At 42.1% G+C, this 144,179-nt stretch overlaps 2 protein-coding genes across 5 annotated transcripts; both read right to left on the reverse strand.

Annotated features, from left to right (window-relative positions):
- Nucleotides 1–34,887: 34,887 nt before the first annotated feature.
- BBOX1 (gamma-butyrobetaine hydroxylase 1) lies at nt 34,888–94,650 on the reverse strand. Of its 4 annotated transcripts, none has more exons than XM_026018609.2 (8): nt 94,429–94,650; nt 86,433–86,686; nt 85,081–85,195; nt 68,646–68,844; nt 49,629–49,734; nt 43,955–44,151; nt 37,022–37,188; nt 34,888–35,398 (listed from the first exon to the last, which is right to left on the reverse strand). In XM_026018609.2, exons 2-8 carry the CDS (start codon nt 86,649–86,651, stop codon nt 35,238–35,240), a joined length of 1,164 nt encoding a protein of 387 aa, XP_025874394.2. In that variant the 5' UTR covers nt 86,652–86,686; nt 94,429–94,650; the 3' UTR covers nt 34,888–35,237. The 4 variants fall into 4 exon arrangements, with proteins under 4 accessions (XP_025874394.2, XP_072581468.1, XP_072581469.1 ...); XM_072725367.1 differs by having other exon boundaries at nt 86,433–86,689; XM_072725368.1 differs by lacking the exon at nt 94,429–94,650 and adding an exon at nt 90,699–92,305.
- Nucleotides 94,651–129,386: 34,736 nt separating this feature from the next.
- On the reverse strand, nt 129,387–130,469 carry FIBIN (fin bud initiation factor homolog). Its single transcript, XM_026018607.2, has one exon. The coding sequence runs from the start codon at nt 130,131–130,133 to the stop codon at nt 129,498–129,500; it is 636 nt and encodes a 211-aa protein (XP_025874392.1). The 5' UTR covers nt 130,134–130,469; the 3' UTR covers nt 129,387–129,497.
- Nucleotides 130,470–144,179: the final 13,710 nt, after the last annotated feature.

A 144,179-nucleotide genomic window follows, 5' to 3' on the forward strand; every position in this document is an offset into this window, starting at 1 on the left:
CACCTTTAACAATCTTGCCTTGACAAAAGCTTTGGAGCCAGTCACAGGTGGACTCAAACACTGTGTTCATCTCTTATTAGCTGTGTGACCTTGGCAAATGATTTCTCCTCTCTGAACCTTGTGTTCACGTGCAAAACGGTATTAATGATACTTTTCTCCATAGGTTGCTATGAAAAACAACAAAGAGAGGGTGCCTGGCACAGTTCTTCGCACACGGCAGGTGCTTTGTAGGTAGTATTCCAGCCCCTGAGCTGTGTCGTCTGCTCCGTCCCACGGGGCCGTTATTTTTTGTTATAATAACATGTGTGTGGCGGTGGGGGCTGGACGCTGGACCCTGAATTTGTTTTGATCCCAGAAAGCACCTAGATGTTGTTGCAATTTTTCTTTTCGTTCAAGAAAAAAAAAATCAGTTTGTTCCCTTGTGTGTTTTTTTTTCCCTAGAAGTGTGGGACTCAGCTTAAATTCTGGGAATAGAGAGTTCACAGGTTAACTGGGTTCTGCTTGAGAAGTTTTGCTGTGTCTCCTCATTGGGCAGGTTGTTCCACATCTCTTGCTTGGTTGGGCAAGTACTTTACTTACTTTTTACTTAATAGATTAATGACTACATTTTCCTTGGGCCCATAGAGACTTTGCACAGCTTCCGAGACTCTACGTTGAATTTGGATGTAACTGTATGATCTTAGTATAATCTCAACATAATTATTATTGCAGTGCTGGCATTTACTATTTCAACTGTCAGGCAGAGAACAGAGATTGTAGAGGGCTAGATCCAGGCTTACGTCCTAGGCTGTAGGGTGGAGAAAATCACAGCCAAGCCTCTTAAGTGTGCTGTGGAGGGCTCTGCTAGTGCCCCCCGCTCTTGGGTGGCTAGACAGGGCCTCGCGTGGCCAGTCCCCCATAGGTGATTTCTTATGGTTGCCAATGTCTACAATGGGCTGTCCAAATGGTATCCTTTTCTATTTGTGGCTTGACTTGACAAACCATGAGTTCTTCATCTGTAAAATGGGGGTTCTAACAATACTATCTACCTCGTGGGATGCTATAAGGATTCAAATAATATTTATGAAATGTTTACAACAGGATCTATGACATAATAACTAATATATGTAAGCAATTATTATTTGTATTATATATAATGTAACTATTATCTATTAATCGGGATTCATAAATATTTATTTTGTACTTCAGATAATAATCGGATACAAGCATATCTCAAACATATTGAGGGTTTGGTTCCAGACCACCAAATAAAGCAAATGGCGCAATAAAGTGAGTCAACTGAACTTTTTGGTTTCTCAGTGCATATAAAAATTATGTTCATAATATCCTGTAGTTTATCAAGTATGCACAGCGTTTCGTGTTTAAAAAACTATGTCCATACCTTAATTTAAAAAATTATTGCTAAAAAGTGATAAACATCATCTGAGCTTTCAGCGAGTCATAATCACTGATCACGGTTCACAGTAACAACTATAACGGTAATGAAAAAGTTTGAAATATTGCAAGAATTACCAAAATGTGATAGAGAAACACACAGTCAGCGTGCTGTTGGAAAAATGGCCCTGATAGACTTGCTTAGCCCAAGAGCGCTGCACACCCTCAATTTGTAAAAAAAAAAAAAAAAAAAAAAAAAAAAGGCAATAGACTGTCAAATACAAGAGTGAAGGGCAGTAAAATGAGGCATGGCTGTACTGTGCCAGTGTGTTACTCAAATTGTTCTGGCTCCACTGGGAGCTTTTTCAAGTTGACTCCTGTTTGCCTTTGGTGTGCCTCCATTCTTCTGTTTTTTGAGTGTTTCTTTTCTATGCGGTATTTCAAGATTCTCCAGACTCACTTTGTATTTTTCCTGCACCAGTTCTCAGATTGTCCATTTTACCAAGAAAGCCTAGTTTCTTCTACTGAAGAATGGAGTTAGAAATCAAAAAACATTTCTCCAAAAAAGATACACAGATGGCCAACAGACCCACGAGAAGATGTGTCCTCGTCAGGGAAATGCAAATCACAACAACAATGAGGTATCACCTCATGCTTATCAGAACGGCCAAAATCAAGACAAGACAAGAAACAGCAAATGTTGGTGAGGATGTGGAGAAAAAGGAACCCTCCTGTGCTGCTGGTGAGCATGTAAATTGGAACAGCCACTGTGGAAAACAGTATGGAAGTTCCTGAAAAAAATAATAAAAATGAAATATCATATGGCCCAATAATTCCACTACTGGGTATTTACCCAGGGAAAGTGAAAGCACTAACTTAAAAAGATATATGCACCTCTATGTTTATTGGAGCGTTATTTATAATATCCAAAGACATGGAAGCAGCCTAAATTTCCATCAATACAGGAATGTATTAAAAAATGTGGGGTGTGTGCATACATACATACATATATATATTATGTATAAAAGGATATGTATATAATATGTATATTCTATATTTAACAAACCATAAAGAAGGATGAGGTAGTGTTGTTTGAGACTACGTGGGGGACCTAGTAGGTCTTATGCTAAGTGAAATAAATCAGACTGAGGAAGACAAATGCTATATGATCCCACTCAAATGGAATCTTAAAAATGAATAAATAAACAAAAAGCAGAATCAGAACTATATATACAGCGAGCAAACGGATGGTTGGTTGCCAGGGGGAGGGGAGTGGGAGTTTGAGCAAAATGGATAAAGGGGAGAGAGAGAGAGGCAGGCTCTGGTTATGGAATGAGTAAGGCACAGGAATAAAAAGGGGAGCGTAAGGAATACTTACATAATCCGTAAGAGCGACGAGCTGAGGCCGAGGGTAGCATAATGTATGAACCTGTCAAATCACTAAGTTGTACCTGAAACTAGTGTCTGCATGTGGTCAACTAGACTCAAATTAAAAAAAAATGTCCAAAGAGGTAAATGGCTCAAGATAATTGGCTTCCATTTTGTTACAACTTGTGCAAGCCACATTTTGTGTGGCTACATTCACTTTAGTAGAAAATTTGAGAAGGGAGGTATTTAGCAAAAAGGAAGAAGAGGAAGAAACCGAGATCCAGGTGATGAGTGAGCCACTAGGTTTTGACCCAGATCCTTCTGGTGTGACGTTAATGCCTATTAAAGGACACAGAATTGAGGTGGTTAGGGAGGCGCTGTGGGGCAGGCGCAGGATCATAATACCAAGCCAGGGTCAAAGCAAAGAGAGTGTTTGCTAGAGCTGGAGACTGTCCCAGCGGGACCCCTGCTTAGGGGACCCCGCACAGGAAATTGAGCGTGTGTTTACAGACAGCAAGAGGCGTGATGATTCTGCAGGAATGTTCCCGTTTGAATGATTCCTGGCTCGTTCGGTATTGTTTTAAGTCTCTCAGTCTGTTACACTTCCTGCTGCTGTGTGACAAATGCCTCCAAAAACTTAGTGGTTCAAAAGGACAATTATTTCATTATATCACTCTTGGTTTCTGTGGGTCAATGATTTGGGGGAAACCTCTGATGGATGGTTCTGGAGTCTTTCATTCAGTTTTAGTCAGTTGGTAGCTGCCGCTAGAGCAGCAGGTGTCTATGGCATCGGGGGACCAGCCAGACACCTCTCCTGGGTCTCTCTTTGTAGAGCCTCAGGGCCTGTCCCTGTGAACTAGTTTGGGTTTCTCGTGCACGGTGGCCTCAGAAGCGGGGTACTGCTTCCACGGTGACTGAGGGCCCCCGGGCAGGCGCTTCAGTGAGGACGGCAGAGGGAGCCTCCCCGCTTCTGACTTAGTGTTGGAACTTACTCGCACTTTATTCTATTGGTGCTAAGTGAGTCCTTAGACCACTTGGATTCAAGGGAAGGGGGCAGAGACCCACCTGTCAATGGGCGGAGAGCCAAAGTTAGGAGGTCTGTGCGATGCGAGGTACTGTTTTGGTCATCTTTGGGCAAAGGATCCTGCCCTACAATCCTGCTGCCAAGATTTCCAACATTTGAAAATGTGTCACAGGCCCACAAAACCTGGAATCTGCTGCCTGAAAACCGATGGGCCTTTCACGGGTGTTTTTCCATCTCTCTCTCCGTCTATTCTCACACGCTCATGGCTTCTTAGGACTCCTTTGCCACCCATCCACTATCATCCATCTGCTTTTCCGATTCTCCCTTGAGGAGCATAAAGATTTCCTTTAAAAACACTGTTTGCTCTTAGTGTGGCTGAAAGGAAACATGTCAAGTGAAGAAGCGTGTAGAGCGAAAAGACACAGATGAATAATGGGAAACACAAATGGGGAAGAACAGTGACGGGCAGCAGAGTCAGCGGCACCATGTGATGTGTGAGAGGGTGTGGAGAAGGGGCTGAAACACTTTGAAGGGTGGATATCAGGACATTTTAAAGAGTGGGGAAGACTGTACCAGTGCTAAGAGTTGTCATGGGCCTAGCGTTTATGGAATAGTGAGCTTAGAGATTAGGGATGGGGGACATCCTTCACCAAAATTGTGTGCAAAATTATATATAAAATGGGAGAAAAGGGTCCATAGCCCTTTTTTAACTGGAAAGGGGTATGTGGTCAAAGAAGCTTTAAAATACACTAGCAATGAATGTCAGAAGCTCATAAGGGGAAGTACTTAATCAAAGTCCCATGATGATAGGAGCGGGGGTGCTCTGGCCACCTGAGGTCACTTGCCTGGGGCCCGTAACTAAATATCCTGGTGGATATTTGTCTCGTTTTGGTCACACCCTGCCTCCCAGTCCTGGGAGGCACCAGGCTTGCAAGTGTGTGTGTCTGCTTTTATCGCACTGTGCGTTTCACTCATTCTCCTTTGGTTCTTGCTGACGTGTACCCTTTACCCCCATCTTTGACAAATGCCATCGTCTACTCTGTTCCACAACTGGGCTCTTCCTCAGCATACCCGAACCCTACACACACACACACACACACACACACACACGCTACACTACACAATACACCCCCATCCCCTTTCCCCCCATATACACGTTTGATCCTCGTGGTTGTTAGGAATCATATTTCTTCTACGTGCAACCAGATAAACCGGATGTAAGACCTCCAGGAGTGGAGAGGACACAGCAAAACCCAGCGGCTAAGAAATCTACAGTCCCCGGGCAGAGGGATGGGGTTCAGTGGGCTCCGGACAAACCTTGCCAGGCAACAAGAGGAAACTTCCTCTATCTTCATCGAGTCTGTGAAAGGACACTACGTGCATGTGTGCGTGTGTGTGTGTGTGTGTGTATGTAAAATAAAGACGTGGGGGTGATTTCTAGAGCAAACCACTAGATGGAGTTCCTGCCTCAAGAACACTCAGGTCGGGCACTGCACAATCTGCGCATTTTCTCCTCTAGAGGAAAACGTGAATTGGGGGCACAGGGTGAAACCCCAGTCTGTCCAAGAGGCTCTGTAATCTTGTCTCGTTGTGGAACACACTTTCTCTCAAGCTGCCTTCTCCATTTCTTCTCAGGAATTGCCCCAAATATGGGTCACTGGGTGCCCCGTGGTTTATTGCGCTTAGACGGCTATAGGAGGGTTTACTTTCCCAATGCTTCTTTCCCTCTGAACGCCTGAACAGCAAGTTTTGTCTTTTTTGCCTCCCATTTCACAAGCTTTAAGTACTGCCTGTCCTGTGAAGAGCTCTTTGTTCCTCGAAAGGAAACTTTGCAAAAACAGGTAATTCTCCCAATACAGGCTCTGAGTGCAAAAACCGGGCAGTAAATAAACTCAGACAAATCTGGAGCTAGCTTACTTCTCTTTCTGGGGCTTGAGTCGAGTTTTTCTGACTGATCCCGATGACCCCATAGCTTAGGAACTTGGGACAGACCTTATTTTTATTACAAGGATTACTAGAAGCAAGTGTGCATTTATTCTGCAAATAAAACTCCATTAATCTAAACATACAATAGATCGATTTAATGAGCTATGAACTCACAAATATTTGACATTTTTTGCCAACAAAAAGCTTCACACTTGAGATTTATGAGTGAACCGAAAATTCACAGGGTTTGCCTGTTTCCCTTTGGTGTGTGAGAAAGCAAAAACCTTGCACTTGACAAGGAATGATTTGTTTTCTAGCTAAACCAGATGGAGAATTAGGTTATACCAATGCTAGCCCTGGGAAATCCTGATACCAAGTAGCCTCTGAATCCCTCTTGGCTAGGCTGACCAAGATCAAGGAAGCTGAGAGAAAAAGGAGGGCTGAAGACTTTTCTTTCCAGTGTCTTTGATGCTCACTTAGCCCCTCTTCACCTCTGCATTTCTTGGAATCAGTAGCAGGGGCCCCATATGGTTATCACTTTGCCTTCTTGCTTCTACCCCTTGGTCAAGACTGGGAAGAGGGCAACGTTACCCCATCATCCCAAACGACTAGACCAGGTGATTCCTGCAGGATCTCCCAGGATAGCCTAAAGAACTCCGTGTATTTGAAACACAGGAGGAAATCTAACCAGGTCATTGGTTATACAACTGATAGAGGAGCTGCAGAGACTAAGAGGACAGGGAGGTAACCCAAGATTAACACCAGCAAGAAGTCTTTACTACCTCTGGGCCTGAAGGGACACAGGGAGGAGGAGGTGCGACCTGAACCCAGGGGCTAGGGTCACCAGTTAGAGCTTGGCACCCTAGAAGCCCTGACAGCAGGAACTGGAGCCATGGGGAAGATGCATTCCCTCCTTGAGACGCCATCCTGGCGGAGTAACAATACTCTGGCTTTCCCCATCATGGCTTTCCGGTCTTTCAATAAGGTCTTCCATTGTCCAAACTCATCAGAAGCCAGCTGACAGGGACCTTGGGAAATACTTCCTACAGGGACCAGGCCCCTGGCTATAGAACAAAGCAGAGGAAGGGCAAACGGGCTCAGGAAAAGTACAACAGGCCAACATTCATACCAAGTAACACCGAGCCAACATTTTCTTCCAGGAATTAGGATGGACTTCGGAAACTAGTGTCATTGCTTTTGAGTATTGTAGCTGGGAGGTCCTATAGAGCTAGGTGTGGTCTCCTGTTATGTTTATGACTTTTGCTAAAGGGTCGAGAACCAATATGGAAAGAGCAAAGGAGAGAGGGAGAAGGTAATAGAAGGTGTATCTAAGAGAATGAGGGAGAAAGAGAATCTTTGCTGGTCTTAAGGTACAGGGAGCTAAAAGTAGGAAATCAGGGCCTGACAAAGGACTAAATACTTCAAATAAAAGACAAAGCATGGGAGGAAGTAAATAATGCTTGGAGTATCTCTATTATAGGGAAGGGCCTACAATTTTGTAGCATCTAAATCTGGTGACACATTTAAAAGAATTATATAATTTTTTGGATCACTGTTGCCTTCTAACAAATCATTAAATAAAGATATTTTAAATAAGAGCAAAGAGGGAGTATCTTTGGGCACATTTGGGCTGAGTTTTTAATCCATTTAATGCAAAAAATATAGAAGAAAGCTACTATCTACTATTTAGCAGATTTGGCTCTGAGTTTTCTAGGAAACTCAGCACCTGTAGAGAAAGTATTTTTTAACTCAATATCTAATAGTCTACTGAAAAGAGTCAACTTCAGGTGTCAAGTTATTTTTTTTTAAGATTTATTTATTTATTTATTTATTTATTTATTTATTTATTTATTTATTCATGAGAGCTATAGACTGAGAGAGAGAGAGGCAGAGACACAGGCAGAGGGAGAAGCAGACTCCTCGCAGGGAGCCCGATGCGGGACTTGATCCGGACTCCAGGATCACGACCTGAGGCGAAGGCAGATGCTCAACCGCTGAGCCACCCAGGCGTTTCTAGGTGTCAAGTTATTAACCACAAAATGTAATTTTGAAGTTTGCAGGCAATTTTATGTAAAAAAATCAAGATAACATTATGTAAAACAAAGCATTTAGTAGCATACTAGTGACATGGTATTAGACACAGGTATATGTTCCAAAAATATTCTGTTCATTTTTCTGATGTTCATATTGTCAACTTAAAGAAGCTTTTAAAATTGAAAAAAAAAATAAATAAAATAAAATTGTTCAACATTCACAGACGTGCGTCATCTTGACTTTTTAAAATGGTTTAAAAATAGTTTTAAAATGAATCTATTTTATAGATCCAGTGCTACACTAAAACCAGCTTGTCGATCAGTAAATATGCATTAAAATAAATAATCAGACCCACTCTACCTGAAGGCCCCCTGGAGCAGTCAGGCTCAGAGTGGGTTTTGTGGGCTCTGAGCTCCCCAGAAGCCACCTGAGGGAGGACAGAGCCTCTCACCTCCTACTCCCCTTAAATATGTCCTTGTGGACATTTTATCTCTCCAGCAGGAAGGTTTAGGCCCCTAGTGCTCACTGAGACTCTATACTGTACTTCATGTTAATTGTTCACCCCGACAGCAGACTGTTAGTAATTCTTATTAACATTTCAGAAATTACCCATAGAACAAATTAGTAGTTCTCTGGAGGAGAAAATATTATAATATACTCTTTCTTGCTTGGACCATAGGTTATTCCTGCAGATAATATCCTTATGCTTTCCAATTATGTGAGATAACCAGAACTGACAAAGGAGCAAGCAAACAACTCAAGTAAGAAACAAACAAACAAACAAAAAAACAATATTAAAGCAATGAAAATTACAACAAAAAGAGGCAGGGTCAAAGAATCAAATGAAATTAAACCATGATGGGTTCCTAAAATGAATGAACACAAGAAGCAATAGAAATAATAATAAAAACACAGAGTAGACCTGAGGACAATACAATACAAGAGTGAAAATAAAAGGAATAAAAGATTCAAAGACTGGATCAAGCCAAAAAGAGATGAAAGTAAGTTCAGGTTTCAATTTATAAAAACTACATCAGTTGAAGATTGGGTGAGGGCCAATCTTGGAAGGCCACGGCATAGGGCCGTCCGTGCTACGGGGCAAAGGCCGAATGCAGCTTAAATCTCTCAAGAGCAACCTCTGAGGCCTGACTATTTAGGTCACAGATCTGTACAGTAGATGGTTCCTCAGAAGAACAACTTGGTGCAATCTCCTTTGTATAGATTTGCAAACTGGAGCCTCCTTGAAGAAACCAGTATAATTTCAGTGTTGGGGGTGGATGGACGGAGACATAGGGGACCTTTCTTGGCAATACCATCTGATTCGGAGGCCTGTCCCATTAAAGATCCTACCCTCGGCACCTGTCCAAATAATTCTTTTTCTTGCACCTGAAATTTTGAAATGGACACACGTTTGCTTGATTTGCCTGATGCTCAGTTCGCTCGAGTGGGATCCATTCCCCGCACTGACTAGATGGGTTGCGGGGAGTTGGGCCGCACAGCTGAGCTGTGTCCAAGAACAGTGGTTTCCCGTCAAAGACACAGGAAGCCATGCTGGCCTGGGTGAGTCAAGGCTGATGGCGAGGAGGGGAGGGGGAGAGGATTGTCCTGAGAACCCTGGGCTGGGTTTGGTGGAGCAGATGGAGAAAGCTGTGAAAGGGGGGAAAAGGTTGCAGAGGAGACCAGGATCCTGGGCCAGCCCTAGCTGGGTCAGCTCTCAGGTGGTGCTGGGGATGTCTGCACGGCTGCCTCCGGGAAAGGGGCCCAAGCACAGAGCTGGTGGCGGGTCAGGACGTCTACAGTAAGACTGAGCGGCCTGCAGGCCTCCTTGCTTGTGCTAGTTCTGGGGTGAGAGACCGTATGCATTTTCTATTACTGCTGCAAAAAACCACCACACACCGGGTGGCTTAAAACAACACACATTTATGATCTTACAGTTCTGGAGGTCAGAAGGCCGAAATGAATCTTATGGGGGTAAAATCAAGGTGTTGGCAGGGCGAATTCCTTTTGGAGATCCTAGGGGAAAATATATTTGTTGCCTTTTCTAGCTTCCCAGGACTGTTGGCATTTCTTGGTTTCTGGCTCCTTTCTCCATCTTCCAGCAAGGTTGTATCTTCAAATCTCCCCCCAGCAGCTCCTGCCTTCTCCTTTTCTCTTTCCCATGAGTAATTCCTACTCCAGCTTTCCTGCTTTGCTCTTCTAAGGGGCTTGGTGATTACATTGGGCCCACTTGGTGATCCAGGATAATCTCCTCTCAAAATCCTTAATTTATCAGAGCTTATCCCTTTGTCATGCAAGATAACACATTCATAGAGTCAGGGATTAAGATGTGGAACATCTTCAGGGATCAGATTGGAGGACTCCGTATTTAATACAGTAAAATCTACATACAGAAATGTTGGCAGGATGGAAAAAAAAAGAACTTAGTAAACATTACGTCCTCCTTCCTAGCCCCCTGGGCCAGTCTTACACAAAACAAAATGATTCTCTTGGCGTGGACACGTCTGCCATTCCTGCATGAGGGCTCTTCTCCGCCCTGGACTGCCCAAGGCATTCGCTAAGCCATGAAAAGGAGGTCTCCAGAGGTAAACCCCAGGGCCTGAGCCCCAGCCAGGCTGAATTCACATCCCCCCTCCCTCCGCACTCGCTTCTCCACCCTGTCCCCTAACTCAGGAAAGAGCTCCATCAGCCACCCCCTGGCCCAAGCCCTATGAGCAAGCCATGCTTGTCCCTCTTCCTCAGTCTCAGCGACCATCACTCGCCTAACCCCTTTGCTGCCGCATCTAACATCAGGCGATGCTGTATGTTCCCCTCCATTCCCGGCGCAGCTCTCCAAGCAGAGGCCTCACCATGGGCGTCCTACACTATGGTGACGCCCTCTTCCCTAGCCTCCCTCTAACCTGGGAGGGATGCCTCCCATCTCTTCTGACCTTGACCCTAGATCAACTTCCAACACACAAATCCAGCTGATCCTCAGCCACTATGTACCCATCTTGCCATGACAGTTGTTGGAGAGGTTGTTGTGAACACCGCTTGTTAAATACTGAGCCTCATCCCATTGCTCACCCTGTTGCTCTCTTCCTGAAAACCATTCTCTTTTGATTCTCTTTAAAATTTATCACCGTCAAGGGAAACAAAGGCAAAAACGAACTATGGGGGTTGTCAAGACAAAAAGCTTCTGCGCAGCAAAGGAAACGGTCAACAAAACCAAAAGACAGCCTAAGATGGGAGAAGATATTTGCAAATGACACATCAGATAAAGGGCTAGGATCCAAGGTCTACAAAGAACTTACCAAACTCAACACCCAAAGAACAGATAATCCAGGCAAGAAACAGGCAGAAGACATGAGCAGACATTTCTCCAGAGAAGACCTACAGATGGCCAATAGACACATGAGAAAAGGCTCAGCATCACTTGGCATCAGGGGAATACAATCAAAACCACAAGGAGGTGCCACCTCACATGGGTCAGAATTGGCAGAATTATCAAGTCCGGAAATGACAGATGTTGGCCAGGATGCAGAGAAAGAGGAGCCCTCTTACACTGTTTGTGGAAATGCAAGCTGCCGCAGCCACTCCGGAAAGCAGTGTGGAGGTGCCTCAAAAACTTGAGAATAGAGCTGCCCTATGACCCAGCAATTGCACTACTGGGATTGACCCCAAAGGGACAAATGTAGTGATCTGAAGGGGCACCTGCACCCCAATGTTTAGAGCAGCAGTGTCCACAATGGCCAAACTGTGGAGAGAGCCCAGATGCCCATCAGCAGGTGAATGGAGGGAGATGTGGTCTGTATCTACGGTGGGAAACTACTCAGTTCTTTATCGTATGGTCTCACTCACATGTGGGATTTAAGAAACAAAACACAGGAGCATAGGGGAAGGGAGGGAAAAAGAAAACAAGACAAGATCAGAGAGGGAGACAAGCCATAAGAGGCTCTTAATCATAGAAAAAAAAAACCTGCTAGAGGGGGGCGTGGGGAAGAGGGTGATGGGCATTAAGGAGGGCACAGGATGTAATGAGCACTGGGTGTGATACACAACTGATGAACCACTGACCCCTACCTCTGGAACTTAAAATACACTATATGTTAATTGAATTTAGACGTTAAAAATGTAGAAGAAAAAAATTAAAAAAAAATAAAATTTATCGCCTTCAGGATATAGTCCAACTACTTAGCAATGCAAAGAAGGCAGGATAATTTCCTAAAAGAGCAATATTTGTTTGTTATCACCATTTCCACCTAATACCTTTTCCAAACCAGTAACCAAGCTTTGTGATTCCTTGCCTTAGGGATTGTGTTGAGAAAAAAAACTAGAAGCTTGAGTATTTTGTAAAGAGCTAAACCTTTTGAAAACATCAGAGTATGTTAGACGTGATGAAGTCAGAGCAGACAATTGCAAGACATTGCAGGGAAGGGAGAAGTGTGTCGACGGTGGGGATCCAAGCCCTACTCCCCGACATTCCAGCAAGAACGTGGAGAGACCTTGGACAGGAACGCAGAATGGCCCGTCCAGGGAATCCAGGTCCTGGGCATTGGAGCTCTCACCTCAACAAAGATTGTCCTGAGTGATAAAACAGCAAACCTGCAGGGACCATGGAGACTGAAGCAATGGGCTCTTCATGACAACCATTATGGACAGATGACTGATACCCCACTAGATACTCTCTAATGACATGACCTTGGGAGCATGAGACACCCCAAGAATAGCCACGGGCATCCTGTAGTATATTCTCCAGCACAGATCTGATACACAAAGAAGTTACCATTTACCTGTCAGCCCAGGGGACAACAAATTTGATCTGTAGAGGGCCAGACGGCAAATATTTTAGCCCCAAATTGCAACCTGTGCAGTCTGTTGTAGCCACTCAACTCCGCTATTGTAGCACCGAACAGCCAAAGACAATACCTGAATAAATGGGTAGAACAGTAATTCAATAAAACTTTACTTACAAACACAAGTGGTAGATGAGATTTGCCCTGAGGGCCAGAATTGCCAACCTCTTGTCCAGCATATTGCATTACATGTTCACTGAGGTCGAAATCGTATTTTCCGTTGATTCAGCGAAAATTTGTTGGGAATTTACAGCCAACTCAGCTGGCATCAGCATTTAGTAGCAAATAATACAAAATCTGTGCTCTAGTGAAGCTTGGACTCCAGCATGTGGGGAGACAACAAGCAAAATCAACAAAGTCAGAGAGTAATTGGTCTCCGTGACCAGTTGTGCTCTCCAGCCCAGTGTTCAGTACCCAGTACGTACTGGGAACGTGTCTGCTACTGAAGCGTTTCATAGCCGGCCGTCAGCTCCGATCTTCCGAAGTCACCAGAGGCCTAAGCTGCAGAGAACTGCAGGAGAAGGTGGTGTCCTCGATGAGCCCTGAAGCAGCTGGCTCGGCCACTTATCATTTAAGGAAGCTGCCACCAAGAGCTGATGAACAAGCATCTTCGATGTAGGTGTTTCCGCAGGGACGCTGTGCCATCTCCTAGTATGACAGGCCTGAAGGCGATAAATTTTATTTTTTTTTAATTTTTCCTTCTACATTATAACATCTAAATTCAATGAACATATAGTGTATTATAAGTTTTAGAGGTAGTTTAGAGGTTCCTCAGTTGTGTATCACACCCAGTGCTCATTACATCCTGTGCCCTCCTTAATGCCCATCACCCTCTTCCCCACGCCCCCCCCTCTAGCAGGTTTTTTTTTTCTATGATTAAGAGCCTCTTATGGCTTGTCTCCCTCTCTGATCTTGTCTTGTTTTCTTTTTCCCTCCCTTCCCCTATGCTCCTGTGTTTTGTTTCTTAAACCCCGCATGTGAGTGAGACCATACGATAAAGAACTGAGTAGTTTCCCACCGTAGATACAGACCACATCTTCTTCCTCCATTCACCTGCTGATGGGCATCTGGGCTCTCTCCACAGTTTGGCCATTGTGGACACTGCTGCTCTAAACATTGGGGTGCAGGTGCCCCTTCAGATCACTACATTTGTCCCTTTGGGGTAAATACCCAGTAGTGCAATTGCTGGGTCATAGGGCAGCTCTATTCTCAAGTTTTTGAGGCACCTCCACACTGCTTTCCGGAGTGGCTGCGGCAGCTTGCATTTCCACAAACAGTGTAAGAGGGCTCCTCTTTCTCTGCATCCTGGCCAACATCTGTCATTTCCGGACTTGATAATTCTGCCAATTCTGACCCATGTGAGGTGGCACCTCCTTGTGGTTTTGATTGTATTCCCCTGATGCCAAGTGATGCTGAGCCTTTTCTCATGTGTCTATTGGCCATCTGTAGGTCTTCTCTGGAGAAATGTCTGCTCATGTCTTCTGCCTGTTTCTTGCCTGGATTATCTGTTCTTTGGGTGTTGAGTTTGGTAAGTTCTTTGTAGACCTTGGATCCTAGCCCTTTATCTGATGTGTCATTTGCAAATATCTTCTCCCATCTTAGGCTGTCTTTTGGTTTTGTTGACTGTTTCCTTTGCTGTGCAGAAGCTTTTTGTCTTGACAACCCCCCCAATAGTTCGTTTTTGCCTTTGTTTCCCTTGACAGTGATAAATTTTAAAGAGAATCCAAAGAGAATGGTTTTCAGGAAGAGAGCAACAGGGTGAGCAATGGGATGAGGCTCAGTATTTAACAAGCGGTGTTCACAACAACCTCTCCAACAACTGTCATGGCAAGATGGGTACATAGTGGCTGAGGATCAGCTGGATTTGTGTGTTGGAAGTTGATCTAGGGTCAAGGTCAGAAGAGATGGGAGGCATCCCTCCCAGGTTAGAGGGAGGCTAGGGAAGAGGGCGTCACCATAGTGTAGGACGCCCATGGTGAGGCCTCTGCTTGGAGAGCTGCGCCGGGAATGGAGGGGAACATACAGCATCGCCTGATGTTAGATGCGGCAGCAAAGGGGTTAGGCGAGTGATGGTCGCTGAGACTGAGGAAGAGGGACAAGCATGGCTTGCTCATAGGGCTTGGGCCAGGGGGTGGCTGATGGAGCTCTTTCCTGAGTTAGGGGACAGGGTGGAGAAGCGAGTGCGGAGGGAGGGGGGATGTGAATTCAGCTTGGCTGGGGCTCAGGCCCTGGGGTTTACCTCTGGAGACCTCCTTTTCATGGCTTAGCGAATGCCTTGGGCAGTCCAGGGCGGAGAAGAGCCCTCATGCAGGAATGGCAGACGTGTCCACGCCAAGAGAATCATTTTATTTTGTGTAAGACCAGCCCAGGGGGCTAGGAAGGAGGACGTAATGTTTACTAAGTTCATTTTTTTTTTTTTTTGCCATCCTGCCAGCATTTCTGTATGTAGATTTTATTTTATTAAATACGGAGTTCTCCAATCTGATCTCTTTTCTTCTCTTTTAGGTCCAAATAGTTCTATGTAGCCTTTAGGATTACATGAAATCACACACACACACACACACACACACACACACACACACAAAACTCTTTTCCATTCTGATTCTATTAGGAGTTATATTTTCTTTATTTTTTTCCTTCAAAATAAGTTTTGCAAACTTCATCAAACACAACACATACTGGTTTATTCTTTTTTTTTTTTTAAAGATTTTTATTTATTTATTCGCGAGAGACCCAGAGAGACAGAGACATGGGCAGAGAGATAAGTAGGCTCCCTGCGGGGAGCCCGATGTGGGACTCGATCCCTGGACTCGGTATCTCACCCTGGGCCAAAGGCAGACGCTCAACCACTGAGCCACCCAGGCGGCCCCCATACTGGTTTAATTCACTGTGATTTTACAGAGATTTCCCAACAGGGGAGTGCAGACAAGGCCCATGGAAAAATTGACATTTGGCCTGTATTTTGTTCTAACCCCAGATACCATGAATAATCCCTGTCCCATAAGAACAGGATATGACAATAGCATAATGGTTGTTTTTAGGTCATCAAAATATAATCTGCCATAGAAGCAGAGGGCAAAGTTATGAAAAGAGACTATTTAAAATTACTTTCTCCTCCCTCAGTTCCCCTTTCTCCCATCCTGTCCTCCTTTTCCTCCCTCTGTTCCTCCTCTTCCTTATTCTCATGAAAGTAAGCGCCGATGACCATCCAGTAGCCTAAATATCCTTCTCCGCCCAAAACAGAAAATAAGGAGAGGTTAAGGGTTGCATTTATGATGGAAAACTGTTCAAAACTTTTCCAAGTAAAATTCAGTTTTTCATTCAGTCCAATTTCTTTTTCACTTAAGTGGCTGGATCTAACTTAGGATCTCTTCAGAGAGCAAAATAAAACATTGAGAAGTAAAATCCTTTTGGTAATTTAGCAATACTGGGGCCTGCTGTTCTCGTCTTTCCATTACATTCTTAGCCAGTGGATAGATGTGCTGAACATGTAAATGTGCTTTCATAGACAGTTTATTTTTATTTTTTAATTAATCAACATTTTTTTGAGCAGTTTTAGGTTCACAGAAAAATGGAGCTGAAAGCATAGAGAATTTCTGTCGCTCCCTGTACGTATGTGTGAACAACCTCCTATACCACTGGTGGTACATTTGTTAAAATCCATGAACTGATACGGACTCATCATCACCCAAGGTCCATAACAGGGCTCATTCCTGGTGTTGTACCTTCTATGGGCTTGACGAATGTATGATGACCTGTATCCACCACTGGAGTATCACACAAAAAAATTCCGCTGCCCTGAAAATCCTCTTCCAGAAACACCATAGACTCCCCCAGAAATAGTATTTTCCTAGTTGTCTGGACATCTTGAGCCCAGTTAACCTGACACAGAAAAATCAATGATCATGGCAATACTTGCTTTAAACATTTATATGTATTTTAAAGATATTAAGAAAGAAAACTTATTTTTTTAGTTTACTCTTTTTACAATTTTGAATACGCTCGGCTCATTCTTAAACACCTGCGTCTACCTATGCTACCAAACCCTTCCAGCCTGAAGAACTCCTTTTAGTATTTCTCATCTAGATTCACTGGCAATCTGTTCTCTTATTTTACACGAAAGCAGCTTTTTTTTTTTTTTCATTTTCATTCTTGAAGATATGTTCATTGCATATAGAGTTCCAGGTTGATCATTTTCTTTTAGCAATTTAAAGATGTGGTTCTACTGTTTTTTTTTTTTTTTTGTCCCTATAATTCTTGATAAGAAGTTCATGGTTATTTGAATCCTCGTGTCCCTTTATGTAATATGTTTATCTCTGGTTGCTTTCTTTTTTTTTTTTTTTTTTTAAGGCTCCGTGCACCGGGAGCCCGATGTGGGATTTGATCCCGGGTCTCCAGGATCGCGCCCTGGGCCAAAGGCAGGCGCCAAACCGCTGTGCCACCCAGGGATCCCTCTCTGGTTGCTTTCAATGTTTTCTCTTCATCTTTGGTTTCAGCAGCTTGGTTATGATATGCCGAGATGGGATTTTTATTCACACTTTTCCTGTTTAGTGTTTGCTGAGGTTCTTTAACCTTTGGATCAGTATATATATCCTCTACTACATTTAGGAATTTTTCAGTATTCCTTCTTCAAATAGGTTTTTCTTTTCATTCTCTTTTTCTCTTTTGGACCTAACTGACCCATATGCTATCCATTTCCTTGTTCTTCACATTCAAATAATTTCAGATGTGAGTTTATATATCAGGACTCTGTATACTGTTTTAATACTCCAAGGAGTATTGATATTTTTGTCCTAGCAGGCAACTAACTTGGTGAAACTCAAGCTGGAAAGTCTGTTTTAACTGTGGTGGAAGTTTAAATCTCAGATGGATTCTTTCAATTCCAGGTGAATCATTTGAGCCAGTCCAGCACATACAATTCAAAGTTCTTATGCATAATTTTGGGCCCCTCCTTCTTTAAACATCCCCTCCCTCCCATCAGAGATCGCCTGTGGTTTCTCTGGGCTCCACTACTCAGTTCGTCAGGTGAGCAGGATAGAGGGGTTTCTATCAGACGGCTAGTCACCCTACAACACGCTGTGACTACAGCTTGTCTATAGGCCAAGAGTCACTAGGCTAGGCATTAAAATACAGACTTTGCAGTAGAAAGACTGGATTCGTACAGTGACTCTCCACCTTGTTACCTAATGACCTTGAGCAAAATATTTACCGTCCGTTCCTTGACCTGCTAAGGAATAATGGAAAAACATCGTGTGGAATGCTAGGCAGTGACTTTCACATTGGAGGTGCTCAGCAAATGCTAGTTTCTCTCACTTTGGGTGACTCCATATATTTATATTGGATAAATATAATGCAAAATGAAATAACTTTCGATAGAGGGTTAAAGAGATGAGCAATGAAGGACCATCTCCCACAATAGGAGAAGAAATGGGAGAGCTTCCCGAAGCTGAGTTGTTATTGAAAAATTAATTCGTAGTTTTTCATGTTTTCTCTGTAATGTCATTTGTTAAATGTTTTGGAAATATTTTCTTTCAGTCCATCATCTGACTTTTGTCTTTATTTACGTCGATGTTCATAGTATAGAAGTTTCACATTTTGTGAGGTCTGATCTTCCCCTTATTTTCTAGGTTTTATATCTTGTCCACAAAATCTTCCCTACTCCATGATTATAAAATACTCTCTAATAGTTCTTACTATATCTTCATATTTTGTACATTTATTTTAAATCCAAAATCTATCTGAAGGTTTTGTGTGTATGTGTGTGTGTAGAGAGTGAGGTCTTGTGATGCACAGCGTCTGAATTTAATACTTTCAAAATGGATGGCCAATGGTTTTCCAGTATTAAAAAGAACATCTTCCCCTATTGACATAAAATGCCACTTTTGTAATAAATTATAGATGTATTTTTGGACTCCACATCTATTCTTGTGCCAACACCATGGTTCCTGTTACTACAACATAGTTCTCTTTGACATGGGGTGGGGTAGAAGCCCTGTTCTTCTTCCTTTACTCTGTTTTTAATGTTCTTTGCTATTCTTACACATTTTATCTTTTACATAAATTCTATAATAGCTTGTCAGAGTCCATAAATGATCCAGTTGGAGGGTCGCCTGGATGACTCAGTCAATAAGCCTCTGCCTTTGGCTCAGATCATGATCCCAGGCTCCTAGGACCATCCCTGCATCAGGCTCCCTGCTCAGCGGGGCATCTGCTTCTCTTCTCTCTCTCCCTCTGCCCCTCTACCCCTGCCCCTACTCAAGCTCTCTCTCTCTCTCAAATAAATAAGTAAAATCTTTATTTTTTTAATTTTTTTTTAATTTTATTTATTTATTTATTTATGATTGTAACAGAGAGAGAGAGAGAGAGAGAGAGAGAGAGGCAGAGACACAGGCAGAGGGAGAAGCAGGCTCCATGCACCGGGAGCCTGACGTGGGATTCGATCCCGGGTCTCCAGGATCTCGCCCTGGGCCAAAGGCAGGCGCCAAACCGCTGCGCCACCCAGGGATCCCAAGTAAAATCTTTAAAAAGAATAATCCAGTTGGAATTATGGTTCTAATTTCATTTTATTATGAATTAATTAACTAGAACAGAACTGACATATTACAACATTGAGCTTTTACACCCAGGACAAGGGTAACTCTACGTTGTCTATGTCTTTCAAAGGGTGTTGGTAAAGTTAACATTGTTTTTTATTTGGATCTTTCACATCTGTTGCCAGATTCATTTATTCCTGTATATTCTAAGTTTCCTTTTAAATTGCTTCCTCTAGTCAGTATTGCCAATCCTGTTTGGGCAAGATTTTATTGGTCTCAGAGAAACTGATTTGTTTGAATCGTATAAGATTCTTGCACTGAGTAATATGGCAGCACTAATTCGAACTAGGAAAAAAATACTAGATTTAGAATCACAAAAAAAATGGGATTGTGCCCCACTCATATAAACATTGAACATTTTTGTTGCTGTTCTCAGTTCTCATCTGTAAAACGGGAGCAATAATTTTAACTTCTTACAGGGTCCTTAGAAGTATCTAACGAGATAGCATTTGACAATATGCTTTATATTAACGTAGATTTTCAGTAGAATTCTAACTTTTACTAAAATCCTTGGATAAAAGGTAAGACTTCTCATGGATTTGAGGAGCTCTGGGAGATTCCTGTGACTGAACCATCCCTACATGCTATGATACCCCTGTAAGTTAAAGAGAAAAACTTGTCAGAAAACTTTTTCAAAAGCCCGTTAGAACCGCTGCAGAAGTATATTTTTGAGAGCTCCAGGCTGTAGAATAGCTTTCATTTATTGGACCTTCTATGCTTAAGTTATAACACTTAGCACTTTATACATATTATTTAAATCTACAAGGTAAATATGATTGCCTCCATATTAAAGGTTCTTTCCTTTCTCCTTTCAAACTTACTGAAAAGTTGCAAGAATAGTAAAAAGGACTTTAGTAAAATCTTAACTCAGATTCTCTAAACGTTAACATTCTGTATTTATAGAAATGCTTTATTTCTTATATTTACCTGTTCATTCTTCCCCCTCCACATATTTAACCTATAATGTTTATTCTTGTATTATTATTGCTCAAACTTCAGAGAAAGAACAAATTGAAGCTGAAATGCCTTATTGCTCTTGAATACTTGAAGAAGCCTCTCCTATAAAATCACTGGACTATTAGAACCAGTAATATCGATACAATACTAGCATTCAGACCCAGGCCCCACTTAAATTTTGGCCCATTGTCTCAATAAGGTCTTTGTAAACATATCCCTTCCTTTTTCTCTAGGATCTGCTTACATTAAATTGTCACATCCTCTTAATCTCCTTTAATCAAGGAAGAGTTTTCTCATTTTGTTTTCTTTGTCAATCATGACCTTGACATTCTTTACGTACAGGCAAATTGATTTGTAGAACGTTCCTCAGTTGGGTTATCTGATGTTTTCCCATGTTTGGATTGATGTTATACACTTTTTTCCTTTGGCCAGAATAGCATAAGGATGCTGTGTTCTTCCTACAAGGAAGCAGATGGCATCTATTCCAACCCTTGCTTTTGATGTTGACTTTTATCACTAGGTTAAGATGGTGCCTGCAAGCTTCTTCTACATTGAAGTTCACTTGTGGGTATATTGTACTTAAGCACTAATACATAATTATGTTAGAAGTAGTTAATACGTGCTTTATGGGCAGCAACTTTGAGACTATGTAAATATTCTGTTCCTCAACAAATTTTCACCTACTAGTTTCAATATTCATTGAAGATATTTTTAAAAAGATTTTATTTATTTATTCATGAGAGACACAGAGAGAGTCAGAGACACAGGCAGAAAGAGAAGCCGACTCCCTGTGGGGAGCCTGATGCAGGACTCGATCCCGGGACCCCGGGGTCACGCCCTGAGCTGAAGGCAGACGCTCAACCACTGAGCCCCCCAGGAGTCTCTCACTGAACATTTTTATCTGAATTAGTTATTACTATCATGGCAGTTTAATTCCATTATCTCTTCCACATGATTAATGGACATTCTACTGAAAGGTGGAGCTTTCCATTCACCTCCATCTATTTATTTATATCAGTATAGACTCTGAAATTACTTTATATGTAAATCTGTAGCCGTAGTCCCTTATTTGAAGCTCAAATTGTCCCATATATGGTCAGTGGAATCCCTTCAAGCTGGCTTCATTTATTTATAGAATTTCAATTATATTGAGGCTTATTTTTGCCATCCTATTTTACTTAAAAATTTCACTGTATTGTCTTTCTAGTTTGATCTAATCCCACTAATGATGAATTTCCTCATCTGTTCTTAGCTGATCTCATCCTGCTGTTTGTCTCATATATTTCACTCTTGATTTCAACAACTGTGTTTTTCATATCTGTTATTTTCCCTAACTTTAAAAAAAAATCATGTTATTTGAATTCAATTTAAACATATAGAATAACACCCAGTCAGTCCCTAACTTTTTAGATGAATTTTTATTATTGCTTCATATTACTCTTCCTTATCTCCTTAATGATACATTTTCATGTTTATTTTAAATTATCAGCCCCTCTGTTCTGGGTGGATCTTTAGTTGCTGCTTCTCTTTCAAGTGGTCACATCCTTAGGTGAGTTGTTATTTTGTCTTGTGGGATCACATCGCCCTAAAGGTAACAATTGCTCTGGAAATGAGATTACTTAAGGGCCTAGGCCAGGCCCTCATCTCTGTCCACCGCAGTGGGTTTGAGGAGGGGAGAAGAATGAGGCTTTGCACTCCAGTGTCCCTGCAAATCATTCTTGTTGACCTCTGCTCCGCCAGCTAACTTCTCTTTAAACTCTTAGGGAGAAGTAGCAGAGGAAGTAGTGGCTATAGGTTGTAATATTGCCAGTCCTGCGGATTTTGGAGAGAGAAGGGTAGGATGTGGAAGTGGTATCCGTTTTCAATAATTCTTCACCTTGTTAGGGTGGCCTTGGTTTTACCTGGCTGACTCCGGTAGCTCTGGCAATCATTGATTTGGGTGCTTAAGGAACAGGCCATGATTTCCCCAAGGTTAATAAGACTGAGATAGGAGGAGAAGTAAAAGGATTTTCTACAGTTGATCTCACTGTTTTCCAGACCATTCCTGGCCCATGCCGCATTTACCATTTCCTACACAACCCAGTTACGGAGTCATCTTTGCATTTCTTTGATGATTCTGGGAATCCATCTATACCCGCTTATGTCTGTGGTTTTATCAGGTTTGACATTCAGCAAGGAGCCAGCAGCAGCCCCTGCTGGTTTGTACTCAAATAAAACACTTGCAAAAAATTGTTTCTGTATAGTCGAATGGCGATAATTTCTGTAAGTTTTGGGTTTTCAATGCAGATTGTACATGCAGTCGCCTAGGTTTAGTTTCAGGATTTTAGTCTTTCAAAAAAATTGAAGCCATTCATCTATCCATAGTTCATTTCTGTGGATGGTGTAAGATCAGGATGGGGAAATTTCTATTTTTCTAGAAGGATAACCTCTATGTCATCATCAGTAAATAATCCATCCTTTTGCTTGAGAAGTGAACTACCATATTTGTCATACGATAAATTCTTTTACATGGTAGGTTTTATTCCTGGATTCCCTCTTCCCTTTCACTGATCTGTTTGGCTATTCAGTGCCAATACCATAATGAATGGACTAAAGAGGCTCTGTTACCGAGCTCTTGAACCACCAGCGGCTCTGCTGTCGTTACTCTCAGGACGCATTCTACCACCAAGGATGAGACACCTCTCCGGGTCGGCAATGCTGGCTGTGGCTCCCAATCTTAATCGGAAATACTTGCTGAATCCCTTTTTGTGCATGCCAAAACACAGAAAGCAAAATTTGCTAAAAATCAGCAGTCAGCGTGAGGATTGTATGGTTTGGTTGGCTTACTAGATAAGAAAATCATAGTCTTTTCAATTTCTTTTTAAATACCACACTGTTTTTTAACATGAATGTAAAAGGCTGCACAATTGTGGTTGCTGCCAAGGGAAAGCAAAAGGCATCTTACTTAAGTCTTACTTAGGACGTTTTCTACTTGGATCCTGGTTCAGTTTCTTCAGCAGATAACGCCAACGGGGAACAACTCGGTGATGGCTTCAGATGTGGTCTTCAGACTTGAGATAAGGCCTTTCTTTAACTCCTGGGGAAGAAGGTGCATTATTCATCACTACCAGTACTTTCAGTTGTATCCAAGAAAAAAAAATACAGGGCTTTCTGCAGATTGCTAAATGTTAGCTTTTACCAGAGTTTCATTTGAATTCTTGTTGAATCCAATATTTCAAAGACACTGCCTAAAATTTGAAAGCAAACTGTATAGGGGAAAAATAAAAACCACTAAATAAGTTTTCTTTAATGTGCATATTTGTATTCATTGCATCTTTTTTTTTTACCCATCTGGCCCTGCCCCACCAAGAATTAGGTCTTTCTATGCATGACTTGACTCAGAACAACAAGGACTGTAATTTTGCCTCAGCGTATTAAAAAGGAGATACTGTGATTTATGTCTTAGAATGAAACCACATATCTATACACATTGCATCTTCCCTACCGTGCCTTCCCACCACCAGCTGAAGAGTTAGGTCTCTCTGTGTACGATTTAACCCAGAACAATTCTGGTGGTAAGATCTGTAATTTTACATAAACGTATTAAAAGGGAAACCTTATGATTTATGTTTTTAAATATATAATGGACACTATGCAGCTGGGTCAGCACTCTGATATTTCTTGGAGAGAAATCATAGCAGTATCTGGGTTCATCAAGCATCATTGACAGTGATTGTTTCCATATGGCTTTCTGAGAATGTAAAGCTTAGGCCGAACCACTGCTTGCATCATACACAAATAAGCCACAAGCACCCCTTTTGCTCTCATTGTAAATGTTTGCTCATTATATTCATTTCAGCAACTTGAGAACACTTGTAATCAGCATTTTCTTGGGCACATCATAGGATGACCATTAGAAATGCTACTTTCTCCAAAAATAAAAGGAAGGAAAAAATTTCCTTTCTTCTACCAAATGTGAAATTTGAATTATTTTCAAAAGAAAAAAAAATCTATACCCGAAGGTGATAGTTTGCTTGTTTAATCAGCAACTATTCATTGAGTATCTTCTGGCTCCCAAGTATACTGTATATTGTGAATATAACAATGTTCAGGGGGAAGAAAAGACCCCAGATAATTAATTATGCAGAAAACCCTTTGATTACAGGGGTAAATGCTGCCAAGGAACCGTTCAGTTTGTAAGGAGAGTCGGTGATCCCTAATAATCTACAATAGGGTAGGAGACCCTGTCTAGGATATGCCTCTTTTTGCTATGGGTGTACCAAAGGAGAAGAAGGGAAGTCCTGAGTAAGAACAAAGCAAGTGCAGACAACGTGTGGCTATTGAAGGTCTCAGAGGCCTTCTCAGTGAGGACTGGAATGCTTCTTTGGGATCATGTGATTGGAACACTGATTCTGAAAGTGTGGTCTGTGGCCACCTACATCCCTACCTCTGAGATTCCTGTTAAATGTCAAGATTTGTAGACCTAGCCTATAGGAACCAAATGGAGGTGTATTGGGAGTCAGCATTCTAAACAAGCTTCCAGATTTTTTTTTTCTGCCCTCCATCATTTGACAACTTTTGTACTGATTTAGATTCTCATGTTTATGAAATCCTCAAATGACCTTTTTATCCTTTCACTTTTGTCCCTGCATCAATTCTGGGAATGTAAAGTAAAGCCATTGGTCAGACATTTAGAAATAGAAAGTAGCCAACCTAACTCTACATGAAATTGAAATATTCATAGTGTGGAAAAGTGGAAAGAGACCTGAACTGGAAACCCAAACTTGTGTTTGAATTGTTCATGTATTGTTATATATGGTCATGGAAAGTATTTTCTCCTGTCAGTTCTGTTTGCTTGTTCACAAAATGGTCAGCATTCTCCAAACTTTGATCAGTGCAGTACCACCTTCAAAATAGTACTGCTTACAGTATTAGAAATATTATATAGTTACTTAAGGTTAATTTTTTAAGAAGCTTTATGGCATCACCATAAGTGGAAACCAATCATCACTTACTATAAAACATACAACAATTAAAAATTTTAAAAGTCTATCCCTGAAATTCTAAATTAATAGTACATATTGTTAATGATATTGTCATGATACTTTGGGAAACAGTAAATTAAATACTGTTTAAGACTCATTTCTGCATTATGAATCTAAGTGTTTATTAGAATATCATGCAAATGGTTATTTCATTATTTTTGGGAGAAAAGAAGTCCAAACTTAAAAAGCAATTTCTGAAAAGTCAACCATTGGTGATTATCAGGCAAAAAATCTATAGTAGAAGCTGACAAAAAAATGATCTATTTTGGGCAGCCTGGGTGGCTCAGTGGTTTGGCGCCTGCCTTCGGCCCAGGATGTGATCCTGGAGTCCCGGAATCGAGTCCCGCATTGGGCTCCCTACATGGAGCCTGTTTCTTCCTCTGCCTGTGTCTCTGCCTCTCTCTCTCTCTCTCTCTCTGTATGTCTCTCATGGATAAATAAATAAAAATCTTTAAAAAATGATCCTTTTTCCTCAAAAGGAATGGCACTTAGTGTTACTCAAATGTTTAATTAAATGCTTATATCAAGTACACAGTATTTAAGCAAGAAACATCTTTCTTAATAACATCTACTAACGCCATCTGTTTCTTTTTTCAAATCACCAAAACTAGAATGGAATTTGAAAAAAAAAGAAAACATTACAGTTGTAGCAGAAATGAAATTCCAAATCTGCTCGCAGTATACTTATTGTATATTATTTTTTCTCAGCTTTATTGAGATATAATTGACATATCACATTGTGTAAATTTAAGGTACACAATGTCTTGATTTGATGCATTTATATGTTGCAATGTGATCGCTACCATAGTGTTAACTGACACGTCTATAGTGTCTCACAATTCCCATGTCTTTTTGTGGTGGGAATATTTAAGACAGAAGCTCCTAGCCAATTTCAAAGTACTTAGTAGAGTATTGTCATCCATGACCACAGCCCTGTGCATTAGGTCCTCAGAACCTACTCATCTTCTACCTGGACCTTTGCACTCTTTGACCAACATCTCCCCGTTTCCCCATCCACTGACCCTTGGTAGTCACCACTCTACTCTCTATTTCTGAGTTTGTTTGTTTTTTTAGATTCTGTATATAAAATAGATCATACAGTATTGTCTTCCTTTTCTAACTTATTTCACTTAGCATAATGCCCTCAAGGTAAATTCATGCTGCTGTAAATAGCAGGATTTCCTTTCTCATGGTGAAATAATATTCCATTGTATATATACATATATATACCACATAAATGCAATGGGATGTTATATATATTATAGTTTTATACATTATTATATATTATATATTAGCATATACATATATCATCTTTATCTATTCATCCATTGATGGACACTTGTATTGTTTCTGTATTTTAGCTATTATAAGTGATGCTGCAATAACATAGGAGTGTAGACGTATCTTTGATATCCTGCTTTTGTTTTCTTTGCATATACACCCAGGAGTGGAATTACTGAATCATATGCTAGTTCTATTTTTAATTTTTTGAGGAACCTCCACACTGTTTTCCATAGTGGCTACACCAGTTTGCCTTCCCACCAATAGTACAAGAGGGTTCCCTTTATCCCACATCCTTGCCAATACTTATCTCGTCTTTTGGATGATAGCAGTTCTAACAGTGTGAGGTTATATCTCATGGTGGTTTGATTGTATTTCCCTGATAATTAGTGATGAGCATCTTTTCATGTACCCGTCAACCATTTTTGTATGTCTTTTCTGGGAAAATGTCTACTTAGGTCCTCTGCCCTATTTTCAAATGGATTTTTGTTGGTGTATGATTTCTGTGTATATTTTGGACAAGAACACCTTATCAGATATATGAGCCTATATATCTAAATACATTAAGCAGATCCTAACAGCTCTGAAGGAAGAAATGGACAGCAATACAGTAATAGTATGGGACTTCAATACCCTACTTCTAGCAGCGGATAGGTTATCCAGATAGAAAATCAAATCAATTATATTCAAATTGTAGCTGTCCCATATGTCCCCTTGGATATTCTGTTCTTTTCCTTTTTTCAATCTTTTTTCCTTTTGCTTTTCAGTTTGGAAATTTCTACTTTCACACCCTCAGGCTCAGATATTCTTTCCTCAGCTGTGTCCACTTCATTTATGAGCTTGTCAAAGACATTCTTCATTTCTTTTATAGCATTTTTGATTTCTAGCATTTCTTTTTTGATGATTTCTTAGAATTTCCATCTGTTATTGCATGTTTCCTACTTTTCCATTAAAGATCTTAGCATATTAATCATAGGTTTGTTTGTTTGTTTGTTTGTTTTAGAATTACTGGTCTGATAATTCCAACACACCTACCATATCAGACTCTGGTTCTGAGACTTGTTCAATCTCTTCAAATTCTGTTGGCTTTTTAAAAAAAATCCTTTAGTAAGCCTTGTAATTTTTTTGTTGAAAGGTGAACATGGTATGTGAAGTAAATGGAATAGTGCTAAATAGTCCTTTAATAAGGTAGTGATCAGATGTTAGGAGGGAGGGGAAATGCTCTGTAATCCTATGATTAGGTCTCAGTCTTTTGGTGAGTGTGTGCCTGTGGACTGTGAACTTCAGTGCTTCTCAATTTGTTCCCTTCTTTAGGTGGCTCAGGATGGCTGAAGGAGTCTAGAGTTGTATATTTTATATCTTCCGGGCATATTAGGCTCTGATACAGTCCCAGCAGCTTAAGCTCTGGTAAAATAGTTTATCCAGAGGCTGGTCCTTTTTAAGGAGAACAGAATACTCTGGCACATTTCAAAATGGCTCATTTTCCCTCTCCCTAATCCCTAATAGGTATCCCTATCTGATATCCCTAATATCAGAGGATTTTTTCCTTCTGATATTCACTATGAGGACCCGGTAGGGCTCCTGGAGGCAAAACTCACAAAAGCAAGAGGGCGTTCCTATGATTGAGTATCCCTGGTGGTTTTTTTTTCTCTTTGGCTTGTCCACATTGAGCCCTCAGCAGTTTGCCAATTATAATTCAGGTCTTCCTACCCTGGCACTGGTTCCTGTGGAGGTTTCTGCTCTGGTGAGTTGTGATTCTCTGTATTTGCCTTCTGTTTGTACAATATTCAGGGCAGCAGTTTCCCCTATGATCTCACTTGTCTGATAGATCTAAGAAGAGTTGTTGATTTTTCAGTCTGTTCAGCTTTTTTACTTCCTGTGAGGATGGAGCAAGGATTGGAAATGGGAATTTCCTTATCAGAGTGTTTTAAATTGGTGAAGGGACTGATTCTGGTAGAGAGTGGGAAAGCCTCTGAGGCTGAAATTTGGTATGTGCATGTATAAAATGTGTTATGTAGAAGAGAGGGAGAAAGAAATGAGGTCCTATTCTGATAGAAAAAAATTGAGACTTTCTTGGATGATTGAGATCCTGAGGATGTGATCTGATTTCATTGAGGATGTAAAACAAAGTACTCAAAGAAACAACCACCCTAGTTCCCCTCACTTATTTCACAAACATTGAGGCACCAGAGAGACAGAAATGAACATATCTCTGCCTAAAGATTTCATCATATATTGGACACTATTTGCTGGCTAGCTGGCTTCTAGAATCATGGCCTTCTTCAAGGGTATCATGCTGCCTTCCATGTCAGAGTCCTCACTCTTTGTTCTCCCTGCCTGCTCTGCATTCATCTAGACAAGTTTCTCCTATCTAGTGAGGACACTGTGCTATCAGCCAACATACCATCTAACCTTCATCTTTATCTCAAAATTTTAGTTATTCACTCCTCCTCCACACAACCACAAGCACCAGTGATAGAAACCACCTCCCCAGCCACAAGGAAGGTCCTGGATCCTTTAAGTTTGCCATGGAAATCCCAGTTCCTTCTGCCAGTAGTTGGTTGAGGAGAGTGTATTTGACCTAATTGTGTTTGAGAAGGCCTGAAGAGAAGCCTGTCAAAGGGGTTCTCAGAAGGGTTTGTAAGCCTCTAAGAAAGAAATATAAGAAAAGTCTGTTTCTTTCTTTTTCCTTATACAGTCATGTCTGAATGTGAGGCCTGGACCTTCTGTAGCCATTTTCCTAGCTTTACCAGAGGATAAAGTACACACATGAAGGAAGACAGGCAGGATAGCTACAAAGAGGCAGGAATTGGGGTACACAATATGGGGAAGCTTCTGGACTTCATGTTTTGTGAGGTTAAAAAATTTCCTTATTGGAGTGCCTGGGTGGTTCAGTGGTTGAGCTTCTGACCCTTTGATTTCAACTCAGGTTGGGATCTCAGGGTTGTGAGATTGAGCCCTGTGTTGGGCTCCACATTCAGTGGGGAGTCTGCTTGAGATTATCTCTCTCCCTCTTCCTCTGTCCCTCCCCCCACTTGTTCTATAAATAAATAAAGAAAGAAATCCTTAAAAAATTTCTTTATTGTTAGATTTAGAGTTCCTGTTAATTGAGGTCAAAGGATCATCATTGTATATCATTCTTCATCGAACATCTCAAGAGCTACTTCCTGAGGTAAGCCTTCCCTGAGCTCCATTTTTTTCTTATTAGTCCTATCCTCTTATATTCTGCTCCTGTAGCCTCTTGGACTTCCCACCTATAGCATTTGCCATAATTCAAAATGATTTATTTCTGTAATTATTTAATCAATGCCTGATATTCCCACTAAGCCATTAGCTCTAAAGAGAGCTCTTTTGTCTGTCGTGCTCATCACTGCATTACCAGTCCACTGAATAGTGTCTGGTACATACTACTTGCTCATGAATATTGCTAGAATGAATAGATAAATATACAAACCTGTATGAAAAGCTCCCACTGGACCCAAAAGAAAGGGTGCTTAAGCCATACTAGAAGAATAAGGAGATGTTTCATAGGGGAGATGAAATTTAACCTGAATTTTGAAGCGGGAAGAATTTTCTAGGCTTAAAAGACAGTAGGGAAGAGTATTCCAGGCAGCTGTGCAGAGACAGAGAGGTGTGCTCCAAACCATTAAGACCAACTAAATCACATTTTCATTGCAAGAATGTGTCCTCGAAATAATATTTAATATAAAGCGGTATTTTTGTTTATAAAATGTTTCCTGTGTCCTAGTGTAAATTCCTGAATAGTGAAATTACCCTCCGTGTCACTCAATTTCTCCATAGAATTCCTTCTTTCACATAAATTCCCTGTACCAATATTCACTTCCTCACCTTTTAGTGGTTGGCTAGAGGGGGAAATAGAGACCAGCAAAGATATTTTGTGGCATGTCATTCTCGTGACCTGTGGAGTTCTTCCACTTAACTAGCCAAGCAGCTAATATTCTCCAAGTCAAATCAGAGCAATGGAACAGACAGTAAGAATCCCCACTGCCAAATATGGGTAAACTCCAATCCAAGTTACCTCAGATCTATTATGAGTTTGGGGGAAAGTCAAATCTTTAGACCATTATATCCAGGAAACCCAATCATCTTTAGTCGGCACTAGCTGCTGTAGCCCATAATATGTCATGTCCTATATAACACTTGAGAAATTGTTGCAACTGTCTCCAATCCTTCTGTCCCTCCTTTCCAGGACAGAAATAATTTCTGACAGACAAGGAAACAGCCAGGCCATGGGGTGCTGGCTTGGAATGCTGTCTTCTAGCAACAAAATATGGTATGTAAGAGGTCTAGCTGAGTTGGAATGTAAGCCACTGCAGATTCTTTATGTTCAAAGTGTAATTGATTCCACAAACTAGGCCAATATCATTAGCTTATCATCCTACCATGAGGCTTGTGACCTTGGTCACAATCACTAAATGTCTCCAGGAAAACAAGTGATGATTTCATCCACCATCTATGTACTTTCCCAATGGGGCTCTCCAATCCAGGTGTCCATCCTGAACTGTGTGTGTGTGTATATATACGTCCAGCTGCCAAGTGGACTAACTCAGGGGCAATTCCAATTCAGTCTGTTCAAAAGTGGATTTGTCTTCTTGCCCAAAAGCTTGCTTCTGCTATTGTGGTTTCTCTCCTTGTAACTTGGAATTGCTGTTAAAGTACCTATCCCAAGTAGAAACTAAGGAGACGTCTTAAACATCTCCATCCTTCTTTATGTGCCTTGGGTCCTCAGGTTCTCTAGATTTGGTGTCTAAGTATCTCTCCTTTCCTTGTCCCTTCTCATTCAATCGTTCCTAATTTCTCATCTGGCTTCTTGCAGTAAATAGATTCACAACCTCAGAAGTGGAGTTATGGCCTCTAGTCTTGCTCATTCCATCCACGATGTAGTCAAATGCATCTTTAAATAATGAATATCTGATCAAGGCACTTTAATGTTTAAAAACATCTAAATGGCTCCTCATTGCTTCCAAGATAAAAATATCAGCTCTGTAGTACAACATACATTTCGACATTTCTTGACTTGGCCCTGTCTCTGTCTCCAGCTTCATATATGTCTTTTTACCCTAATCGACCCTCTTCCTCTACAACCTCTGTTATTGTAACTAATAATAGTTAACATCTGTTGAATATTACTTTCAGCTAGAAAATATGCTCAATGCTTCACATAAGGAAACTAAGGAGACGTAATATTTTTCAAACGTCTCTGATGAGGCGTATCACCTGAGATCTTTGATAAAAACACAGTTTCTGGTCCTTATCCCAGACCCACTGAATCACAGTCTTTTGAGAATGAGTCTAGGAAGTTGTATTAAAACACAAACATTCACAGAATTAGAACAAACAATTCTAAAATTCGTGTGGAGCCACAAAAGACCCTGCAGAGGCAAAGGAGTCTTGAAAAAGAAAAGCAAAGCTGGAGGAATCACAATTCCAGACTTCAAGTTATATTACAAGGCTGTAGTGGTCAAATCAGTGCGGTACTGGCACAAAAATAGACACATAGATCAATGGAACACAACAGAAGACCCAGAAATAAACCCACAAGTATATGGTCAATTACTCTTGACAAAGCAAGAAAGAATATGCAATGGGAAAAAGCATCTTCAACAAATGGGGTTGGGCAAACTGGACAGCAACATGTGAAAGAAAGAAACTAGACCACTTTCTTACACCATATACAAAAATAAACTCAGAATGGATTAAAGATCTGAATGTGAGACCTAGAATCATAAAGATCCTAGAAGAGAACACAGGTGGTGACTTCTTTGACATCAACCTAGTAACTTCTTTCTAGATATGTCTGATGAGGCAAGAGAAACAAAAGCAAAAACAAACTATTGTGACTTCATCAAGATAAAAGCTTCTGCACAAAGAAGGAAACAATCAACAAAACTAGAAGGCAACCTATGGAATGGGAGAAGATTTTTGCAAATGACATAGCTGATAACGAGCTGGTATCCAGAATCTGTGAAGAACTTCTAAAATTCAACACCCAAAAAACAACCCAATTAAAAATGGGGGAAGACATGAACATTTTTCCAAAGAAGACATCCAGATGGCTAAAAAGACACATGAAAAGATGTTCAACATCACTCATCATCTGGGAAATGCAAATCAACGCCACAATGAGATAGCACCTCACACCTGTCAGAGTAGCTAAAGTCAATAACAAAAGAAATAGCAGGCTCAGCAAGGATGTGGAAAAAAGGAACCCTCACTCACTGTTGCTGGGAATGTAAAGCAGTATAGGCACTGTGGGAAACAGTATGGGGTCCCTCAAAAAGTTAAAATAGAATTACCCTATGATCCTGCAATTGCACTACTGGGTATTGACCCAAAGAATACAAAAACACCAATTTAAAGGGATACATGCACCCCTGTGTTTGTAACAACACTATTTACTATAGCCAAGATATGGAAGCAGCCCAAGTGTACACAACACACACACACAATTGAATATTATTCACAGAGCTGGAGAGTATAATGCTCAGCAAAATAAGTCAGTCAGAAAAAGGCAAATACCATATGACTTCACTTATGTTTGGAGTTTAAGAAAATAAAGCAAAGGAAAATGAGAGACAAATCAAGAAACAGACTCTTAATTATAGAGAACAAACTGGTGGTATGTTAATGGGAATTAAAATAAAAACTTAAAAAGTCAAAAAAAAAAGAAGATTATAGAGAGATAGATAGACAGATGATAGATAGATATCCACACACATGCACACACACATAAACTTAAAAACAACACACACAAGTCAACATGGTGGCTCATCATTTGAGAAGTTTGGGAAAACACTGCTTTTTACATGAACTTTCATTTAATCCTAAAAATTTAATGAGATAAGAACTGTTACTGGTCATTTATAGATAGAAAAGCTGAGGCTTCAGGAAAGATGTTATATGTCTAAATACACAGTTAATTGATTGTCATCATTGTAGTTTGAACCTAGGCATCCAGTCCCAGAATTTATACCACTGCTATTCCTCAGATTTTTCACTTTTAGTCAACACGTGCACTCTGTTCACTCTCAGTTCTCTGTGCCGCTTCTGCCCTCTGACTTGGAAAAAAGTCATGTTCCCTTCTTTGCCTGAAAAACTACGACTGACACCCATTCAACTCAGACTGAAGTTCTGATCAATCTTCCCAGTCTCGTTTTTGCCTTCCTGTGAACCATTCTGCTGACATGGCATCATCCGTATCCTTCTCTGTTCCCCCCACCAGATTACAAGCAGGCACTCCTCAAGTTGTTCTGTGACCTTTGTCTAGCAGAGTATGTGACTTTTACCAGGTATGTGATAAATATCTGCTAAATGAATAAAAGTATAATAAGTCACGTTAGCCTGGCAAGTGCCTAGTGTTTAGATGCTTTAAATGGATGAAGCTAGGGTCCCTCCAGAAAATTATTTTTACGTATTGAATGCTGCCTCTTAGAATCAGGGCACATGTCTATTGAACTCACCTGTTTTCATCCTAGGAGCGCCTTAGGAGGGATGGGATTGAAGACCCAACCCATTCCTTCTGAAGTTCAAAGACATTAGCCGTACATGATATATTACCATCACCTTGATCAAGACCAGATGATGGGAACGGACAATGAAGGGCCAGAAGGCAGTGTTGTCAGGGAAAGGGGAGTCTGGGCAGGCGATGTGGACTCAGTCCCAGACTTTAGAGAATCAGAAGAGTATGCTGACATGGGCTCACAGCCCCTGTGATCTAGCCTCCCATTGCCATGGGCACCCAGGGAGTGTGAAGTAGAAGTAACACACGGATGGACGTAGAGCTTTCACTTGGTCTTAAGGCAACAGGTAGAGCTCCATGGTGGTGACAGTCATTTACACTTTAAAAGTAAGAGGGCTGGTTAGTTAGGTCCCCAAAAGTATCAACTAAAAATCTGTGTATTACCAGGATTTCAGCAAATGGCAATTTGCTTTCAACAGGGATAGAGAAGAGACTGGGCTCCATAGGAGCGAGATTTCCAAGGCTGGCAGTGACATCTGTGTTCTACCACTGGGGACAAGGACTGGCCATAGCAGGCAAGATCAGCAGGCGAAGCTGTCCTGAGGTTAGAGACATCACTTCTGGGTATGAGTGTTGCACGTGCCTTGGTTGTACCTTTTCTAGTTAGTAGTTGAAGGCAAGGAGTGAGAACTGATTCACGGATAGGTGTAAGCTCTCCCGGCAATCCTTAGGGCAAGAGAAACTTAGGGCGCCTAGATTTTTTTTTTTAAATTTGACATGTGTGGGTTTGGTGTCATAATTCAGTTGTTAAAGAAGATGTTGAGATCCCAGGTTGTTGAGGTCTGAAAATTTAGATAAGAGAAATCTATAATAACAGCGACTAAAAACAGATCTTTGGAAATACGAGGCCTTTTTCCAATCATGCTGACGGTCCCATGTCGTCATGAAGATGGAGGCTCTGCAGGCAATGAGCAGAAACATATTTTGAGATGAGTTTTATTGGAAACACAAGCTTTATTTAAAAAGAGCTTTATTTGACCAAGTTTTATTTGACACTAAACTATTTGTAGGCATTCTGGAGACTCATATGCAGGCAAAAGAAATTAGGTCATACGTACAATAGAGCCGGAGAGATTCTCTATCTGGGAAGAGCAGGGCTAAGCCGTCTACAGAGTGGGCTCGCTATATGAGCACAAAGGAAGGGAACCCGTTCAAGAGAGGGGACGTGTTGGATGGGAAAGAAATTAGTATGTAAAGGCCATGGGTCATGGTCGAGGAAGGCCACCTTGCCATATCGGACAAAATATAGTCATTGGAACCTTACTGGGATCACAGACGGGAGAGTCAGTTTCTGTGTTGGACCCCCTGCCTTAGGATCCGAAGCCTGGACATCACTACGTCCCAGTCGGCGTAGGCGCCTTCCAGGTGCCGGGAAATCTCGGTTCCTGCTTCATAGCTGCGTCGGCCGTGCAGTAAGCGCCAGTTGTCAAAAGTAATCACATCACCTAGACAGAAGAATTTGTGTTTTCAACATGAACGATCATGGATTTGAAAGATTTGCAGCGCTATAAAATGGAAAATGCAAAATTACATTGCTACTTCCTTCGTATCAAGAAACAGTAGGTTTGTCTCATTTTTTTTTGTTGTTGTTTCAAGTTTTGATTTAAATTCTAGCTAGTTAACATAGTGTAGTACTAGTTGCATGAGTAGGATTTAGTGACTTATCACTTACATGCAACAGTCGGTGCTCATCGCAACCAGCGACCCCCTAGTCCCCAGCCCAGGTCCAGGCCGCAGCCCCCCACCTCAGCTCCAGCAGCCCTCAGTTTGTTCTGTTAAGAGCCTGTTTCATGATTTGCCTCCCTCTCTTTTTTCCCTTTAGGTTCATCTGTTTTTGTTTCTTAAATTCCAGTATGAGTGAAATCATAAGGTATTTGTCTTTCTCTGACTGAAAATGGCCCATTGACTTTTTCCTGCACATCAGGCCATTGGACTGCAAACCGCTTTAGACCTTTTGACATTCAAAGTACAGGCTTTATAAAGTAGACTCTTTTAGGATTTCTACTTAAGATATTATCTTTGTGTAAGACTTCGAACTGTTTTTCTGGTTGTTATTTAGCTCTTAGAAATGTTTGTTTCCAGTTTAATGGCTTCAAATGATTTTAAGGATCGTGACTTGGTTTGTCTTCTCTGTTCTCAGCATTTTGTGCACCTTATTTGTAAGCCTCATGAAAATCCTGAAAAGAGTGTGGCTCATCTTTTTGTGTGAGAAAACTGAGGCTCCAGGAGGTTGAGGGATTTGCCCAAAGTTACACCATTAAATAGTGGAGCTTGAATTCCAACTTGTATTTATTTATATGGGGGGGGGGCATTTTTCTCACATGGTATTTCAATGTTGTATGTTACTGCTCTTAAAATCAGCCTGTGCTGACTGCATTATCAGTGGATTTGTAGATATTTCTCGTATTACTTTATCATGCCAAAGATCAATTCAAAAAATAATCAGAAGTTAAAAGTATGTTCCACTTGGCCAAAACAGCAGTGGAGAGAAATCCGTTTACTATAGATATGGAAAGCCTCAAGCTTGAGGTCACCTCGCCGAGTAGAGATGGTCCAGAACAAACACAACACTTTGTTTCTTTATTCCAAGTAGTTGGACTACTTCAAATACCCCTTTATTTCAGGTAGCACTATCTTTGCCAGATCAGATAAGCTAAACGAGTAAACATGACTCATGTACTTCATGAGCGGGAATCATGGGGATAATTCTATCTGTTTACTGGGATTGAAAAATTAAGTAGAAGCCTCCATTCATATTGACTGGCGACCAGGACAGAAAATACAAGTCGTCAGGTCTTGACCTCAGACATGAGACTTCATTTGACTTATAGCTTGTCTTTCACGTATTTCTTCTTTAGGTTGGAAGTCAAAAAAATTCAGTGCGCTTAAAGATTCCCTAGGGGGTCTGTTAAGAATAAGTATTTTTAAGTCCGGAGAGGCAACAGAGCAGGGGTGAGGGCTGCTCACAAAGATTCTAAGTGTCCCACATGTGTATTTGAGAAAAACTAAATGGTTAAGGCTGAAAAACATCCATATTTTCAGTTGTTTGAGAAAATGTGTCCACTGACCTGGATTCATCTTGAAAGTAAACTTGAATTCTTTACAGTTCATGAGGTCAACAAACTCCTTCAGAGCTGCATAAAAAGGCTGAACTCTTTGAACGGGTACATCAAATACCGTGTCTCTGGTTGCGTTGTTGAAGTTGATGCGAACCACTTGGCCTTTATCATCTAATCTATTTTTTAAAAGAGAAAAAAGTTAAAAAGCCATGAAGTATTTATTTACATTTCTGAGGATCAGTTTGTCTTGGAAGATGTGTCTGAAATATGGTACTAAAGAATCCAAAAACATGTACAAAAGGTATTAAGGTTATCTATGGTACGATGTAGTCATTTGTTCTTGATTCGTTCATTTAGCAGTTTTCGAAAGATGTTAAATCCAGCGTAGTTAGCGTACAGTGTCATGTTAGGCGGCGTTGTTCAGTGTAGGCATTTGGCAAGTCTGTATACACCACCCAGTGCTCATCAAGGTGAATGTGCTCTTAATCCCCTTTACCTATTTTGCCAATTGTCCCACCCCACGCCCCTCTGGCAACCATCCGTTTGTTCTCTGTAGCTAAGAGTCTGTTTCTTGGTTTGTCTCTTTTTTCTTTGTCTAGTTTCTGAAATTCCACATAGTACAATTACTGCATGGTGGGGTAGCTCTATTTTCAACTTTTTGATGAATCTCCGTACTGTTTTCCACAGAGGCTGCACCAGCTTGTATTCCCACCAACAATGCATAAGGGTGCCTTTGCCACATCCTTGCCAACACTTGCTGTTTCTTGTGTGTTTGATTTTAGCCATTTTGACGGGTGTGAGGTGATAGCTCATTGTGGTGTTGATTTGCATTTCCCTGATGAGTGATGTTAAGCATCTTTTCATGTTGGCCACCCATTTAGCAGGTATTTTTTTTTAAACTTTCTTTCTTTTTTTTTAAATTTTTATTTATTTATGGTAGGCACACAGTGAGAGAGAGAGAGAGACAGAGACACAGGCAGAGGGAGAAGCAGGCCCCATGCACTGGGAGCCCAATGTGGGATTTGATCCCGCGTCTCCAGGATCGCGCCCTGGGCCAAAGGCAGGCGCCAAACCGCTGCGCCACCCAGGGATCCCAGCAGGTATTTTTTGAAATCTTACTTATAAGTACCAGAATGATTCAAATTAATTTAAAATAAATGTTACTGAAACATTCTAATTAAATTTTTTTAATATTCAGGGAAATGAATTTATTCTTCATTTTTTAAAATAGTAGCTTTTATGGAATAAAGTATTTTTATGTTACAAGTTCATGGGTCAACCACCTTATTAGGGTTTTTTTTTATTTATCAGGATTTTTTTTTATTTATTTATCAGGATTTTAAGTATGATTTTACTGAAGAATGATTGAGAATAAAAATCTATTTTCTGAGTTTGAAGTTCACTCTTCTAATTCAATCCTTAGTTTGCAGGTATGGAAACCATGACAGAGAAGAAAAGAATCTAACTTAAGACATGTTCTTTGTGTCTCTCTACCTATGCTGTATATCTTAGTAGGTAGGCTTCTAGAAGATCAATACTCTACCTCATTTAATGTTGTATTCTTAGCACTTAACATAGGCCTGCACATAACAGGCAGTTAATACATTTCATTGGATATGTGACTTTTTTTTTTTTTTTTTGGTACCTTGGGAGGGTACTAACATCTTTTTAGTGCTTTTGAGATAGCATTTTGAGAACTCTCTATCCTTCCTTAGAATATGGATCATGATCATGATAATGTAAGGTAAAATTACTTTTGATATGTAAAAAAAGATACCATTAGTTTTGAATTTAAACTATGCTCAGGGATCCCTGGGTGACGCAGTGGTTTGGTGCCTGCCTTTGGCCCAGGGCGCGATTCTGGAGACCCAGGATCAAATCCCACGTCGGGCTCCCTGCATGGAGCCTGCTTCTCCCTCTGCCTATGTCTCTGCCTCTCTCTCTCTCTCTCTGTATGACTATCATAAATTAAAATAAATAAAAATAAAAAAATAAACTATGCTCATTGTAATAAGCACAGCATGAGCACTGTCTACACACAGAATCAGAAGGAAGGTATATATTTTAAGCTTACTGGGAAGGTACACTTTTAGCCAGTCCTACAGCATCTACCAACTCTATCCTCTCTTTAGAGAGAAGAAAGGAAGGATGGACAAAAACTGAAGGTGGGAGAGGATCATGGCAAAGTGCCTAGAGTTGTCCCTGGGACAGCCCAGGAGGTGGTACTATGAGCCTACCCTGGACAGGAATCCAGACCTGATGGGTCAAACCAAATAGACTATCACATGTGCCAAGGCTTGGTGACACTGATTTGGGGTCTAGATCATATTTTGCTTACCCAGAGTAAACCATTATCAACAAATCAGGGTACAGGAGGAAACGTGATTGCCTGTGATGTATAAATTACGGCTCTCTGGGTCTCTGTGCTTAATATCCAGTCCTCTGAGCCAGAGGCAATTGTAATCCTAAACTCTAAGAACCTGTCATTAGCGGCAACTCTTTGCTTTTTGATAGTGACAGTGAACTACCTATTGAACCCACACTGGGGAAAGGAAGTGAAAGAAAGGAACAGGTTTTCAATAAGGCTCTTGGACTCTTAAAACCAGAATTTAGACATATTGATTAAAAAACAAATATGACTAACTAGGCAGGAAGTGCCCTCCTTCCTTCCCCCATCCTCTCCACCTAGGTAGTGAATACTCTGTGGCCTGCAGACTGCAGCTTAATGAACGAAGGACCAATCAAGGAAAAGTAACCTAAAATGCAAAATTGCATCCCAGTAAGCATTCTGGGTGCAGCTGCAGAATGAAAGGGGGGTCCCAGTGCAGGGTTACAGGCTAAGGAAAGGTAAAAAGCCTCCGAAGACGAGAACAACTTGTTATATGCCAACAGTACGCAAAGGGCAAACATTTACACATAAACCAGCATCCTGGTGACTGCAGATCAGCAAAAGCAAAATGTCATCAGTGATGCCAACAAAAGAACCCAGTGAAAGGACTGTAGGGTCACGTCCTGTGATCAGAGTTGGTGCCGTGACCACTTCTTGGGAGTTACCATAGTCTGCCCCATGGAGAGCTTTGCTATTTGGTGGGACTACTTGTATTTGTGGGGGGTGTGTCACTGCGGTGCTGCCCACCACATCACATTGTCCTGGGATCTGCAGGAAAAGTTTCTTTCACACTTTGGAGGTATGTTGGAGCTTGCAAACTGACCCCGGTCCGCTCCGCGCGTGGGTCTGTAGAAGCTCAAAGCTGAGACTGAAACCTGTCACTGGTAGCTGAGTTGGACTTGGTAGGACTGGGCCAGCCACCAGCCAGGCCCGCGTTGGGGAGTCCGTCTACCGTCTCTCTGATTCCCACTGCGACCGTATGTGGTGGGCAGTGATATTGCTCCCTTTATCCCCGGCAAAGAGACGCTGCTCAGCGAGCCTGAGTCACCAGACCACGACTGCCCCACGGACGAGGAGCAGCATCCGTGGGATTGAGTCTGCCACCGTGCGGGTGCCCTGCTGTCGCTTCATCTCACCACTTAGTACTTTGTCCTGGCTTCTTTATCTGCTTCTCTTTCATTACGCTGCACCGTCTCCGAGCTCTGCCCGCAGCCCCCGAGGTCTGCTTGTACTAGGTAGGACAGCGCATCGCAAAGGAGTGAAGGAAAATTAAGTTAACCCAAACCACAGGTGAGCAAGTCCCTCAATTACTTGAAAGCCCTCTTTGTTTTATGTCCTGTTCTTAAAATACATTTTTACGTGGATTAACCTTAACCACTTGGTATTCTCTGGGGATATCCCCGAGGCCTTGAAAATAGCCAAATTCTGGAATTTTACTACGAAAAGTAACCAACTGTGATTCAGATGGTGAACGTTCAATCAATCTTACTCAATAACTAAGGGTTTGTTTGTTTTGTCTCCACTCACTAGCCTGCCAGAATCTGCGATTATATCCTGCCACAGCCAAATTACAATCTGCGGTGGGTTTTTAAGGTGATTTGTGAGAATTTAAAACGGTCACATTGAAACAGGGAATCCAAGTTATTTCTTCTCTTTCCCACCTTGATGACTGACCTCTCAGAGAATATTATTTTGAACTAGAGTTTATTTTTGATGGCCTCCTTTCTCTCACACCCTTCATCCAATCTGTCAGGAAACTATGCTCTTCCAACCTGCCAACCACATGCCTAGATACTTCTCCACACGGCCCCTGCCACCGTGTGGGCTACTCACGTTCAAGGCCCCCTCCCGTCCAGCCTGCGTCCTACAGTGGCTTCCTGACTCGTCTTCTGGCTCCTGCCCTTGCCCTTCTTCACTAAATTCAGCACAAGCAGCCCAGGTGACCCATTTAAATGTGAGTCAAGTTACATAAATATAAATGCCTCTCTTCTGGTCAAAACCATGCAGCACTCCCTATTTTACTAAGACTGAAAGGCAATATATTTTTAAACAATGGGTAACAAGGCTCGACAGGAACTTACTCCCATCTGACCTCCTTCCTTAACACTCTGCTCCATGCCGGCCTCCCCGCTGTCCCCTCCCTGTGGTCTCAGGGCCGTCTTAGGACATTTGCTCCAGCTGTTCCTGGAAAGTGCTCCTCTTCCGGGCAAACTCCTTCACTCCTTTAGATTTTTGTTCAAATATCACCTACTTAGTAAAGCTTTCCCTCACCACACATTAATGATGCAACCTCCATCTTCTCTAAGTCTTTGGTTTTACAGATTCTCCTAATCCTACCTTACTTCTCCTTTATTCTTTAATATTTAAAAAGCTGCTTTATTGGTTACTGTAATTTACTCATTTGTTTTATTTTTTTATTTTATTTTTATTTTTGGAAAGGATGCCTTTTTTTAAATAATAAATTTATTTTTTATTGGTGTTCAATTTGCCAACATACAGAATAACACCTAGTGCTCATCCCTTCAAGTGCCCCCCTCAGTGCCCGTCACCCATTCACCCCCACCCCCGCCCTCCTCCCCTCCCACCACCCCTAGTTCGTTTCCCAGAGTTAGGAGTCTTCATGTTCTGTCTCCCTTTCTGATATTTCCTACCCATTTCTTCTCACTTCCTTTCTATTCCCTTTCACTATTATTTATATTCCCCAAATGAATGAGAACATATAATGTTTGTCCTTCTCCGATTGACTTATTTCACTCAGCATAATACCCTCCAGTTCACTCATTTGTTTTAAAACCTGTAACTTTCTCTTCCCCTGTTAGACTTTAGGCTACACAAGGGCAGGAATCTTTGTTTTGTCCACAGATGTATCCCAACCACCAAGAAGAGTGGCTGCTTTTTCAACAAATACTTGTTGGATGAGTACATGAAGACCATATGTTTATATGAGAAAGATGAGTTAGTATGTTGGGGACTTGATTATTTGTTAGATGAGTTAATTTTCATATTATTTGGCTGTTTCTACTAAAAGAAGAAAACAAACTCAACTCTAAACTTGGAAATATCCCTAAGACCCAGCAATTGTATTACTAGTCATTTACCCAAAGGATACAAAAATACAGATTTAAAGGGGCACATACACCTCGATGTTTATAGCAGTGTTATCAACAATAGCCAAACCATGGAGAGCCAGATGTCCATTGACTGATGAATGGATAAAGATGTGGCATGTATACGCAATGGCACGTATTACTCAGCCATCAAAAAAAAAATATATATATATATATATATTGCCATTTGCAACGATGTGGATGGAGCTCAGCTGTATTTTGCTAAGTGAAATAAGTCAGAGAAAGACCAATACCATGTGATGTCACTCATATGTGGAATTTAAAAAAGAAAAAAGATGAATATAGGGGAAGGAGGAGGTTAGGGAGAGAGGGAAATAAACCATAAGAGACTCTTAAGGATAGAGAACAAACTGAGGGTTCATGGCGGGAGGTGGGTGGGGGTGGGCCAGATGGGGATGGGTGTTAAGGAGGGCACTTGTGATGAGCGCTGGCTGTTGTAAGTGATGAATCACTGAGTTCTACTTCAGAAACCAATACTGCATGTCTGTTAACCAAGTGAAATTTAAAACATAACAAAATGAAATAAAATAAAAAATTGGAAACACCACAAAATTTATGAACTCATGTCTGATTAAATAAAATTATGTCTGAGCAACACGGGGTAAGATAATTCTCAAATAAAAGGATAGATTTGTGGTCTTTGTAGATACTTGACAAAATCATGATGAAATACTGTTAAACGAAAAAAATAATAAAATGTACGTAGGGAATTATGATTTTTGTTGGCATCAATTTAGGCAGACATTCTTGTTTCATTCTCAGCCCACGTGGTTCCAGTGAGACGTACTTTGGTCCAGAGAGGAACATGTAATCCGGGAATGGCCAATCGGAATTCTCTGACTGCCTGGCCATGGGGATTGCTTCAAGGACGGACTTACGTACAAATCTGGCAGTGGGTCACCTACTTTTGTTAGAGCTCTGGGGGAAATGAGGGCTTTTGTGTATGTGAATACCAGCACTGAGGACAATGAAAATGCAGAGCTTCTGTTGCCATGTCTGAAAAGGAAGCCAACACAGAGGATGGCAAAGCTAAGAGACGAAGAAAAAAGAGACCAGTATCGGATCACACTGTTCATCTATCGGATCGACCTAATTTCAGTTAGATTCTCTCATTTCTGGCTGAAAGGATTCTGACTACTACAATCACACTGATTAAAATTCTGTAGAGCTTGTATATTTAAAAAATCAAGTGTATATAGTCTTAATTATTTCTCTTAATTAGGAAATCTCATAGAATTTGATGAAGATTTTTTTATGGTGAAAATATTCTTTTTTTTTTCCTCTAAAATTGGATTAAATTGTTAATAAAAAGTAAACTCTGGAGTTAATCAGAGCTTTTCTTCTGTTTAAGCTTTAGGTTTAGGGTAATGAAGCTTTTGCAGTTAGCTATTCTGTTGCTATGAGAAAAGTATAAATAGTACTTACTCTATTATCTTGTGTTTGGACTGTACAGAGAAATCACAGTAATCCACTCCAATGTCTGTAAAGTCCACAAAAGTGGAAGACAAAATCTGGAACGCTCGAGGATTTTTTTCCTTGAGCTTTCGGCATACGTTAAACCCATCTACAATTTCCGAATCACCCCCAGTGACTGTTTGTTTTATGCAGTGCAGAAGCTGAACCTGCAAAAAGAAATAGATGTTTTCCAAAATGCTAAACATTTACCTTGTTTGACACTTAAAGATTCAGAAAGTTCTGGAGGCACGAACGTCAACTAACCTCTTACATCTCTTCTGTGTCAGCACAGAAAGGGTTCGGAGAGAAAAAACTGCTTTTAATCAGTGTTCTATTGTTCAAATATTGTTTCAGTTTGAGACATGAACATAGGCATGGAAATGTTCTTTAGTAAACCAAAGACGGATCATAATAGCTGCAACAAGCGAACACTTCATGTTGGAATATTTGCACACTTCGTGTTGGCTTTACAGAGGAGGGGAACCGGGGTGGCTCAGTGGGTTAAGCATCTGCCTTTGGCTCAGGTCATGATCTCAGCATCCTGGGATGGAGCCCCGCACTGGGCTCTCTGCTTAGTGGGGAATCTGCTTCTCCTTCTCCCCATGTGCTCTCTCACTCCTTCTCTCATAAATAAATAATAAATAAATAAATAAATAAAATCTTAAAAAAAAAACTAGGCAAAGGAGGATGGATAAGATTTTGGACATAGAGAGAGAGCAAATCAAGTGCATTGATAATGGATGTGCAAAAATACACACCTCCCTGGCTATCAAAAGTTTGGCCACAATAGACGGTCACAACGAAAAAGAATAGATCCAATGGAAGAAGTCTTTGAAGCCCTCATCGTGGAGTCTCGAATGCCAGATGAACAAAATTGTACTTTCTCTTGTGCACTGAGGGGAATTGTTAAAGGCTTTTGTTTTTTTTTAATATTTTTTATTTATTTATTCATAGAGACACAGAGAGAGAATGAGAGGCAGAGACACAGGCAGAGGGAGAAGCAGGCTCCACGCAGGGAGCCCGACGTGGGACTCAATCCAGGGTCTCCAGGATCACGCCCTGGGCTGCAGGCGGCACTAAACCGCTGTGCCACCGGGACTGCCCTGTTAAAGGCTTTGAATACAGACATAATGTAGCCAAGACTGAGTTGAAGAATATTAGTTCAGTGGTGTTACTTAGGATACATTTTTTTTTTTTTTTTATAAAGGAGCAATTAGTGAGGCAGTAACTACTTGAGAGTCTAATGAGACAGTTCAGGTATGAGGACAAGAAGGAAATAGAGGTTGGGTGGAGTTATGAGGACGGAGAAACCCAAGAAACATAGGGAATAAAAAAACCAAAAGGATAGTTTATTTTATTTTATTATTTTATTTTTATTTTATTTTATTTAAAGATTTTACTTACTTATTCATGAGAGACCTAGAGAGAGAGGCAGAAACAAGGCAGAGGGAGAAGCAGGCTCCCTGCAAGGAGTCTGATGGGGGACTCGATCCCAGGACCCCGGGATCATGACCTGAGCCGAAGGCAGATGCCCAACCACTGAGCCACCCAGGCGTCCCAAGGATAGTTATTTTAACTAAGATTTATGGGGACATGTTGGACATTATTTCATTCTGAAAAACAAAATATAGTAAAATTTAGAAGTATATTTTTTGAATGATGTTCCTATGACTCCTTTTGTTACGTCAGCATGAGTGAGTGATTTGAATACCTAAGATTTTCCACCTAATGATTTTTTTCTATTTAAAGAATATTCAGATTTTCTGCTTAAAGAAACAAACGCTATTCAACTATGGAAACATTCTGAGTTAAATAAAAATAAGAAAGAGGCAAATATTATCAAACATCCAGAACAGCGGGAACATGAGTGGGAAAAATATCCATTTGGCTTGGTTATTTCCATAGATGGTCTAGAGCAGGGTCCATTGGAACGTTCTGCGGTGACAGACTGTTCTCTGCTGCCCAATAAAGTAGACACCAGTCCCACATGGCTGTTGTGCACTTGAAATGTGGTCCGTGTGAATGAGAAACTGCATTTTAAATTTTATTTAAACATAATTTTAAATTGAAATTTAAATGATCACATATGGCTAGTGACTATTGCATAGTGCAGATCTAGAACACAAATCCTGCCTTCTTCCCCAAACTGCACAAATTTTTTCAATTTTTTTTTAAATCTTCTACATACTTGTTCTCAAATTATGACTGTACATTTATCGGTTCCTCACAACACTCCTTAGAATTTGGTACTTTCATCTCCATTTTATGGTTGAAGAACCTGGGACCCAGGAGAGAAGAAGTTGGCCAGCTAGGAAGAACTCAGCTCCTCCCTGGTAAAACTGACTTTCAAACCTTAGTCTGTTTGCCTTAAAATCATCATACAGCAAGTTCCTTTCCTACAAAAGGGCGGAATCCCCTTATGGGACTCTTAATAATTCAGTATCGTGTGGTGTGTGGATGTATGTGCTCTGTAGGCTTAAAACCCCATTTCAGGTTGATGATGCCTTCTCTTCTTAAAAGATGTTATGTATTTATTTTTTTGACATACACAGAGGGGGAGAAGAACACAGGCCAGGGGAGTGGTAGGCAGAGGGAGAGGGAGAAGTAGGCTCCCTACCGAGCAGGGAGCCCAATTTTGGGCTCCGTCCCAGATCCCCGGGATCATGACCTGAGCAGAAGGCAGATGCTTACCTGACTGGGCCACCCTGGGGTCCCTCTTACTTTCTGATGTTAGGAGAGACCTGGTTTACGCTCATTATCGTTCCGTCCTTAAACTGATGCCAGTTTTTTAAACTTGAAAAAATATGTGCATAAGCCGACGAAGTCATTGTAGAAAACTCTCTCATCACCAGGGCGACGAGGAATGAAGGGGTATGATCAACAAGAGGAAGAGATGGAAACGTCAACCTCGTCTACCAAACTCCCAGAAGGCAAAACAAAGGCATAGCTCTGTCTCTGAGAGAACCAGTGTTCTTTAAATCCTCTTAGATTTTGCCATGTTGAAGTCACAGAATACTTCAAATACAAATCTTTTAAAAAGATCAGCTGATGTCTTTTACATATATAGTAAGGCCAAGTAATAATCTCCTTTTATGTAATTATATTTTAATGCAATCTTATGAAAGAACAAAGATGATGGTGCCAGACAACACTTGCATCACTAAGTCAAAAAGTATGTATGCACCTGTTGTGTATAAAATCCAATTTTATTTCATGTAATTCATTCAGAACCAAAAATATTTTCTTTCTAGATGTTACTTTATGGCAGCATGTGACTTTAGGCCCAAAGACAGTGAGCAAAGGAACATCTGTGTTTCTTTAAAGATGTGTCATCTTATCCCTGCCCTACATGATCCAAATTGATGAAATTCAACTTTCAACAGGTAACTTGTTATTCCGATCATTTCATCTGCACTGAAAAGTGACTTATTCTATTTGTTATAAAAAGCTCGGACTTTGGTACAAAGACCCCTGAGTGATTCTAAATGGAACCTTGAGAACAAACGGGTGCCTACGTTCTCATTATTCTCCTACTACAATCTAGACATTTTAGAAAACATGTTTCATTAAAAAGTCTTCTATCAGGTCATTTATCTTCGAACGTTTCATTTGCTGATGGAGACAGGTAAGACTTTGTGGCATTTCTTTGCCTCTTTATAGCGTATCTATGAAGTCTCCCTTACGTGAAAGGTGCTGGGTTATGTCTTGAGATAGAGAAAAGTGGAAGATTCAGTTCCTGTATTTAAAGAGTTTGTAACGTCTGACGATGTCTATGCTCATCACATTATATAAATTATGGTAATTAGAAAGTCCACGTCCAAATCAGCATGGTATGGTGAAAAAACTAGTTAGAGGACTGGGTTCCACTTCAAGTGTTCCGTTAGTCAGATGTCACTCTGTGAAAGCATTTAACATTGCTGTGCGTCATTTTGTCGTCTAACATAAAAAGACAGGATCAGTCATCTACCTCACAGGACTGTTAAGAGGAACCAGACAAAATAATATATGTAGCAGTACTTTTAAAAAGTATAAAATGCTATGAAAATGCCAAGCATTATATTATACTTTAAGAAAATTTATAAAGCCACATAATCACTTTTCCTTAGGCTTTCAATATTAACCCAGAAAGGAAACATGAACTCATAGAAAAAAGTAGATAATTAAAATGTTAAATTAGAATCTAGTTTTCCAGCCTAATTTTTTTAAAACTTTATTTTGTCCAACTCTCCAACCTATCTTTGGTAGGTAAATTGAGCTGATTAGTTTGACTTTTACCCCCTCAAAGTTTTAGAGAATCTCTGAGTTATATTTAGAAAAATCACATTGTGTGTCCTCCCCGCCCCCTCATCTCTCTCCAAAAGGTGACTATAGGAGTCATTTTACTGTCATCATTTTGTTCAAAAAAATTATGTGGTGTTTTACAGTCAAGGAAATAATTTAAAATGTGTGAAGTTACTACTGGCAAGGAAAATGGGTTAACAACTAGGGTGCAGAGAAAACTTTTTCCATCAACACGATGGAAAAAAAAAAACAGACTAATTTTGATTTTGGCCTACTTTGCCTTCATTTACTAGAGAATCGCCCCAAACGTCCATTACCTTTGAAGATACAGATTTCTGTGTGGCTATTTCATTTAATCCCATTTAGCTATAAAAGTATGAAGAAAATACCTTTTCAAAGGCAGTGTCCTGACCATTTATTTCTTGGCATAGCAAAAGTGATGCTTTTGTAAATACGTCGCTGGTTTAGCAAAAATGGCAATTTTGTGAAAATGTAGTGGTGGAGTGTCCTCCCAGAAACTGTCCTGGAGGGTCTGGGGCTCCATGCTGAGCATCTCCCTCCTTGAGGAGGAATCTGATAGATGGGACAGTAGACAGTTTCCAAAAATAACCATGGTTATTCTGCTCCTTGCATCCCCACTTCTTGAAGCTGGGCGAACCCACTACGACTTCTCTAGACTAATAAAACACGACAGAAGGGACCTGGGGCGATTACTAGCGCAGGTCTCAGGAGGCCTCTATGTTTCGGCCTGCTCCCCCAAGATCCGCATAAGCCTGGCTGGCTTGGGGGGGTGACAGGGCCCGTGCTGCAGAGACCAAGCACCTTCGGTTGTTCACCCAGGCCAACCAGCTCCCAGCCCGCAGCAGGACTGCCCGGCTGGCCACAGCCCACATTGTAAAAACACGCACTAAGCAAACGGCTAGTCCCCTCGGCCACTAAGTCATGAAGTGACTTTTCCCCAGTGGTCGCTAACTGATACGAATGGTGGCCGGGTGACATGGGGGGGAAAACACTACACGTCCATTCCCTCTCTTGTTTTTGACTCTCTTGGGAATGGTAAATATGCAAAAAGACCTCAAGGTGTACTGCTGTTGTGAAGCTCGTCTAGGCAAAGCAAAAAGCACCAATAGTTATTTCTAAAAGGAAACAAGGAAAAAAAAATTTAATACACCAAAATCTTCTATCCCTTGGGAATGTCAGGCCATTCCGGGTTTAGGCAAAGAGATTTTGTCTGGATTGTGCTTGAAGGAGGATCTACGTAAGACAAATTAGCTGGCGAAACGTAGAGTCTTTTAGACTCAAAATACAGGAGGATATTGGTCCTTGGCCTGCCTTGTGGAAAATATGTTGAGGCTCACCTTACCCCAGGTGGATGATGGAGGGCCGGATAGTCAGTGTGAAAGCTGAGCTTCCCGGTTGTGTAGGCCACATTGTTTGCGTCAATTTTGTCTTGCACTTGCCAAGTATGTCTGTAAAATACAAGAAACATATGTTTAAACAGGCTGTCGGTAAGCCAGAGGAAATGTGTTAGAATGAAGTGGATACATGAGGGAAATGGAAACTTTTCATTTTATGAAATAATTACCATAACGATGTGAGCCAGGAAGAGGGCCCGACCTTCCCTTGTCCAAAGTCGCCATTTGAGAGCATACACCTCCTCTTTTCTCGTCTCTTCTCCAGAGAAAAGTACATTTACATGTGAGTCTATCCCATAGAGTTTATAAAGAGGAACGTGTGGGATTGTCTGTTATGCTTTTTAATAGGTTAGTGCATTTAAAAATCATTTATTGAAGTGAAATTCACATAACGCAAAATGAACCATTTAGTGAATGACTGAGTGGCCCTTAGGACTTTCACAGGGTCGGTAAGCATCACCCGTATTACCTGGGTGCAAGACACTTCCATCACACCACACAGAAACCTCTTACCCTTCAGGAAGCGTTTTCTTCCCATTCTTCCCTCCTCCCAGTCCCTGGCCAACGCCAACATGCAGTCTGTCTCTAAGGATTTACCTATTGGGGATATTTAATATAAATGGAATCATATAATGTGTAGCCTCTTGTGTCTGGTTTGTTCTACTTAACAGAACCTTCCTGAGATTCATCCATGATGGATGATGTATCATTACTTCATTCCTTGCTATGGTTGACTAATATTCTATTGCCTGGATACGCCACAATTTGTTTATTGATTCATCAGCTGTTGGACATTTGCACTATTTCTACTCCTTGTTTGTTGCAAATAGCGCTGGCGTGAGCATGTGAGTGCACGTACATAACTGAGTGCCTGTTTTCAATTCTGTTGGGTCATGCCTAGGAGTGGAATGATGGAATTATATCACAGTTCTATCCTTAACTTGTTAAGGAGACGCCAAACCATTTCCACAGTGGTTGGGCCACTTTACATTCCCACCAGCAACATGTGAGGGTTCCAGTTACTTTCCCATCAACACTTGTTATTTTCTGGATTTGGGTGGCGGTGGTGGTGGTGTCATTGTTGGTTTTGACCATCCTGGTGGGTATAAAGTGGTATCTCATAGTTTTGATGTATATTGTCCTGATGGTTAATGATGTTGAGCATTTGTATGCTTGTTGGCCATCTGTATATTTACTTTGGACAAACATATATTCAAGTCCTCTGACCATTTCTAAATTGGATGCTTTGACCTTTTTAAATTTCTCTGAGTGCTTTATATAGCCTGGATACTAGACCCATAGCAGACATATGATACACAACTATTTTTTACCCCTTCCATAGATGGTCTTTTCATTTTCTTAGTGATGATCTTTGATGTTCAAAAATTTTAAGTTTTGATGAAATCCCATTCATCTATTTTTATTGTTGCTTGTATTTCTGGTGTTATATCTGAGAATCCATCACCCAATCCAAGGTCATGAAGATTTACACTCATGTTTTCTTCAAAGAATTTTATGGTTTTATGTGGAGGTCCTCGATCCATTTGAGCTAATTTTTGTATAATGTATGAGGAAGGAGTCCAGCTTCATTCTTCTTGCATGTGCATATACAATTGTCCCAGAATTATTCATTGAAGGGGCTGTTCTTTCCCCAATAAAAGGTTTCAGCACCCTTGTTAAAAATCAGCCATAGAGGGGCAGCCTGGGTGGCTCAGCAGTTTGGCGTCACCTTCGGCCCAGGGTGTGATCCTGGGGACATGGGGTTGAGTCCCATGTCGGGCTCCCTGCATGGAGCCTGCTTCTCCCTCTGCCTGTGTCTCGGCCTCTCTCTCTCTCTCTCTGTGTCTGTCACAAATAAATAAATAAAATCTTAAAAAAAAAATCAGCCATAGATTCATGGGCTTGCTTCTGGACTCTCAGTTCTATTCTATTAATCTGTATGTTTATCTTTATCCCAGCAACACAGTATTTTGATTTCTATAGATTTGTAGTAAGTTTTGAAATCAGGAACTCTGAATCCCCCCACTTTGTTCTTGTTTTTTATTATTGTCTTGGTTATTCAGAGGCCCTTACAATTTCATACGGATTTGAGCATTTCCATTTCTACAAGAAGGCTGTTGGAACCTTGGGAAGCATTGTATTGAATCCGTAGACTGCTTTGGGTAGTAATCACAGCTTAATAATATTATGTCTTCCAATCCAAGAAGGTGGGATTACTTCCATTTATTAGGTCTTCTTTAATTTCCTTTAGCAATGTTTTATAGTTTTCGTTTCATAAGTTTTCCGCCTCCTTGGTTAAGTTTATTCCTAGGTATTTTATTCCTCTGGGTGCTATTGTAAATGGAATCGTTTTTTTTTTTTTTTTTTAAATTTCCTTTTCGGATTATTCATTGCTAGTATATATAAACACAACTCATTTCTCTGTATTGTTCTTGTATCCTGCAACTTTGCTGAATTCATTCATTAGCTCTCGGAGCCTTTCTGTGTGTAGATTCTATGCACAGGGTTTTCTGTATATAGGATTATGCTATCTATGAGTAGAGATAGACTTCTTCCTTTCTCATTTGGATGCCTTTATTTCTATTTGTTGCCTACCTGCCCTGGCCAGAACTTCCAATACCACATTGAATAGCAGTGGTAAAAACCAGTACTCTTGTCTTGTTCCTGATCTTAAAGGGAACTTAATGAATATTTATTTTATTTTATTTTAACTTAATTAATTTTTAATTACACTCATAACTATTACTCAGATCAGGAAATACAACTTTAAGGTTATATGTCCTGTCCCAGCCAAAATCTCATCTCTCTCTTCTCCAAAGTAACCACACCATGACTTCTCTATTTATAATTCCTTTGCATTTCTTTTTATTTTTACCCTTAATGTGCATCCTTAGACACTAAACATAGTGTCTAATAATATTAGACATATTAATGGGCAATATTAATATTGCCCATTAGCAACAACTGTTAATGTTCCCCTCCAGCCTGTTCTTCTTACAATTTATTGTTTGAAGAACTTAGGGAGTTTGACCCATAGAATTCCTCACAGTCTGGACTTTGCTGATTGCATATGGTGGTGTGGTTCAACATGTTTCCCTGTTCTTTGTGTTTCTAGAAAATTTGCAACTAAATGCAGAGGCTTGGACAAACTCTATTTTCTCTCTTTGGTAGAACTATAGATGGCATTGTGCTCTTTTTTACAAAAAAAAAAAAAAAGAATTGTCAAGTTGTCTTTCTTTTTGTGATATTTGCACACACTTTTATGCTCAGTGGCTAGATCCACTAATTCATTGGGGTCCCAAATAGTGGAATTCCAAATTAATAATTCCTTTTCTAATTATCGGTTGGAATACTTTTTGAAATATCCAATTTCCTTCATCTAGGTTATAGGGGGTAACCAGATACTAGATGGAGGAAAGTAGATATCTTACACAGGGATAATTAAATCAGTGTTTGATTCTTCCTCTTTATTTACCGTTTTATAATATAATGGATTAGTTTTCTACCACTCAAGACGAATAATTAGCTTTTAAAAATAATATTGATGAAAATGCATCAAAACTAGATAGAGGTAGTGGTTTCATAACATTGTCCATGTACCAAATGACACAAAAACTGTACACTTTAAAATTGTTAATTTTGTGTTATATCAATTTACCTCCAGTACCAAAAGAAATAGCTTGGCTTAAAAGTTAAAAAAAAAGTTAATAAGTGGACTAGGGATTGTTTGCAATTCTGTGGCAAGAAAACAAACCAATATTCAGATTTTGTAAGGCTTTTCCCTCAGAAGACTGAGACAATGCATAGTTGGAAGGAAGCTCTGTTTTAAAATAAACCGAAGCTGGTTTGGAAAATGTATCGCCATATATGCATGTCATCTTATTGCTGTCATAATGTCTATTTATTAACTTATGTTCCCATTCATCAAATCACTTTTCAATAAATACATATTTATTGTACTAATTCTATTCCAGGCATTGTTTTAGCATTAGAGATAGAGCAGGGAACAGGAGAGACAAATAAACAAGTAATCACCAAATGTAATAACGGAAATAAGTGCTGTGAAGAAAATAAAGCAAAGAGGGGAGAAAAGGATTGGGGGCCAGAAGAATAACACGGCAAAGATGATGCTTTGGGAAGTGCTCCAGAAGACGTGGAAGAAAAGGAAACATGAATTTCTGGGAGATGTATTTTAGAAAGAGGAATAAGAAGTGAAAGACACGGTTTCTTCCCCATTCTCTGGGATTGAGGATGCATCTGGCTCTGGTCTTGCTTTGTTTTGTTTTGTTTTTCATCTAATTTTAAAATGGAAAGCCTGGTAAGCCTTTCACCAAAGTTTAAAGAACCATCCATATGTGGCTGTAAACCAAAAAGAGACCCGGTGAAAGAGGAGGAGTATGTATAGCCTGCTGCAACTCACTTCAAAAGGAGCCAGACAGACCACTGTACTGTGGTGACTGTAGCCAGGAAATACACGTTCTCTACGAAACTCCTGTCACTCCAGGACCCAAACCTAATGTAGATTATGCCTATTGTCACCGTCAGCGTTCCAACAATAATCAACATGTAGGAAAGGATTTAAGAATAAAACAAAAAATAACAATTTCATCAAGTTGTAGAACATATAATATCTTCTGAGAAGGTGATACCTTTGACATTGTGAGTAGGAAATGACTATATTTGGGTATTCGTTTCAGGGGTGATGACGGTTTTGCATTGATTCACCTACATTCCCTTTCCTGGTTCCTCCTATGCTCAAGGGTGAACTTCACTGAATTTTCATGCAGCCAAGAGCTGGCTGAGATTCAAGGTGCACATCTTAGCCAGGGAACAGATCTTTTCTTTGTTTGACATTAACTGGCTTCTACAGGGATGGGGCCTGTGACCTGGCATCATTGGAGTAGTTCTCCCACACTCTGTGCTAACTGGCAGGGGATGATAAACATTTTTCAGCCCTAAAGTGTTTTAGGCACGGTATGGGATATGTAGCCTAAAAGTCTATGCTCGCACATAATGATAAATCCCAGGAAAAAGGGGCTTGCCAATTCCAATCATAAAACATTCTCATAATAGTCATAGCATAACTCTGGAAAAATCCTAGAAATGTTACTTGGTCTACCTTTCTACCTCCTTATAGAAATGAATCATGCCAAGAAGGCTGCTTGCTGATTGTTTATAACCCTAGGCTTTCAGGTATCCTTCTCAAATCCAAAGGAAAACACAGAGAAATAAATGCAAATGCGGTCCATTGGCCTGTGGAAAAACTGTTTTTTAAAAACCCACTTGTGAGGCCTTAGTGAGATGAGGGTGTATTTTTTGGCCTCTTTCATTAGAAACAGATTCTAATGTTCTTCCAAGTAAAGCAACTCAAGCAGAGGGTCAGGAACTGTCATGACTGAAGCAGAGGGGCAGGACCCAGGTTTTTCTAAAACTAAAGAGGGAGGCTCAGCATAGCATCTTAGCCCCCTGGTATAGACTTGCCTGATGTTGTGCTGGGACAGGCAGCTGAAGCCGTGCACATAATCCTGATTTTGCCAGAGATACTATTTGAAACTAATCTAGGTATTTCCACTGAGCTGCTTGTGTCATTGTCAAACTCAGAAACACTGAAACACTGACTCTTAACTATGGAGAACAAAGTGGTGGTCACCAGAGGGGCGATGGGGTGGGGGCGACGGGGGATATAGGTGGAGGGGATAAAGAGCACACTTATTATGATGTGCACTGAGTGATAGAACTGTTAAATCACTATACTGTATACCTGAAACTAGTATAGCACTGTGTATATTAACTACACGGGTTTAAAATTAAAAAAAAAAAAGAAATTTCTTTTATATTTTCCATTTAAGGGTTTTGCCAAAAGCTCCTGTACACTGAAATCATGACTTTTAGAGGCTCTTTTGTGGGCTTGGTTTGAATACTTATTCACTAGATCCACTCAAGTTTAGGTGGCCAGTCATAAGTATTCATATCTTATGAAATTAATAGTGTTTTGTGACAAGTTTGAATCTTTTAGTGTTAATGAAATGCTTACATATTGTTTTTGCTAGATTTGTTCTTTATACCCTTGGTGATAGATTTTGTAATCTTTTGGTTAGTGGCTCACACCTGGAAAATCATGCTGGATTTATTTTTAATTTCTGTCTTTTTTAAAGTACCACTTATATGAGAAGATGTTCTACAACAGCAACCTGGATTTTTTACCACCAACAGCTACGATCTCTAATCTCAACCTGCTGCAAGCTGCTCTCACCAGGTAATAAAAGAATGCTTTCTTTTGATTATCATTACTTATCCTGTTGGATCTAAAACATATTGCTCATATGTTATTTTTAATTTTTAAGTTTTATTTATTTTTTTTTTTAAATCTTTTTTTTTTAATTTTTCATTTATTTATGATAGTCACACACAGAGAGAGAGAGAGGCAGAGACACAGGCAGAGGGAGAAGCAGGCTCCATGCACCGGGAGCCCGATGCGGGATTCGATCCCGGGTCTCCAGGATCGCGCCCCGGGCCAAAGACAGGCGCCAAACCGCTGCGCCACCCAGGGATCCCAATTTTTAAGTTTTAACATATAAAATCTTCTCTTTGGGGCGCCTGGGTGGCTCAGTTGGTTAAGTGTCTGACTCTTGATTTTGGCTGAGGTCATGATCTCAGGGTCATGGATTGAGCCTGTGTTTGGCTCCCTGCTCAGTGGAGAGTCTGAGATTCTTTCTCTCCCTCTCCCTTTGTCTTTCCTCTTCCCTGCCCTCACGTGCACCTGCACATGTGCACACATATGCTCTCTCTTTCAAATAAATAAATCTTTTAAAAAAGGAAATTATCTCCTAACTAAAATAAACACATTTATAATCATCCAAAGGAATATTATGCTGTGTATCATTTATTTTTTTTTATTTATTTTTTAAAAGATTTATTTATTTGAGAGGGAGAGAGAAAGAGAAAGAGAGGAAGAACACAGGAGCAGGGGGAGGGAGAAGCGACTCCCCACTGAGCAGGGATGACATGTGGTCCATCCCAGGACCCTGGGATCATGACCTGAGCTGAAGGCAGACGCTTAACCCACCGAGCCACCCAGGAACCCCTATCATTTCTAACTGTAGTTGTGACACATCCACATATGACTTCCCAGATACAGTCACTCTTCTGAGCTTCAGATATTTATTTTTCCACTATCACCTGTAGACACACACAATGGGCCAGGAACTGAGGATGCAGAAGTGAACAGACCGACATGGGATTTGTACCTCAAGGAACATACAGTATGTGGGGGAGAAAAATCAGTGTGACTTATGTTCCAAAGCTAAAGTACAATAAAGAAGTGAAGATTAGGTCGAGATCTGAAGACTGAGTAGGATTTATCTAGAAGAGTAAAGATCATTGTGGGCAGAAGAAATAGCGTGTGAGGATGTGCAGTGGAGGCGGAGACCCTGGCCTATCAGGGGAAGCGAGAGAAGTCTAATATGGGCTGGAGTGGGGACAGTTTGCTCTATGGCTGTTCTTGACTTTGCTTCAAATTTCTGCTTCCCTTATTGTCCTGTAAAGTCTTACCAAAAAAAAAAAAAAAAAAAAAGAAAAATCTCATTACATTAGGGAACTAAGTTGAAACATACTTTTCATCTCATAGCATTTAACCCACAGCCAAAAATATTTGTTGAATGAAGGCATAGACTGTAAAATAGTAAATTGTGTTATTTTCCTGACCGACTGGCTATTAACTTTAATCCTGGCCAAAGCTATATGTTTTAGGTATATTTAAATTATGAATAATTTGGTCACCAGTCATTTTTGTTGTCGGATTTCCAGGAGATGTGTTACAGTTGTTTACAAACAGTACTTGGAAAAATTGTGTTTTAAAAAGCCATCATCTTTTCAGTTCTACTTAAATTATGGATACTCATTTACACTGCATTTATTTCTGAAAATGAAAAAATTCCATACCATTTTTGGTAAGAATTAATATCCCTAATAAAAACAAGAATAACAAAAGTAACCTGTCTGATATCTAGCATTGCTCTTAGTCAGTCCATTGGACTCATATGGAAATCTCTATGAAACATAAAGATACAAGTAAACAAGGAAGATCCTGGAATGATGATGTTGGCACAGTTTTTCATCTCCCCGAATTTCTCCATAGGATATCTAGAGTACAAACCCCAAAATTCAGGGACACCATCTAAACCAAAATTAGGGGACAGATATTTCCATGAAGCTCAAAAATAGAGACAGACCTCCCAAAGCCACAATATGTGGTATCAGAAATCGTGTAGAGGAGGAAGCAGAGGGGAGCAAGTAGGTACTGGGTGGCATCGAAACATTCCCAAATCCCTAAGGGACAGTTACTGGCACCTGCAGGAGGCCAACTTGAGAATAGCAGTCAACCTGAGAGGGTACTTGCCAATTCCAACATAGTTGAGCCTGAGAGGTCCAGGCTAAGGGACAGGGTTAGCCTGGGCCCTCGGGAACTCTAAGAACTTCACAGACAAAACTCTCATCTGTGAGGAAGCTTCCTTCTGCGAAAAAGACTCCAAATCAAGTGGTCCAGGGACAGTAAGGACAAAGGAAAAAGAAGTTCCAGATAAAAGTAAAAGAAGGAAACCAGGAGGTCTTAGAAGGTTATCAGCCATCATTTTGAAATACAGCTTAAAACCATAACCAAAGGTTTCTGAATCATATTTCATTTTAATAATTAAGGAAAAAAATTCACATAAAAATTAGAAATGTAACATGATTAAGGTTTCTTTTCATAAAGTTATTTTAAGGAAAAAAAAAAAAAGAGAATGAACAGCAAAATATCATACCTATAGCTAATACATGCCAGAAAGCTATGACCCCAAATATAAAAAATATTCTAGTTTTTCTATGTTTCACTTTTGTTTTCTATTTATACCTACTTCTACGAGTCAAAAAGACATTAATGAAATGATACAATATAGGAAAGAATAACTTACATCAGAGATAGAAACTCAGAAATGGAATGATATGCTCAGAAAGGGAAAATTTTAAAACTCACTAAAAATGAAGACTAAGCCAGAAGGCATGCGATATTCGAATAATAAGCACAACAGATAACACCTTTGGATAAAATGAGAAGATTAAAAGGAGAAAAACATATCAAAAGAGATGAAAGACCTGAGAGAAAGTAATAAATTCTTTTAAAAGACTTTATTTGAGAGAGAGAGAGAGAACGAGTGGTGGGGAGGGGCAGAGGGAGAGGGAGAGAGAAGCAGACTCCCTGCTAAGCAGGAAGCCCTATGTGGGGCTCGATCCCAGGACCCCAGGATCGTGACCGGAGTCAGTCAGACCTTAACCGACTGAGCCACCTAGGTGCCCAGAGAAAGTAATACATTCTAATAAATTTTAATTAACAGATTTAATATACACATAATGGGAGTCCTTGAAGAAACCCAAAGTAAAGAGGATAAATATTAAAAACTATGAGTCAAAATATTCTTGAATTTAAACAAAAAGATTTGAAACATTGAAAGACCAAACCATACACTCCCTGAAAAAAAGTTGCCCCAGAACAAGAAACACCAAGATAGTCTGTGAAATTACTGGTCTTTAAAGAGGAAAATCTTTTGGGCATCCAAGTAAAAATACCAAGTTATTTATAAGGAAAAGAAAATGAGATTACCAATAAAACTGTAGTGACATATTAAAGATGCTGTGAGCCAAGAATTTTATATTTAGCCAAACTGATTTTCAAGTATAAAGACCTTAAATTGCTGTCAACATGCAAGAATTTAGAGGATATTGTTCTCATGGGTCCTTCTTGAGGAATTTACAAGAGAATAGGATTCAGACAACCAAAATGAATAGAGCACAGAGCACAGAATAGTTCACAGAGCACTGGTGCTAAGCAGTAAACTTTATTGACTGATAGAATTAATCACGGGAAAAACATCTTAAAAAATTGGGAAACTAAACTACTGTTAAGGGCTGCACATTTTGGAGCTAATACTCTAAATCAGGAAAACAAGATAGTGAATGCCATAAAAATCAGGAGAGCTCTTCCATTTGGGGGAGAAAAGAGAGGTTTATGACTGTTTGGGGTATGTGGATGGGTTCTGGGGTGACTGGCGATGTCCTATTTCTTGACCTGGATGGCCTTTTATGTGCCTTACGAAGATTCGATAAGCAATGCATTTGTCTTATGTGATTTTTCTATGTCTGTATTGTGTTTTATCATGAGAAAGGGTTTTTAAAAATTCATTTTGAAATGCTAATAATACTCCCAATAGTAAAAATAAAGACAGGTAGTGATAGAAAGATGGCAACTACCTCTAAAAACAAAGACAAAAGTTACAGCAATTTCCTCCAAAGTTCCAAAGTCTTTCATTATGAAAAACTAAGAATGCGGTGCATTGGGAAAAAAAAAAAAAAAAAAGCTCATGAGAATTCCACATTGAGCATATTTAGCGGTTTTGGCGGGGGATTGGTAGGTCAAATTGTGCTTAATTTACTTCTGGAGAACAGGAGCTACATGGTAGTTTAGGTGTTTGATGTGAAAGATTAAACCTAATTTTCTCTTGTCACAAGTTCTCGGATTCCTTGTCAATCGTCCCTTTCCCTTCGCACAGTTGCCTCTAATCTGAACTGAATGGAGGGGCTGGGGAGGAGTACCCTGGTGCTGTTGTCATGACTTACATCGAGAAGTTTCTGTATGATCCTGTGGAAGCGTTCCCTTGCATCTGAGCCATAAGTACGAGTGGGAACCACATTTCATAGTTAATAATTACTATGGCTTTAGGAACTACAGGGCCAGCGCTAGATGGGCTGCCATGGAAGGACGGCCCAAGGAAGGACTGCAGACTGTTGACTGGAGTAAACCTGGGTGTGAAGGCTCTTTCTTCTGCCTCAGTTTCCTCATCTGTAAATTCGGTTGGGGCACCTGGGGGGCTAAGCATCTGCCTTTGACTCAGGTCATGCTCTTGGGGCTCTGGGATCGAGCCCCCCGTTGGGCTCCCTGCTCAGTGGGGAGTCTGCTTCTCCCCTTCCCTCTGCCCCTACCCCCCGCCACTCGTGCTCTCTCTCTCTCCCTCTCTCAGATAAATAAAATCTTTAACAAATAAAAAATTAAAATGAGGATGATGGTTCTTACTACAATTGTTAAGAGTCAAGAGAATGTAACACATTGAGCTGAACACGCAGCACATGGAAGGTGCTTAATGGGAAATTATTTGGTCCCATTCCAATACCATCCGTCCTGGATGGTCCGAGGAAAACCAAGGGGCAGGGGGGTCAGGGCTGCTGGAGAGGCAAGCGGGTTACTAGGGCCTCAAAATTGCCTCGAGTGATTTCTAGGGGAGCATGAGACACAGAAATTATTTTTCCTTTCATTCACGAGATGACCTCATACTCAAGCGGTTTTGCTGGCAGCAACTTTAATTACTGCAAACCCGAGTATTACAAAGGGAGCCCCAGGGGCTGTGTCTTGGCCCAAGACATCAGCTGGGGTTCACAACGGCCTAAGGAGCACAGCTTGTCTCCCCTTGAGAACCCCAGACTCTCCCAAGAATACACACCTTAAAGGTCCTGTCCCCGGACTCAAACCCTGAGGGTCAGCACTAAATCTGAAACAATTCATTAAGAAACCCCAGCGTGATTTTTTTGATTTTTCTTTTTCTTTACAAAGTTGGATGGAATTACAAGTAGACTCAGATCCCAGACAGGTTTTCTTTGTTTTCTTCCCAAGTCTAAATTGCATTATTTGGTTGGTTTTTTCATAACTCAGAGCCATTTGTATTCAAGAAGGGCTGTGTGGTTTTCTCAAGCAATTTCTTGGCTAAAAACTTCACCAACACGGGTAAACTCGTGTTTTTTCTTTCCCCGCTGAGGCCCCACACTTCACAAGTGTTTTCTGGTAACATGTATATCAGACAAGTAGCTGTTTTAAAGTCAGGTTGGGAGGCCGTGCTAATGGTAGGAGCAATTGCTAAGGGGCCAGGAGCCAAGGAATAATCATATTTTTCACTCATAACGTCCTCAATCTCTAATACAACCAAATGTGTGAAATGCTGCTGGGCTGGCTTACAGAAATGCTAGCAGAAATCCAGTGAACGCTGGAAAGGATGTGTTCTTGTACTCCCCAGAGGCCATTTCAATATTGTTAATTCTTAACTGGCCTGGCTGGTGTGTTTGACAAACGGCCCACTAGAAACGTTTTTGGTTTGACATTATTTTATTCATCTGATGGAGCCTGCACGCAAGGCGCTCATGCAGATGCAAAACTGGGCAGCAGTCGTAGGCTCTTCTACTTTCCAGCAAACGTTTTTTAAAGGTTTCAAAGGGCATGCCAGGTATTAAAACAGTCCTGTAGGAAGAGAGAAGCAAGTCCCCCGTAGAGGAGACTCCTGGAGCTCCGGGCAATCGCATGGAAAGCTTCGATCCCTTTCTCACCCCCAAATGGCCAGGGAGGAAGCACGATCGGACGGTGTTCCCCTGTGGGTCCTGGGGGCCGCTCCCTGGGCCGTAATGTAGTGCAGATGCTCTGAGGCGCTGGGGCTTCAGCTCTCCCCTCGCCTTTGTGGAATAAAGCATTTCCCAAGTATTTATTTAAATTTTTCCACTACAATTTGTAACCTTGTAAGTTTTATTCAGCGATTGTACAGCTTCCACGGTGGTCTCCACAAGGCCACGTTTGACCACTTCCAAGATCCGCGAAGTTTCTTTTACCCCTTTTCCTCTTTGTCGCCGCCTATTCTACTCCTGATGTTGGTGTTTCAGAAAAACATAGTTTTCATCTTCACCTCATTATTCTTATTAGTCTAATCCCCGCTACACGTGCTAATGCAAGTTGCTGCTGCCAGCAAATAACGCACTCTTAGCAAGAGGAGAATCGGAAACTTCCAGACTGCGTGCTGGAACAAAGGCAGCCTTGCTAGCGCGGGCTGAAGCCCGTATCCCTTCGGCCTGACTTTCTGATGAAGAAGGGTTACTCAGAGTTGCTCACAAGGTTACTTTTCTAACTAAGGGCTCACAAATGTCCACAGTGCTGAGAAAGGATTTTTGACCTCTTGACCTCTGCTCAACATCTTAGCAGACAGACATTCCCTCTTACTAGGATTCCCCGAGGGACCGCTGTGTGTCAGGCACGGAGCTAGTGCTGAAGGTTTCAGCCTGCGGGAGCTCAATATGACAGCGACAGCAGCTTCCTTTCAGGTTTATTCTGCTGTTGCATACTTAAAAAAAAAAATTATTTATTTATTTGAGAGAGAGCGAGCACAGTGGGAGGAGGGGCAGAGAGAGCAGGAGCAGGGAGCCTGATGTGGGCTGGATCCCAGGACCCGGGGACCAGGAGCCGCAGGCAGAGACCTACCCAGCTGTGCCACCCAGGCGCCCCTCTGCGGGTTGCCTTCTTGAGAACATCCTAACTTGGTATAATCGCTGAAGATAGCAGTGAATAGAAAAAGTATAGTTTACAGTGACTATTTCCCATTGGGTTAGATTATGTCATAAATTCATTGAAGAAATTACCATCAAAAGCACAATGAGGTATCTCACCTCCCACCTGTCAGGATGGGCTAAAATCAAAAGCATGAGAAACAGCGAATGCTGGCGGGGCTGCGGAGACCCAGGGAGCCTCACGCACTGCTGGTGGGCGTGCAAACTGGGGCAGCCGCTGTGGCAAACAGCGGGGAGGGTCCTCAAAAAATCAAAACCAGAACTAACATACAATCTGGTAATTCCACTACTGGGTATTTGCCCAAGGAAAACAGAAACACTAATTTGAAAAAAATGTACATGCCCCTATGTTTAATACAGTGTTATGTATAGTTGCCAAGATACGGAAGCAGCCCGGGCGTCCATCCATAGGCGAGTGGCCCAAGAAGATGTGCTGTGTACACAATGGCATATCACTCAGACGAGGATGAGTGACATCCTGCCACCTGCAGCTACATGGATGAAGTCAGAGAGTACGAGGCTAAGCAAAACAAGCTGGAGAAAGACAAATACCGTATCACATGTGGAATTTAAGAAATAGATGGACAAAAAAAAAAAAAAAAAAGGAAGAAGAGACAAAGGAAGAAACAGATTTAAATATAGAGGACAATTTGGTGGTTGCCAGAAGGGAGGCAGGTGGGGAGAGCATGAGTTAGATAAGAGGGATCAAAAGGACACTTATTGTGAGGAGCACTGGGTAACGTAGAGGATTGCTCAATCATTATTGTACTCCTGAAGTGAGTATAACTCTGTATATTAATTATATGTAGATGTTTAAGATAAATAAATAAATAATTAGTTAGTTAGAAAAGAAATTATCCATGGGGCGCCTGGGTGGCTCAGCAGTTGAACATCTGCCTTCAGCTCAAGATGTGATCCCGGGGTCCTGGGATCGAGTCCCCCATTGGGCTTCCCTCATGTGCCTGCTTCTCCCTCTGCCTGTGTCTCTGTTTCTCTCATGAATTATATATATATATATATATAAAAGAAACTATCCAGAAAAGTATTTTTATTGATTTTGGGGGGAAGTTCAGGGACATGAGATGCGGCTTTGGCCCTGCTCTTTAAAAACTATATTGATCCAGATGAAAGGTCTAAATCCTTCTGAAAAGGTTATCTCATTACATACTGTCCCACATATATACACCTGACAAAATTGACAATGAGAGTTTCTTTACCAAGTCTTATCCTTTTCTCCCAGGAAAGCTTTCATCCTCAAGGCAGTTGCTGAGCGTTTCACAGAGTTGCATGACAAAAATATTGTCTAGATGACAAATGACAAAATACTGACAAGCATCTGAGAAAACACAGGCATGGAAAGGCCACATGCTTTTGTCCTAAAGCTATTACCTTTCCGATTTAGCCTCTGAACACAATGTTATAATCATGAAATGCTCTAATAACTATTGCATCCACCTGCCGCCCTATAGTTTTGAGAGCATCTAGGTGTGCATCTGTCATTAGACGCTAATCCCTCTCCCGCTATTTGCTAAGACTGTGCAAAATGCTGGACTCTACTGTTTTTATTGGTCTGACCAGCCCTCTAACAATTGAGATGACAGCCAAGAACCAAGAAATAGATATTATCACTCTCACTTCAGACACACGCATTCAAATTCTCCAAACCAGTAATCCTATTTGAATGGGAAAGTGCTAGGAGGGTGTTTGTCTCCCGAGGGAGGCGTGTGTAAAGTAGCACCAGGCTATTATTATTTTTGGCACCTAAGCAAGAGTCGAAACCAGGCTCCTTGAAAAAAATCTCCATGGAATGCAAAGTTCGCCTTTGGCCTTCCTGTCTCCACTTTCCTCTCTCCACCGGCTCCTATTCGGGCAGTCCCTCCTCTCCATTCCTGAGGGCCTTCATTTATTCATTGCATTCGCTCACTCACCTGTCAACTGGTTTTCTGACAAGAGCAAAGCACTTTGCCGGTGGGGAAGCAAAGCTAGGAGAGAGGGGGACCACGCTGAAGGCCGCTGCTGGTTCTGTTACAGAGATGAGTCACGTCCAGACCTTGCCACAGGAGCAAGACCATGGAAGATGCTGCCACTGAGGGCACATAACTGTGATTGCTGAGGACGTAGGGCACCCGAGTCCTACAGCAGCTGACACCTGCCTTCTCTACAAGGGACCCTCCCCTCAGCCAGAGCCTTGGAACCTTGGCCACACACAAGAATCACCAGCAGCGTCTTTAAAAGTCTTGATACTTGGGTCAAATCCAAATCCCATTCTGAAAAGTCTCAGGAGAATGGACCCAGATGTCAGCATTTTTCAAATTGGCTACTCCGACGTGCAACCTTGCTTGAGAACTATTGCTCCAAGTGTCCCTTCTTTTATTTTTTTTTTATTTTTTCAAGGATTGTATTTATTTACTAGAGAGAGAGAGAGAGAGAGAGAGAGAGAGAGAGAGCATGAGCAGAGGGAGCAGCAGAGGGAAAGGAAGAAGCAGGCTCGATGTGGGGCTCGATCCCAGGACCTCAGGATCATGATCTGAGCCCAAGGCAGATGCTTAGCTGCCTGAGCCTCCTCCCAGGAGCCCCTCCCATCTTCTTTTAAATCTCAGGATACAGAAATTTGAATATCACTGTCCACATTACTGTGGGAAGGAGCAGAATAGGAAAATAACTTCAGGAAACCATTCAGTCTTCTCATCCTCTTAACTAAAAACAAAGCAAGTCCTCTTCTGTAAGTTCTTGAAGAATTAAAACTTACAAAAAAACCCCACAAATAAACAAACAAACCCAGGAAGGCCTTTCTTGGCATGTGGTACAGTTGGAGAGATTCAGGGAAGAAATGTGATCCTCTGCAGGGAAGATGAGATTGAGTAGGTTAAACCACCTGGTTAGCTGCAAAGGTCTTGGACAAAGGAAATGCAATCCTAGCAGGTGGCCTGATTTGTTTCTGACAACAAACCTTGAGTATTTATTTCAATAAATTTCACCATATTAAAAAAAAAAAAAATTTCACCATATTAGATCAGTGACCAAATTATCAAGTCGTTTTAGGATTTCCAACAACAAGATGAAACAGAAGGCAAGTCATACATCAGGACTAAGGATCTGACCCTAAGTGTGAGGGATGGGGGTGAGCATTGGGAAACTATAACAAAGAGCCCCCCCCCCCCATTTTTGGCTGCTGTTGTGAAATTGTGAACTGTGTTGCGGGGATACAACAAGTCTGCTGTCAGCAAATAAAAACTTAGTAAAAGAAGGTAGAAGAGATTTATTTGGAAGTATTCTGTTGACTTCTGGTGCCAAAAAGCATCCTTTCCATGTTCTTCCTTCATATCATTGATGGTGAGGTGGATTAGGAAGCCTGTGCGTCAGACAGACCTGGATTCTAACTATGGTTCCTCTTCCACTACCAGTGAAAACTTGGATTATAGTTTAATTCTCTGGACTTCAGATTCCTTATCAGTGAACTGGGGGATAATGTCTATTTCAGAAAACTGTGGACATTAAACAACAAATAATTGGGTTGAGGCTCTTAGTAATTTCAAGACTTTTTCCTACTCTTTGTTTTGTCTGTTGTTATTGATGATAATCTGTAAAACAGCTTACATTTAAAAAAATATTTATTTATTTATTTATTTATTTATTTATTTATTTATTTATTTATTTACGATTTTACTTATTTATCCATGAGAGGCACAGAGAGAGAGAGGCAGAGACACAGGCAGAGGGAGAAGCAGGCTCCCTGTGGGGAGCCTGATGCGGGATTTGATCCCAGGATCCTGGGATCATGCCCTGGGCTGAAGGCAGATGCTCAACCACTGAGTCACCCAGGCATCCCTACTTATTTTTTATTTTAGAGAGAGTAGGAGCATGCGTGAGTGGGGGGAGCCGCAGAGGGATAGAGGAGGTGTCAAGCAGGCTCCAATGACCCAGAGGTCATGACCTGAGTCAGAATCAAATCAGCTGCTTGACCCACTGAGCCACCCAGGCACCCCAAAACAGCTTCAATTCTTGCAGATGTAGGGGAGATAAAAACTACGTAGGCCACAAGTGTGCTGATGGCACAAGTAGGTTCTTGGGCTGGGGTGGGGGCTGGGTCGTCGAAGCCTACACAAGACAGAGTCTTTTGCCCTGAAGAAACTCGATCCAATCATTCGAGGCAAATGATCAGCTATTTTTGAACCTCTGTTTACCTACGGAAAGGGTCTTGCTCTAGGTCAGGGGTGGCAACCTTCAGGGCAGGCAGGGCCCTCGCAGGTCTGAGGTGGGAGTGGGGGCACACTTTGTGCAACTGGCCCGTGAGGACGTGCTCTCTTCCCCGGGGCACCCTCTGCTTACATCAAGCAGGTTCCTGGCATGCAGAGATTTGGTCTCTGTGTTGCTAGATTTGATTTTTCACATAAAGTCAGATCCATATTTAATATAAAATCTCCCAGTTTTTAAGTGTTGACAACTAATTCTATTTTCTTTCAGCATCTTGTGGGCCAACCAAAACATATCCGCACACAGCCTGTGCGCTACCAGTTTTGCAACCTTTGAAGTCTGAAGGTCCTTTTCACCCCCAGCGGCCTCTGCTCCGGGAGCCCAAGAATAGTTGAATGTGTCCCACAGGAAGGGTTCACCTGCAGATTGGAAATGCATAACCCCCACCTCCAAATAAGCATTTCCTGTTGTTAGTGTTTCATTATCCATAATGCATGTTACCTCCCAGGCAATTCTTATGCAAACGGCCTTTTGTTCCAAAGTTAAAATCAGTTACATTTCCTGTTCCTTGCCCCAGTGCGTAGACCTAATTTTCTGCATGTTAGTTTTATCTTTTTTTTAACACATCTGGTGGCTGGTTTCATTCCCCAGGGCCCTACTTTATTTTGCGCCAAGTCTTGGGCGGTAAAAATTTAATGAAGTTCAGCATTTATAAAAGTCTTCGTGAAACACAGTCTTCCATCCTACCTGCTATGAACTGAACAGTGCTCCACCCACCCCCCTAGTCCAATGACGAAGCCCTAATCACCAAGGTGACTGTATTTGGAGACAGAGGCTTTAAGAAGGTGACTAAAGTTAAATGAAGTCGTAAGGGTGGGGCCCTCCTCCAATAGGACTGGTGCCCTTAGAAGAAGAGGAAGACACACCAGCAGCACAGGTACAGAGAGGAGAGGCCACGTGGGAACCCCATGAGAGGGTGGCCATCTCCAGGTCAGGAAGAGAGCTCTCACCAGAAACCAAACCTGCCGGCACCTTCGTCGTGGACATCTGGTTCTCAGAACTCTGAGGACAGAAATTTCTGTTGTTTGAGCCACCTACTCTCTGGGATCCTCTTACCGTAGCCCTAGCAAACTAACCCAACACCTGTAACTAGTGTCTTTGATGTCTGATGCCTCTGGGCTTTTAGGATCCTTTAAAATCTCAGTAATTCTCAGAGAAATGCCACTTTTAGGCTCATCTTCCCATCTGACTTCCCACTAGGGCCATTATGGAAACGGGGTATCTCCAATCAAAAGAGTCTCCCTTCTGGGAAATACATCAAACTTTGTATAGAGTGGCAAAATATAAAGTATTCTATGACTCACCCATAAAATGTGAGATAAAGGAAACCAATCCTTTTCCCAAGTTTTAAAACTTGTCCTCGTTTGTCAGATGCTCCCGTGAGTCGTACTATGCCTACTTTCTTGAGGCTGGAGAGCCACTGGTAGGCGTGTTCATCATTTTTTAAAACATCTTCAAAATCCAGTGTAGGTAGCTGGAGCTCTGCGCCCCAGTACTGACATTCTGTGAGTAAGAAAAAGAAGAAACCAGATGGGATTACATTGTTTTTTATAAAAACCAAGAACCTCAGGGAAGGGACTAGTTCATTGAAGTCAACCTCTGATTTATCATGGAATTTACGAAATTTCAGTCATATTAAATTGCTCAAGCTACTAGTTTTTCTTCCCTGGAGCCATGTCAGTCTACCATATACCTCCTGCCCACCGCTGCCCGACCCATGACAATATCCACTATACCTCATTTGTTGAGAGAATGTTTAGCTTATGGGTAGTTCTTGATCTCTATGTCCTTAGGGCTTTTTTTTTTTTTTTTTTTGCCTGGACTCTTGTTTGGAAACGTCCCCACTGGGACACTGTGTGTTTCAATGGCCATGGGACATTGGTCAACTCCAAACAGATGATAAAATCTGAATGACTTAGAACGGCATATGCACATTCCTAGAGGTGGGAGGAGTGTTTGCTTCAGTACAGCTCCTTCTTCCTCTAATTTCACCTGATAAGAACCTTTCTCTGAGGTCAAATCATTCTTTGGAGTCAACAGAAATGGTCCATGGGGAAGAAAAGATGAAAGGTGTGGTCCTGGGATGCATATAAAATGCATTTTGCATAGATCCTTTGATGACAGCACCACTGTAGATAAAGTCAAATGCCTTCATTGGCTTTCTAATTCCTCATGACCAAATGCTCAGGAAAAATGTTTACTTGAAGAAACAGAAAGGAAATCAAATGGAAAAAAATAATTTGCTTTGCAAACCAGGCTCTCCCAAAGGAGGCAGAATGTAATTTTGCCAAGGGAAATAACTCAGATATTAATAACTGCCTTCAGGAGAGACCTAACTCTAGCTAATCCATTTGATTTCTTTATTTTTTGGAAGAAAAAATTCTGCCTTAGGAAAGCAAACCTTCCTTAACAAGTGACAAATGAGATCTTATGATCTCAATATCACCCTGAGCAATGCCTCACCTCTCAAACTGGGGCATGTACATCATGTCATAGAAAACAACCTCAAGCCCCCAGTTTAAGAATGAGGAATGGATCAGTGTTCCGCTGTAGTTGTTGTGACTGGAAATCATTCCCTCTTCTTTGACGTCAACATGGCTGTTTCTGCAGAAACAAGGATTTCTTAGGAGTCAGATAGTAGCTTTAGAGGTGAAAAAGTGCCTGTGGGTTCAGGAGGTCACCTCCTGCTCTTCCACCAGCTAGTTAGCCACCAGCTAAACAGTCATATGCAGCTGGTACCAAATGAAATAGGATATGAATAAGGTAAACAATATGGAGGCACAGGGGCCCGGGTTTGAACCATTGTCCTGCATCTTACCAGCTAGTTTCCTGGTGTCTTTTCTCTTATAAAATAGTCACAATTATATTTACTGTGCAGGTCATCTGTTGACCATGCAAAGAGCCTAGTAGAGTGCCTGGCACAGTAGACTACCGCTATTCCTACCACCTATAATAATAGCTGAGTATTTGCTGAGCACTTTCTAGATGTTAGGCACAGTGCTAGGTGCTTTCCACATGTTATCCTTTAATGTCCACAAAAAAAAAATTTGCAAAAGATGCTTTCAGCATTCCCAAGTTATAGTGAAGGGAACAGAGATCCAAATCATGCGGAGCTAATGATTTGCAGAGCTAGTTCGTCGAATCCAGGCAACCGATTCCAAAGTCTATAATTTTAATGACTACACATAAACAAGTGATGCTTTGAAATACTGTTGTCACCTGTATTTTTATAACCTATGTCTGAGTGTCCATTGCTTATTCTGTCCCTTACAAAGGAAATCCACTAGATAAAAAAGAAAGCAAAGCAAGTTACACTTAGGACCACTTTGTCAGAACTTGTTCAAGCATGGGGGCTTAAAGATAAATCTTGAATATAACACTCTGTGTTAATTATACTGGAATTAAAAAAAAAATTCTATACCTGATCTTAGCCATAAGGCCAAGAAGCAATGGAATGAAAAAAATATATATATATATGTATATATATATATTTTTTTATATCTTTGCTCCTAGGTAGGATTTTAAATTCAGAAAAAGCATGATGAGTAGGTTTCATTATACAACACCACCACTGCTGTCCACCTTTTGTGAAATGAACCAAGGCTTAAAAACCAGCTAGCTTTTCTTCTTTGATTCATACCAGTGTATTTCAGGAGTCCATGATAATTTGATTTTACTTAAGGCCATTATCACATTCCAGAAAGTGTCAGTGACTGTGTGTCAGGGAAATAGAACACATAGAGATTGAAAAAACATTTTCCAAGTTCATATTTTGACTCCTTTGTGGATTCAAGGAGGATCTCCTTGGGCACATACTATATATATACCTATAGACGTTTATAGCATGTTTTAATGAGTTTTTGTTTCTTTCTTTGTTGGTTTAAAGATTTTATTTATTTGAGATTGAGCAAGAGAGAGAGAGAGAGCCGGCGAGCGAGCATGAGCAGGGGGGAGGGGCAGAGGGAGAGGGAAAGCAACTCTCCACGGAGCAAGGAGTCTGATGCGGGGCTCGATCCCAGGATTAGGACCTGAGTGGAGGACAGATGTTTAACTTTAACCCGACTGAGCCATCCCAACCCCCAAGTTTTTGTTTCTACATGAATTGTTTTCCTATTATAGAATCTCTCTCTCTCTCTCTCTCTCTCTCTCTCTCTCTCTCTCTCTCACACACACACACACACACTATTCTTTGTTTTAAAAACACAGAATGAGTTAGGTTTCAATAAATATGTTACTCTTTATGTGTATAAAATTAACCATATTCACACTGAGACTCCAATATAAAGCCAGGCTGTCAATACTCTACACAGTTAGTCTTCCACTATAAGAAATTTCTGATTTACAGGACATTATACTATCAGAGGGTGGTAACCAGGACTTTTAAGTTCTGCAAAGTTCACAATTTTCCAACTAAAGCTCTCATTCTGGCATGGCCCGGCAAGGACTTTACAAAAATCGGCAACCAAGGGCCACAGCTCACTGTAGAACCTGTGTCCTAACGTGAGCCACTCATACCTTCCGTTACACTAAATGTGACTTTCCGAGATAGCACTGTGACCAACCAGTTTCTAAATTCATCATAGCTTCCAAATATAAAATATTCTAATTTATGGGGGGAAATAAACTATGTTTCAATCCACTGGTAAAATCATTTCATGATACCTGCACAGAAAATTTAACATTGAAAAAGTAATTTAAAAGCACCTCCCCGGTCTCCCCCAACTACGAAACATAACTACCATGGACCCAAGAGAAAACATGTTTGAGTAGAGTAAATCATTCGTCAGGTGAATACATTAAAAGCAAATTTAAATTTCACACGTGGGTCTGGATACATAAACAGTATGGAAAATGACGGAATATTTAAGGCATGAACCACCCTTTCTAATTTAACTTATGGCCTACTAATAAATACTTCCTTGAACATGTGCTTCACACATCATAAAATTTATGAACAAGCTACATGCTGGCTTTCAAGGACCCATTTGTACAGGGTTTCCTCTTTGGGGTTAGGCATCACATTCCTGGATCCTGAGCTGTATTTCAAAAAAGGAAAAGACACAAAGAAGCTCTTTAGTTCAAGATTCAGGAGGGCAGCATGCTGGGTTGCAATGTGTTCTTTTGCCTTTAGAACCTTCTGTCCAGCGGCGCTGCACTGTGCTCTGGGCGCTGACACAGCTAGTCTAATGTGCTGAGGATCAGCCCATCTCTTATCCCCTCTTCACAGGAATAGTTTGCAGGGACCCAGCCAAAACCAAAATCTGACCCTCGTAGAGGAAAATACCTGGGTGGAAATAGGGCTTTGAGTCCCTTCCACGTGCTAAGAGGAGCCTGCCTCTTTGGATATTCTTTTACTTCTTGTCTGGTGAACTCAACACGCATCAAGAACCTGGGGGCCCCTGGGGTGGCTCAGCGGTTGAGCATCTGCCTTTGGCTCAGGGCGTGACCCTGGGGGTCCTGGGATCCAGCCCCGCATCCGGCTCCCCATGGAGAGCCTGCTTCTCCCTCAGCCTGTGTCTCTGCCTCTCTCTCTGTGTCTCTCATGAATAAATTCAAAAAATATATATTTTAAAAAAAAAGAATCTGATCACTTGTCCTCTCTTAGACTCTGAGGTCTTCTAGAAGCTGACCTAAGATGAGGATCTGAATGCAAGCAATGTATTGAGGAGATTTCCCTGGAAGAACTAATAGAAGGTAGGGACATTAAGACTAGGAAGGAGGCTTCTGGAAATCATCCTAATGAATGGTTAAAAGAACTGCTGGACCATATGGCAATCCTGTAGACTACACTTGAGAGTTGTCCTACCTGGGGACAAGCAGGCTGGGGTGCACAGGCCACACATGCCTACTCCCATTGACTGCTTCTCTAGTCACTTCTGGGTCTTTCTGTGTTAGTCAAGCCAGAGAAAACCCTCCAGCAGAGTGGCAGCCCTGCATAGGCAAGTGGTGGCATCTGTGGGAAGAGGACTGAGGGGCCACGGTGGGGTATTGCCCGCCTCCGCGATGCCCTCCTCTAGGGCCAGTAAGAATCAGCTAGATGGTTGTCCCCTGTGGTCCCCCAGCACTGAAACACACCTCCGTCTCAGCGCCCACCACATTACGCTGAAATGATCTTGTACTTATTCAACACATACGGTTGAAAGCCTTGTGATTCTAAAGAGGTCACATTAGTGAATAAAAACAGATGTGACTGCACATCTGCTTTGTGAGGGGAAAGGTGAATGAGCAAACAAATACATAAAAACACTGCAGCAAGTGCATTAGAGGTAACAAACGGGGCACATTGGCAGACAATTGGGAGTGGGGTGGGGCACCTAGCTAGACATGGCAGTTAAGAAAGTTCTAGCTAAAGAGATGCTACTTATGCCAGATCCCAGGGGGTGAGAGAAGGCAGTCATGAAAAAGGCAGGGAGAAGTGTGTCTCAGTGGGAGGGACAGCAGGAAGATGGAAAATCTCTCCTCTTTTGGGAGGAACTCAGTCACTAGGGCTAGAACCCAGGCAAAGCGAAGGACGGGAGGCAAAGCAGAAAAGCAAGCAAGGGTCAATCAGGCCAAACTTCAGCTCATTCTTCCACTAGGACTGCAGGTTCCCTGCAAGGGATGGAGACTCTGGCAGGTGTCTTTACTTCCTCACCTCCACAGCCCCTGCCCGCCCCCCAGCCCCAAGCACATAGGCCAAGGCTGGCAAGCAGTAGGTTTCCAGAAAACCCAAACAAACCTTTGCTTATTTTCTAATGAGGACTAGAGACTGGAAGCAACCCCTGAAAAAGAAGATTGTCTGAGCACTCTTCAGTATTTTAAAAGATGGAGAAATCCATAAAGCCTTTTCCCTAGGGTTTTGATAATCCCACCAAATTCAAAAAGTCTCTGCGAGAATGTATAAAACACACGTCTACACGGGTTTATGTTGCCTGAAAGGAGAGAAACACATTTTTGTTTTGGACTAGTAGGTACCTGGTGTATTCTAAATGCTTAGCCCTATGACGACAGTGATCTTCTAGGTGGAGAATCCAAGAACACTTGCCAAAAAAAGGCAGGGACCCTAAAAGGCAGGGTGTGATGAGTACTTGAAAACCGAGAGCTAACATTTATCGAGCGCTTAGGATTCTAGGCACACTCCTGAGCACTTCACGTGGATCCATTCATGTAATCCTCACAACAAGCCCTGTAACAGAAGTCCTAGTATCGTCCCATTTCATAGATGAGAAGTCAGGCCTAAGGATCTTAGATAATTTGTGTAGCATCACACAGCTCATGCTCGTCAGGCCTGGGAAACCCCACAATTACTGTGATTACAGAGCTTCAGGGAGGGGTGTATGTTGAAGGAAAACAAGCACGTACCATGTCAAGAAGGGAGATTATTATCTCAGCCGTCCCTAAGAGTTTCAGGGCAAACAGGAAATTCAGTTTTACCTTTTGTTCATGCTGTGACTATCCCCTATGACATCCATGAAAAGGTTATGGAAAACCCTCTTGGTCACTTTCCATCGTGTATCCCGCACAGATCTCCCTATGGAGTGGTCCATATTGGTTCCAGACAGTTCCAGTGGTCACAGGCTTCTTCCTCATGCTAACAGACACTCTACTGCTGCCACCCCTCTTTTAGGCCCCGTGCTCCCTAATCACACAGAATAGGACAGTCCTGGAGATGCATATAAGCACAGCTACCGGGCTAAGTTTCTCTAAATTCAAATAGCTCTTGGATTACCCAGGTTTTTCATGTTTTATGGCTTCCAAGCCCTGCCCTGGGCTCTCTGCTCTCCATTGTATGATGTGCTCGAGTTTGCTGATGCTCTCCAACAGCACCGGCGTCTGAAACCAGCACTAGATGTGGTGTGGCCCATGCCTGCACGGTGGGCTCGCTGCCTCGTTTTCATTCATGCAACCCAAATCTAATTAATCTTTTTTTTTTTTTTGTCTGTCTCAACTCTGTTGACTCAAATTAACTTTTTAGTCAACAAGAATGTATAAAAATTGTCTGTCAGTCATGTCTTCTTTTCCAAAGCTAGTTCACTGAGAATGTGTGAAGCCTGTGTAGAGATGGGACGCCGGTCCAATTTGATAGGGACATTGTGTCAACGTTAATAGCTTGAGGTCTGAGGGTGACAGATCTGGATTCAAACCTGACTTCTGAGACTTCCCATCTGCAAGAACTTCAGAAAGTGATACACTATCTCAGTTTGGTTACCCCACCCGGAAAATACGGGATGAAAATGACTTGCGGGGTTGTTATGAAATGTGAACGGTAACGGTACGCTGTCTATGAACAATTTCACAGTGTTCCTGATTAAATCTGCACATGAACCAGAGCCACTGAACAGGAAAACACACCACCAAGACTGCTCTTATTGTGTGTCTGCTAACGTCTGCATAACTTTCTCTTACTAGCTGACCATTTCTCATGTTCTCCATCCTCAAACCATCCACTTCCTCCTCCTACTTATGCTCAACTGACAACTTTGCTACTTATTTCGGTGAAAAGATAGAAGAGAACATCCATGCATTCCCACCACCCCCTGTGTCTGTGTCTTCATGGCACTTGATATGTTGTAGATGTATTTGCAAATTTATATATATTATGCATAGTGTGTACACACACACATATATTTAAATATATATATATATTTGTAGATTTATTGATTTTTTTCTCTGACAGAATGTAAACTCCCTATAGATAGAGTCTTTCTCTGTTTTGTTCACCACCGCATCCCCACCACACAGAACGGTGCCTGTTCTAGAACATAGAAAGCAAATATTTGCTGAATAAATTCATAGTGCATAGTAGGTACTCAATAAATGACACCTTTACTAATATTAATTATTTCCCTAGATTAGTTATTCCCCAACTGGCTAGTGGGGAAGACAGTCAAACACACAAGACAATGACCATTCAGTGCAACAATTGCGGTGATGCAGAGAGAGGAGCCCACACAAATCACAGGAACCACATGGAAGAGGGGAGAGTGATGGAATGGTAGTTAACAGAACAGATACTCTTTTGTTAAATCTTGGCTCTGTTGTGCGTTTGTGTTGTTTCTTTGATTTTGGACTAGTTACTTAATTTTTATCATTTTCCTTATGTGTAAGAGTTATAATACTAACGCTGCTTTTGTGAGGTTGTTGCTAGGATTAAATACAGCAATAAATAGTAGCTACTGAGGTCAGTGCCTGACACAGAGTAATGCTTTCAAAAAATGTGAAGAAGGAAGACTGGAGAAGGAGTAGGAGAGGCAGAGGAAGAAGAGGGTGTATGACGTTGGTAGTTGGTAGTGGAGGTAGTGAGATGTGGATGGATTCTAGATTACTTTGACTGACATCTAAATAACAATAGATTTTCTTGATAGACTGGATGTATGGAAAAGAGATAAAGAGGATGGTCCTGCTCCCAGAAAGATGGAATTGCCTCAATTAAGATGGGAAAAACTGGAGCAAGTTTCTCTAAAATCATTTGTACTGTCAGGGGGGCTGTCTTTCCTCCAGTTTCCTCATTTGGGGGGGGGGGGGGCTCCAAGTAAATCACTTTATAAATCCCCTTTTGGTTTCCATAATATATTTGGCTTGATCGATTTATTCTAGAAACTCCAATTATGCTCTATTGACATTAGGGCTTCGAGACTGTGCTTCCTTCTTGAATGAGCACATTGTTGTCTTTAGATAGATACCTTCCCTTTATCTTCGTTACTGAGATTATCTGCTTTTATATGGTCATGAGATTGTAGCTAGTTTGGGTCAGAGATTTTTTCCCTGAAGATATTTAGCTCCTATGTGGAAAATGTCTGCTGATGGCTGGTATTCTCATCTGTAGAGTCCTTAGCTAATAGACAACACAGCCACTTTCTCCCAAGTTTGCTGATCGTCCCAGCTTCAGCAAATATTTCTATGTCCCTGATTGGAATTAGGTTCATAGTTGACCAGTCTTTTCACTTCTTTCTTAAATTTATTTAAATACATTTATTTAAATAAATAAAACAAAACCTCTGCCAAGTAGGTGAAATTTTGGCCCAGACTTCAAATCAATGCCTGAGCAATTAAAATCCCTCTCATAGCAAGGATTCACCTCCAAGCCACCCTCATGTTTTTAGTCAGGAACATGACATGATTATTCTCCATGTAACGGGACCTCAAGCAGAAGATATTGTCATGTCCCTATTATTCATTTCTCCTTCCGTCCTTACCCAAATATTCTGTTCTATGCCTCTGCTTCTATGTTCATCTATGTTCATAGGTGTCTACCTTGGAGGAAAAAGGGAACAAGCACCTACATTTCACCATTTAACTCTCCACATTCCAAAACTGAGAGGCATTACCTTTCTACATATGAAAAAAAAAATGAGGTTCAGATCATTTATGAAACTAAGTTCACAAAGCAGAGAGTCAAAGCCAGCTCTACTGTCTCCAAAGCCTCTTCTCATTCCATAACACAATGTTGTTTCACAGGTGAAGAGCTTTCTTGACCTACCACACTTGACTTTCTCTCCTAACAAATTCTAACAAAATTCTTTTTTGAAAAAATGGGTATGCTTCCATTGTTATGTTACAGCCTTGCACTTCAGTATTACCAGTGAAATGAGATCTGTTTTCTGGGGCTTTCTTTCTTATCTGTACTTTGTAAATTGGCTTAGGGATACTGTAAATATAGGGTACGATTGTTGGCAAAGGGTTTCAATGGGATGCGAGGTGGGCCTTGCAGAATGGAGAGGTGAAGTTTGGCCAGAGAGAAAGAATGGAATAAGTGATCTAGGAAATAGACAGAGTTTGGACAAAATCTACAGATTTGTGGAGGGGGCATCAGACTGTGGGATGGTTGGAAAGCTCCAGTGAAGACTTAGGACTTTATCGTGCTGCAGTGAGACAGCAGAGCCAGGCAGAAGAGATTTGAAGGTGGGCATCAGAAAGATTACCCTGCAGGGTTGTGCAAGGTGGGCGTGAGCAGAGGCCACGTTATTTTAGTAATCTACATATGAGGTGATAAAAAGCTCCAATTAAGTTGTTGGTAAGAGTGACAGCCCATATAATTGTTTCTCCCTATAACTTGTTGAATACCAGTCTTCTCTGGACAAGCAGGCCGTGTGCATAGGAGCCTGACAGCCAGTGGGAGTAAGGAGAAAGAATTTCACTAACAGAATTCTGTAGTTTTAATTTTAATTTTAATTTTTTGGGAAACTGATATACTGTTCAAGAGGGTCAAGCCCCTCTCAGAGCTGTTCTCTAGTTATTTATAGTGCTTTCGAGGGAGTGGTGTAAAGATGAAGTGAGTTTATATGTAAAATATGACAGTGCTTTTCACCCAACCTGGCACTCCTTAAAGGTAAATAGGTACTATCTCTATCATACAGATAAAGGTGGTGGGGTACAGAAAAGTAAGTTGCTCAAAATCGCACACCTAACAAGGCCACAGGTCAAGCACACTGATTTTCATGCAATGTTGCTCTTTTGATTAAGAGCAAAGTTGCAGATTAAGAAAAATACAAAATTTTGAGAAAAATAATAAAGTTAGGGAATCCACTGAGTGGAGTAGAGCTTAATAATTATTTTTTTGGTTACTAAATTAGAAATCAGGCAAATCAATAGAATGTATAAATAGCAACATCACTTGTTTTAATCTTTTTTTCCCTATAGGGATAGAAAAATTGAAAGAAAAAATAAATCAATTTTTTTCCATGGGCACATTTGAAAGTTTGGGATTGGAATTCCAAGGAAGAAATTTAAGTATAATGAAGATATCTATTATCCCAAAACTAAAGTTGTGTATTTCAATGGTCTGCTATCTTGAAAACGCAAAGTGGAACCAGAGTGAGAAATAATAGCTTTTAAATCAGTTGTCCCTTTTTTTTTTTTGACTGGTGAATCTCCTGATGTGTAGGTCCTAGCAAAGATGACAGGTTAAGTATACAACTTATGCATAGGTTTGGGAAAAATGAAGCCAGCATATTAAGTAATCCAATTTTACTTCTTGAAATTGCCACCATATGGAATTTTCTAAATTTATAAATTCAAAATCTGCCATCCAATAGCCATATGCTATAAAATTCATTCCTGGGCTGTAAGAAAAAGCAAACCTAGTTTGTGAGAAACTGAAGCTTTTCCCTCATTGAAGAAAGCCCACTCTACTTTTACACTCTTTGGAAAAAAAGCAAAGAAAAACAGAGAAAAGAAAAGAAAAAAAAATTACTTTAGTGTAATAACAGAAAATTACTTTTCCAAGAGTAAAAAATGTTAGTATATTTTCCTTAATTTTGGATGTGGTAAGTACACTGAGAAAATGGGAAAAGGAAACCTACCACAATAATTCTTCCTTAAGATACATTTGTTTTCGGTTCTCAAAAATATCCACAGACTTTTTCAAGACTTTTGAAGACACCAGCTTTTTAAGGTCCTGTTTAGCAGTAACATTGGGTGATGCAATGGTATTTTCCTCTACGAAGTTGTTAAGTAATTAAAAATGGATTTTTTTAAAAAATCAAAAAATTATTTCTTCAAAAGAATGTCATTAATGTTTCTTATCTAAGAATTCTTAAAAGTAATAAGAGAATATATGGGCTCTTTTTTTTTGTATTTCTGTTATGTACCCAACTGTAAGATAGAGTTATCTTTAATATTTATTTCTGAGAATGTGGTTATGCGTTTTCTTGCTGGAAGTATAGATGAAGATAAGCAAGGATGAAAAAAAGAGGATTTTACCTAAAGTTTAGAAATGAATTCCCAAACTAGGCAGATGGCTGTGGAAACATCCACCAGATTAGTGGCATCTGCTGCATAGAGGGCACTGCAGGGCTCTTCTCAAGCTGTGAGCCTCCCACCTCGGGCCCACCGACAGGGCGAGGGAGGCTCCATCCCACGTCGGGATGTTAGACTCTTTAGATAGTATGTCCAAGTTCATCAAGTACATGCAGACACTGAGTAGAAGAATTAATGCCTTGTAATTCAGAGAAAAATTGGACAAACTGGAAGACAGCAATACGGCACAGAGGAAACAGGGAGCAAAACACACATTCATAAACTCACAGACATTCAAGACACACCTGTGTTCATTACAGGTTTCATTAAAACCCCAAAGACATTTCTCTGAAACTCAGTGGGTCCATTTCAGACAGGGTAGGCCAAAGGAACAGAGACTGGCTTCTTACACAGACGACGACTGAGCCAGTCTCCCACCTGGATGACAGCAGGCGAGGGATGCTGACTAGTTCTTTCTTGAGAAGGGAATACATCTGGGCACAAGACATGGTGGCTTGACTGTTCTGATGCAGCGGGTTGGTTTTGTTTTGTTAAAGTTGATTTATTTATGAGAGAGAGACAGACAGAGCATGTGAGTGAGGGCAGGGGCAGAGGGAGACAGAGGGAGAATCTCGAGCGGACTCCCCGCTGACTGAGGAGCCTCACACGGGGCTCAATCCCCAAACCCTGAGACCACGACATGAGCAGAAATCAAGGGTTGGATGCTCAGCTGGCTGAGCCACCCAGACACCCCCTGATGCAGCTTTTTCAAGAACTGTTCCAAAGCCTAGTAACGGCAGCCCTGACACAGTTGGGGCACTCCAAGGCAGAAAAAAAACATACTCCCAGTCCTTTTTGTAATTACCAAGTAGTAGATGAAGCAAATACCCTCACTCCATCCCTGACTTGCACTGCAGATTCCCACCTGTAGGACTTCAAAAATGAGTAAAGTGTGGAGCAAGGCTTAGGGACGGGGGGAATTATCAGTGGGCGTTAGACATATTTATTGTGTTCATTACTTGTTAATTAAAAAAATAGTGATTTTTGCTTTTTTGAAAAATCTCTGTAAAAATAGCCTCTGCACCAGACCAGCTCTGTTCTTGGTGCCATAATAAAAATCTTCATTTTCAAGAAAATGCATGGCCTTCTGCAAGAAAGGGGGAGCTCTGCTTTTTCCCCCCTGCTATGGGAAAGGCCCAGAGATTCTAGAGGGCCCTGCGAGTTATATGAGAGTTTTGACTCCCTCTTGTGGCATGTTCCTTTTGAAACAAAAGGGGGGCTTATAGCTATGGACTGATGAGTGGTAATTCAACTAAATAAGTAGGTGAAGATTCGCTCTGCTATAGTGAATTGAGGGGAAATGTTCTTTTCTGACTATGCAATGTACTCAGCACCTGGGCTGCTGAGAAAAAGTGAGCAGACTGCTTCCATGGAAAAAAGAGTTTCTTCAAATTACAATCTTTTAAACCTCAATTTGACATGACAAATATTAAAGTCAGAGGATAGTATACAAATATTTTACTACCAGTTCAAGTAGATAGAAAAATGAGCATTCATTCTGATGCTGAATATTAATAAAAAGAACAAATCTTCGGGTTCCTATATATAAGATCATACTATATATTGATTTTTCCCATTTTAGTCCCATCTATCATGTTTTGGGAATTTTGATTCTCAAAATTAAGCACAAAAATGAGTGTATAATCGCTTCAATTTGACATGGAAGCTAAAATACAATTACATTCATGAAAATCTTCATATTTCCAATGTTTTATTGGAGTTTTCAATTTTCATTCCTATGTTTGGAAACATTTACATGCTAGGCTTCAAAGTCAGCTTTTAAATTGGTGGAGAATAGGGAACGAGGCCAGCTACCCCCTCTCTTACAGGTCAATATATGTTTCTCTTGGATACAAAGTCTTTCCCATCATCTCTGCTACTCCCCTAGCTTACGTTCTCAATGCGTCTTGTTGGGCTATTTCTGGGCCATGCTATGGTCCCCTTGCTCCCCGCCCCACTCCCCACGCCAATCCATCCAACACAGGTGACCATGACCAAGAGTTTCCACCACAGGGCCGCTCACTCCACTCTCTTCTGTAAGAGAAACACAAGCCAAGAACCAACGGATCCTACCACAAGAGGGGAGAACCCAACCAGAGAAAGAGGAAGCTAAGACGATCTTCACAAGCTTGTAAGCATTTGAGAAATTATACGCATCTGGTCAAAATCAAAATGATGTAATTCTGAAGATGTAAAATGCATTCAAAAGAAAATGAAGCAAACTTCTTAAACGTACAGAGATATTAAACTCGATTCTCTGGCCCTATAGGAAGAGACTCAGCCTGGAAAACAAATGGAAGGAAATACACTTGAGCTCTGTGTTGAGAAATGTCCTTCCCATGGGGTTTTGGATTGAGCTCCTTCGTAGGGCATGATGCTGCTTCAAGGTTTGGCCACTTCCTTCTTCTCTGCTGCCTTAACGATTTGAACTTCACTAATATTAAACTAATTGCAATTTCCAAGCCTACCCTACTACTTGACACATCCACTATTTCCTACACGCCCTTTTCTCTGTCAAGACTTTCCTTACTATCTTTGTCTGATGAACCAATCCTTCAAATCCAGCTCCCGTATCACCAGGCTTCTGAGGATTATTTTCTTGTCTCTTCAGATTCCTTCCTCTACATTATAATTAACCTTCTCTGCATGCTTTCATGTACTTCAAATAACATATTATACTTATTTGTTTTCATGGCTGGGGCCCCCCTCCTAGACATGATAAATCCTTGAGGACAGAATCTGTGTCTTTTTTTAACTTGGTATTTCCTTACAGGGTTTCCGGCACAAAAGAGATGTTCAGTATATGTGCAACTGAATAGAAATTTATGAGGGAATGACTGACTATTATCCACGTCTTCCTTCCAGCTGCGGCTGTCCATTGACAAGAGTTGTTTTGTTTGGTTTGGTTTTTCTGGCTCATCATTATGCATCTTTTCACTTTTTGAGTTCGACAGCTAGTGCCAAGGGAAGATCAACGAAAAGTGGCCTGCATCTTGATGCCAGATTTTAAAAGTCTTCCCTCGCTCTAAAGCAGAAGAGGGAACATGGCCCCTGGGGATGAAAAACAAAATCTTTTCACAAAGGTAACCGGGTTTGTTTACATGTTCTGGAGTATCAACGTTCAAAGAAATATGCGATGGCAGGACAATAAGGTGTCAAGTTCTACAGGCAAGAAGCCATAGAAGGAATATTCCAAAGATGGCCTGTCGCTTTCTCCTTTACCCCACCAAGTGCACAGCTTGAGAATGTATTTTAAAAATCTGATCTTGTTTTAAACCATTAAAGTATTTTCCAGGGTCTACATAGCAGCCAGTTCTCCGTATATTATTCATGACTGCAGCCTGTCAGTGTGACTTGTTTTTTCCACTACTTAACTGAGTGTAGTATCATTTCCATTTTGCTACTGCCCGATAGTCCTGAGAAATGGAAGCTATAAAACTGCGTTCGTCGAGAAGTATTAATGGAGGAGGGTGGCTGTATCTTTTTACAAAGCTTAAAAGCTTACGCTGTAATAATAAACCGTTGGCTTTCTCCCCTCCTCGAATAATCAAAAGAAGAACTTGAAGGAAATGAAAGCAAAATCCAACTGGATTACAAAATCGGGGCAGAGTTAAGGAAAAATATTTTGAGTACCAGAAGAAATCTAAAATAAATAAAAAATAATAATACATTCGTGAAAGTGCTATTTGACCCAGATAATTGCTACTCAGTTATGTAACTGGAGACTCCTTGAAGAATCCAGCAGTGCACACACAGGGGGAAGGCCGGATAAACATCTTTCCCCAGATGCCCATCTGGATTCCCCCAGCTAGCTAGCTAAAGAAGAAAGCGGATTCCTGGCAGTTTAGACAGAAAGCACGAGAGCAAAACCTGGTCAGTTGCCAGAATGATGAAACTAGGGACATAGAGGAACCCAGTTCTTGACCGCATGGGCCTGTGCCTGAACAGGAAGGGGACAACGTCGCGCCCTACCGATGACCATGGGACAAAGCAGAGCTGCGTGGCTCAAGCTCACAAATTAGTGACATCTGCTAACCCAGGACCCTAGCGTTTGAAACCACTTACTATCCATGTTTGAGAATTTCGGATCTGAAAGGAGGAGGTGAGGTCTCTGTCTTGGTGCATGACCCAGAATTCTCAGAAGGGGTGTTGCAGCATTCAACAAGGCTCATCCAATATATCTGGTTAACGGTGGAAAAGGAAGTTCAGGGAGACCTGCCTGGCCAGTGTGCTCGTAGAAGTCAAGATTCTGCTAAATACGCAGGAATCATGGTATTTTCAGAATTTTTCTTTGTCCCATGTCATCTTACGATACAAACGTTCCAAGCATACAGAGAGGACATAATTAACTTTTTACCTGTATTGGTATTTCTTTTATCCTGTCTCTCAGCTCAAGAATAATCTTTTCCCACCAGACCCAACTGTGGCAGATTTTCTGAACATTTTTGTGGTCACACATTTACATTTTCTTGAGACCCATCCATCTCTCCCCACACAAATGTGCTAAGCACACACAGCATGCGTGCCCCCATGCACACGCTCCCATTCTCATTCGACAGTATTGTAGGGGAATCACATAATTTTATCTGTGGGTACCCGGTTAGGAATTCCTGCTTTGTCGATTTTGTGTTTTTCTGGTTTTAGATAAAGATAAGAAGGGCACGTCTGCTTCCCCCACCTACTCCTTTGCCGCGGTCACTCAGGGAGTATCCAGTGTGCTGGGTTCATGTTAGACGACAAGGGGACAAGTTTGCTGTCCCTCTTCCCTTCCTGTCTCTTTAGGATGTCTAGAACTCGTCTATATTTCCTTTTATCCTAACAAATGATCTGTGCTGGTAAATCATTAAACATCCCGCATAAATTACGATAACGTCTTAACCAAAGCACAAGGCTTTGAATTGGCTTCTGGGCAAAATGTCTTACAAGTTTTTAAAAGACATTGACGGCCATGGTCAAGGTTACCTGGGAAAAACAATTCTCTCTGGAGTTTTTCTCTGGCCTGTTGTGAAAAGCATCTTTTCTTCAGCCAGTCGGATTCAAATTCACTGCAATGCTCGTTCGGCCACGTGATGCAAACCTGGTAACACAGAAAGCGAGTGTCACCTTGTATTCTGCGCACATGCCCTTGGGTTCCCTGTAGCTGTTTCTGAAGGTCACCTTAAGATAATCAGGGGATGCAATTAGCCTTTAGTCTTTTATTTATTTATTGTGTGTGTGTGTGTGTGTGTGTGTGTGTGTGTTTTCACATATGTACTTGCAGGCCTTGGAAGACAAGCAAGCTGAAAGCCGAGGGGATACAGGTGTGGTCGGAGGCCTCTTGGACGCCACGTAAGAAATAAAACCAAGCTAGATGCGGAGTTCTTGTGCTGTGGCCTCTACACCTGTCATTTCCAAACGTCCTGTGATGGCTTGAAGTCAGACATCACGGAGTTCAGTACCCCTCTAGGAGTGCCAGAGCTCGGAGGGATGATGAGGAGACACACCGTCATCATAATCAGTGACAGTGACAACCGCCCCTTGTCCTGTAAGACGAGCACCACAGGCATAACTCTTCCTGTCCTCGTGCGACTCTAGCAGGAAGGAACTACTAGTAGTCACGTTTTTCAAGTGAGGGACGGAAGGGTATATAGTGGTTCTAAGGTCACACAGCGAGTGACCAGTGAACCCTGGGAATAAAGTCCTTGAGCCCAGATGGCGACAGGAGTCGGGGGGAGAGCCGTGACCTCGCTGGTCACACTTGCTCTCCTGCTAACTCTCCTGGTGAGTCTGGGAGAAGCACAGGCTGCTGGTCACATCCAGTCTGTGGTTTTGAGAGCCACGTTTTTGGGGAATCCTAAAACAGGCCTTGCCTATCGACTCTCTCATTTGACTCAAAATGCGTTAATCAGTCCGCGTTTCTGGGTGCTCGCTGCGAGCCGGACACCGTGGTGAGCGTTTCCACCCACATCTGCTCGCTGAATCCTCGTGTCACCTCCACGGATAAGCCCTGCCAGTACCCCTACTTTACAGGTGAGGAAACTAAAGCCCAGAAGCTTCCTTTTTCTTGTAGAAGTCCCCTGCCCGGGCCTGGGGCTGTCATGCACTGAAGGAATGCTGAGCAACACTGCCACAAGAGTAGTGGTAGAGATGGCAGTGGCAGTAAGAGGAGCCCCCATTTACCGAGCAAGCTTACTTGGCACCAGGCGCACGTGGTTCTATAGGTACTTTATAGGTACAATCAAATGACGAAGAAAGAGTTCACTATTTGAGTTAGCGGAGACTAGGCCCTTCGTTCAACCTGGGAGGGAAAGGAGAGAGAGTTTAGAGCCGATTACCTTTCTTCTGTCGAATGTCAAGCCTTTAATAACAATGTTCACATCAAGAGCTTCGACGAGAAGTTTCCGTGCTTTTGCCGAGTCCAGGTAGCAGTCGGGGCACTGGCAGTTGTCTCTCAGCCACACAGCCGGGTAGAGAGACTCCGCGCCATCGTGCCACAAGATCTGCATCAGATGAGCCCCATCCAGCACCTCTGCCTTTTGGATGGCACAGTGCATGTTTCTGCTCCTTGCAGGTGAATCCTGTCAGCGACCTGCTGCGACAAATCCCAGTTACAAGGAATCTCAGGCAGATCGAGTCTGAACTTGACTTCTAAGAGTGCGAACAATTCAAGGGGACTCTGGCTCCTGCCGTTCAGTCCGCTGCCAGAGTTTGGGGTTTGACTTATCAATGCTGGGACCTTTGTTCTGGGGAGAGTGTTTCATGTGCTGTAAACAGAAACACAGTGGCTAAAAGTAAATAAGATAGGTCAACATGCCGAATCAGGATCCAGAGGAAAAGAGTTCCTTGTGGTTTTTTCCCCAGAAATTTTAGGTAAGTTCCGAACCAATGACATACGCACTTTCATAATTGTGTTTGCTTAAAAGCTCTGAGAATTTTTCTTTTTTTTAAAGATTTTATCTATTTATTCATGAGAGACACAGAGAGAGAGAGGCAGAGACACAGGCAGAGGGAGAAGCAGGCTCCATGCCCAGAGCCCGACGTGGGACTCGATCCTGGGACTCCAGGATCACGCCCTGGGCCCAAGGCAGGCACCAAACCGCTGAGCCACCCAGGGATTCCCCAGATGCTCCGAAAATTTCTTAAGGGAGAAAAACACCCCACACATTGAAGGTACAACTAATCATCTCTGTGCTATTTTAACTGACATTCAATTGCACATGCCTTTTGGGGGAAAAATGCTTTTAAGATGCTAAATTAGTACATTTGTTCTACTGAGGGGGATTTTAATGCAATTTATTTATTCTAGGAGGTACTATCACCCAGTGCATTGTGCTATTTCTCTTCCATCATCTACTTTTTTACTTATACGATTCATTTTCTAAATGCAGTATAAAAGTTCCCAGGCTCTGCGAGCAACCACTCTTGTCTCACTTTATTTCTCTGGGATTTTTATGTTTTAAAATAGTGTGCCTTGATATTATGGTTAGTTTGTTTTTTAAAAGATTTATTTATTTGAGAGAGAGAGAGCATGAGCAGCAGAAGGGGCAGAAGCAGAGGGAGAAGCAAATCCTCACTGAGCAGGGAGCCTGACGTGGGGCTCGATCCCAGGACCCTGAGGTCATGACCTGAGCCGAAGGCAGACGCCTAACCGACTGAGGCACCTGGGCACCCCACGTATTCTGGTTTAGTTTAATCTAAACCTTCACTGAGTATTTTTATGAATCTTCACCTTCCTTAGGAATCCATGACTTCTTTTTATGAAGAAACACACCAAATTTTGAGGGCATGAAGTATTTATAGTAAAGAAAATCAAGCGAAAAGAGAGCCACAAGGCATTGCGGACTGAGCACCTCAGCGTTGACTAGGATTCCATTAACGACTACATATTTGGCCTTCTGAAATTGGGTCGACGTGTCACTGTCCAATTGTGTCAGTCTCACTCCCCTCCATACAATATTCTAGGATTTCAGATTGACAAAGAAGAAGTAGAACACCTTCACTTGTTCCATATAATGATGAGCTCCTCATTAGCAGAAGGTGACACGTGACCATAGAAACGGGACTTTGCTGTCATGGGATGAAGGGGAGGCACATCCACACACACACACACACACACACACACACACACACGCAAACAGGCCCCTTCTACGTAGTAGATTCCGCCCGCCTACGTACCAGGTACTGCAGTAGACACTGGGAGATTCAAGGTCAGGCAGGACGAAACAGCTCCTTGCCTTCCTTGAACTTACAGATAGGAAGACTTTATGTGCCATTAACGTAACTTTAAAAAATACTTTCCATTAAAAGAACACAACTTTCAGGTGATGGTTTTACATATACCTCCTCAAATCATTAACTTGGATGATTTAGGTTATGAAGCCGGGCCAAGACAAGAAAAGACTGCTTTCTGCAGTTAGCTCAACCACACTAATGATACAAAGAGAGACGCTATTGGCAGGGCCTCATGTGCTTATGCCTACCCAGGAACCCTCATCCAGTTTTTTTTTCTTAATACCTTATAATAGCCACAGGGCAGTACTATGACCTAGAGAAATCATCAAAGATATTATTTAGTTCAAACTTGGGTGTTTACCTCATAGATTTCGAGTAAGGGGCCCACAGGAAGTGCAAACATAAGCGGAATGGGTAGGGCGCCTAATTTCCCTGATAGCAGAAGGGGAGGCTGGCAGGTTTTCCCTTATAGGTGGTTTCAGAGGACAGTGATGGTTCCAGTAAGTACAGAATAATATAACCAGATCCTTAAATAATGTGCCATACGTAAGGACAAAAAAAGGAGAAATGTTGTGACTGTTTAACTCTGGGGTGACGAATATTTCACGCAAAAGGACAGACAGCACATATTTTTGGCTTTCCAGGCTATCTACAGTCCCTAGCACGAATTCTTGTTTTTATTTTTAAAAAATTTGTAAGAATGCAAAACTCTTCTGACCTCATAAGCTGGACAAAGCAGGCTGCAGGCCATACTTGGCCCACAGGCAAGACCTTGCCTGGCTTCAATCGGGTTACGGAAGGCGCGCTTCCATTACGGTGGTAGACAATCACACTTCAACACAGAAAACAGATCTTTCATTTCTCCTTGTATATAAAGTTAAACGCATCATTCAGATAATACTAAGCCCCTTTTGGCCAGCAGTGCTGTACCAGAAAGTTCAAAGATCACCACGAGGTTCCAGAGATCGAGAAAAAGTGAGGTAATTACAAAAGAAAGGGAATAAGGCTGGGGCTGAATGGCACCCCGAGTTGTCTGAGAGGCTCCCGGACACCCCCGTTGAGAGGAAGTGTATCTGAGGAAGCCTCCCGGGATGGGATCAATGCTTCTGAAGGCACACTGACTCCTCGCTCCTATCGACGCCCGTACGGACATGTGCCTCTGTGTACCAGACATGAGGCTATTATAAGTCTTCTTTGTATAAGGCTGTGCTTTTCCAGTGGGTGGCCAGCCGACGACAGGTAGAAAAGGTTCTGGTTTCATAGCAAATAAGCATCAACATGGAAGATGGAGCGTCCACAGGCAAAACACAAGTGGGGACAAAAACTACATGCACGTATCCTAATTTGTTTATCTTGTTATTTATTCTTTTTGGTACTTAACCTGATCTATTTATAAACCGAGGGGTTGTTCCCTTGCTCAAACTACCTGCCAATAATCAAAGGCAAAAGACACCTCAAAATATCAACACACGCTGAATAAACGTATGTGGCTTCCAAACTCACCTTCTCTATATGGAGACCCAGCTACCTTTTTCTGTTTGAGAAAGAGAGAGATGGAGAGAGAAAGAGGGTATGGGGGATGGGGAGGCTGGGGGAAAGGGAAAGAGGGAGGGAGAGAGAGAATCTCAGGCAAGCTCCACGCCCAACGCAGAGCCAGATGCCAGCCCTGAGATCAGGACCTGAGCTGAAATCAAGAGTCAGGACGCTTAACCCACTGGGTCACCCAGGCACCTCAACAGAGCTCCCTTTTAAGATACATTGGACATATTGGTCCTGATGTGATTTCAAAACCACGTAGGACGTGTTTATCCCACTCTACCGGTCCTTCAGTTACAGTCCACTAAAATCACGTGTCTCCTTCATTCCCTCTTTCTCCAAGTCTCCAAGTCTACTCAATTTCTCAGCCTATTCTTTATAACGTGGGATGTCTTGATTCTGTACCTTTCAGGATGCATGGTTACTTTCCAGGTTATAAATGTCTTTCAAAATGTGGGACTTTGAATTACTACATTTCTAGTGTTAAAAAGAGAGAGAGAGAGAGAGAGAGAGAGAGAGAGAGAGAGAGAAATGAGTACCTTAATGAGGAAGGATTTCTTATTTTTTACTTATTTTTTATTTTTTTTTTACCTTGAGAGTTTGGAAGAATAGTGGTAACTGTTTATGGGATCTTAGGACGGAGTAACCAGGTTGGTTGTACAGTAAGAATATTGGTTTTAGCTATATCGACGGTAAGCTGACAGTACTAGTAATAATAGTAAACGTTTACATTTACCAAATGCCTTCTTCATGCCAATCACATGCTAAGTGCTTGACAGACGATAACTCCTTGAATCTTCATCATAACCCAATGAAACATGTGCTGCGATTACCTGAATAGGCAGCGGAAGAAAGAGGCGAGGGGGTGTCGGCCTGCAGATGGTCCGCGGAATGTCTTAAGCTCTCCAAGGGAGTGAGACAATTAAGAAAAAAATAAATTCTTTTCATTTATTTTTATCACCAACATCCCACGCCTGTCAGTGTATATTCCGGACTCCACTCATTTTCTATGACGTGTTCATTGACGGGTTGGAAGAAGTTTTGGCTGAACGGATTTTTACAAAACTTGGAGCTTGATACCTTGATTCTTGATGGACACCTTGCGTGAAGGGTACATTTCCCGCTACCACAAACGTTGTCCCTGTGCTGGAAGACGGCACAGCGCCCATGTCCCCCTGACTGCTGCAAGTGCTCACACCTACAGGCATCTGAACCAGCCAACGCTAATTACATTCCTACCTGCCATTTGAAGCTTTCCGTCTCCCTCTGTCGCTCTTTCCTTTTTCTCTTTCCCTTTTCTACCTAACATGTTTGAACTGCAAAGGAAAAAGCACACTTCCAGATATAGGGGAACCTGATGCCCCCGGCCCCCCGGCCCCCCACCAGCCTGCTTGGCCAAGTGGATATGCTGAGGAGGGTATTTCGAGGGAGGAGGTGCTTTCGAGACCAGTGGCTGATGGGAGCTGCCCGAGGCCCAGGCAAGAGTGTGGAAGAACAGGAAAGACTTGGGTGTTGCTGAGGCTCGATTGTTTGGGTGTTTGGGAAGGAGCTTGCCGGGTTATTTCTACTCTTCACAATCCCTTTCTCAACTCATGACAAAGGTGAATGGTAATCCAAACAAAAGCAGAGAGAAATGGGAAAACTGTTTCCCTCTTTAACCTGTCTTGTTACTCAAAGCTCTGTTGGGCTTTTATCCTATGCGATGAACTTTCAAAAAAGAGAAAGAAAAATCAAGGATCACCAGTATTTAAAGGCAAATTTTTTTCTGAAAAATTTATAGGCTTATCCGTGAGTATGATTTGTTGAAATCTGGTTTTCCATTTAGCCCACGTGACCTGTTCAAATTGAAGCCCTGTGGAAGCATCATGGACATGGAGTTATCTGGTCAACTACTGTGTTTTTTCGAAGAGGAGGAAAAAAAGAGAAAAAGGAAAAAGTAGATGTTCCCAGCTAAATATATATTAAATATATACTTTACCAATGGGTCCTCTTTGCTCAGTTAAAGAGCACCTATAAAACAAAAACGTCTCTTTCCTTTAGGACTTATTACTTGGCTTCTCCTTACAATTACCATTTGGCTTATAAAACAATCAGATTGGTTTGTGTGGGAGGGAGTAGACTTGCTTGTCCTGAAAAACAGATCACGGGGCAGGGGGATTCCAACCTGATAGGATAGATTTCTTTATTTAATCCCAACACTTGGGGTGTACGTGTGTGTGTGTGAGCGTGTGTGTTCCTTCCTAACTGACTCACCATATTTTTCCCCTTCAGAGTTATGGAAGTTTATTTGGGGCTCCTGTTTGGCGCAACTAAATGGTCTGTTTTAGACATTACCCTACTTCAGCAATGGGCGTGGTTCTCTCCTTTTAAAAATTTTATAAATTCAAGTTCTGTCAGCTGGTTTTCTCGAGCGCAGTTTGGAAACTCAAGGAAGTAGCTCTGCAAGTTATTTTATGCCTTGATCTTGGAAATGAAAGAACTCAGAACTCGAAGTCTCCGGGCCGGAGAGAAACAACTCGTGCCATCACTGGGCTCAGTGCCCTCATCTGATAGGCGAGCATGACGGACGCTCAGATGCTGGTGTGATGTGCAAGCCCACGATGCTGGCTGGTGGGGGGGCCGCTCCACCCTGCCTTTGCCAGTTCACCACTGCACACATAAAGTAAACAGTTCCTGGTTCTAATGAAAGACGGTGCAAAATTTCTTCAAACACCAATCACAGCTAATTTGAACCATGGGGTTTGGAGAAGCTTCTCAGGAAGTTGATGAGAAGCTTCCCAGTTACTATACGTGAAATTTAAATTGAAGGGAATTACTAAGATACATCGAAGGAGGCTGATTCATCCACTAGATTACCGACCCCTAAAATAAAAGACTATAAATTTTTTTTTTTTGGACCGTTTTTCGTAAGAGAAGGAAGGAATAGGACTCATGTTATCAAATGTGAATTTCCACCTTCTTCGGGTAAGTCATCAGCCCTGCTATCGGACAGCGGGGTCCTCCAACGTGTCTGTCCTCCTGCTCCTGGGTGGTAGGATCAGAAAATGATCACAATGCAGGAAACACGTAAATTGTGTGGGAGAGTGTGTGTGTGTGTGTGTGTCTGTATAAAATCATTCATTTTGCACTTACTCTGTTCTGGCCCTCTGCTAATGCCTTCGATTATATTAATTTTATTTAATCCTCTGGAAAACACTGAGCTCTGCGCCATCACTTCTATTTTACAGGTGACCTAGAGCTTGGACAGGAGAAGCAACCGACTTGAGAGCAGGGGAGATGGGAACCTGCCCACTACACTGAACTACGTCACGGGGAATCTGTGGCTGAATAATTTCTCAGGCAAAAATTTTAATTTACCAAAAATATGCTGTTAAAAGAGTCGCCAAATCTCGAGTTTGTTGGTTGTTAGTTGACCTCACTGTCCGACATTGCATCATTGGAAGAGGAGGAAGTTTTCCAGACATTACACCATAAAGGCTTAGACAGTATTACTATTCTTTTATATATCAACCTTTAAATCATAAAACTCAACTCACCTGGTAAGGTAAGGGTTGACCAGGCTGTATTTGCGTGTTTGAACGTCTGAACCTGAGTATCTGCTGCGCACATGCACACTCATTACCCTTGCTGCCTACGGGCCTTCAGCTCAGAGGCCGTTGTCTTTTATTTATTTGTTTGACTTGATTTAGTAAGTGGCTGAGCCACTTAATAATTCATGAATATACTCCTGTGGGTAATGAGTCCTATAAAGCCATTAGAAAAAAAACAGTCTCCATTCTCTTGAGTAGGTTCACCACTCTGCCTGCCACCGTGTTGAAAGTATCAGATTTTGTGCAAACACTTCCTTCCTAAATGATAAAAAGGAAAACTTTTCACAAAAAGCTTCACTCTGGTAGAATGACCCCAGTCCGATCCAAACTCCTCTATCAAAGTGCTCCCTGACGGGTGTAATGCAGGGCACTGGGTCTAGATCTTTGAACCAGAACATGTATTCGTTATGAGAAATCCTATGTTTTATAATAAAATCCATCCAAAACACCTGTCATGTCTCCTCTTGAGCTACATTTGGGGGTAAAAAAAGAACTGAAAATGCACACAAAGGTCGGTCTTAACTGAGCAGTATCCTGCAGAAGCACGTCACACTCAGCTTTCTGGCCTTAACAAAGGGCCAAGGTACAATATGTGGCCCTTTCCTCGGGCTGGGCTGTGGATCATTCGGTGACTGTTTCCAAATCCAGCCCGAACCCTCCGTTTCCTGCCACCCAGTCTGCTCTTTAGACAGTGTCCTCTCTGTCCCCTGGTAGGCTTTCTGGATCAGCCCGGGGACTGTCAAGCAACTTGACTACCAGACTAAGCCAAACATAATTGGGAAAGGAAGGCTGCCAAGAAGCAATCGGATCCACCGCATTCCAAAATCAAGCCTATTCGGGGCGCGAGGGCCCATCCCCGTGGGGGCCCACAGGCCGGGAGACACACGTGCCTGGGTTCCCAATGGGATGCTCCCCCGCCCCAGCCCCCAGCCCCAGCGCCCTTCAAATAAGGCAAAGCTGAGCTTAATCGTACCTGTTCTCAGAAGTGCTTCAAGGCGCCAAACCACGCACCACTTGCCCAGGAAAGGAAACGTCAGCTTTGATCCTCACCGTCCTCTGGAGAGGGAGCCTTCTGGGAACCGGCACATCCCGGATTGACCTGCCTGCAGTTTCCCCACATCTGACATGTGATGTAGCTACTGCTTGGGAGCCTTTCTGCTCCTGGCAGCTCCACGGAAGCCCTGCCCCCAGACACGGCTGAGGCTTGCAAATGAGGAAGGATGTCCCAATCCGAAGGTGTAGCAACTCCCGGAGGGAGCTTGGTGGGGGGGGAGGGATGGGGGGAGAGTGGTGCAGGGACAGAGATGGAGATAGGAAAGGAAGGGAAGGAGGGAGGGAAGGAAGGGAAGGAGGGAAGGAAGGAAGGGAAAGAAGGAAGGAAGGAAGGAAGGGAAGGAAGGAAGGAAGGGAAAAATGAATTCCTGCCCCGAAAACAAGTGCAAACCCACCATACTCTTGACCCCGACACCCACTCTTGGCCATGTCCTTCCCCTTCCCTTCCCTCTTCCTCTTTCCCCCTTCCCTTCCCTTTCCATGTCCCCCTTCTGCCTTCCCCCTTCTCCCTTCCCCCTCCCGCCTTCCCTTCTCCCTTTCCTCCCTTCCCCCTTCTTCCTTCCCCCTTCTCCGCACTTTCCCCTTCAGCCTTCCCCCTTCCGCCTTCCCTTCTCCCTTCCCCCTTCCCTTCCCTTTCCACTTCCCCCTTCCCCTTTCCTCCTTCCCTTCTCATTTAAGAAAACTTAATGACTCCCCCCCCTTCCCTTCTCCCTTCCCTCTTCCCTTCCCTTTCCACTTCCCCCTTCCCCTTTCCTCCTTCCCTCTTCCCTTCCCTTTCCACTTCCCCTTTCCCCCTTCCCCCTTCCCCTTTCCTCCTTCCCTCTTCCCTTCCCTTTCCACTTCCCCTTTCCCCTTCCCCTTTCCCTTCTCATTTAAGAAAACTTTCTTCTTAAAATCAGCTCCCTGTTGAGTCACGTGAACTTCAGTTCCCATAGGCTTCACCCCCCAGGAGGACTGGGTGAGACCGGGCGAGGTGCCACTCCCCTGGGGAGCCAGGTGTGTTTGCAGGGGAGGAGGCCTGGGCGCTCCAGGGGCAGGGCAGGGACATGGGGTTGTAGTGACCACACGGAGACACCCAGGGACCTGTCGATGGCCGGGCCAAGCTTCAGCGAAACCTAGGACCTATGGAGAAGTTCTGCTGCTTGCACAATTTCCCATTTTGAAGAAGGATAAACAGTAGGATTTACGAAAAATATTTGCCATATAAGCAGTTGATATACACAGCATTCTCCTTGTTCAAATTTTAGTCATTTTCAAAAGGTTTTAAAAGTTCAAAAAGTGTTCGAATGACATTAAAAAGACTAATTTATATATAATTTTATATAAAGAAGAAAACCAAAATAGCCCATCATCCCCTTGCCCTCACATTATTAAGAAAAAAAAAAAAGAGAAAGATTAAATGAAAAGTATTTCTTCTCCCTCTTTTGAATTCCTTTTCTCAAATATAATAATTATTTTTTTTTCCTATACTGAAGCATTTACTATACAAATGTGTAACCCAGCGGTGTGCTGGCAAATAATGAACAGGTGACCACATAGTCCTAATCCTCAAGTAAATAACACAAGTGTTTATATTATCCATGGTGACAGGTCCCATGAGTAAGGAGCAAGCCGAGTCTAGAATTTGCAAAATGAGTCGGGCAGGTAGGTCAGAAGGAACATTTGCATTGAGTGGGAAGCTGTCCTCAGTCTGTCCCATAACGAATACTGTGACAATAAATAAATACCAGTAATCATTTTGCTAACTGCAATCATCAGCTAGCTAGGCTCTGAGGTTTTTAGCCATTCTGATTCCAAGAACTTAGTAATTCTGAGTAAATAACAAACTGTCCATAGATGGTAAATATTAAATATTTTCCACTTGGGCTGATGAAAGGGGTGGTAATATGACCAATTTGGTCTTGGAAATACTTTGTTTTAAATAATTAAACTGGTATCTTTCCCCTTAGTGGGACGTGAACTCCATGAGGGCTTTGGAACTCCTGTATTTTGTGCCATTCTTCAAATAGGAAATAGTGCTTTGGGTTTTAGGGGCCCCTACTCTGGCCCTCCTTCCTCTGTACCATGTGTGATCCATCTATGAGACCAAGGGACCCAGCCGGAGCCCTCACCATCCCTCTATTTTAGATAATGCTCTGCAAGCTGAGGCCCTGAAACTTCAGAGCTACAAGGACTTGTGCCTCTTCTAGGGTCTGCGAGTGATCTCTTCTGTTTCTCCAGGCCACGGAGGTGGTACTGTAGCTCTGGTATATACACACCAAGGCCCAGGGGATGATCCAGGGGCAGCTGTGCATGTGTGTAGGGTGTACGGATAGGTGAAGCTTGGACTTGCATTCTGGGGCATCCACACAGTTTCCCTCCCTGTGCAGGATGAAACTCAGGGTAGGATGAAAAGTGGAGGGGTCCGAGGCTCTCAGGCTGCAGGCTGGGACCTATAGTCTAGGGACCGGCCCTCCCTCCCTTCCCACATTCTGGCACGGAACAACAAGGCATCTGGGAATTCTATTTTTTTTTGAATTGCTGTTATTGCTTCATATTTTTATTTAAATTCTAGTTAGCATATTAGTGTAATATGGCATCTGGGAATTCTAAGTTCAAAGTTGGACTTCTAGGTTATTATGAAGGTATATTTTTCAAGGTTGGAGGATAGAATGTATTTTATTCAGCAGTTAGATTGTTAGAAGCAGTGGTGTGCTGTTAAGCGTTCACCAAGATGCTCCCTGAAAACAGCAACCGTCACCACCCGATTTGTGGCATTTGCCCTTTGTTGTGGTGTATAAATGCTCCTGCCATGGCCAATTTCAAGGTACAGAGGCAACATGACTGAATGTGAATTTGGGAAGCGAGAAATCCAGTTGGCTCTTCTGGGCTCCGAACAGCTAGACGCAGCGCACCACTGTTCATAATTTTAAATACTTAGACATGTGGTCTAGGGGCTTTAATTTATACCCTCATCCTTGGCCCTCCCAATGCTAACGACGTACCCCAGTGCACAGAAAAGTGCTGGCATGTAGTGGACCCTTATAGATACCTCTTGAATAAAAAGCCCCATTACTTGTGTGACTTTAGGTAAGCCATTTATCTATCAAGTAATCTGAACTTTACAGAGTTCTTGACCAAATTATACAGTTCATGGAAAAGCATCTGGCATAGTTCTTGGCACCTAATGTACAATCGATAAGTGTTGTTGAAAGAATGAATAATTGGCATTCAATAAATTTTAATATCCTTTTTATTATCATATTTGGGCAAGATTCAAGTTTTTTAGTTTAAGCCATTCTTAGGTGTTTGTAATTTTCTGCAGTTGTCTCTAGGTCAAGACAAATGCCCGCTTCTTTCAGGGTTTTTCTTGGAGAACCCTTTGAGATAGACATCTCATTTTTATATAGTTCCCAAGGGAACCGCGCTCACACAATGTTACTCATTTTAGAAAGTTTGGTAAAATTCCATTTGGCAACAAATCTGTTATCTGAGCCTAGGGGAGAAAGGCTATTTTTTTTTTTTTTTTTTTAATGCTCTAACTTTGTTCTCAGCTGTATTTTGTATCCTGGGATAGTAGAGAGAAAAAAAAATGGCTTTGAATTAATACTGAAGATTTAGTCATTCCATATGTTCTCTCAGTGAGGAATATACTGAGTTTTTAAGACAAACATGTGAGAAATCAGAAATTTAAAGGCCTCAGCAGTGGTATTCTTCTCTCCTGCTCGGTTAATTGAATGAAGCTTAATGATGAGTGATAATTTCTACTTGAGAACGTTGTTCCCATGAACATCTTCCATTGGCTGGTAATGATTACACTGAGTAGAAGAACTGTTTCGTTTCAGAAATTAATTAATTAATTTCTTTAAATTAAAATTAAATTAATTAATTTAATTCCTCAATTTCTCTTGAAGATGTTTTCTTCCTCCCCAAATATTTCAGTGTTGCTACTCTGTGCTCAATGGGCCCCTTTTCCCACACCTCAACATGTTTTTTTTCTTTTTTCCTTTTTTTAGCAGTTAGACATCTTTTTCTCTTCACAGTGCCACAAGTAGTTTTTCGTTTTACCTATCAATTCCTCCCCAAAAGTTGCTTAGCCGAGCTCTGTTCCTATAAACTCAAAACTTTGGAAGGAAATCTCTCATAAATGTAGAAAAGATCTTGTGTGGGAACCTACCTTTATTTATACTATTAAAAATGATCTCCACAAAGATCAGCTCAGAAAAGAGTTGGAAACTCATCCGACAGGCTGTTAATGAAAACACAGATTCATTGATATGAACATCAACTTAAAGGCAGAGCTCAGGAAAATCATCAGTAAATGCAGACTATAATTTGCCTTTTGGAAGAGTCTTAGACATCTTCTGATCTAACAATATTATTTTATAGATGGTGAATCTGAAACATTTCTAAGCTTTATTTTTTTTTTCTTTTAAAGATTTTATTTATTTATTCATGAGAGACACACAGAGAGAGGCAGACACGGGCAGAGGGAGAAGCAGGCTCCATGCAGGGAGCCCGATGTGGGACTCGATCTGGAACCCTGGGATCATGCCCTGAGAGGAAGGCAGATGCTCAACCGCTAAGCCACCTGGGCGTCCACATTTCTAAGCTTTAAAAAACAAACAAACAAAAACAATAACAACCAATAACCTAGATACTCATCAGGGAACACTAGAGATTTTCACTTTAACATTATATTAGTGAGGGCAGGTTTGGTTATCATGCAAAAATAAATAACTGCGAAAGCTCAGTAGCTTAAGACAATTGAGGGAGGTATGTCTCTTACACTCACGATATGCCCATCATGGATGGGTGGTGAGATGTGCTCCAGGAGCTCAAGTATCAAGATTGATGACGTCCTGGAATATCACCAGATGCTGCGGCAGAGGAAAAGTTAGAATAGCTAATCACGCCTAGAATTTTAAAGACTCCCACCTGTTAGTGTCACATATGGGTTCCACCCATTTCATCAATTAAGCAAGTCAATAGTTATGTATCCCTTCAAGGAGGTAGGGAACCGCAATCCAGCTATGTTATTGGAAGGAGGAAAGTGGAATATTTGTGAAGAGCCTCAGTGTCTACAAATCCTCATTACTCCTATAGTCATTGGCAATTTTCAAATGTGTGAGCTCAGTCATAGATTATAAACATGGAATGTACTAAAGCATAATAAGACCTTCAAAAAGATGCTTAGAGAATGCAATTGTAGAAAATTAATTCCAGAAAATTATAGTGGAATTTCATAGCTAACTGGCTGTGTAGTTTCTTCCGTCTCTTCCCCTGGCTAAATTAGTAAATTTAATGATGATGCTAAGATAGCTAAGGACGGGATCAGTTGGAAGATGAGGGATCATTAAAAAACAGAAATTAGAAGAGGAAAGCTGATATCGCCCCTCCAGCACCATCAAAGGCAGTACAGATGGATGCTTTAGTGTTGGGTAGCAGAGCCCCAGTAACATCTAACACCCACAAATAGTTCTTGCTCACCAAGCCATTTTACCTAAAAATTTCATCTTCATGGATTTTTTTTTTTCTTAGCAGAACTTCTCAGACTAACGTGAATTATTTGAAGGGAAGGGCTCTTATTCTTTCTTTTTTTTTTTTTTTTAGATTTTATTTATTTATTTTGGAGGGGAGAGAGAGCATGCCTTTGAGTAGGGGGAGGGGCAAAGGGAGAGGGAGAGAGAATCTCAAGCAGACCTCACCCTGAGCAGGAGACCCACCACCCTGAGATCACCACGAGAACTGAAATCAAGAGCATGCTCAAGCCTCGGAGCCACCCAGGTGCCCCAAGGGCTCTTATTCTAATTCAATAAATTGATCCCTCGTTTATATGCTTTAGTTCGGATATTGCAGGGCAGCCTCACTGAATCTGATCAGCTCTGGGAGACTCACATCCCCGGATCTACACGGCTAATAATTGACCATGGGGAATTCACTCAGGAAATGCTGCTGGATACGACCTTCTCACCAGTCAGGTAACCGTCGGGCAACACCTGACCCGTCTCAACCGTTTCTCTCCCAAAGGCAGTTCTGGCCTTCTCCACCGGCAATGTTATCTTCAAAGTGTGATGGGAACACTGCTAGTTAACTTGCCTTCTTACTATGATCTCCTCTCTGCCCCCCAAAATGTCCAGGCTGGTATTAGGGGTAATGAATTGTACAGTTTCTCAGTCCTCTTCATCTCCAGGGAAAGGATCCAGTGATGAGACTCGAGAGAGAGTTGAAGCAGTGAAGGTCTAACAAAGTGAAAATACTCCCCAGAGTTGCAGGGGTGGCCTGACTCGAAGGTAGGTAGCAGCCGGCTGCGTTCCTCACTGGGTTACTTTTCTGGCGGTCGATTGGGTCTCCTCCCTCCTATCTTGTCGTTGCCATGCCACCCCCTGGATCTGCCCAGGTTTGTGCACCTCCAACCTTTGCGCAGGCTCATGTGCACCATCTTCCCATGAGCACCTGAGTGAAACCCATGGAGGCAACGTAAAAGATATTATAATGATATGAAAATAACTAATTATAATGGTATTAAAATAACTAATAAGTAACTGAGGGTTACTAGAGGGCACGGTTTTCCGTAAGTGTGCATGCTCCAAAATTGGACACCTATCTCCGGCTTATCAGGCCGTGCTAAACCACAAAAGGGGCTCATCTATGGGAGCCGGGGTGGTCTCTGGGCAGAGACTGGTGGCCCCGGGCAATCTCCCCCCTGCCGTCCTGCTTTCTTCCCTCCTACTCAGGTCTGCCTAACTACCTAGTCCAGCCCTGGGGTGGGGTAGGGGGGGTCCCACTGTTGGCAAAGCACAGCATCTCCTCGTTAACATTCCTGATCTTGTCAAACATAAATATCCTTTGATAGAAATCCAACTTCCTCACTAGTGTTTACTGAGCATTTCTTATGGAGCAGAAACTTTGGTCTGTGTTTTATGCTTTATTTTGTTTAATCTTCAGAGAACTCAATGAAGTAGATGCTATTATTTCCACTTTACAGGTGGGTAAACTGAGGCTCAAAGGAGCTTGGTAACTCATCCAAGTTACTAAGCTGTCATTAGCAAGGGTAGGATTCGAATGCAGTTCTGAGATCAAAACCTGAGCTTCTCATTACTGTGGTAGCAAGGTAGAGAGTAAAAGCGACTGCGATAATCATTTACTCATTTATTCGACAAGCATGTTTACGAGTCCGCCTTGAACTCTTCAAGATGCTCCTCAAGGAGCTCTTACTGCACTGAAGAGCACAGGCCGTGAGTGAGTAAGTTAATGAGATCATTTCAGTTAGTGGTGAGTGGTCTAAAAATACTAAGCAGGGTAATGGGATGCAGAGAAATTTGAGAGAAAGGATATTAGTATATTAGTGTGATGGTCCAGGGAAGCTTTTTAAAAATTATTTTGTTTTATTTATTTATTTTTTTTATGGAGAAAATGCTCCAGCTGAGATCTGAATGATAAGACAGACCAGCTTTTGGGAGAGGGTAAAAAGCATTCCAGGCAGAGAGAACAGGAGGACAGGAGGGAGAGTGAGAACATTCCAGGCTGGGAGAAGAACCATGCAAAAATGGTGAGCTAGAGGTCAGGGTGATGCCCTCGAGGAACAGATCCCTGCCGATGCGCGGACGGAGGGACAGTGGGAAGAGTCCAAGTTACACAGATGGGCAGGACCCAGGGCAGAAAAGAGGGGAACAACATCAGCTCCTGGATGCAAGTAAAAGGCTCAAGAAGGAGAAGGTGGAGAGTTTTGGAAGACCGAGTGTGTGTGTGTGTGTGTGTGTACACACAGATATTTCCTTCTGGGGGCTAGCCCTGCTCCTAGCAATTCTTAGCCTCTGTCCGCCAAGGCCCAGAGGGGTACACTGCAGTTTTGGTTTTAGATATGCAAACCGTTGCGTTCCTTCGAACACCTGTTGAACACAAGACAGGAGGTTGTCTACAGTCCTGAGCGCAGTTACGTCCAGCCAACCTTCTTACAACCAGCCGGGCCTCCGCTACCTCCACGGCCTCCCAGAAGTCAGTGCTGAGGATTTTACATTTAGAACAATGTGTACCAAACTGATGGTGGTTGAGCTTAACTCAAAAAGCTGGAAATGAGACTAAATGGACGTTACCCGTGGATTTGAGCACCTAAACTGATAAATCTTTGCCTTCCCAAGACTTTCAAGTGGTTCTCAAACCAATATTGTATCTTGGCAACATTGGCCTGAATCCTGTACGTCCTCCCTGAAATTAATGGGTTTCTTTTGAGTCTCAGTACAAAAGTTCAAGTGATCTCCATTGTGGACCATGTCTTTAATTCTACAGCTAAATTCTAGGAGACCCAGTGGGACTCGAGAGAACTTTCCTGTGCTGTTTTCTTGTACGTGTATCTCCCGCATGAACCCTTTCTGGGAACCAGCAATCAAATTACTTCAACTAAGTTACAGATAATTCTGTTGGCTGAATTGTTGTTTAACAAATGAAGTACTCTCCAGGCTATTTGAATACCTCAGCAAAGCACTTCCACATATGTCTGGGAAAGGGGGTTTAGGATTTGATGGTACGCTGTGGAAGATGGATTTAGAACGTGGAGGATGAATTTAGAATGTGTCTAGAAAAAAAAATGCTACATTGAAATCTCTTCAAGGACGTGGTCCAAATGTGTGTAACTCATGGGCAAGCTTGCATTTGGGAAAGCATATTAATGTCTTTCGCGCTCTTGAAACTAAATCTTATTTCGTTATCCAGATGTATTTACAATACGTTTTATTTGTTCTTAGCTTTATGGGGCTTTTTGTTTTTCTTTCATGATCATTTTTCCAATTAGCTCACAAGGCTCTGATTGCATTTTTGGCATAAAAGAGTGTAACTCCTTACTCACTACATGACTGGAATAATGGGAGGGGAGGACACACTGCTTATATAAAGTATCCGAGAAATAATGACTCGTACGTTCGCTTTTGTCTAGCCAGATATCAATTCCTCAAAATCTTTGATTTTTTTTCTTTTTTTTTGATTTTTTTCCTCTTCAGAGAATGTGTCATTTGAGTATCAAAAGACACTAAAAAAAAAAAAAAAGTTTCATCCAGACATGTGCACTTGATTTGCAAATGCAGCAGTAAATTTCAATGTTGAGATGCTGTTAGGGAGATAAACTGGAGATACGGAAACATCTCAATAGAGAAATTGTTTTACTCTTCTACTAAAGAATTAGGTTAGTCCATTAATGGCTTTTTAAAAAAAGAGGATAAACACAGAGCTCTGAGACTGAAAGCCTCCTGAAATACAAGTGGAAATCTTGATTCTTTAATTAAAAAAAATCTTTTTTAAGATGTTATTTATTTATCTGAGAGAGAGAGAGAGAGTGCAAAGTGGGAGGCGGGGCAGGGGGAGAGGGAGAAAGAAGGTTCCTGCCGGGGAGGCAGAGAGCTCAGGTCCCTGGGATCATGACCTGAGCTGAAGTCAGACACTTGATGGACCGAGCCGTCAGGTGCCCCTAGACTCATTTGTCTTAGATTATATTAGCATTACTTGGTTGCTTCCATGTGCCCAGTCACAGATATATCTAGAATGAGATTTTAAAGATTTCATCCCTCTGTAATTAATAAGACGAGTATCATTACTGACTGCCTTATCAATAAGCAATTTTAAAATACTTTTATTTATCACTTATATCTGATATATCACTAAGTCAAATAATGTTAATGTAAATGTCAAGCGCACAAGAGCTGTGATCTCTTACATGACCCTGCGACCTTATTTCTCACTGAGATTGGAAATAACCCATTACTTGGGGATTATGGCTGCATAGTTCTGGAAAATAAGATTTTTGCTTTATTTTCAAAGAAACATTATTATCTGTATCACTTTCTTTTGTTATAAAATCTTCCATGATCATAAAATTTTAAACAACGCAGAACTAATAAAGTACACCACTAAAGTTCTCTCTTTATTCCCTTGTCCTCACGTGAGTTTTTTTTTTTTTTTTTTTTCTCACGTGAGTTTGTAAGAGAGGATCGTGCTAACAGTTTGGAGAATATTTTTCCAGATTTTAATAATTTACATAAACTTAAATAAAGGTATGCCTACATCCACACACACATGCATTTGCACACATTTATATGTGAGGCACGTGCAAGTTGCTATGTGCCTACAAGAAATGAGATCATGTCACGTACAGTTCTGCAACTTGCTTTTTCACTTGTGTTGTGGAAACCCTTCCACATAGGCACATAGAGTAATACTTATCATTTTCAACCAATGATGTTGAACGAAGGAGACTTTTTTTCACCCTCAGTTTGGTAAAATTGGAAAAGTTTGTTAAGGCCTGTCCTTAGGAGGGAATGGAAACACAGGCCCTCCTCTTATAGCCAGTGGGAGGGAATGTCGAAGTGATGATATGCGTAGTTAGAAGAGCTCTCCAGGTAATTTTGGCTGCGTATGACCAAGTCTTAGTGTGCGATACCTTTGGCCCAGAAATTCCTCTGCTAGTTCTCTAGCTTATAGAACTCATCTCTCATACGCACAACGACATATGGAAAGAGACGTTCATTGAAGCAAATTCAGAACTTAAAAAAAATTGAAAGGATAAAAACCTAATGCTCATCAATATAGTAGAATGGCTAAATTATCTCTCCATCCATCTACTTCTCACATTTCACCAGCTGGTTGGGCTCCAGCTGTTCTAGACGGGGCTTGGCTATAGCTCATGAGTTGGGTTTATGCCCTCTTCACGTGTCTTCCATTCTTTTCTGGCCAGTGACCAACGGCGGCATGTTCTTGTTCTTCTTATGGTGAAAGGCGGGAGTGGAAAAGAGCCAGCCAATCCGCATAAATGCTGCTTAAGTTCTGGCTTATACCAGGTCTGCCAAGACCCCATATGCCAAAGCAAGTGCCATAGCCGTGCCCCACACCAATGGGCAGGATTCATGCTATTTTTTTCCAGCCTATGGAAGATGTCAAGGGGGTGGAGGGACCGTTTGCAAATGACCTAATGACATTTATTATGCTAGTAATCTTAACTATTTTAGATCTCACAGGTGTCTGGTAAATTTTAGATACAAAGAAGTTCAATCCAGTCTAGTTGAATTGAAGGCCTCGATGTCATAGTCAGTGTATTGCTTTTGCCCTGCTCTTTTACATTGAACTTTGGATTGACCCAAGGTAACGATCTCTCTTTTCTCTCTTCCTCTCTCTTTCTCTAGTATGGAAGAAGATGGAATAGGACAAGTGTCTTTAACTTAGCTGGTCACTTCAATCCCACATGTCCCTTGGCAGTCTCTGAGTCTCTGGCTGAAACCGGCTGGCTGCTGACGGAAGCGTTCAATTGCTCACTCTACTGTGGGATGCAAGAGGGCCCTCTGAGATTTCCTTATTGCATAGTTTTCTAATATGAGATGCTTTCTAGCTTAACTTTCTTGAAACCATTCAGTTTTTGCTCTTGGCAGTTTATCACACAGCTTCTTGACATATTACGAGTGCTCAGCCCTCTTGGATGTGTTACCAGCAAGATGTTTCCTGTTCAACTACCTTTTGCAATGTCTACTTAACCTTGAAATTTTTGCACACCTTTGGAAGTCTCACATTGATGCCCCATCTGCATGCTGCCATCTCTCCTTAGTCCCTTTACCCTGCTGAAATAGGCAGATTAATATGCATTGTATTGATTAAGCAAAGGTCAGCTGAGGAATGGGATGACAATTCCACACCACCGTAGGTACCCCCAGGTTCTAATGTGGTTCCCTGAGTGCCCTCTTCACTTGGTTTGGGATGAAGTTAGAGGGCCCAATGATTCCTTATGCTCACACACCTCTGGCTCTGACTTTCTCTTTATTTAGGCTAGAGGCTAGGGAGAAGAGGGAAAGGAAGATGAATTCATGTAGCTGAGATAGAGCAGGGTTTGGAAGAGCCAGGTCCATTGCTTCTAAATAAGTCCTAGAGTCTGGATCAACTTTGTTTTTCATTATTTTAAAAATACCACATTTTTTGTTGTCAGCATTGGGTCTTAAGAGTCAATTCTAAGGAAATGGGGAAAATTCCATTCAATTTCATATTACGTAGTGTATGTGGAGTGGATTGCTAGTCAAGAGCAGCCATGCTACTAGGGAAATTGTTTATCCTTCAGGATATAACTTGAGTGCATGGAAAGATCCTGTAGTGGTTAAAAGTACACACTCTTAGGGGCTCCTGGGTGGCTCCATTGGTTGAGCGTCTGACTCTTGATCTCAGCTCAGGTCTGAATCTCAGGGTCAGTGAGTTCAAGTCCCTTGTTGGGCTCCACACTGGGCACGGAGCCTACTTAAAAAAATACACACTCTTAAAATTCTAAACTGATGGGAGCCCAGGGATAAGTGTTATTTCCAGAAGGACGAAGCCAAGAGAACATCTGTCTCTTCTATTATCAGTTAAACATCAGGCACCCTATATCTTGGTGGGCCAGAATTGGGTAGATAACTGGAACCACCTTAATATGCAAAGTGCAATGATATCATCTGTACTCACCCTATACAGCACCAGCTGTAGCCTTCCCAGTAGAAAAACTCTCATCAAAATAAGGAAATCGTCATTCTTTTCCAGTACATTGTGAATAACATTATTGACTCTGAGCTAGATTTTTGGCTGCTTATCATGGTGAGGAGGAGTAAGAGGTGCCGGAATGAGAGAAATTCACCATATAATCCTGATCTACTACTTCCTAGCTCTGTGATTTTAGGCAGCTAACCTTTCTAAAGTCAGTGTCTACAACTGAAAATTATATATCAGGATTTATAATTGTGGCTAAATGGTATAATGTATGCAAACTCTTAGTACACAGTATGTGCTTAACAAATGGTTACTGTTAGAAAAAGTATGAAAAGTATGAAAGTAGATAATTGATTGAGTTAGTAGGACATGTCCATGCTTGGCTGGACAATATCTGCTATTGTCTCCTAGTAACATAGACTACAGAAATTGTTTGAAAAATTGTCTCTTTTTACACGTCTTCATTTTGAAGAACCTACAACAAATATCAATTATTCTTTTTTTTAAGATTTTATTTATTTATTAGAGAGAGAGAGAGAGAGCATGAGCTGGAGGGAGAGGGAGAGAGAATCTGAAGCAGACTGCACTGAACGTAGAGCCTAATGCAGGGCTCAGTCTCATGACTGTGAGATCATGACCTGAGCTGAAACCGAGGGTACGCCGCTCAACTGACTGAGCCACCTAGGTGCTCCAATATTGATTATTCTTGAATGCAATAGACTCTAATTGACTATCTGACCAAAGTTAAAAAAAAAAAAAAAGAGAAAAATTCTATAATTTGTGAAGTAATTCCCAGGAAAGGTGGTCTTGGATGACAGTCAACATATGCTGATTTTCAATGTTATGATCATTTCCATTTTTCTTTACTTCCCTGTGTTCATTCCAATGTGCACACACATACCAGGTCAGTCAGTGTAGTTTCTTCCCCAAGTTACTAATTCAAGAATGACTAGCTCTTTGGATAATGCAGTTCCTTAGTGGTCATCTATGGATTCAGGCATAATGAGGAGGCACCTCACCGCTTTGCCTGGGTTATGTTTTTAATACTCTAGCAAACGTAGTCCCTTAGTCCAGGGAGCACATGTGCCCTAGCCTCACAGACCTTCTTGCTTAAGGTCTCCATGATCATGTGGTAGCACACAGTCATTTTTGATCTTTCACATTTAGCAACCTGCATTACATTGGGAAGACAATGAGATTTGGAGTCTGTAGTGGAAGTCACTAGCTGTCCACTCAGATTTACTTTTTTCACATTTGCCAGCTCCTCCCCCCCCTCAGCTAAATGTGCTCGAGTGACATTTTCTCTAATGCCACTAGAGTAGAAATACTGAATATCATTTTAAACCTGGCCTATACAACTCCCTAAGATGGGGACTCTAAAGTCCCCATCTTTCATGTTCTTTCCTGCCTACAATGGTAAGGATCTAGAGGGTTATGGAGCCACAGGTGGAAGGAGTGTAGGCCACTGGATGACCACACAGAGCAGAGCTACTCCAGTGACTCCAGTGATGTGCCTGGGACATTTATGTGGGTGAGAAGTGAATATCTATTGTGTTAAGCCACCAAAAGTTTGGGGGTTAGTGTCCCTGCAGCTTAATCAAACTGACATATAATCAGATAAAATTATATCCAAATCTGATATTTAATTCTTATTAGATACTTAGTGTGGGGTATTCACTTATCCTTTGTGAGCCAGTCATTTTATGTGAAATATGGATATATAAGTAGCTACATCACAAGTTACTATTTGGATTTTAGATAAGGCATATAAACCACCTAAGTTAAAGCTATATAAAGTCACTTCTTCCTTTTGTGTTGCACTTAGGAGCACACAGCATTGGATTAATCATAGTCTTTGGCCATGAAATACTCTCACCACTGACTCATGAGTTTGTTTAGTCATTTGCTCATTTGTTTATAATTACTTATTTGTTTTTCAAATATGACAACCACCTAAGGATTCGCCACTCCATATAAGAACTAGAATTTTACTTGAGAAATCCCCTTGGGCCACTCCATTACGGGGTGGGTCACAGTTATCGCGCGTAGCCAGATATAAGACCATAGAAGATTCTGGTTCTTAAAGGTACTCCAGCTCCTCTCCCAATGTGATCAGCGTCCAAGGTAAAACTGCAAAGTGACATAGTAGAACTTTTAGTCCGGCCCTGTCTTGCTGGTTGAAGCTTCTTAGTAGATGGTACCATCAACCTCTCTCCCGCAGCAATCAGGAGGTCGAGTTCCCACTCTGTCACTTGTAGCTATTCGCCGATGTGAGTGAGTGGAAGAATTTGCCACTTGACATGAGTGTTTATGTTTGCAGAGTCACGAGTCCATCATGGGACATTGTCAGAGGGGCTGCAGTGTAAGCCTTGGGCTTACCCAGAATCCGTGTTGCCTTAAGGATGTGGCCAGGGCTGGCCTCCATGGCGCTTTGCAGGAGGCCAGCTCCATTTCTGGAAGATCAGCTTGCAGTGGATGGGTCTTTGAAAGCTAATCTTTACCTCTCAGTCTTACTCACCTACATTTTCCCCAAAACTTGGTAATTGCCAAACATTAGCATTTTCGTTTTTATTATTTTCCAGTTTAAAGGGTCTAAATGGTATCTCATGTTGTAATTTGTATTTTCTGGATATCTGATGAAACAAAATCTTTTTTTGTATGTATATTAGCAATATACCAATATATTGCCATTTTCTTTACCTCCGAGTGCTTGCTTGTGCATTTGACCGTTTGTTATTATTTTATTATGCTTTTCTTATGATTTCCAAATGTTCCTTATATGTTGTTATTAATCTTTTATTGGTCATATATGTTAAAAATATCTTCTTCCAGTTTATAACATGAATTTTCATTCTCTTCAATGTGTCTCCTCGTTTGCAAGTGGTCTTGATTTTAATATAGTTAAATTCATCCATTTTTTTTTAAACCTACATCGGCACATTTCATGTTTCAAGAAATCCCTTTCTACCTTAAGGTCAGAGGGAAATTTACCTATACTTCCCACTAAAATGTTCGTTTTTGACATTGAGATCTTTAAACCATCTGGAATTAATTTTTGTGGGGCTGGCAGAAATTTAATTTTTTTCCCATACGGATAACCAATTTGTGGTGGTTTATCTATTACACCATTGGTAATCTCTGGAATTTGGGTTTGGCATTCCATAGGTTCCACCAAATCCTTTCTTCCCTGAGACAAAGTCCCCATCATCACTCTTTAGCAAACCCAGTTTAACTTTCTTTCTTACATTTTTCTTAGTGGCACAGTTATTTGATTTGCTTTGCTCTAAGCCATTTCTCTTAAAGAAGATCTTTCAGGGTGATTTTCCTGGACTTGCGCATATACCATTGCCCCCCAAACCTCTCTCCCTGATCGTAATCAGTGACTGAAGATGAAGCATGTGTGCCTGAGTGTCGCATCTCCCTCAGCGGAGGTCTCATCCATGACATTCAAGGGTCACTTTGATACTTCAAGGCTTGAGTGTTCTGCAAAGTTGAGGAAGGACATACCGGGTCAGGAATGAGAAGCTGCTGGGACGGTGCTGTCTCCATGGCGTCTGTGTGCCCCGTAGAAGCACGGGGTGGTATTTTGTGAGTTCTGTGGCCTACTTGATGAAATTCAGATCTCTGCGGTCAGCAAGAACTAGTGGTTTTCAATAACGGTTCTCATCAGGGAGAGACGTTCATTCTCAGGAAGAAGTAAAAATACCAGTTGACAAAGTTAGCAGATAGTCTTGTTTTGGTAAACTTTTGAGTCACATAAATACTGGCCTTTTTTTTTTTTTTTTCAATCAAAGTCCATTCTTGAGCACTTGGGTGGCTCAGTGATCATGATCTCAGGGTCCTGGGATTGAGCCCCACACTGGGCTCCCTGCTCAGCCAGGAGCCTGCTTCTCCCTTCCCTCCGCCCCTCCCCCCTGTTTGTTCTCTCTCTTGCTCACTCTCTCATGTCTCTCTCCCTCAAATAAATAAATCTTTTTTAAAAAGTCCATTTTTTTAAATTTTTAAAATGTATCTTACTTAATAAGTGGCTTAAGAAGAAGAGTTTCCCAGGAACATGACTGCAGTCTCTCAGTTTTACTTAACAGACTTCTGCACAACTGCCAAGTAGAACTGATATAACGCTGGATAAGGGAGGTACTATAGAAACCCAGCAAAAGAGGGAGAAAACACTTTTTTTTTTTTTTTTTTATCCTGAGCTTCAGAAGGAAGAAACCAGTGCACACTATTACCTGCAATTCCGATTCAGCATACATTGCTCCATCTGATTCTGCAAACCCGTGTTGCTGTTGAGTCAGAGTCTGGGGTGAAACTGGAGGCCCAGGCTAACAGTGCGTTCCCTTCGAGCCACTTCGCAGTGACATGCTGCCGACAAACGCAGGCAGTTGCTTTGGAACGACATAACTTGTAGACCCTTGCCAGAACTCCTAGTAACAGTGCGACACATAATTTGTCTAAGAAATGTTTAAATAAAGAGCTGCTGAAATCTTATTTGTCAAGATTCCAGACTGTAATCTTGTGAGCTCAGTTTTCTGAATGGTGGTGAAATCTTCTAGTTTCATGGTTGCTATGGGTCTGAGAAAAGCCTGTTCAATTCAGTTCACTTCAATTCAACTCTAGTTGCTGAATACCTAGTACATAACAGGTCGATTGTACAGGCTTTACTGAGCACTTACTATATACAAGACATTGCACTGGGGAAGTGATGAGAAGCCATTTTGCTGCTTTCATGAGGAGACTAAATACTTCTTGGCAGCAAGTCATAAAAATCCTCTGGCTACTCGATGCAAATGGATTTAGTAGAAGAATTTCAGAAGATCATAAAATCTGAATTATTTTCTCTTGTCGTTTATAACTCCCATATGAGCAAAGAGCCATATAAACAAAATTCATATAACCACTAATGACTTAGACGTACACTTGTCATTGTACCTTTGTCCTCATCTCCATGTATTTGTTTTTGTAAGATGTATGACAAAATAGACATCAAAAGTTTATAAATTTTGATCATATGCATCCTTGTTTATACCTTTCAGAAGCCAGATAAAACATCTGAGAACACGTGAGTAATGGTGTATAATAACATTTATTTAATTACAAATAAATACATTAACATTTTATTTATTTAATTAACATTAATAACATGTCATTACCTTTGCAATAGCCTGAGCAATATTATTGAAGATCTGACGAGCAGGGGGCAGGTTTTACAAAATTAGTCTTTTGTTGTTTTCTTCTGTGAAAAGTCTATTGATTTGTACTGTATATTAAGCATTTATATTCGGCTTGTTTCAGAGCTAATGAGATTGTTAGAGATAAGCAGCTGAATAAGTGTTGAAATACTCAATGTGCTGAAATTAATAGTTTTGATAAGTCTCATAGCTGGCAATGGAGTTGTGTTAGAGAAATCTGAGCTCTAGTACAAAAGGATTACCTAGCCAAGGCTTCAAACTGAAGATATTTATCAGAAATGTCCTCATAGGCAATAAAAATATTACAACATTTTAAAAAAAGGTAGTAGACAAGACTTAGTAATGATAGAAACCAATGTATAATATGATATGACATAAGCTAATGTTATTTTTATTACGATAGATGTAATGTATAGTATAATATGTAAATTGTAAAATATAATATGTATTATATCCTTTATATTTATTATGTATGTATAATACATATTATATGTGTGTCTATATAAATGTCAGTCTACATATTAATCCAGAGCCCACAATGCAGTCTGCTTGGACCATTTGGCAAATATCTGTAGCATTCTGTATGCTGGCGATACCGTGGTGCCTGCCGCTCTGTCCTCCCCTGTCATAAGAGTGACTGCCCCTCCAAATCCCAGAAGCTTCCCATTGATTGAGATTTGGCCACAGTCCTGTTCTGACTGAACCAGAGTCTGGTCCACAGTTGGAGGTGGGCATTTGTAAGCCAGGAATTACCTTTCCACCAATGGCAAATATAAGGAGGACAAGGTAACTCCCCAACAAGAAACTGGGGGGCCATTGAGAAGAGAGATTATGTTGGGCACTGCCAACGGCAGGCAAGGTGGGCACTGTCGTGTTGCACAGAGGAGAAGGAAGAGGAGAACCAACAAGCGGCCATCGAATTCAGAGATGAGTTAGAAGACCACTACTGTTGGTGAAAGATGAGGTAACCATGAAGGACCGTCGAAGGACACCCAGAAAGCGAAACAGGGTGGCCACAGAGAGTTACACCAAAAAACCAGCGCTTCAGGTTTGATGGATCGGAGACAGGCAGTTACACAAGAGACAGGTTGCTGCCCTGGCCGGTTAGACAGGATTGAAACCTGACTGAAGACATTACCTTATCAAAGGAAAGAACGTGTCATTCAGAAGGGATGTTGGCCAAAAAGACAGAAGCAGAGAGACACCAGCCAGAGAAGCCAGTGCCTGATTAGTTGGCACAAACATCCCCCCCCTTTTTTTTCAGGGGCAGGTGCCTGCTTATCCTGGAAGCGGACACCCTGGAGTCATACACATTCCAATCTCCAGAGTCGACCGCAAGAGATCGAGGTCTTTGCCTACCGAGGTGCCTTCTGATAAACTGGCCGCCATGTGGCTTTTCTACTGGGAAAGAACATGCCCCGGAAGTGTTTGTTCTATTTGTCTTTTAAACACATATCCTGGGTTCTACGTTCGGTTCAGCGCGAGTCATCATCACGGACGTAATCAACTCCGAGGGACTGTTAAGACCAAGTTTATGACTAACTTTTAAGAGACGAGACTCAAAGAAGAGACAGTTGGGTAAAGCCAGGCTTCAGGAGGTTAAACCCTGAAAACATCTTAATAATAACACTCTTGTAAGCGTTTGCAGTGTCTTAAAGTTTCCAGAACGCTTTCAACTTCTGTCATTTCACTGTTTTGTGAGGGAAGCAAGGATTTCACAACCCACTTGAAAGTAGGGATTCTGGCATTTAGAGGTTGTATAATTTTCAGGTGAGATGTGCAGAGAGGGAACTATTTCTCCTATCATTTTAGTGTCTTTGGTCTACACTTCCTATAATTTCTCCAGTATTGTGGTGATCACCATGGGATTGTAAAAGGTGGCGGAGACACCGTTCTGGCCCTCCAAGGGCAGGCAGTGCTACAAAGCTACACGCTTACGTGATTTATGCTGTGTTTGCTCTAAGAGGCGTCAGTTCGTCATTTCCTAACCCACTCCCAGCACCAGCACCGTGACGGACAATAGGCAGACACGAGCTGGCCCTCGTCAGCCTTTCAACTATGGAAAGTACTGGGTGTCTATTTTCTGTTTGCTTTGAGGCTGAGCGGCTTCGAACTCTAAATTATTGAATGTGTATGACTATGCACAGTCCCAGGGACATTGTATGAATTATTCCACAAAATTCTCTTAACCACTTTATAAGGGGAATTTGCTAAATGAAAATCTTTTGAGGGGATTCTCAGCTCGCTTATCATCGTCTTTGCGGATGTCTCTTTCCCTGGACAAACTTTAAGCTCCCTGAGGGCAGTGGCTAGCCGTCCTGCCCACAGCTGTAGTCTCTGAAGCTAGCAAGGAAGGTATCCATAATATTTCTTGAATTGAATGGAAAGAACTTGCCTTTTAGAGATGAATAGCTAAATAAAGTTCCTAATTTCTAGGGATTGCAAGTGGTGAATCGAAGAATCAAACAAAAATCCCAACGAATCCAGTCTGTATTTACTTGTTGATCTGAATCTTATCTCTCTCTATAGCTAGTATTTTTTGCTCAAACTCAACTCAGAGCTATATAACCATGAATATCCATTCATTTATGCTAACAATTTACCTAATAGTTACATAAACAATAACGGGAAAGAACATAATTCCCACTCTCTTGCTGGACGTAATCATGTGAAGATTTTGTCAAAACAAGTCATATCTTCTCTGAATTCCCTCACCAGTTCTAATCCCCTCATTTAAAGACTGCTAGAGCAACATCTTCTCAGTTAACTCATCTGTCATAGTTGCAACTATCCATCTATTCACTTAATTTACAAATATTTATTGAACATTTTGCTCTATGCCAGGTATTGTTCTAGGCACAGGGTTACAGCAAGAAGCAGTACCAGTGAATTCCCTGTCCTCACTGTTTTTCTCCTGTTGGAGGAGAAAGCAGAAAAGTAAAGAAAACAACTTTAGGTAGTGATTGGAGCTTTAAAGAAAATAAAATGGAGTAATGTGACAGAAAGAGAATGTGGTAGAGATCTACCTTAGATATGCTGTATTGCAGCTATTGTTGCATAACAAATGGCCTCCATACTTTGTGGCTTAAACCAATGGCAATTTAAATTTCTCACAATTTCTTGGGTTGACTGGGTCCACCTGGGTAGTTGTCCTCTTCCACATTGTGAGATGTTTTTGCCGATGTGGCTACATTTGTGAGATCTGTTGGCCTGCTACGATCAACAACACGGCCTCTCACCTTCCCAGGTCTCTCTCCACATGGGCTCCTATGTTTGGGGGTCTAGCCCAGTGCTCCTCACCCCTTGATGGCTAGCCTCCAGGAACAAGGATGGAAGTTTTAAAGTTTGAGTCCAGCCTTGGCACAATGTCACTTCCAACAGTCTATTGGTAAAAGCAAGTCACAAGGTCATCAAGATTCAAGACGAGGGAAGTAAATGCCACTTTCTGATGAATGAAGTAGTAAAGAGCTGGGACTAGATCTAATTCATCAGAAGGTAAATGGGACACCTGGGTGGCTCAGTGGTTGAGCATCTGCCTTCAGCTCAGGGGGCGATCCCGGAGTCCCAGGATCAAGTCCCGCATCTGGCTCCCTGCATAGAGCCTGCTTCTCCCTCTGCCTGTGTCTCTGCCTCTCTCATGAATAAATAAATAAAATCATTTAAAAAAAAAAAAAGGTAAACGATCACTATCGCTTGATTACAAGTTTTACTAGACTTTAAGTTCTAAGAATACAGTGATAGTATCCATTGTTGCTCTCTATTGCTGCACAGGTATCTAATGCTGATACCAAACATGAATGACGATGTCAATAAATGTCAGGAAAGGATGAGGAAGGCAGATGCTTGATTCATGTCACCTCTTCTCTGCCTTGTGATCATCAAAGGCACTACATTATGAACCATGGAAGTTTTTCTCCTTGAACTTTAGTAAGACTTTGATATCCTACTTGACACTGATCCCAGTTTTACCAATCAAAACTGTTATGTATCATATCACTGTCTACAAGATCCTCAGAGAAGGCTTTAGGGAGATGGAATGAGCTAGACTTGGAAAGATAGAGACGATTTGAAAAGGTTGAAAAAAGACCTTCACTGGTCAATAATATTCCTTTAGATGAATTAGAACAAGGTGTCCCTTCCTGGCTGATGAATAAAAAATAAAACAAAACCCAAATAACAAAAAAGATAATATTCCCCCTTTTGGCTGGACACATTCCCTTGGGTTGGTGAGCTGACAGGAACGTATGTGGGAATAAAAAGGGGCCCCCTTCTTCTGGCTGACATCCATCTGGTCCAAGGACTATGGCTTGACCTAATGCTTTTATGGGTCACAACTGTGAGAGGGCGTTTGAAGAGGAGCAGTCACAGGGAAACATAAACGAAGGTTATCCTCGAGTCCTTCGTTCTCAATTCTAGAGCTCCCCTTTCTTATAAGCAATGATCTTTCAGGCTGAAGATTCATACCTACAATTCTTTATTTTAGGACCAGTTGATTGTACCCTGTTATTGGTTGGGTTTACAGAGATGACTAGAAAGTACCCAATGATGATTATGATTCCTCCAAGTCAAAACCACCAAGTGAAGAACAAAAGTGCCAATCAACCTTCTGTTTTGTCTGCATCATGCCAAACTATTAGTTAGACTAAATCAACACCTCTCATCCCCTTTAATTGTCTTGCCAGCGTGTAGAGGAAGCCCTAATTAATGGAAAGAACAGAAACCCAGCCTTTTTGTTTGCAGAAGCCAAGGAGATAAAATTAGCCTGTTGATAGATGCTTGCACTTTTTAGCCAGATGTTGGAGCATTATAACCATAATACTATATAAAATACACGGATTTGCATGAGGATGCCTGGAATTCTCTCATATATGTTCTAATATATTAGACAAACCTTAGTAATCCACACCTTGCTAAAACTCTATTTCCTTCATGCCTCGAATTCTGTAATAAACTCATTACCTTTGGGAAGGATTTTAGTCTGATATTCAGGATCCTCCCCTGGTCCCACTGTGTCCTGTGTTTTACACATTATAGGTCAATGTTTCTCACATAGTGGGCTAGATAATACTTTGTCATGGGGGTTTTTCTGTGCACTGTAAGTTGCTCGTCAGCCTCTTTGGCCTCAACCCCCCCCCCCTTTGTTTCCCATGTCACACTCTATCCCTCAATGTGTGTGGTTCTTCCACCTTGATAAACTTTTTGTTGGGAAGTGGGGTGGATAATGTGTCAGTGCTGTGTGTTTTCCTTACTACTAAGAGCCAGGAGAGAGATAGAGAAGAAGGAGAAGAAGAGGAAGAAGAAAGAAGAAGAAGAAGAAGAAGAAGAAGAAGAAGAAGAAGAAGAAGAAGAAGGAGGAGGAGGAGGAGGAGGAGAAGGAGGAGGAGGAGGAGGAGGAGAAGGAGGAGGAGGAGAAGGAGGAAGAAGAAAAAGGAGGAGGAGGAGGAAGAAGAGGAGGGGGAGGAGGAGGAGGAGAGGCCAAACAGGCAAGGGATGGGAGAAAGTGTATGGACTGTAGGTATGAATTATTTCAATCTAATAGGACATCATACTAATAGGATAAAGACTGATTGTTCTCTGTCACTTTTCACCTCGCGGATTGGTGTAACACCCGTGCCAGACGATACACCAAGCGGGATTCTTTTATTTGATCTTCTTCAAAATCTCTGAGACTTCAGTCATTTACCACAGGCTGCCCTGATAACAAAAGAAGGAGCCATGATCAATGCAAGTCAGGCTGTTCATCGGTCTCTCCTTCATGCTACACTAGAGTTTATAATGATTTAGGCGATATTATCCTGGAGATAGTTTGCTTTGGTTTCATCTTCCTATTATTGAAAGATGGATCACCTGGGAGAAAAAGCCAATTGAATTCCCATCTCCCCTGTATATTTCCATTCCAGGGCTTTCATTTGCTTTTAATGACTTTCTCAGGCTTTCCTCTTGAGAGTGAGACCTTCCAGGGCTGAGCTCAGCCCAAACATGAAACTTTTGGGAAAGGGTTAGGAAAGTCTGTTCAGCTGTTTTTGTAGAAGGGGGAAAAAAAGATATAAAGTACCTTTTCTCCCATTCCCAAAATAACTTAGTGTTTGGGCTTTCAAATTCGCATGTGGTCAGACCTTTGTGAGAAAGTCCAGAATTAGTTTAAAAGGGTTTGAATTTAAGACTCTTCCCTCCTTTCCCCTTACTGAACAGAGTCATGAGCATGAAGCACACTGCTCCTCGGATGGTTGAAGAGCTTGTGAAAGAATGGCCTGCAGAGAGAGCTCATCAGCTGTGGCCACTTTGGGTTTTCATTTAGGTCTTTCTTCTTCATTTTTCCTTTGGCCCTTTCCTGCACAGGGTGTTCTCCAGGTTTGCTATTCATTCTGTAAAACTCCCTCATTAACATGCGACTAGGGGTTCATTCATTCATCCATTTAAATAGATTTTCAATTTCTATCAAGTGCCAGATAGGATGCTTGGAGTTTTGTGTGTGTTCTTTCATTTATGCACGCAAACAGCCCTTGGAGGTGCGTATTGTCATCACCAATTTACATAAAAGGAACCCAGGGTGTGATCAGAAAAAGTAAACTTACCTTTAGACATTAACGTTAGTATAGAACAGATTCAGCCCATAGGTCTATCTGTTTGCATAGCTCAGGCTTCTAGCCACCGTAAATCATGGCTTCCTGTAGAGCTATTGTTCCGTTATTGTTGAAATTACAAAAGGAGGGGTTGGAGGAACTTGGGATATTGAACCCACCCCAGGGAGCTGCTAGGTCTTTGATTGACTTGACAAGGAAAAGGGATAAGTGGGGACTGTGGGTTCCTGAATGACGAAAGCCACATGGGGAGAGGTTTTATTTTATTTTATTTTATTTTACTTTACTATTTTATTTTATTTTATTTTATTTTATTTTATTTTATTTATTAATTGGAGTTCCATTTGCCAACATATAGCATAACACCCAGTGCTCATCCCGCCAAATGCCCCCGCTCAGGAGAGGTTTTAGATCAAAATACCGAAGGACTTCCTAAGAGTTGGAACTCCCGACAGAAGAAAGCACTCCTCCAGAGAGAAGGGAGTGCCCCATAATTGGAGGAGGGCGAGCGTGGGCTCCACACTCACTTGGCAAGGCTGCAATATTACAGGAAAGACTCAGGCAGTTGGTGACCGGGTGAATATGGAGCTTGGCCCTCTGAGTTGTGATCCTGTGACACCCTGGCCTCAATACCATGAATTTATCTGACCCAGAACGGATTTCTTTACCTGTTTAGACTTCAGATTCTCCATGTGTGAAGGTTATTTCTAGCTCTCATGTTCTCAGCTCCCAGGGCCAAAACTATATGTAGGGAAATAGTTACAAGTACAGTTTTATTACCCTTTTAACCTGACAGAGGTTAACATAATGTTGGAATCTTGAGTTTCATTCTCAGGTTGGCTGGCTCAATCCCGGAAACTCGAGCCTGGGGTCAAGTTCTCTCTTGCTAATTTCTTCTCATTTTGTTCTCAGTTAAACCCGAAGTTTGTTTTATTTAGCTCCTTAGGTCACTGAGGAAGAACTCTCTCCAAATATTCCTGAACTCCTGATTTAAAGACTTCCTGCTACTTCCAGAATAAGGATTTCACTAGAGGACAGGATGTACCAGATCAGAAGAGGCTGGTGGTCAGAGAGGGGACTGTGGCAAGGCTGGAGATCTGGGGGGAGACGACAAAAAGAGCTGGCTTAGGCATCAGGTGATATTCTAGAAGGGGAGCTGAGCGGTTTTTAAGCAATTCTTGTGAAAGGTTGTTGTGAGGATTATTTGTGTTAAATATATGTGACGTGTTCAGAATAGTGTGTTGGGCCCATGGTAAGTAGTATAAAAATATTGTCTGGGTTTTGTTGGTATTGTCTTGTTTTATTGTTATTACCATTATTATTGCAATTATTATCCTCTGAGTCTAGTCCAATGATTGCACATAGTAGGTACTCAGGAAGTACTTGTTGAATGAATAGAAAAATGAATGAATAGCCCCTTTGAAAAACCTATTTTTTTTAAAACAATGGTTGAAAGGCAAAGTGGTGGCTGCATATTTTGGTGATGGTGAGGTTTTTACAGAGGAAATGGGAAAGCCCTGTAAACCCTGACATCCTGTTAATATTATGTCGTTATTATGAACTGTCAGTCTAGATTTTTCACTGTGATTCTTTTAATGGTAAAACTCTTGGAAATTAGAGGGTCTATGGAAAATGTGATTTGGGATAAGTATTTATCATTAGTCTGCTCTTTGCCAGTTTCTAAGCCTGAATGAGTTTTTGTTTGAGCCAAACAGTGAAAAATTGTTCTACTTCTGAAGTTTGCCAAGTGACCAAAATACCTCTAATTAGGAAAAAAATACTGTTTATTCATCCCCTATATTTATTGCTCAATATATGCACATATTCATGTTCACTGGGCCAACGTGTCTGCTTTCATACTGAAGAGGATGTAGATTCAAGTCTCTTCTGGGCATGAGTTGCGGGGTCACCATGCCGTCTCCTGAGTCCTTGTTCAGTTGAGCCACAGCCTCTTCCCTTGCAGCCTGGCTAGAGGTCGCACAGAAACAGGAGCAGGTGCGTTATACAATTACAAAGCTGCCTTCTTACTTCAGAAGGTCTGCAAAACTACAAATGCTCCGGGTGCTCCCACTGACGCCCACTTATGTGTGAGTGAAAACAAGGCTTGGATCATTCCATTCTGTCAGCACTGGCAAGCCCATGAGCTGGAGACTCTAGAGGCCCACCAGGCCGCTGGGGACAGCAAATCACACAGAGAGAGTCTGAAGTTACATAAAGAGACTCATGTCTTCTTCACCCGACTGCTTTCCACGTTGAGATCACCTCAGAGGGTCTGTCTGGCCTTCAGTCGTATTGGCCTAACAACTGGAGTTTTCCAACGAGCCCAGAACCAAATATATAATCGCTACTCAAAAATATGAGGGATTAATATTCTCATTCTTTCTCACCTGGTAGCCCCATTGCCAAGTTTGGAGAGTTTTCTCACCGTAGCTCCTAGATGCTGAAACTCCCACGTCACGCACCCCACCCCCATGCTGGAGGCAAAAAGCAAAGGCACTGCTAACATCTGGCAAGGAAGGGTAAGCAAGGTTGCTAACTTATTTACTGCTGCAGAATTCACTCTCTTGGCCCAAATAGCGAAGAATGCTTGCAGCACAAACCCGTGCATGGGAGCCTCTCTTATATGAATGGGAACAAACGCATCTTTGCCTTCTGAGGTGCCTGCGTAGAACGGGAAGGAAGGTCAATACTGGTTCATGGGACATACATAGACTGTCGAAGGCTTATCTGAAATGCTTTTTCTAAAAGCAAAATGAAATACTTTTTTTTTTTTTTTAATTTCAACCTTCTTAAAAGACTGTCCCTTCTCAAAGAGGTTCTTCAATGAGCTACAGTACACATGGTCAGCGTGGGACTTGTGGCACTTACTTCTACTCAGGATTATAGTAACTCTTTTCCATACATGGGTTTATTAAATCCTCACAAAAGCCGTGCAAACTATATATCATAATCCCCACGGGCAGCGGGAAGAAGTGAGGCTCCCAGAAGTTACACAACTTGCTGAGGTCCTGCAGTTAATACATTGCAGAGGCATTATGGAAAACAGAGGGGTTTTTTGCCTCGACTTCCCATGCTCCTAACAGCAAGAAGAGAGGCAGCAAGAAGGAGAAAACAGGAAAGAGCTTGGTCAAGGCAAGGGGAAGAGTGGGGAAACCAGGGCAGGAGAAAACTGACACTTGAGGGGTAGGCAAAAATATAATTCAGAGCAAAGCGAATCCACTAGGTTTTCTGCTCTTTATAATTTAATTTGTAGTAGAATCATGTGGAAAATGTTAGTGGTTGACTCGGTGGGACTGCCAGCAAAGCATACATTTTGAAAGTTGAGTGGAGCACCCGCAGTTGCTTGGTCTTGGAATGAACACTGGGTAAAGATCAAAGCAAGAGAAGACGTTCAGGAAACACATTTCTTTAACTGCCTGCAGGAGGAAACTTTTTACAACTGGAAAATGTTCGCCATTACTGCCAACCTTGGAGCAGGGAGGCTTTACCTCATTAATCATACCTGTCAGGTTCCTCTCTGTAAACAGCAAGCTGTTGACACGCAAAATATCTTCTGGTGGGTTTTTTTTTTTTTTTTTGGTTTCATGTTGGGGGGGAGTGAAGGGGGGATAGCAAAAAATGGTGCAGTGTACAAGCCTTCTGAGAAAATGCTTCTTAGAGTCAAAGTAAGATGCTCTTTGTCTTCACCGAATATATGCAATGCAAAATTCTGAAGTCATCAGAAAGCCTCCAGAGAAAAGTTTTACCTTTAGATACAGCTTCTCTACTTAAAGCTCTTGTGAGGAAAAATGCAGAAATACAGTGATGCTGCTTGAGAGCATTAATGAAGGGAAGATAGATATCTAAGCTTTAGTACAATCACAGCTATTTTTGTGCACTAGCCAACCATGTGAGGCATTCCTGTGGTTGAGTGCAAATCTCCACCTTCAGAGGGGTATCGTTCCAGCCCATCAAGGAGGTTAGACAGAGCTTGGGCTGGTGTGCCCGAGGTGGGCCTTTGAGTCAGAGGGGTCGGCTGGGGTCCATATATTTCCTGGTGTAGTCAGGAAAGCAGCTGAATTCCATTCATACGTATCCAACCACCTTGGTGGGGGAGGGGAAGGTGGTCAAGAATCTGAGGGAGGCGGTGCTGTCAAATGGAAAATTGGAGGAAGAGAAGAAATGGAGCCAAGAGTGAAGGAATTGGATCAACAAGTGAGAAGATTGGGAAGAATGACACACATTCTTCTGGGACAAAAGCGGCAATGGGATGTGTAGAAGATGGGGGTCACTTCCTGCCACCTTCACCACTACCACCTTGAACAAACCTCCATCATCTCTCATCAGCACCAGCTGGCAGCCACCCAACCAAGTGGCCTTCCTGCTTCCACTCTTACTTCCCTACAGATAATCTTTCCCAGAGTGTCTTTTTTGGGTAAATCAGATCATATCACTCCTGTCCTGAGACCTCTAGTGGATTGAAATTCAACTGGCACTTAGATCATTGAAATTCAAATAATATCCAAATATTATTCATTAGTACTCAAATAAACTACTTACATATATGATCTAAAATATATCAATTAGTATCCAAAAATATCCTCTCCTTAGATCTCCAATGCATTAAAATTAGAATAAAATCCAAATTTCTTATGCTGGCCATCTAGTTCCTAGATCACCTAGCCCAGATCTCCTCTCTGACTTCAAGTTCTCTAATTGTTTCTTTGATTTGCTCTGCTGCAGTCCTATTGTCCACCCCCCCCACCCCCCGCCCCTTTCAAACATAAAAACTTTCTCTGCCTGGAGGACTTTGTACTTGCTATTCTTTTACCAGGAACGCTTTTTACTCTGACATTTATATCCTTGGTCTTCTTCTCGAGATTTAATGCTCCATTCTAATATCGGTTACTTAGGTCTTTCTTAACCATCTTAACTAAAATAGGACATATCACTGCCTAACATCCCATTATATATATATTATATATATATTTAAATTTATTTGTTATCACTGCACTAGAGGACTCCTAATGATTCCTTAAACTTGCATATTTCAATATAAGATGGAGGAGAGCATGGATTTGTCTGATTGCTGTACCCTGAACAGTGCCTGCTCCTTAGTAGGCTTTCAATACTGTAGTTTGTTCCACCTTTCGCATACAGGCTGCGAAGCAAGCACTCGATGAGATGAGTGTGTTTGAATGGATAAAGAGATGCGGGAAAGGCAGGTCTGTAATGTGGGTGGGGTGGTGCCCGGACAGGGAATCTTTACATCTACCTTCAGTCTTGACTGAATAACTTTTCTAGGTGTGAACGTTGGGCTCCCATCACCAAATGCTGAACACCACGAACTGTCCCGGCCAGTTCAGCATCAATGCACATGTGTTGTCAGCTGTGATAGTACAGGTGAAAGTGCTTGGAAAATATAAGGTTTCGCAAGAAGCCAGTTGCTCTTGGGCAAAGAATCACAGAGCAACACACGCACGTGTAAGGAGATACTTTGCCCAACATAAAACCAAGCAGAGAAATAAGTTCTGTGAGAGAGATTGGGTTTGGATTTTTTCAATTAAGGAGATCATTAAGGAAAATGTTCATTTCATAGGCCATTTAGAATAGGAAGGGGATTGAGAAATCATGTGTCTCATCTCGTGCCTTCAGAGAGAAAAAGCATCATTAGCGGTTAGTAGGGTAGTAGAGGACTCAGACCGCCTGCACTGGGAATCTCGACCCCGTTCCCGTCTGGCTGTGAGACCTTGGGTAAGTCTCTTAACCTCTTTGTGCCTCGGTCTCCTTTTCCAAAAAGTTCAGAGAATAAAACATCTTCCTGAAATATGACTCTGCGAGGATTATGTAAGATAATGCACCAAAAACACTCGAGCAGCGCCTGTTTAATAAATATTGGCTATTAGCTTCATTGTGCAAACAAAGTGCTGGAATTTCAGAACACTTAAGAGATTTGTTCAAAGCTGCACAGCTAACACATGGTGGGGCGAGATCTAGAACCCGGAACCTCTGCCTCCTGAAGTACTGCGGGGGAGATTTAAGCGTGTTTCAAAGATCTACGCTATTGAGCATATTTAATACCCGAGGTAGGCATATGCTGCAGAACAGTGTATTACCAGGGTGCTAGTAAAGCCACAATGGCAGTTATATTTCACAACCGATTATTATTTCTTATCAAGAAGATTCTAATAATCCTCCTCTGAAAAACGTCCCAAGGAAATGTGAGCACGCTACCTATTTAGGGTGACTTCCTATCTTTAGTGGTTTTCAAGGACATTTTTATTACTTGCTAAAATGGTTTATAATCTAAGTTTTGAGGCTTCGCTCAGAAAGCGTTGAGCCTATTTCCTTAGCAGAGTTATTTATAAACAAGAGTTTAAAAGGCAACGCGAAGTATGTGAGCTCTGGGACAGCCTCTCCGTGCTGCCTTTCGTCACACACCTCCACCGGCAGGCTTCTGTGGCTTTGGCCGATGCAGAGTCTAGCCTCATCTGGTGTCCTTTATCGACAGATGCGAGATAGACAGATACCCATGGAATGTCTCAAAGTAGGTATACGGAAAATTTCACGTGATCAGACTGGGAGAGTGGGGAGTCGTGGTATTTAACAACGCATCTCACAGAGAAAGTTTCAAAATTCTGTAAACACAGGAGCCATTCACCTTCGGCCACAGGTCAGACACCTGAACTGCTGTAAGATGCCAGTTGACTGGCCTACATTTGCAATAGAGAGCTGGTGGTCCCAGTGGACCCCTACCCTCCACATCCTTCTTTTATTTGATCTATACTCCGCTAGATAACCATCAGTTTAAAAAGTGAAAGTAGAGAAGACATCACACTGTTTGCACCTTGGGGCAATTACCTAGGCTTTCTGGGCCTCAGTTACCAAACTAACGATAATAATAACTAACATTTATTGAGGATTCACTCTGTGTCAGGTACTGTTCAAAGCACTTGGCATTGAATAATTCCTTTTCTTTCTTTTTTTAAGATTTTATTTATTCATGAGAGAGACAGAGAGAGAGGCAGAGACACAGGCAGAGGCAGAAGCAAGCTCCATGCTGGGAGTCCGACGCAGACCTCGATCCGATCCCAGGACCCCGGGGTCACACTCTGAGCCCAAGGCAGACGCTGAACCACTGAGCCCCCCGGGGGCAACAGAATAATTCCTTTTCTATGCTACTTTCCTTACACATTTTGTTGCTAGAATTAAGGGAAGTAATTCAGGCAAAGTTCTTAGCATAGGCCCTGAGCTCTCAAAAAAAGTTATCTGTTTTCTTGTTGTTACAACTAACTAGAAATTATAACAATAACAAAAATGCCTTCTACTCAGATAAAACTTCTAGAGGCTTTTTAAAACGTTTAGTTGAATTAAGTCCCAAGGCTTGGTGATATCCCAGAAGCACCCACAACCTAACTCAGCACCGGACACATGTTAAGTGATTGATAAATATTTATAAAAATAATAAACACCCTAGATTGTATGGACATTTTTGTGAGATTTCTCAGGGAAGAAAGTATGTAGCTTTCTTCAGATTCTCAAAATATTATTTCATGGTCTGAGAAATCAAGAAGCACTCCTGAAAAGAAGTTGTCACCTGGCCAGTAAGGAAGTCCTAATAAGCATAACAAGGAAGTGGGGAGGAAGGATCCAGTGGAGCTGGCTCCCCACCATGAGAGGATTTGGAAAAGCCTGCGGATGCCGGCCTCTGGGCCTCTGGGTCTGGGTCCAGGACAGCTCACCGCCACCCCTGCCCCCAAACTGGGAGATTCTCATTTACCGTCTACGGCCATTTCCAGGAGACTCTGTGGGATTACTGGCTGTACGTCTAGCCTCGAACGGGTGATTCAATGTCAGATCATTTCGTTCTGGTTTTGCAGGAATCATAGAATGTTCGCGCTGGAAAGAACCTCATACATAATCTGTTTCAGGGTTTTCAGATCTGTAGCAGATGTGCCACTGCTTCTTTCTGCACCCACGGGAGGCCTCTCTGACGGGGGCAGCACTCTTTGCATCCCTGCCTTTAAGCCCTTCTTAGCATAATCGTGCGGCGCAGCGGGCACCGATTGATTGAAAGCAGCAGGCACAGGGCAGCCGGTTCTCCAGCGCATCCTGTGCTCAGTATTCTCCTACTACCGAGGGGAAAACGAGAGACGGCATTTGACATGTCCACGGGTTGGACGTGAGTCCTGTGAAGTGAGTGACAGGAAAGGTTTGAGTTATTAAGTGTTGTGACTCCCAACTACAGTCATTTAAGCGCCAAACACTGTCTCCTTTGCCTCTGCGGGTTTCCCCCTCATCGTTCATAGGCTACAGACGGAAACCCTGTCCAACCTTCTCCTCGCAGCCCAGGATAGGGGCAGCTAAAAACAGGCTCCTGAGGGATGCAAAGAGCGTACAAATGATTATTTTAAGTATTATTCCATGTGTTGTTCTTTTCTATTTTAAACAATGAGGGAGCTATGCAAAGGTTCGGGCCCCAGCATCCTTGCAAGGAGCAATGTGGGAAAGTTCTGTACTTAAATCTAAGAGACCCGGAGCTGTTATGACACGTTGTCAGTCACTTTCTGGGCCTCAGTTTCCCCTACAGTAATAGGAGGATATTAGGGACACATCATAGGGGCAGAAAACTGGATTCTTTGTGTATGAGAGAGAAAAGATGGCTCACCGTGGAAGGGGAGATTATGAACATTTATTTATTTTCCTCTGTGTGTGCGCACATATGTGTGTGTTTGTGTGAAAGGAAAGCATATTCAAGACGAGAGGGAGGGGCTAGGGACAGACATGAAATAAAGTGCATTTCCACCTTTTAAAGGCATCAATAACATAGGCCTGGTTTCAAGATTATGAAGCCTCGTTAGAGCTCCTACAAGCGAGAATGGAACCCTCCGTCTGCATTAGAGGGTATATAACTTATGAGCCTTGTCATAAACTTTTCCAGTTGCTTCTCTGGGAAAAACTGGGGGGCGGGGGGAAAATGGAGCTCTTAAGGGGTCCAGCAGAGATCAGCTTCTCGCAGGACCTAGATGTTTTTCTTTCGAGGCTGGTAAGGGTGGCCAGGGAAGAGAGGGTGGCTAAGTGGGTAGCCACCCGCCATACACTCTGAGGCAACTGGCTTCAATCCCACCCTTCTGGTGCCTCGTGCACTGCGCCCCTCTCTGCAATAGGAAAGTCACGGATATCAATTAGAAAATAAGCCAGTTACACGAGAACGTATTTATTGGCTGAATAATAAAACTTAGCTCAGGAGTTACTAGGATGAGAATCCCCCCTACTCGCAGTACAGGTTTCCCGTAAGCACACAGAAGCGAAGCCCCCAACGCAGGCCCGGTGCATGGGTGACCCAGGCCTCGGGGGTGTGTTCCAACGAGCTATCTACTTGTCTCCCTAAGGGGCTGCGGCTCTGAGGGCGCAGGATACAGCGAGCGGCACGCGGAGGGCTCTGCGCCACCTGCAGCCACCTGCGCCCACCTGCTCCCACCTGCGCCCGCCTGCGCCACCTGCGCCACCCCAGCGCCGGGCCTTCCACGTGGCCACGTGAGCTTACGCGCACCCAGGCACCCGGGGCGTCTCCGCCGCGAAGGGCGCATAGAGTTTGCAGGCGATGCGCCTACGAAAGCCCCCAGAGTTAAAGCCCAGCAACCCCAGAAAGCCCCCACACTAGACACAGAACCTTGGAGACCCTGGTTAATAAATAAGAGAGCCGAGGAGAAGGCGAGGCGGCGGGGCGCGGCGGGGCGGGGCGGGCGCCCGGGAAAGGGCCCGGGGCGCGGGGAGCGGGAGGGCGGGAGGCGAGGCGGCCCTGCGCGCCGCGGGGTCCAGGGCGGGGGCGGGTGGGGGTCCCGCCGCTCCCCGCTGCATCACCCGAGTCCTCAGGGACGTGGCTGCGACAGGTGCGGCTGCGGAGCCCCGGGCCCTGGGGCGAGGGTGGTGGAGTCGCTCTCCGCTCCATCACCCGAGTCCTCAGGGATGTGGCTGCGACAGGTGCGTCTGCGTAGCCCCGGGCCCTGGGGGGAGGGGGAGTGGAGTCGCTCCCCGCTGCATCAGCCTTGTCCTCGGGTGCATGGCTGCGACAGGTGCGTCTGCGGAGCCCCGGGCCCGGGGGGAGGGTGGTGGAGTCGCTCTCCGCTCCATCACCCGTGTCCTCGGGTGCGTGGCTGCGACAGGTGTGTCTGCGGAGCCCCGGGCCCTCGGGGGAGGGTGGTGGAGTCGCTTCCCGCTCCATCACCCGTGTCCTCGGGTGCGTGGCTGCAACAGGTGCGTCTGCGGAGCCCCGGGCCCTGGGGGGGGAGGGGAGGAGCCGCTCCCCGCTGCATCCCCCGAGTCCTCGGGTGCGTGGCTGCAACAGGTGCGTCTGCGGAGCCCCGGGCCCTGGGGGGGGGGAGGGGGGGAGCCGCTCCCCGCTGCATCCCCCGAGTCCTCGGGTGCGTGGCTGCGACAGGTGCGTCTGCGGAGCCCCGGGCCCTCGGGGGTGGAGCCACTCCCCGCTGCATCCCCCGAGTCCTCGGGTGCGTGGCTGCGACAGGTGCGTCTGCGGAGCCCCGGGCCCTGGGGGGGGGAGGGGAGGAGCCGCTCCCCGCTGCATCCCCCGAGTCCTCGGGTGCGTGGCTGTGACAGGTGCGTCTGCAGGTCCCCAGGCCCTGGGGGTCCTCGGCGCCCCGCGGTCCGCGCCGGAGCGCGCCCGCCCCCGACGGAGCAGGTCCCGGGATGGGGGTGGGGCTGCGGTGGGGTGGGGGGGGTCGGGGTGGGGGGGGGCGCCCCGCGGCCGCCCGCACCTAGGCCTTCAGGTGCTCGTTCTTCAGCCGCCCGAGCCGGGTGCCGTGGCTGCGCACGGTGAGCGCCAGCAGCTCGTACCTGTCGCCCAGCCCCGCGGCCACGGCGAGCGTGTCCTTGAGCAGGGCGGCCGTGCGGCGCAGCATGCCCAGGAAGTCGTCGCCCAGCCTGCCGTCGGGCCGCCCCGCCTGCTCCTGGCCCTGCCGGAACTTGCTCTCCAGCTCGGCGAGCGAGCGGTCCGAGAGCGAGTAGGCGTCGCCGATCTGGTGCGACTCGCGCCGCAGGTACTTGCCGTAGCTCTCCTCGCCGTCCAGGTCGTACGAGATGCTCTTGCTGAGGCCCTCCAGCACGCGGCCCGCGTCCTCCACCTGGCGGCCCAGCACCGTGAACTCGTCGCGGAGGCTGAGGCTCAGCGCGCCGCGGCCCGGGCCCGCGTCCCCGGGAGGGCAGCGCCGGCGCTCGCTCACGCGGAACAGCAGCTGGCACTTCTCGGGGTCGTCGTTCTCCTCGTAGTCCCCGTCGGGCACGAAGTAGTGGTGCAGGGTGCCGTTGGACATCTCGGGGTACAGCGGGCCGTCGAAGTAGCCGCCGCACAGGTGCCAGAGGACGCCCAGCCAGAGGAGCCCCAGGGCGCGCATCCTGCCCGGCCGCGGAGGGTGCCCGGCGCGGGGCTCGGGGGCCGCGGAGTCAGCGCCGCCCCGGGACGGTCCCCGCCGGCTGGCTGCGCCCTGGGCCCCCCGCCCCAGCCGGCCTCATGTGGCTGAGCCGGGGCGCCTGGGTCGCGCGGCCCCGCAGCGCGGGAGGCGCCGGCTCCGCGCCTCTAGCCGCGTCCCTAACCGCGTCCCTAACCGCGTCCCTAACCGCGGCTCTAACCGCGTCCCTCTGCGCCTGCGCGTCCGGCGGGGCTGGAGCTGAGCCTGCTCTTCCCGGGCGGCGGCGGGGATGCGGGCAGGAGGCGGGACCCCTCCTCCAGGGCTCTGCAGCACCCACCCCGGCTCTCCGTCCCTCTCTATCTCCGGGAGGTCCCCCTCGCTCCTGAGAGATGGAGCCTCCGGCTGCACTGGAAGGCTCTAGTCTTCTGATAGGACCTCAACCTCTGCACTGGGTGGGAATGTGGAGCTTTTCCTTTGGCTAATGATATCCCGAGGATCTCTCCGCTCTCGAATTACAGCTGGTTTCGTCACTTGGAAGCCAGGGAACAAGTTTGGAAAGAAACCTCTCGCCAGGTCTCTGTTATTAAAGGTACAGAATCTTTTTTTTTTTTTTTTTTTTTTGGAAGACTGGAAGGGAAAATAGAATTTAAATAGAATGGGAAAATAGAAACTTAAAAATAGAAAATAGAATTTAAAGCAGAGAATGAGAACAAGGTAGACAGAAGTCCCACAACAGGAAGACTGATTGGCTATTAATGGATGCGGCAGGGGGAAGGGGGATGACCCCGGAGAAATTCTACTTCTCATTTTATGTAAGGACCGGTTAGGTTGGATTCGTTAAGGGTTTCTGTTTTTATCATGAAAATGTTGGTGACTTTGAAGGCAAGTTTGCAAGGTTGTGCAGAAATGCTCACTTAGTTAAAAGTCTCAATAGCAATACTTTGGAAGCAACAAAATACAGAAAACTGAGTGATGCACGGTTGCCAGTATGTACAGGAACACAGGCTGAAACGAAAGTTTGCCTATTTTATTTATTTATTTATTTATTTATTTATTATTTATTTATTTTTAAGATTTTATTTATTTATTCATGATAGAGAGAGAGAGAGAGAGAGAGAGAGAGAGAGGCGGAGGGAGAAGCAGGCTCCATGCAGGGAGCCCGATGTGGGACTCGATCCCGGGTCCCCAGGATCACGCCCTGGGCTGCAGGCAGCACTAAACCGCTGCACCACTGGGCTGCCCTATTTTATTTATTTATCGCCAATTAAATAAGTAAGTCGACAACGGAGATAACTGTGGCATCCTGTGCAACCCCCTCCACGCTAAGCGTCAGCAATGCAGCTTTAGCCGGACGCCTTTGCGGCTACTGCCTCTCTAGAGATACCTTTGGAAGAGCGTAGGCCTGGCACTGTCATGTCCATTTTCCAGGTGGAGAAACCGAGGGACATGATGGGAAACAAATTGTTTGTAGTCACAGAGTCAGACTGTAGTGCAGCCAGCACCAGGGCCTTTTCATTTAACTTAGAAAAACAAAGTGTTTTTTGTGTCAGCAGGCCATTTTAGTTTCTGACCTATGACTTAGTGGCAAACTGCCATCCAGCAGACTAAGTCGTGTTCATGAGGACTATTGAGCATCTACTCTACGCAAGAGTCTATTTTAGATACTGCTAACAGAGCCGTGGGGGGAAAATATATAAACAAACACTTGCCCTCTTGAAGCTTATATTCGAAAATTAAATGACTGTAAATAAAGAAGACACACTGCACGTTGACAGCGATGGGGTTGGAGAAAAGACAGGGAAAGGATGGGGAAGTGCAGGCGGCGTTCCTCTTTCTGTAGTTATTTCCCGTCTGCCTTGGAATGTGGCTGAAATACTCATGTGAGCTGCCTGTGTTAGCACTTATCTTCCTGTCCACGTCATCAGGGACTGGTGTCATTCAGAGCTTCAGTGCCCTGCGGTTCTGGGACCGTCGTGCTTGTTTCCGTCACTTTCTGACATAAACAACCCAGACGCCTGAATAGACAAATGAGAAGTCTGGTTAAGTTACTGGATTTTTTGTCACTGCGGTGCCACAGGCATAGATTTTTTGAGACACGTTGACTGAACATTTTGATTCTTACCCAGATATTTGGCATCGTGAAAACAATGACAAAAGGAGTTTTCTTAGCGGCTAATGCTAACCAAAAAGACCATGACTTATTTTCACTGCATCCCAGCAGGAAACTACCACCTTCTCCATCGGGGAGACTGGACTGTTGGACTCAAGAGCCGTATGACTTCATTCTTTCTTTTTTTTCCTGGGACATTCACAAATGACAACAGATGGATTCAACTTGGTTGCTTGGCCAAAGAAAGGAAGAAGAATTTACTTGGATTCACTCCACTTCTTGCACAATCCTTCCCTGGCTTACTAACCAATTCAATTAAGCAAACCTAAATGAAGCACCTATTACTACGAGTCCCCCACTCCGTGCACGTGTTAAGTGAGCTATAGATGCAAAGATGCGCAGCAAGAAGTTTCAGCCTTCGAAGAGTTTGCTCGCAGGTTAAAGAGTCAGGCATATATACACAAATAATCATGATGAGAATGGCTAAGAGTATTTACTTTTTCCTACAATTACCCCGTCTAAATATATAAACTCCATGTCATGTATCAGGAAGGCATCACTCTAGTACAATTAACTGAAAGTCTAATTCAATCACACTAAAGTTAAAAAGGAATTCACTGACTTACAGAAAGTCTATAATTAGATTTTCAGTCTATGCCTGGTCCAGAATCTAGTTTCTCTCTCGCCATTTTTTTTTTTTTTATTCTACTTCCTCAGCTTAAATTCATTCTTGGGTAGTTCTTTTCACTGGAGGTTCCAGGACAGCTCCTAGTGTCTCCTGGGGCTACAAACTTCCTTATTCACGTATAGAAGGAATGAGGGGTTATGTATGGCAGATCCTGCCAATCAACCTCAGTAGCCTTGTTGGTTTGATGGGACTCATTAATTCATCCTTGAACCAGGCCGACTGTAGTCAGGAGTTTGGGATTGGCCACTGGGCTCAAGACAATAAGGACCCGGGTCAGTAGCTAAAGGCAAGGTACCATGCAAACTACATGGATGAAAAGTTGAAGGTCTTATTTAGGAAGGGGGTAGTATGAGAATGGATTCTGGGGAAGTAGCTACAAATATTCCCCCTACCCCGTGCATTTGTCTTTACCAACCACTTTTGAAAGACACCAGCACTCGTTTGTAGTTGTGTGCCTTCAAGTATTTAACAGCCAGCTGTATGCTCTTTGCAGCATTTGCTGATTTCCATGGTGTGAATACACTCACCATGCCTGGGTCACCGAATGCACAGTTAGGAGGATGTGTGCAATGGCACACCATTACATAGCATTGCTATCATATGGGTCCGTTAGATCCAGGTAACCCCTAAAGCATAGAAAATAGTAAAATAATTACAAAGTGATGAGTTTTATATAGGCATTCCTTTAATTGTAATACATTTTATTTAACTACAAGTTTAAATAACAGAATTTTCAATAATGACTGTGTTTAACAACTGATTTGCAAAATTCCCAAAAACCTAACCATTGGCTCTCATGAGCCAGTGCTAGTCAGCTCCAGCACACCATGGCCTTTTGCACTGAACGCTTCATCTTGTTCATTTTTAAAAGTTACTTATTATAAGGGTGCCCCCATATGTGCCCAATCCCATCTTGGGCTGGTCTCCTAGAGTCAGCGTTAAAGTGGGCTTCTAAGGATTGGCCTGAAGTAAATGCAGCCAGAGGAAATATCCAAACCCAGACATGCAAGAGGGAGAACTTGGAAGAGTAAACTCGAGAAGTACCATCTGCTGATAGGGATGATAGTTGAGTCTAGGGCTGAAAACTAGAGATGAAGTCAAAGGGCAGGAATTGGGTAAATTTAAGAGTAAAGGAGGACCCCAGGGGCAGTGGCCGGAGTCATGGAAGTAGGTAAGCGCTGTCATCCAGTACCAGCTGCTGATTTGCGATCCTCACCATGTGATGCAGCAGGGTTGGCTAGCTCACAGCTTGTGTGTCCTTTCTTCTTTTCAGTGTACTTTACACTCATGTTCCTTTGGTCCAGTTACCACTTCAGAGAAGGAAGCAGGAAATCAGGCTGGGACCATCCCCTAAAGACCTCTAAGACTTCTTAAGCTCCATGATGTCCCCCTGCCAAAGAGCTTGGTGATCCCCTGACCATTTATGATTATGATACTAGTGGAATTTTTATAGAAAAGAGGCTTGTATGAGATGAGGTCCCACTATGAGGTCTGGAAACCCAAAACGTGTCTCTGGGAAGTGGAAGCCCTCACTCTCAACAGCTCTCCTCCCCCAAACCATCAGTCTGAATCCCTGGACCATGTCAGAGAAGAAGCAAGAACAAGGAGTTAGCTTGGACCAGAGTAGAAGTTTTGGGGTCAAAAATGGAGAAAAAGAGGACAAAGAGGGTAAGAAGTCCCCAGTACATAGTACTTTGGGTATTATCTTTTCAATTAACAGGTAATCAGTAGCATTTATGAAACCTTCATTGTCTACAGGGGGTGGGAAGGAGAAAAGAAGAGAAATAGATGAGAAGAAAGAAAAGAGAAAATTAGGGAAGGAAGAAAGGTAGCAAGTAAAGGAGGAAGAAAAGACAGAAGGAACAAAAAGAAGAGAGCGAGTGGGAGAAATTCTGGTGATCTAATCTCCTGTTTGTCCAGTTGCTCAGTGAAGTGATTATTAGTATTTGCTGTAAGAACATCGATGAGGGCAGAGCATTATTTAACAAGAACAGTCACAAAGTTCCCATGAAATGTGGTCAATAAAACACACCCATGAAAACGTAACGAGAAGGCTTGCACGGAAATAAGTGTATCGTGGGAAGAGGTCAGTTCTCCCAGTCGGTCTCCATCGGTAGAGCAGGCTGTGATATGCTGCGTAACAAACATCACCGACACGCTACCACCAAGTTCCAGCCTGCTGCGAGTCAGGGTGACCCAGTGACTCCCCTCTACGCCTTAACTATGGTGGCATTTCCTCTGAAAGCCTCTCCTTCGTTTCCCAATTTTAATCCGTTTTCCCTCTTGGTTTCTTTTATACCACTCTGGTTTTTCCCTCAAGGCACTTTCCATTGTTTATAATTGTAATTTAATTTATGTGTTTGGTTGTTCTAGGTTCCTCTCTCAAGCTTGATTTTCCCTACGGAAAGACAGGGGCTGTGTTCCCTTCCATCTCCCCGGTGCCTACTACAGAGCCTGGATCACAGGAAGTGCTTAGTGACTATATGTCAGCACCCGAGGCGAAGGTGGTCGCTTTCTATTGTGTTTCGGCAAGTTGTTTTTTTGCAGCTAGTGTTTCTTCTTCTTTTTTTCTTTGTCTTTTTTTTTTTTAATTTAGATTCAATTAATTAATATGTAGGGGATCAGTAATTTCAGAGGTAGAGTTTGGTGATTAATCAGTTGCACTGAGGTTAGTGTTTCTTTTTTCTTTTTTCTTTTTTCTTTTTTTCTTTTTTTTTTTTGAGGTTAGTATTTCAATGGCACTTTTTTCTTCGTTCTTATGTGTGTTGCATTGCATTGGATTGTCTCTGAACTAGTCTGTCTTCCTCACTTGACTGTGAATTCCTCAAGGGTAGCGGTGTATTTTATTTATTTACCTTTATATTCTCTGTGATTAGCACAGAGCCAAATCTTGGTTGTTGTGAGAGTTAAACTGTAGAATTTAAGGAATTCTATTATTTAATGATGGTCAGATAATCTATCTATTTGAGTACATATTTTGTCTGGCAAACAGTCAGGCAGCGATGTCTCACACTTAATCTGGCAGGAGGGAAGGGAAAAAGTCTTGCAAATTCCAATATTCAGAACATTCAGAAGGGAGTATCACTCAGAAGGGCGATTTTCGATCCATCCCAAGTAAACTATGCAGCAGTCTGTACACATGGTCTGTGAGTGTTCTGGTCTGTAAGCTACAGAAGCATCAGACCCATCCTGCAGAGTAATTTGCTGTTTGCCTGGTAAAGATTTTCACTTTGCTTTACTACTGGAAGTGCATGTCCTGGGTTATAATCCAGCCAGGTCGGAGAAGAATCAAACCTTGTCTGCTTCCCCTCTTTGAGCAGTGTTTCATTTTTCCTCATCATCTTAATTATAAAGACCAGTAGAACGGTGGGAGATGAGAAAAGGCAGAGAGATGGAGAAAGAGAGAGGATATACCAGCTTCACTTTGATTCTGCAAGCACTTAGTTCAGCAACCACATGGGAGGACGAGGAGGAATGGAAGCAGCTCTACAATCTGCTGAGGTTGTGGGGGACTTGGGGTGCAAAGAGTCTGCAGGTGGAAGTATACGATTTGGGTCAGATGAGAGGAACCTGCAGAAACTGTGATGATTTGACAGAGTGAAAGCTCACGTCCGAGCTTGAGAATAGGACAAGTGGCATGAAATGTTTAGGCCGAGAGCCACTGACTGAGGTTACTGAGGAACAATGGGGCTGAGTCAGTCCCCTGATTCAAGGAACTCTGCTAGTTCTGGTCTTAATAAAACCCACAAAGGAGTCCACAAGATGGCCAAACAGATGCCCCTCCGAAATCAGTTGGGGTGTGGTGTGGAGGGATGTGGCAGCATTAGTAATAGCGTTTCACTTTCTTTGTCAGAAAACAGGAACATCTTCCCTGCTTGTGTTTCTTGGTTCTTGGCTGCCTTTTCTCAAGATCTTGGAGGTTTTAAAGTTGTCTCGCAGTGAAAAAGTCCTTGATTATGTTTTGAATCCAAATCTAGTTTTTAATTCTAGAGAAATGCATTGGAAACAGATGATAGGGGCTATTTTGAAGACGAGTCAAAATGGGCTTGTCAGTGTTGCCTTTGGGAGGAAAAGTCGGAATGCATTTCAGAAAGCTTATTTCCAGATCCTGGTCCCAGGCTGGACCCAATTTCCTCCACTTCTTATTTTGCAGCTTTGTTTATGCTGCCTAATGAACACCTACACTTAACTTCTCACCCCTGTTACCTCCTCCTCCTTTGGTTCTTATTGCTGATGACCCTAAATGTTGAACAGATGGAGGCAGAAAAGTAGCCTCATAGAGACATTTGCAATGTAACAATTTACTTAATAATGCCTTCAGGCATTGAATCTGTTTAGGGCATGTTCTCGGTTAAGACTAGGATGCTCTTCCATCTGAACTCAGCAAATATTTGTTGTTGGAAGTTATTAAGCCAAGGATTGTAAGTGAGCTTGTCAATTTAATACTGATCGTATGTTTTGAACCATGGACACAAGAGGGCTCAATGGGACAGACTTAAGATACAATTCATTAGTGTGGTTAAGACTCTTCAACAGGGTCTATGGATCCTGTAACTAGAGATTATTTAGACGGGGGAAACGTATTCATTGGCTGATGACCTTTTCTGGCAAAGGTTTTGTTCCTAATCAACAACTCGGTGTGTCAGGAGTGAGTCTGGGTCACAGCTTGCCTTGTTTTCAGCTTGTTGTTGCAGCTCTGCAGAGAACAAACAGCAAATAAAACCATGTAAAGTTCTATAAAAGGAAAGTATGGTGGATTTGGTTATATACAAAAGCGTACGTGAGAACTGGTATAGTCACGATTGTGAATTGGGACATGTGCAACACATTTTGATAAGAAATATTTAATATTCTTAATTCTCAATAAGAAAAACACTAGAACCTCAGGAGATAAATGAGCAAGTGACACAAGTAGGCAGTTTTCAGTGGAGAAAATTACTTTCCTATTTAACATATAAAGTATAGAGCTTTGTAAGTAATGAAAAACCAGAAACGAAAATAATAATGAGATAGTATTTGTCCTCATATTAGTATAAAATAGATATACCTCCTCTTAATGCTATAATTATGTAGAAAGACAAATCTCATATATTGAGGATGGAGATATTAATGGGTTTGACCTTTCTGCAGAGCAATAGAGTTATCGGTATTGAAAGATTTAAAATTTTTCATATCCTTAGACCTGGCAATTTTGTTTCTAGAATATATGCCAGAAACATAAGTACATACAGAAATACATTGAAAGATTTATAAACAAAGACATCCACTGCTACATGGTTTTTAAGAATAGAAGGTAGAAATAAGCAAAATATCCCAAAAAGAAACAAAAAAGGAATTAAATACATAGTGTATCCTTATGTTAGAAAGATTTTATACCTTTGAAAGTTAAATTTTTGTTAAGACTTATTTATTTTAAGGGGAGAGGGGCAGAGGGAGAGAGAAACTGAAGCAGACAGCACGCGGAACGTGGAGGCGAGATGGTGTTCCATCTCACAACCGTGAGATCATGACCTGAGCTGAAGTCAAGGGTTGGATGCTTAACTGACTGCACCACAAAGGTGCCCCTGAAAATTAGACTTAAGATAATTTTGATAAAATGAGAGGGTACTGTCATATAATACTATATGAAAAATGATTAATAAAGAAAACAAGAAAAACACTACAAAGCCGAGATGGCAATATGAAAAAAGATAACACACTTTCTTCTATGGAGGTACCGGCTGTTTATACTTTAATGTGGCCTGGTTTTCTCACATTTTCCATAATACGGTATAATATGAAATTTAGGAAGAAAAAAGAGAAAGAAAGGAAAATAGTAGTGAAAGGTAGAAAATCTTAGGCCACATTCTGAAAGTCCCTGCCTTACAGAGTTCCTGACTTTACATTCCTTAGGCAGGGTGCTTCTCTCACATCCTGATCCTGGGTCTGCAGACAGCAGACTTTGCATTGGTCTAAACCACTTGGCGCTGGAGCCAGATACCCAAACCCTTTGGATTTGGGAACCTCTGGTAAATTCATCTCCCTGTCAAAATAGCAACATGTTCTATTACTACAGATTTTGAGGTTAAATTCCTAAATTTTTTGGATTGGAATTTTTATTGCCAGTATTAAGGGATGGGCTGGAGGGCAAGGTGAGGGGAAGTGCAATCCCTATGTGTTGCAGAGTGCTATTTTGTGATAAAGCTTCTCTACACTTGGGTAGGATTTCTAACCAGAAATCCTAAAATCCAGGAATTACAGTCAAGCTAAATAATTCAAGACAAATGGATTTTAATTTTTTTCCTTTCTCAAGTCCAGGTCCCTTGTATATTTATTAAGACTGCTGCTTCCCAGATTTTGCCTCATACCACCATCTAAATGGAAGGAATTTCTATTAGGTAGCTTCAGAGACTAAATCAGTAATATACACAAGAAAATTAAAAAATCTGTATAATTAGATACTTACCATTTCTTTTAATGTAAATGAAGTTTTCCTTCAGGGAGAGTTAAACGAAATCTGAGGATGTGTGGTTATCTACATGCAAATGTTATCAAGAAAGTAGGAGAAAAAGTATGATTTCCCATTCTCAATGACGAAAAATAAAGAGGACAGGTTTTAATAAACTACAACAACAAAATCTGTCTGGGTCCTAACACAATTCACAGAAAATATCCTTTGAAGTATTTTCTTTAAAGCTGCATAAAAATAAAAATGAAGTTTGGATTTTAAGAAAGTTTAAAAATACAGCATATGCCACCAGGGAGGTCTGTCAAGTAACCAAATAAATGATGATGTTTAGACAGACTCTTAACTATATTTAAAAAAAATAGAGAATCTCTTTTTTTCCCCCAAAGTAGGCCAGTGCCTGGTACAAACTGACAGCAAATTCTAATTTATGAATTGTGGAAAGACTTGTGACTCAGAATAACATTGTTGTGACAGCACAGTAATATAATAGGATTGAAGATATTTACTATAGAGAGAGCACAGAATAAAAATGTTCTCAGTTTAGAGATTTTAGTTAGTGCTACGTATACTGAGCCACTTCGCTGTGGGGTGTGTCACTGGATCCATGTATGTTTGGATAAGATGAGCATGAGGCTTTCTGCCTAGGATAAGCCATCTTCCTTTTTTCTCCTCTCAAATGGTTTATTGATAATGGCTTTATCTCAAAAGTAGAAGCCAAATGGAAAAGGACAAAATGATCCCCAGAGAAGACAAATATTCCTGTCAAGAATAATATAAACAAGCTTAAAAATAACTAAAAGTGATTTGTCATTTAAATTTTGCTTTCCACTTGTACAATGATTTTTACAATCTCCAATTAGAGACAAATATTTCTTATTTTTGACCTCCTGGACCCTGCTTGGCTTAGTTATGGCTACATTCCAAAGCTACTTGAAGGCAAGAAAGGGATTAGCTTTGGAATGGTGAATTGTCTGTGGTTTGCACTCATGGATACCGAGCTCCAACAGCTGACAGGAAAGAGGAAAATGTAAGCATTCAGATGTTAGGTCTATATGAAACCAAACATCAGGCTACTTGGATATGTCTAGATTTTAGATACTTGGCAACGTGTAAGCAAGATGTTTCTGTGGTTGACTCTTCCTCTAGATATTTTAATACATCAGGATCTTAGCTTTAGAATCCTAAACATGGAGATAGATGTTTATAGATACTTCAATGTGAGGAAGAAAGACTGTTGATTGAAATGTGCCATCCCAAATCACCTCAAACAGAAATTATCAGAATATTTGACCTCAAATATTACCAGTAAACTTAAGACTAGTTTTGGGATCAAGTCCCACATCGGGCTCCTCTTAGGGAGCCTGCTTTGCCCTCTGCCTGTGTCTCTGCCTCTCTTTCTGTGTCACTCATGAATAAATAAATAAAATCTTAAAAAAATAATGTCTAATATTTAATTAAATATTACCAGGCATACACATTTACCAGGTATTCCTCATCTAGGTAAACAGAACCCATGATGAGGAGAAAAATCAGTCATTTGCAACTGAACTAGAAATGGCACAGACTGAATTATTAGACAAGAACATTAAATTATTAGACAAGGGCATTAAAACAGGACATTAAACCAGTTATAATTGCTTCTCTTTTATTCAAGACACTAGAAGAAAGATTGATGATACTATGTAGAGACATAGGAAGTATAAAAAATAAACAAACTCAACTACAGAGATGAAAGTTAGAACGCCTGATATATAAAAGAAACCCAAATGGATGAAAGGTAGAGATAAGTCATGGCAGAAAAAGATTAGTGAACTTGAAGACATAAAAAATATCCAAAATGAAACACAGAATCACAAAAGACTAAGAAAGCATAAAGACAGCATCAGTGAGCTGTGGAATAGCAGCCTTCTGTATATGTAATGGCAGTTCTTGAAGGAGAACAGGAAGGATAAACAGAAAAAGTATTCGAACATACCATGGTCCAAATTTTTCCAAATTTGATTAAAACTATGAACCCTCTGACCCAAAAAACTTGAAACAACGTAATACAATAATCATGACTCATGCTACTTAAAATTTGTGGTTAGGACAGGGACGCCTGGATGGCTCAGTGGTTGAGCATCTGCCTTCAGCTCAAGGCATGATCCCAGTATCCCAGGATCGAGTCCCACATCAGGCTCCCTTCAGGGAACCTGCTTCTCCCTCTGCCTGGGTTTCTGCCTCTCTGTGTGTCTCTCATGAATAAATAAATAAAAATCCTTTAAGAAACAAAACAAAACAAAACAAGCTTGTGATTAAGACAAAACCTAAAAATCAACTGAAGGAAAAGGACAAATTATGAGCAGAGGAACAAAGATGAGGGTGGCAGCAGATTTCCTTCGTGGTAAAGGCTGTAAGCCAGAAGACAGTGGAGAATCTTTAAGTTACTGAAAGAATAAAGACAAACAAACAAACAAACCCCCCCCCAAACTATCAACCAAGAATTCTGTATCCACCACAAGTATCTTTCAAAAACAAACAAACAAACAAACAAACAAACAAACAAACAAAAAAATGAAGCCAGGGAAGACGTGGCCTGGAAGTAGGATCACGCTTGCCCCGATGGTATAAATCACTGGACTCACAAGCGTACCCCACGGTACATCCAGCAGTAGGCTGTCGGTAGCGTGAGAGGCCAGACATGGTAAGGACACTAGAAGGTCGGCATAACACTGGCCATTTACCCAGATGCCTTACTCCCCTGTATATGCGCTGGTAGTGTGGAAGCTTGTAGGGCCCTGCCGCCCTCAATACCTCCAGAGGCAATGGGCCCCCCTGCCACATCTCCTACTGCTGTACTGGCAAGTGTCAGGTATTCCTTTTTCTTGGGCTGCACCCAAGAAAAATGACCCAGGAGTTTTCTACTTTGGGATTTGGGATTTATATTACAGGTTCAATTGTTTTCCCTTCCTCCTATCCCAGGGCTCTCTTCTTGGAGTGAAAGATAATGTAGCCTCACCACATTCTAACTATTTTACTTTCTCTGAAAACTTTCTTCCTATTTCCTCCGGCCCATAGAAGTTCAGTGTGTCCTCTCTATAGGAGGAAACTCTGGTTAGCTTCCTGTGATTCTGTTGCTTAGAATTCTGAACTCCTGGGAGCTTAAAAGCTTCAAGTTGAGTTATTTTATTTTTATTATTTGTGTTTCTTTCACTGCATCCCTTCACAGAGAGATTGTAGAAGACCAAAAAAAAAAAAAAAAATACCACATGTACCCAGGTTACCATTCCGTTAGAATCATAAATATTTTCTCCTAGCACATTGCTTGTGTGTAGCTTTATTCTGTTATTTCACAGCCAGCTCAGAGTCAGAAAAGTACTCTGTGCGTATGTGCATGCACAGGTGGGCACACTTACCATGAGTTATTAAGGGGAAGGAGAGTGACACTCAAGACAAATTCAGAAGACGAGCAAGATATTTGAGGGCTATCCCTGGTTATGATCTTGAGAACCTTCTCTAATGCCTTCCTTGGTCTATAGACCATTATTGGGTTTGGGAGCTTACAGCCCTGGCAGGAAGTTCACTGGGGAAAAAAAAAATCTATTGAATCATTTCTTGGATTAAACAGGCAAATCAGTCATGTGTGTGAGCCTAGAAGTGTTACCAGAAGTTCCCCAGGAGAAAAGTCACAGGAGGTTACCAAACCTAACTTGAGATGAAAGAGATACGTAAGTGGCCGGATTTTTAATTTCTGTCTAATTGGTTGGTTGCTGTTGTACATGTTATAAAATGGGCCCTGATGGTTATGGAGCAATTTTAAAAGTGTAAAGTGGCTCTGTTTTTCTAAATATTTATTTAATATATATTAAATATATATTATATATTATAAATAATATATAAATATTATTTATAATATAATATAATTCTATATAAATATAGAATAAATATTTTGGGGAGAAATGTTGCTGACGTTAGAGCTCTATAGCTATCACAATAGCTAACCCTTACCATAGTTCATCCATTCTGTTACCAGCTTTAGGATGTATCATCATTTTGTGTACCAGAAGAAAAAAAAAGTCAATAAAAATACAGCAGAATGGTATCTTTTTTTTTTAAATAATTTATTGAAAAAGCCCTTTTTAGCTTATTTAAACATAGGTTTTTATCACTTATCCCTTTGAGGTGTACATTAAAAGAAACGTACAAGAGAAATTCCTTCCTCCCTTTCCTTCCTTCCTTCCTTCCTTCCTTCCTTCCTTCCTTCCTTCCTTCCTTTCTTCCTTCCTTCCCTCCCTCCTCCTGCTCTTGTTTTGGTCTTCATTATCCTAAAGCTCTAGAACTTAAGTTCAAAGTTAGAAGGATATATATATATATATATATATATATATATATATATATAATTTCTTTTTTTTTTTTTTTTACAAATTCTTGTTTAATACCATATTGTGCTATGTAAAATATGAATTGGTCATATCAGCTTGTAATTTCTTGAAGATTCCTTTGGCCTCTTCCAGATACCAGTTTATCCTGCCTTATTTCTACTGCTTGGTGTGTGACAGATGATACCTACGTAACAAATCGTTCACGTCTTCGCTCACTTGCAGGTACTGGCCCGGTTTGGAGTTCTGAGGTCCAGAGCCAATGGCCAGGAAGGAATTCTTGGGATGACTTTGGTACAAAAAGATGGTTTTACTAAAGCACAGGGACAGGACTTGCGAGCAGTAAGAGCTGCCGGCCCAGGATTACGGAGGAGCAATTTATTATACTCTTTGGAGTTGGGGGAAGGAAAGATAAGGGGAAATTTCC

This window comes from Vulpes vulpes, chromosome 11, assembly GCF_048418805.1.
Source record: "Vulpes vulpes isolate BD-2025 chromosome 11, VulVul3, whole genome shotgun sequence".
Classification (NCBI taxonomy): domain Eukaryota; kingdom Metazoa; phylum Chordata; class Mammalia; order Carnivora; family Canidae; genus Vulpes; species Vulpes vulpes.

What these genes read in the sequence shown, in the direction of transcription:
- BBOX1 (XM_026018609.2), bottom strand. Translation starts at nt 86,651, where the DNA reads ATGCACTGTGCCATCCAAAAGGCAGAGGTGCTGGATGGGGCTCATCTG. An exon ending in GAGAGAATTGTTTTTCCCAG is followed by an intron (nt 68,845 to 85,080) that starts GTAACCTTGACC and finishes TCTTACTCACAG; the next exon opens with AATGTCAGTACTGGGGCGCA. An exon ending in CTTTATCTCACATTTTATGG is followed by an intron (nt 49,735 to 68,645) that starts GTGAGTCATAGA and finishes TGTATTTTACAG; the next exon opens with ACATACTTGGCAAGTGCAAG.
- FIBIN (XM_026018607.2), bottom strand. Translation starts at nt 130,133, where the DNA reads ATGCGCGCCCTGGGGCTCCTCTGGCTGGGCGTCCTCTGGCACCTGTGC.